The 144179-nt window shown below is 34.6% G+C and overlaps 4 protein-coding genes, 1 long non-coding RNA gene, 2 other non-coding genes and 1 pseudogene across 10 annotated transcripts; 4 read left to right on the top strand and 4 right to left on the bottom strand.

Moving 5' to 3' along the window:
- Positions 1-5849: 5849 nt before the first annotated feature.
- Positions 5850-5956, bottom strand: LOC120089532 (small nucleolar RNA R71). The gene has a single exon (XR_005485207.1). It is a non-coding gene; the product is annotated as a small nucleolar RNA R71 (small nucleolar RNA).
- An 8590-nt stretch (positions 5957-14546) lies between these two features.
- LOC150033526 (small nucleolar RNA R71) lies at positions 14547-14653 on the top strand. The gene has a single exon (XR_016524180.1). It is a non-coding gene; the product is annotated as a small nucleolar RNA R71 (small nucleolar RNA).
- A 16942-nt stretch (positions 14654-31595) lies between these two features.
- Positions 31596-33733, bottom strand: LOC150033527 (uncharacterized). Its single transcript, XR_016523777.1, has 2 exons — positions 33290-33733; positions 31596-31992 (listed from the first exon to the last, which is right to left on the bottom strand). It is a non-coding gene; the product is annotated as an uncharacterized LOC150033527 (long non-coding RNA).
- A 6669-nt stretch (positions 33734-40402) lies between these two features.
- Positions 40403-56739, top strand: LOC120088815 (GTP-binding protein-like protein). Its single transcript, XM_039046257.2, has 10 exons — positions 40403-40562; positions 45552-45605; positions 46101-46274; positions 47205-47276; positions 47474-47533; positions 51756-51865; positions 53099-53398; positions 55680-55871; positions 56169-56220; positions 56346-56739. The coding sequence occupies exons 1-10, from the start codon at positions 40521-40523 to the stop codon at positions 56394-56396; spliced, it is 1107 nt and encodes a 368-aa protein (XP_038902185.1). The 5' UTR covers positions 40403-40520; the 3' UTR covers positions 56397-56739.
- A 10134-nt stretch (positions 56740-66873) lies between these two features.
- LOC150033528 (uncharacterized) lies at positions 66874-79438 on the top strand (annotated as a pseudogene).
- A 14266-nt stretch (positions 79439-93704) lies between these two features.
- On the bottom strand, positions 93705-99621 carry LOC120087959 (uncharacterized). Its single transcript, XM_090305602.1, has 3 exons — positions 99462-99621; positions 97731-97979; positions 93705-93891 (listed from the first exon to the last, which is right to left on the bottom strand). Exons 1-3 carry the CDS (start codon positions 99477-99479, stop codon positions 93844-93846), a joined length of 315 nt encoding a protein of 104 aa, XP_090161728.1. The 5' UTR covers positions 99480-99621; the 3' UTR covers positions 93705-93843.
- Positions 99622-117612: 17991 nt separating this feature from the next.
- Positions 117613-119659, top strand: LOC120087672 (glycosyl hydrolase 5 family protein-like). Its single transcript, XM_039044525.2, has 4 exons — positions 117613-117619; positions 117856-118370; positions 118488-119088; positions 119226-119659. The coding sequence occupies exons 1-4, from the start codon at positions 117613-117615 to the stop codon at positions 119657-119659; spliced, it is 1557 nt and encodes a 518-aa protein (XP_038900453.2).
- A 6456-nt stretch (positions 119660-126115) lies between these two features.
- On the bottom strand, positions 126116-133795 carry LOC120088065 (UBP1-associated protein 2A-like). Of its 4 annotated transcripts, XR_005484817.2 has the most exons (4): positions 132156-133774; positions 129827-129878; positions 129417-129449; positions 126116-127032 (listed from the first exon to the last, which is right to left on the bottom strand). XR_005484817.2 is itself a non-coding variant. In XM_039045103.2 (2 exons), exon 1 carries the CDS (start codon positions 133641-133643, stop codon positions 132168-132170), a length of 1476 nt encoding a protein of 491 aa, XP_038901031.1. In that variant the 5' UTR covers positions 133644-133774; the 3' UTR covers positions 129502-129878; positions 132156-132167. The 4 variants fall into 4 exon arrangements, 2 of the variants coding, with proteins under 2 accessions (XP_038901031.1, XP_038901030.1); XR_005484818.2 differs by lacking the exon at positions 129417-129449; XM_039045103.2 differs by lacking the exons at positions 126116-127032; positions 129417-129449 and having other exon boundaries at positions 129502-129878.
- Between the last annotated feature and the right edge of the window lie 10384 nt (positions 133796-144179).

A 144179-nucleotide genomic window follows, 5' to 3' on the forward strand; every position in this document is an offset into this window, starting at 1 on the left:
GAACTACAAAAACATTATCCAGTGATAGATAACGTTTCTTGTCAATAAATAACTTCAGCCTGCCTACAGCAACAACTGAAACAATCTCACCAGTACCGACTCGAAGAGTCATCTCTTCTTGTGGCAACGTTTTCCAGGAACTGTATCCTTGGTAAGAGGAATTGACATGATTGGTAGCACTTGAATCGAGAATCTAGGCAGAATCATCATTCTCTACCAGACATGTCTCCAAGACTAATAAATCGTATTTACTGTCTTGTCTCCTTTTTTGGAGAGTAGTGGGATTGAGGTCGTTTGCCATGAAATTCATTTCACATGATTCTTTCCACTGTAAATAATTGATCATTTTAAAAGCTTTAAACGGAAATACTAATGAGTTGCTGAAAAGAAAAACACATTGACCTACGTTAGGTTTTAAGCAAATACCTATTGTAAAACAAAACAACATCCAATAAGATTTTAGCAAAACTAACATGAACCCCGTATGACATCTAGTTTCGCAATGACGCTTCAAAGGTTTAGGATAAAAACCACCGAAGGGAGGACAATTATCCCTCCTCTGAATTGAGAAGTTCTCAACCAGTCATTAATACCAGAACAACTTTTGCTCCTATAACGACTAGCAATCATTGATTTGGCCAAGAGATCATTAACTTACTTAACAATTTCCCATAAGTGTGATCCACCATTTTAAGCCCTAAAGGTCCGTTTCGAAAGGCCAATCCGAAGGGAAAAAACCGAATTGGGGCAAAACCTAAAGCGACCTTATCCATTTTTGGAGTTCACCTTGATATTGACCAATTGCATAAAACCCATCCGAAAGGGGACACTCCGAAGGCAACACAATGGCGTACAGAATGATCTCACGGTGTGAACTAATGACAAAGACCATAGGACGTGTTGACACACACCCTTCACCCATTTACTATAAACACTCTCTCCGCTCACCTTGATATTGACTCATGTAAACACCAGCCGAAGGGGGATGCATCCTGGGCACCACGAGGCCAAGCATGAGTCTCACGGTGTGAACATACAGGGAGAAATGCGAGGGGAATCATAGACATATCTGATACGCCTCTTCCTCCCACTGAATATTATTTTATAACCTAGGGTTTAGCTTACTTAGAAAAAACACGGCTAAGGATTTTAACTAAATGACTTTTAGGTTTTTCCAAGAGTAACATTTACCTTGGATAGTTGAAACAACTTTTGATCATCATCCATTAAATTCTTTAACGGAATCTTTGACCAAAACGTCGCATGCTTGTTGAAAATCTATCTAATTCACCTTTCCAGGTAGGTTCCCAGGTAAGGGTGTTACGTTTCCGTCAATTTAAGAACTCCAGCCTAGCCAGAACCTTCCTTAGACAAAAGGTCCCTTATAGATAGGTATACAATAAATTTAATCTTTTATTTCAACCAATTTAATCCTATTAAACCAATTTTGAAAGATTAATCTAGGTTACTAAACTTGTTAGAACCATTTGCACTTAGGTCTATCTCAATTCAATTTTAAAACCCTTTTAAAAACTTGAGTTCACCCTACGTCCACATGTAACTCTGAATTGTTGATTTTAGGTCTAATTTCCTTTATAACACTTATAAATGGAAACAACCACCACAATGCGAAGCTAACACATGCAAGGCATTCACAACGCTTATAAACAGCCTAAGTGTCATGCTCAATGCATTGTCCATTCATTGATACTTCTTTTATATAACACTTATAAAAAACATCAATGAAACAAGCAATACATGCTTCCATTCACCCTTAAACTATAACATTTATAATAAAAGAATGATGCATGATAATGCTCACTACATGCAAAATATAACTCTTATATTTCATGATGCATGCACATGCTTTCAAGTAATTTCTTCATGTAATATTATAACATTTATAATACATGATGTATGAATAATTGCACAACCTAAGGTGGATTTTAACTATATGAAAAACACTTTGACATATAAGCACCATACATCACATGTATAAGCAATAAAAGTTGATGAACCGGGTAAAATTGCCTTAAAAATACAAAAGGAAAGCTAACTATTATAAAGACAAGGAGTCTCTGATTCTAACAGGCGAACCGGGTCTTGAACCGCTCGGGCAAAGCATCGCTTCTCCAACCATCCATCGTGTACTAAGCATCCCGCGATCATCTACACGATAAAATAAACTCTTTGCTCTACCGCTTACTAGCGCTCCCAGAGCTAAATGATCGTTTAGCATTTACTATACGATCGTTTAGAAAAATCCAAACGATAGTTTAGAAAAATCCAAACGATCGTTTAGCTGTTACTACACGATCGTGTACCTTTACTAACTTATGAAGCCTGAAGTATACGATCGCTTAGCGCGCTCCGCAAAATGTCTGCCTTCTGCGATCATCTAAGTGACTACGATGCCGCGAAGCACCATCGCCCAAGCGATCGCTTAGCTAGCGCCTCCGTATTGCATACGCGTGATCGCATAGGTGGTAACTAAGCGATGAAGCTTGCTAACTACACATCGTCTAGTGTGCGCCTTCTACTAAACGACGAGCATCGCATGCTTCCATTACGATCGTCTACCTCTAACGTCTACGCGATCGCGCAACCAATGCCACGCGATATGGTAAACGATTTACCCCATCGCTTAACATTAGCTAAACGATCATTTAGGAAATACTACACGATTGTCTAGAAAAAAACTACTAAACGATCGCTTAGTTAAATCCCAACGATCGTTTACCTGAGGCTACACGATCCGACCAACGCTTGATCTTCTTCTTCGTTGAGAACTGCATCGCCATGCGCCGAAGCTTCATCACGAACGACTTGACGAACTCAAACTTTTTGAATTACAGACTCGATTGTGATGTTAATTTCGCCCAAAAAAAGAGGGGCCCTAACAATTAACACTTTGTAATACCGAAAACTTTAACAAAAAAGGCAATTTAAACCCGAAACATTCATCAATTTATCCACAAACGCAGAAAACGGTTAACCACAAATGTAGAAACCCACCGCGACTGAAAAATGCATTCAAATCAGATCTGTAATTTGGAATATCAGAGAACCTGGCTCTGATACCAATTGAAGGAAATCAGAAGCGAGATTTCCATGAGCAGTAGAAGAACGATAATTCCAAATCACAATCATGAATGAACAATACACTTATAGTCGACTTGAAACAAGCAGTTAAACAAATAAAATACAGAAATTATAGCATGAACAACAAATGCACAAAGGGCAAATTGTATGAACAATCGAAGAAGTGTCTCCACGCTCCATTGCGTATGACTGCTCAAACAACAGCAACCTCGAACACTCGATCTACACGAACGCAACACAGAACGAACACAGCACGAACACCACGCTCGTTCTTAACGATCGCCTCCGCCATGAACTCCTCAGCAACACGAACGGCCTCCACAACACCACGAACAGTCTCTAGAAAACCTCGACGGTGTCGAGTTGAGTCTGACACCACCAACAAGGCGGCCTTGGTATTCTCAGTATGAGAATCCAGAGGGTGGGCTCTGTTCGAACTTGGTATGAGGTAGACAAAGGAGGAAACATCGATATTGTACACGATGATAACGGGCAGAAATGCACGTTATCATAGTGTTAAGTTCTTAAACAATGCTGGCTTGCATTGATAAAATATGATAGATTACGTCCAAAAAGTATTAAATTCATAACATTGCGGTCACATGCGGTCATCGCATAGAAAAAGTTAATTTTTGTATTTTTATGCAGAATATGCATTGACGCAAGGCAAAAAAAGCGATAATAAGAAATCAGCGGACGAGCACAGAATTATCGCAAGGCCTTACGGTGATTTATGTTTGCAAATATTTGCTCAAGAAGGATTTCCGTATAGAGCCGGCGCAACTTGGTGGGCGCATCTGGATCAAAGGCATAATTAATCACAGTAGGACAGAAAGCTGATGACGGTCGAATCCGAATTAAGTTGATAGCTGCTAACGATAACAAGTACATTCAGCTTTTCGGTGACAAATATTCGGTGCATCAGTTAGGAAATTAAAGCCATCTCATCTGTGCAATCATAAAAGAGAAGCCGCCTTTCACTCTGGAAGCTTTATAAATATCGAAAGCATCCTTCAGGAAAGGGGTTCACCAGTTCGAAAGTTTCGAATTCACAAGTTCTGTTCATATTCTTAGATTTCCTTTTATTTTAAGACGGACATGAGAGAAGGAGGTTATGCCGAAAGATCGTTTCGGTAAGCTTGGGAGAGCACCAGAAGCTTTAAGATCAGAGAAAGGGTTGATTCATGCGGAAGCAGGAATATCTTTTGAACCGAATAGAGATTGCTAGTGTAAAAGCTTCGGTCAGCAAGGGATTGCTACTAGGCTCTCTACCTTTAACTTTCATTTTTATTTTGTATTCAAACTCATTTATAAAAATGGAATTTACTTCTCTATATATGTTCGCTCTCTGTTATTTACACATGAGTAGCTAAATCTGTTGAATGGGTTAAGAAGCACTTAGCTAGCTTAACTGGGGATCTTCATTCTATGCTATTATCTTGTATTATGTATGCTTCATTCGTCCATTAGAGATACTCGAGAGGGTAGTCTTAGTATAGGATCTAGGCTTGGGAAGGTCATATTAGAATCTAGGCTCGAGAGAGTCAGATTACAACGTATAATCAAGAGATGAAAGCTTAGGAATAAGCACTATTTGCTATTAACGCATCGCATGCATCCTAGAGATAGGATATGATTGTGTGCGGTCAACTTGCCTTTATGCATCTTGCATCATCGCATAGAAAAAAGTAGAGACTTAGGAATAAGCTCTATGGACACTTTTACATTCAACACATGCGTCCTAGACTTAGGAGCATCGCATTTGCATTGAAAAATGACTTGCTGTGCATGGTTGTAGCATGATCGCATAGTCTGACGCATTCCCAAGTAACGCTAGCTAAAGACCTTCTCAACCCATTCATTCGCATACTCAGTGCATCTATCACTGTCGCATTTGTTATTTTCCATTACCGCAATAACCAAACAAACCAACAATTAATTGAGTTACCGGTTACCGTAAAGTTTTCTAAAATTTACCACCGAAACCTGTTTTCCCAAGTCCCTGCATTCGACCCTGGACTTACAGGAACTTGGTAGGGTTTACACTTGGATTCCACTGAGAAAACTTGAGGGCTCAACGTATTTTCATCATCGCAATTCATTCATAATTTCACATCATAAAATAACGCATCAAGTTTTTGGCACCGTTGCCAGGGACTTCGGCAAAATAGTGTGCTAATGGTAATTTTTTTGATTTCTTTGCAGACTCTCAATCTCTGGTGAATTACGACCCGAAGATTGAGAGGACATTTAGAAGAAGATTAAGAGACCGCTAACAACAACGGTAAAATAAAGAAGAGATGGCAGAGCAGCCTGAAAACGGAGCACCAAACGAAAACAACATCATGGCGAATCCAATCCTTTTGGCTAATGATCGTAATAGACCCATTAAGGAATATGCATCGCCAAACCTCTATGATTTCTCTCCAGGAATCATGAGGCCTACCCTCGATGGAAGCTGATTTGAAATGAAGCTGGTAATGTTGCAGATGATACAGGCTGTTGGGCAGTTTGGAGGAAGGCATGGCGAAGACCCACATGCCCACCTTCGGAGCTTCATAGAAATCTGCAACACTTTTGTGTTCCCAAATATCTCCACCGACGAAGTTCGACTCACACTGTTCCCATTTTTTTTATGCGATCAAGCAAGAAAATGGGCATATTCTCTCGAACCGAGGGAGATAACTTCGTGGGAACAAGTGGTGGAAAAGTATATGAAGAAGTATTTCCCAACAATCGAGAATGCTAGGAGAAGGAAATTAATAACAAAATTTGAACAAGAAGATGATGAATCGCTCAGCGATGCCTGGGCGAGATTCAAGCGGCTGATAAGAAACTGTCCACATAATGGCTTACCAGATGGCCTGTACATGGAGGTTTTTTACCAAGGACTGAATCCCTCTTTGTAGACCGCTGCCAATGCGGTAGCCGCTGGTGGTCTGCTAGACAAAACATATGAGGAGGCAAAGAGTATACTTGATCGCATTTCCAAAAACAACGAGGATTGGTAGGAAAGCGATCAAAGATTAAGAATTAAAGATAATGATGCAAACAACGGGGCCATCGCATCCTTGAAAAATCAAATGACTGTGATGATGAGTTTGATACAAGGCATTGGAATTAATAACACGGGAGAGAAAAAAGGGCAGGTCAATGCAATTGCTCAAACAACCGCAAGTTGTGTCATTTGCGGAGATGCTCATTCGATGGAAGAATGCCTAGCAAACCCGTAGTCAGTATGCTTCATAAAGAATAATCCCTATTCCGATACATATAACCCCGGGTGGAGAAACCACCTAAATTTTTCATGGAAAAATCAACAACAAAGCTTTCAACCAGTCGCGCAAAAAGGAGGGCCACCCGGATTTTTTCCGCAAAACAACGGTCCAATGTATAGTCAAGCTAGCAGCTTGCAAACTCCCCAATCTTCGTCCTTAGAGAGCTTGTTGAAGCAGTACATTGAAAAAAACGAATCAGTGCTTCAGAATCAAGCAACATCCATTCGAAATCTAGAAATTCAACTAGGACAAATTGCAGGCAAGCTGAAAAATAGACAGCAAGGAGCGTTGCCGAGCTCAACTGAGCTCCCTCCCAACGCTGGGGGTACCGGGAAGGAACAATGCTTAGTAGTCTCCTTGCTAAGCGACAACATGACTGCGGAAGTAGGGGAGGAGCCCATTGCGACCAACTTGAATGTGGTGACAATCGAAGACCCATTGACCTATAGTTCAAAAAAGCCCGAGAAAATGAACCCCGAAGTTGTGTCCACCCTCAAGCCTTCAAAACATGAGACAGAAGAAGTTCTGCCACCACCAGCTCCGCAAAGATTGAAGAAAAAATAAAATGATGAAGAAAAGATCGCAATAGTGGCCGCAACGCAAAATGCTATGATCCCACCTAAAATGGGCGACCCAGGAATCTTCATGATACCATGCTCCATTGGCGGGGTCTACAATGGTGAAGCGGTATGCGATCTTGGGGCAAGCATAAACATAATGCCATTATCAATCTTCAAACGATTGAGTATTGACACACTCACACCCACGACAGAAACTCTCCTGCTTGCAGACAGATCTCGAATACATCCTGAAGAAGAGTTGAAAAATGTCGCAATCTCAGTCGATAAATTCATCGTGCGGGTAGACTTCCTCATTTTGGATTATAAAGAGGACGAAGATGCATCCATCATACCTTTCGATCGGTCGCGCTCAAATTGATGTGCGCAAAGGGGAGATCGTAATGAACATTCATGGGGAAAAGCTCTGGATCAAGGCAGTCAAGATCCCAGAAGACAAAGAAAAGACAGAAAAGGCACCATAGACGTGAACAGACCAACCTAGAATAAGTAGTCCCTGAGTTACGATATAACTCAACCTCATCAGGGATGCAATCCTTTTGAATATCCTTTTCCTGCATTAATACTTCATGAACTTTTTATCATCTCGTTATTTATTATTGCGATTACCTTTTTGTTATCAGCACCTTTCTTATTCTAAAAAAAAAAATAGGGGAGATCGCGGTAAAAGAATTTTGTTTTGTTTAAAATTATTTAACCCTCTCACTGTTTTTCTTGCAAATGATCGAGGCGCTGGATTGCAGAGATGTTACACGAAAGAGCAACTTATCTCATTCTGTCACCGCAATGGGGAAACCCATGTTGATAATTTTGAGAATAACAACTCTACTGTCAACGCAATGGGGAAACCCATGTTGATAAGAGTTAAGTTGTGAAGGGCACTTACCCGTAGTTAGATGTCCGCATGACACACGTGGGGGCAAGCCAAAACGAAGGTAAGTCACCAGGATCAACACATAAATAAATGACCCCAACTCCGCTACTAAGTAGGTATGAGTTTAGTCTGAGAAAGAGCGCATTGCTCGTGGTTGGATGTCCGCATGATACACGTGAGGGCAAGCCAAAACGAAGGCAAGGCACTTGGATCAGTGTAAGGTCAGAAAAAAAATAATAATGTCAAGAAATATGCAAGGATAAAAATCAATTCACACCCCGGTGGAAAAGTTTTCTTTTCGAAATAAATCATGCGATGTTCCCAACTTTAGTAAAGTCCTTTTGAAGGTTAAACTTGCGGTCCCTAGGTCTTAGAAATATTTTTAGAGGAGACTTGAATAAGACTTAAGGAAATTTTGGTGTATAGGAATTGAATGAAGTATCCTTGAGAAATCTAGGAAAAGAGACTTGCGGTCGACTTGCTAAAGGAGATTTTTAGCTTATGCTTGAGGACAAGCATTGTTTAAATTTGGGGTGTGATAACGGGCAGAAATGCATGTTATCATAGAGCTAAGTTCTTAAACAATATTGGCTTATGTTGATAAAATATGATAGATTGCGTCCAAAAAGTATTAAATTCATAACATTGCGGTCTCATGCGGTCATCGCATAGAAATAGTTGATTTTTGTATTTTTATGCAGAATATACGTTGACACAAGGCGAAAAGAGCGATCATAAGAAATCAACGAACGAACGCAGCATTACCGCAAGGTCTTGCGGTGATTTGTGTTCGCAAACATCTGCTCAAGTAGGATTGCCGCATAGAGCCTGCACAACTTGGTGGGCACATTTGGGTGAAAGGCATAGTTAATCACGATGGGATAGAAAGCTGATGATGGTCGAATCCAAATTAAGTTGATAGCCGTTAACGATAACAAGTACATTCAACTTTTCGGTGACAAATATTCAGCGCATTAGTCAGCAAATTAAAGCTATCTCATCTGTACAATCATAAGAGAGAAGCCGCCTTTCACCTTGGAAGCTCTATAAATAATGAAGGCATCCTTCAGGAAAGGGGTTCACAAGTTCGAAATTTCCGAATTCACAAGTTCTGTTCATAGAGATTGCTGCGGAAGTGAGAGAAGGAGAGAATGAGGTTGTGCCGACTGGGGAGAGCGTCGAAAGCTTCAAGATCAGAGAGAGGGCCGACTTCTGCAGAAGCAGGAATATCTTTTGAATCGAATAGAAATTGCTAGTGTAAAAGCCTCGGTCAGCAAGGGATTGCTACCAGGTTCTCTACCTTTAACTTCCATTGTTATTTTGTATTCAACCTCATTTATAAAAATGGAATTTACTTCTTTATATCTGTTCACTCTTTGTTATTTATACATGAGTAGCTAAATCTGTTGAATGGGTTAAGAAGCACTTAGCTAGCTTAACTGGGGATCTTCATTCTATACTATTATCTTGTATTATGTATGCTTCATTCGTCCATTAGAGATACTCGAGAGGGTAGTCTTAGTACAGGATCTAGGCTTGGGAAGGTCATATTAGAATCTAGGCTCGAGAGAGTCAGATTACAACGCATAATCAAGAGAAAGAAGCTTAGGAATAAACACTGTTTGCTATTAATGCATCGCATGCATCCTAGAGATAGGATATGATTGTGTGCGGTCACCTTGCCTTTATGCATCTTGCATCATCGCATATGAAAAGAATAGAGACTTAGGAATAAGCTCTATGGACCCTTTTGCATTCAACACATGCGTCCTAGACTTAGGAGCATCGCATTTGCATTGGAAAATTACTTGTTGTGCATGGTTGTAGCATGATCGCATAGTCTGACGCAAACCCATGTAACTCTAGCTAAAGACCTTTTCAACCCGTTCATCCGCATACTCAGTGCATCTATCACACAATCAGACTTTTCTCAAATTAGTCGCATTTGTTATTTTTCATTACCGCAATCAACAAACAAACAAACAATTAATTGAGTTATCGGTTACCGCAAAGTTTTCTAAAAATTACCACCATAAACTACTTTCCCAAGTCCCTGAGTTTGACCTTGGACTTACCAGGAACTCAGTGGGGTTTACACTTGGATTCCACTGAAAAAACTTGGGTGCTCAATGCATTTTCATCATCACAATTCATTTATAATTCCACATCATAAAATAACGCATCACACGACTGGACAAGTAGGAGATGGCGAAGACTGATACATTATTTTATGCGATGAAATAATGATGTAGAATGTGATGGTGGAATATGCATTGTGCATGCAAGTTTTCTCAGCAAGACCCAAGTATAAATCCTACTGAATTGCCTGGTAAGCCCAGGGTCGAACACAGGGACTAAGGAAAACAGTATGCAATGGTAATTTTAGATCACTTTGTGGTAACAAATAAATCAAGTGTTTGTTGGTTTGTTGTTGAAGGTATAAAAATATATGTGGCGGATTTGAGAATAGAGTAATTATGCGACAGATACAATGAGTATGTGGAGAAATGGGTTGAGAAGGTCTTTAGCTAGTGTTTCCTGAGAATGCGTCCAAGCTATACGATCATGCTACACTCATGCGACAGCAGTTCATTTTTCAATGCAAATGCGATAGCTCCTAATTTTAGAACGCATGCAACGAATGCGATAATGTCTATAGAGCTTATTCCTAAGTCTCTACTTCTTGCCTATGAGATGATGAAAGATGCACACAAGGACAAGGCGACCGCATACTATCATATCCTATCTCTAGGGTGCATGCGATGCATTAATAGCAAACAGAGCTTATTCCTAAGCTTATATCTCTTGATTATGCAGTTCTAATCTAACTCTTCCGAGCCTAGATTCTAATATGACTTCTCTAAGCCTAGATTCTATCCTTAGACTACCCTCCCAAGTATCTCTAATGGACGAATGACGCATACATAATACAAGATGATCACATAGAATGAAGATCTCAGGTTATGCTAGCTAAGTGCTTCTCAACCCATTCGACAGATTTAGCTACTCATGCATAATGTAAAGAGAGTGGACAGATATAAAGATGCAATTTCCATTTTATAAATAGATTCAGAGTACAAAATGACAATGAAAAATAAAGGTAAAGAGCTCGGTAGAAATATCATGCTTCCCAATGCTTTTACACTGCGTTATCTTTATTCTGCACAAAAGATGTTCTTACTTCCGCAAGACTTGGCCCTCTCTCTATTTTCTACACTTCCCAACACTCTACCAAGCTCACCGGGACGATCTCTCGGTGTAATCGCCCTTCACTCGCTTTCGCCTCCTAAGTAAAAGAAAACTATGAACAAGGCTAACTTCTATCTATATGGTGAATTCTGTAAACTGAGTGAACTCTTTCAATGAAGGTGGCCTTCGGTATTTATAGAGCTTCAGAGTGAAAAGCTTCTTCTCTCTTATGATTTCACTGATGGGATGGCATTAATTCTCTGTCTGATGCACTGAATAATTATCACCGAAAAGTTGAGTGTAGTTGCTACAGTATGTCGTTAACGGCTTGTCAACTTAATTTGGAATCGACCGTCATCAGCTTTCTGTTCCATCGTGATTTATTAAGCTTTCACCCAGATGCGTCGGCTCTATGCAGCCACCTTCTTGAGTAGATTTTCGCGAGCGCAAATGATCGCATAGCCTTGCGGCTGTAATCTCTTAATGCGCTCAGACGTTAATTTCTTTGGATCGCATTTCCGTCTTGCGTCAACGCATTTTCCTGCATAAAATACATAAGTTAGTTGTTTTAATGCGATGGACGCATGCGATCGTAATGTTGTGAACTTAATGCTTTTGGAAGCAATATTATATATTTTTACCATCATAATCCTGCATTGTTTTATGACTTTGCGCTATAATAACGTGCATTTTTGCCCGTTATCACACCCCCAAATTTAAACAATGCTTGTCCTCAAGCATAAACTAAATATTTTCTTTAGAAAGTCGACCGTCTTCTCATTCCTAGATTTCTCAAGGATGCCTTATTCAAATCCTATGTACCAAAATCTCCTTAATTTTTATCCAGACCCCTTAAAATATTTCTAAAATTTAGGGACTACAAGTTTAACCTTCAAAAAGACCTTACTAGTTTCTAGGGCATTGCATGATTTATTTCATAAAAAAACTTTTCCAACTGGGGTATTTTCAAATGATTTTTGTCCTTGCGTATTTTAGACATATATATTTTTTTATGACCTTACGCTGATCCAAGTGCCTCGTCTTCGTTTTGGCTTGCCCCCATGTATGTCATGTGGACATCCAACTATGAGCAAGTCGCTTTTTCTCAGTCTAAACTCATGCCCGTTTGGTAGTGGAGTTGTGATCATTTTATTTATGCGTTGGTCATGATTCCTACCTTCGTTTTGGCTTGCCCCCACGAGTGTCATGCGGACATCCAACTACGAGTAGGATCCGATCGCAATGTTTTTTTCTTTTTTTTTTGATATAAAGATGCAAGGTTGAAAAATGAATACCGCACCCCCAAAGTTAAACGCAGCAATATCCCCATTGCTGAAAGATTGAAAGAAGTCATGCTATGCTCTTAGGAAGTTTCGTAAAAGGTCAGTTTGAAAGAAAGCTAGCAGACCACTGACTTCTAGAAATATTTCATGAGTTGACTGTCCTGAAATTAAGGTAACTCTAGTATATACGTAAAATTAGAGGCATGTGTTTCTTCATTGAAATCATAAATGGCAAAGAGAAATAATGTGGTGACTTACTAAACTAATCAATGTTAAATGATTGCACCGACTAAAAAGGATGTGATTCTAAAATGATCAAAGTTAAAATGCGATGTGATAGTGCAAAATTTGGAATAAATAAAGTCAAGGAAAGATACAACCCCCAAATTTGCTCTGTCACCCACATTATTTGTGGACGCGTCCTGCTTTGCGACAAACTGCTCTCTTTGATTGCGGTGATGGAATAAAGTAGTTGCGTCTTTCGTGTAGCGCCTCCGCAATCGTTCGATTGTTGCAAAGAAAATATTGAGAGGGTCAAATAAAAACAGAGTTAGCAAAATCGTTTACCATGATCGTTCACCACGATCGCATATATATTTTTTTTGGATATAAAGACAAATATACGATAACAGATAAAAGCAAGGTAACGAAAGTTCATGAAGCAGTGATAGGAAGAAGAATATTCCAAAAGGATTGCGTCCCTGATGAGTTTGAGTTGCATAGTAATGCAGGGACTGCTTATTTCAATTTGGACTTTTTACATCCACGGTGGCTTTCTCTTCTTTTCTCGGTCTTCTGGGATCTTAATTGCCTTAATCCGGAGCTTTTCCCTATTGACGTTCATTATGATTTCCCCCTTGTGCACATCAATTTGAGCGTGACCGATCGAGAGGAATGGTCACCCCAATATGATGGGTGCATCTTCGTCTGCTTTATAGTCCAGAATGATGAAGTCTGCCAGCAAGATGAATTTGTCAATTGAGATTGCGGCATCTTTCAACTCTCCCTCGGGATGTATTCGAGATCTGTCCGCAAGTAGGAGAGTCTCTGTCATGGGTGAGAATTTGCCCATATTCAATCATTTGAAGATTGGTAGCGACATTATGTTTATACTTATCCCAAGATTGCATAGTGTTTGACCAATGTAGACCCCTCCAATTGAGCATGGTATTGTGAAAATTCCTAGGTTGCACATTTTTGGTGGGATCATAGTATTTTACGTTACTGCCTCTGTAGCTATCTTATCTTCATCATTCTGTTTCTTTTTCAATCTTTGTGGGAATGGTGGTAGCTGGACTTCTTCTATCTCGTGTTCTAGAGGCCTGAAGATGGACACAACTTCTGGGTTCATCTTCTTGGGCTTTTCTGAATCATATGTCAACGGGTCCTCGATTGTCACCGCATTCAAGTTGGTCGTGATGGGTTCCTTCCCTACTTTTACTGTCATTTTTTCGCTTAGTAAGGAGATTGCTAGGCATTGTGTCTTTCCTGTACCCTCATAGTTGTGAGGAAGTTCAGTTGAGCTTGGCAACGCTACTTGCGGTCTATTTTTAAGTTCGCCCGCAATTTGTCCTAGCTGAATTTTGAGATTTCGGATGGACGTTGCTTGATTCTGAAGCACTGATTCATTCTTCTCAATATACTGCTTCAGTAAGCTCTCTAAGGATGAAGATTGTGGTGCCTGCGAACTGTTGGCTTTGTTATGCGTCTGACCATTTGTTCGCGGGAAAAATCTTTGTGGCCCTTCCTTTTACGCCACTAGTTGAAAGCTTTGTTGTTGATTTTTCACGCGAAATTGGGGTGGTTTCTCCACCTGCGGTTATACGTATCGGAATAGGGTTATTCTTTATTAAGCATACTGACTGCAGGTTTCTTGGGCATTCTTTTATCGGATGTGCTTCTCCACAGATGACAAAACTTGTGATCGTTTGAGCAATTGCGTTGACCTGCCCTTTTTGCGTTCCCGTGCTATTAATTGCGATGCCTTGTATCAAACTCATCATCGCGTTCATTTGGGTTTGTAGGGATGCGATGGCCCCATTGTTCGCGTCACCATCTTTAATTCTTAATCTTTGATCGCTTTCTCTCTAGTCCTCGTGATTTTTTGAAATGCGATCAAGTATATTTTTTGCCACATCGTAAGTTTTATCAAATAGACACCCAGCTGCTGCTGCATTGGTAGTCGTTTGTGATGCAGGGTTTAATCTGTGGTAAAAAAATCTCCATCTATAAGCAATCTGATAAACCGTTATACGGGCAATCTCTGACCAGCCTCTTAAACCTCGCCCAGGCATCACTGAGCAATTCTTCAATTTCCTGTTCAAAATTCGTAATTAACTTCCTCCTTCTTGCGTTCTCCGTTGGAGGGAAGTATTTCTTCATGAACTTTTCAACTACATGTTCCCACGATGTTATCTCCCCTGGTTCTAAAGAATAAGCCCATTTCCTTGCTTTGTCACATAAGGAAAATGGGAACAATGTTAGTCAAACCTCCTTGTAGAGATATTTGGGAAGACAAAAGTGTTGCAGATTTCAATAAAACTCCAGAGATGGGCATGCAGATCCTCGCCACACCTTCCACCAAATTGTTCGGACGTTTGAATCATCTACAACATAATCGGTTTCATTTCAAACCTCAATCCGTCCAGCGTTGGCCTCATGATTCCTGGGGAGAAATCATATAGGTTGGGCGACGCATAGTCCCGAATGGGTCTATTGCGGTCATTCGCCAGGAGAATGGGGTTGGCCATTATATTATTTGCGTTTATGGCCCTCTCTTTCGGTTGTTCCACCATTCTTGGAGTTCTGTCTTATTGTTGTTGGCGGTTGGTTCTCAATCTTCGTCAGAACGTTCTTTCAATCTTTGGGTTGTAATTCGCTAGAGATTGAAAACTGCAAAAAAAAAAATTTAAAAATTACCATTAGCACAATGTATTGTCGAAGTCCCCGGCAACGGCACCAAAAACTTGATGCATAATTTTATGCGATGAAATAATGGTGTAGAATGCGATGGTGGAATATGCGTTGCGCATGCAAGTTTTCTCAGCAAGACCCTAGTATAAATCCTACTAAGTTGCCTAGTAAGCACGTGGTCGAACACAAGGACTAAGGAAAACAATATGCGATGGTAATTTAGATCACTTTGCGGTAACAAATAAATCAAGTGTTGGTTGGTTTGTTGTTAAAGGTATAAAATTGTATGCGGCAGATTTGAGAAAATAGTAATTATGCAACAGATACAATAAGTATGTGGAGGAATGGGTTGAGAAGGTCTTTAGCTAGCGTTTCCTAAGAATGCATCCAAACTATGCGATCATGCTACACTCATGTGACAGCAGTTCATTTTCCAATGCAAATGCGATAGCTCTAATTTTAGGATGTATGCGATGAATGCGATAATGTCTATAGAGCTTATTCCTAAGTCTCTACTTCTTGCCTATGCGATGATAAAAGATGCACACAAGGACAAGGTGACCACATACAATCATATTCTATCTCTAGGGTGCATGCGATGCATTAATAGCAAACAGAGCTTATTCCTAAGCTTCTATCTCTTGATTATGCGGTTCTAATCTAACTCTCCCGAGCATAGATTCTAATCTAACTTTTCTAAGCCTAGATTCTATCCTTAGACTACCCTCCCGAATATCTCTAATAGACGAATGACGCATACATAATACAAGATGATCGCATAGAATAAAGATCTCAGGTTATGCTAGCTAAGTGCTTCTCAACCCTTCGACAGATTTAGCTACTCATGCGTAATGTAAATAGAGTGGACAGATATAAAGATGAAATTTCCATTTTATAAATAGATTCATAGTACAAAATGACAATGGAAAATAAGGATAGAGAGCATGGTAGCAATATCTTGCTTTCCAAGGCTTTTACACTGCGTTATCTCTATTCTGCCCAAAAAATGTTCTTGCTTACGTAAGAGTTGGCCCTCTTTCTGTTTTCTACACTTCCCAGCAATCTTCCGAGCTCACCAAGACGATCTCTCGGTGTAATCTCCCTTCACTCGCTTCCGCCTCCTAAGTAAAAGAAAACTATGAACAAGGCTAACTTCTATCTATATGATGAATTCTGTAAACTAAGTGAACTCCTTCAATGAAGGTGACCTTCGGTATTTATAGAGCTTCAGGGTGAAAAGTTTCTTCAATTTTATGATTGCACTGATGGGATGACATTAATTCTCTGTCTGATGCGCCGAATAATTATCACCGAAAAGTTAAGTGTACTTGCTATAGTATGTCGTTAACGGCTTGTCAATTTAATTCAGAATCGATCATCATCAGCTTTCTTTCCCATCGTGATTTATTAAGCTTTCACCCAGATGCGCCCACCTTGATGCGCCGGCTCTATGCGGCCACCTTCTTGAGTAGATTTTCGCGAGCGCAAACAATTGCAAAGCCTTGCGGCCGTAATCTCTTAATGCATTCGGACGTTAATTTCTTTGGATCACATTTCCGCCTTGCGTCAACACATTTTCCTGCATAAAATACATAAGTTAGTTGTTTTAATACGATGGACACATGCGATCACAATGTTGTGAACTTAATGCTTTTGGACGCAATATTGTATATTTTTACCATCGCAATCTTGCATTGTTTTATGACTTTGCGTTGTAGTAACGTGCATTTCTGCCCGTTATCAAAGACCTATCATGTAGGTTGATGCCCAATCGTTTAGATAAAGCTAAGCGATCGTTTAGCAAAAGCTATGCGATCGTTTAGCTCATTGTTTAGCTCGATATGTCGCCTACAGATATTACACGATCGTTTACTTAGGGCAAGCGATCGTTTACCAAAACTATGCGATCGTTTAGTTCGCCCAACTGTCGTTTAGTAAATCTATATTAGGATTGAGGTCGTGTCACCTATGGTCGTTTAGGTGAGATGTAAGTCTCTAGTATCAACGGCATTATATATAGAGTCTAGTCATCTCATGGTCCAGGTCTTATACAAACTTTTTGTATAAGACACCTTCACTAGCACGTCTCCACATGAATGGTCAGGATCAACCATCTGTAGTAGTTTACAACACTTGCAAACCTCTACAAAGCGGGTCGTATCCATAGTGTCACCATGATCAGGTATCCCACCTTAATCCTTATACTATAGACTTATTTAGGTTATCACTTAAGGCATGATCCACTTGTATATCACATATACATGCTTAAGTTCATATAAGATAACCAAGGAGCTTTGTTTATTGGATATGAGTAAATGCCAGAATTAAATAACACTTATTTTATTCATTGAACAATGTGTATCTTTACAAAATAACGAGACTTCGGGAGAATTAGGACACCAATCCCAACCCAACACTTATAGCAACACAATTCATCTCAGTTCCCTATTGAGAAAGCTTTATCCTATGAAAAACGATGTACTTCCTTTCTAAATTTTGTACTTAATGTCTCGTCTACATATGAACCTTAGTATTATTATCAAGCTATTCCCTATAGTCACTGGTATGATGCAATGAAAACGGAGTTGTTAGCAATGGAAACTAACAAGACTTGATATATAGTTCATTTTCCTTCCAACAAACATTCTATTGGATGCATTGCTAGGTTTTATGTCCTAAAACTCGTGGTATGTAAACAATGGAACTTATTCTGAAAATTCAATAAGGTGTTATTGAATAGATGTTTTGCTTATTAGAAATCCAATAAACCTAAAAGTCCCTTGACTATTGGATGATACTTGAACTTTATGTGGAGACATAAAAGTGAATTAGGTTCGAGTGAATAGTCAAAATGATCTATAGTATATGAATAAGGTTGGGTACCATATTCTGGTAAAACTATTCGATGCGCTCTACTCTGTCATTGTTACAAAAAGTTATAAAGTGCTACAAATGAAGTAATCCTAATTCGTTCATGTTGGGACATGAGGAGTGAGGGTGTCCTAGTGCAAAAGGATTTGTACAAGATCGGACCACGAAATTCGTCACTCTTATTTTATAACATTGTTTACTGTTTAAGACTGACAATTTCAAAGCGATGACCTAGGTAACTTGACCTTAATCCTGAGCTAACTATGAGCTCCTATTTATTTGGAATTATCCTTAGATTTGTATAGCTGAAGATTCACTTAACAGTGCCGGCTCAATAACCTCCCATTTCAGGGATAAGACCGGATAGATAGTTGGGGACATAGGGTGCAAGACGGAATTCACTTCTACCCGCTTTTAGGTATAATAGAGAGGTTGTTCCCTTAATTACTGATTCTGGGTCTTAAACAAGGGGCCCCGCCCTCTCACTGGCCCGAGAGAGACTCGGTTTTGTTGATTGGATCACAAAACAATTGTTTATTAGGGGACTAGTGGGACTTAAGGAATAAGAAGTAATTTCGGGGGTAAAATAGAGATTCGACCCAGCCGTTATTACGAACATCCTGTGAAGGGTTGACTTACTAATCATGGTTATATCGAGTGGACATAATATATCTAAAGTGAGGGGAATTCAACTATGGGCTTTAGTGGAGTGGCCCATTAGTTAACGAATGGGGGTTAGATCGGTCAAATGAGTTTAGCCGATTAATCTCGGATCGTTGGAGCCCATGATCTGTAGGTCCACGGGGTCCCCCTACTAGCTCCGAAATGGATTAGCTCTAGAGTAGTTTGATAAGTTAATTTGAAACGTTCAAATTAGAATTAAACGAAATTGGAGAATTTATAATTAAATATGATTTAAGTATATTAAGATGGATTTGTGTAAAATAAATTTAATATTGGATATTAAATTAATTAGAATTGTTTAAATTGTTTAAATAATTATTTATTAATTTTATTAGAAAATTAATTTATGAAATTAATTTGTAAAATTAATAAATCTTGATTTTAGAATCAAATATGATTTTAAAATCAAATTTTGGATTTTGGAAATAGAAGATTATACAAATGGAAAATTGGATTTTTCATCTTCATCTTCAAGTAGCTCACACTAAACCCATTATCTTAAGCTTCAATTACTTCAAGCATGAGCTACAGCTCATGCAACCACTCTCTTTGTATGATAGTCTGCAATATATTAAAGAGATTGAAGTGAATTTGAGGTAATGCAATTGATAGAATTTTAGCTGATAATTCGGTTGAAGAAGGAGTTTTTCATTTGGGTTGTTGCTATGAGCATTCTCCAACACCCCTTGATTTCAGCTTATCTTGAGTCCCACAACTTAATCTAGAGCACCAAGAGAATAGTAGGGAAGATTTTGTGGTGGTCTGCACAAAGATTTGGAGAGATTTGCAGCTGGAAATTGAGATTTCAAAGGTATGACGTGAAACCCATTAATTTCTGTGTAAGCATGCTTTTGTTTCTACCAAAATTAATCAATTATAGTGTTTATTGATCCTCGTCGCTTTTGCTACATGCTGGTACAGTCCAACAATTGGTATCAGAGCATCATTTAAGTATTCAATTCGGTTTAATTTTGGTTTGGTGGGTGTTTTATATGAGTTATATGAAACTGCTATACTGATATGGTTTTCTCAGTTTTGGTTTTTAATTTCTCTTTGATTTCTCAATTAAATTTGTAACTGGCTCTTGCTTGATGAGCTTATATGTGTTCCCTAAAGTCTATAATTTATTTGGAGTCATTAGAGTTGAAATTAAGTTGTAAATCGAATAAATAGCGAAGTGGCCGAGTTGCAAATTTCAGTTTATTAGCCTCTGTTCATATCATTGTTGAGGTTCAGTGCTAGATGATCATTTAGCTTCAGGCGTTAGACGATGTGAAGAAAAGCTAGACGATCGTATAGCTTCGAGCATTGAGCAGCAGCTCCTAAGCGATGCGTTGAGATGTTGTGCGATAGCACTACGCGATCGTTTACCTATATGTGGCAGCTGAGCAATGTGTTGAGATGCTATGCAATAGCACTACGTGATCATTTACCTATGTGCGGCAACTAAGCGATGCGTCGCGAGCTATGCGATAGCACTACACGATCGCTTACCTTTGTGCACGCACTAAAGGATCAAGATGAGGCGCTAAATGATGGTGCTAAGTGAACATGTAGTAGTTTTCTGGTGTTAGACGATGGAGCTGCATGATAGTGTGAGACACTAAGCAATCGTGTAGCGTTCTCTAGCACTAGACGATGGCATTATGCGATAGAAGGTAGACACTATATGATTGTGTAGCTTGGTCAGGCGCTATGCGTTGGCTACTACACAATCATGCAAACACTAAACGATCAAACAAACATTAAACAATCAGCCTTAGCGATATTTTGAGCATGAAGCGAGAGCAGTCAGTTCGACCGATTCTCTTGAGGTCCGGTCCAGTTCAACCTCAAATGGTTTTTGGTTGGTTCGGTTCAGACTCTGCTGGTCCAGTTCAGACGGTTCAGATCCAGTTCAAGCGATTTAGAGCGATTCGAGGCAGTTTTGAAGCTGTTTTTTGTAATCATTAGCCTTTTGCTTGCTTTTTTTTGCCAAAACTAAAACCATATCAGTCTGTGTTTAATTATTTATGCATTGGATGTATGTTATAATTAAATAAATCTTGTATGTGCATATAGTATGCTATGTAGATTTAAAATCCCACCGCAAGAAGCATGTTACACGCATTGAAAGTATGTTATAAGTTGTTATAATATATAGTATGCATGTTAGGGTTTCCTGTATTTAATATAATGGTTATATTAAATATTGAATGCCTTTATGTATGTTGTGGATGTTTAGCACGTCTAAAGTTTTATAATTGTATAAATTTGGGTTAGACATTTAAAATCCATAACAAATAATAGCTGCATGCTCATGTAGGTTAACCACTTATTTTAATAGTTAAAATAGGTTGTTAAACTTGTAAAACTAGGGTTACAAACTCAACCAATATATAATCTTGTCGAAGGTTGGGGGTATTTAAGTTGACGATGTACGGAACACCTCTTACCTGGGGATTATGGTCGAATAATTGAACGTTGGTAACCGATTTTATGAGTATACATGAGCGATGTGAAGTAATAAAACGGTTTATCACCTAGATATCGTAGGTTTAAATCCATTTATAAGTATTATACTTGGATAAATCACATAGACTTAGGGTTGTTTTTATTCGCCAGAAAAGAACCTAAGTATAAATTTACCAAAAAATAGAACACTTCAGTGGTAGTCCAATAACTTCTATATGATAGAGTAATTAGAAAACTTTAGTGGGATATTAATAGCATATTTGATACGTTATTTTTAGCTCTTACGTCCCTAAAAGTTCACAGTCTAGATTTAACTGGTACTTCGTGCCACCTTAGAAGTGACCTCCATTCGGAAAGTATTTTTTAGCTTAAATTTAGATTTTGGTGAATAAGGAAAAGTTGTTCGAATAGAAATCAAGTGTACGATTTCAACTGCCATGTCTCCACATAGTTCACACCATGAGATTCATATGACGCTTCGTATCACCCTGGAAGTGACCTCCATTCGGAAAGCGGATGTCTGAGTCAATATCAAGGTGAACGGGAGAAGTATTTCATAGTAAATGGGTGAAAGAAATGTGTCAACATATCCTGCGGTCTCTTCTGTTAGTTTGGGCCATGAGATTCCTATGTGGCGCCTGTTGGTTAGCTTTAGGCGACCCTTTGCTAGTCGTTTAACGATGATTATCCCCTTGGAAGGTTGTAACATAGGATTCGAAACAACTCAAGCTCCAGAGATGGATAGGATTTCTTAGGTCCATTCCCAATCTTGACTCTCTACTATGGTAGCATAGTTGGGGCCGACCTCTAACGTCTGAAAATGGAAGGTTACACTTACAGAATTATTAAGTGTTAATAATTTCTGACCAAAAGTGGTACCTAAATGACTATCAAAATATGAGTTATTTTGGAGATAATATTTAGTCAAGAATGTCTTGATGTAGTATCGTTGCAAAAGAATAATCCTGGGTACATTATTGAAATTGCTAAAACTTGATTAGATTTAAAAGCAATTCACTTATAGAATTTGTTTATAATTTCAGAATGACGAGTTCAATAATACAATTGTTGGCATCGAATAAACTCATCAGGGATAATTACGTGACCTGGAAATCAAATTTGAACACGATACTTGTGATAAACGATTTGAGATTTGTCTTAACTGAGGATTGTCCTCCCATTTCTAGCTCCAATACAACTCGAAATATTCGGGATGTGTATCAAATGGGTCAGGGCAAATGATAAAGCCCGTGCTTATATCCTCGCCAGCCTATCTGATGTCTTAGCGAAAAAACATGAGTATATGAGTACTGCCAAAAAGATTATGGAATCTCTACGAGGGACGTTTGGACAACCGTCCTTCACCCTGAGGCATGATGCCATCAAGTACATTTACAACAGCCGCATGAAAGAGGGGACCAATATTCGTAAACATGTCCTAGACATGATGGTCCACTTTAATGTGGCAGAAGTAAACGGTGTTGTCATGGATGAGAGAGAAGTCAAGTTGGTTTTATTCTGGAATCTCTTCCAAAAAGATTTCTGCAATTTTGTACGAATTCATTGATGAATAAAATTGAATACAGCTTGACTACTCTACTGAACGAGCTATAGGGTTACCAGACAATGTTGAGAAAAGGGTCTGGAATCAGAAGTAAATGTTACTACTGCTGAAAAGAGAGAAACTCTTTCAAGCCTGATGTTGCCTCCTCTTCGAAGAGTAAGAGTATTCCTGTGAAGAAGGGCAAAAAGAAAGGGAAGAAGAAACCTGCTAGAAAGAAAGGCAAGGAAAACGCTAAGTATTGCTGATAAGAGAGCAGAGAAAGGTAAACAGGCTAACTAGTTCCTGGGGACCATTTTCTCAGCTCGACCAGTGAGAGAAGTTGTTGCTTGATCTTACTGCATTTATGATCTTGTAAAGAACAAATTGTATATATTTTTGTTGAAAATGAAATGTTCATTTTCAGAAATTATGTTTGTTCTAGCAACTTTTGTTAAGAATCAAACTGTTAAAAGCCATTTGTAAATATTCAGATATTTAAAACGGCTAGATCAAAGTATAGAAAGTTTAAAGATTTCTAGATCTGACTGTTAACAAGAGTTGTTGAGACAGGTCAGACGCGTCTTACTCAAAGAGTTGAGAGTACCTAAATGTAGTGGGAGGAAAGTGTGCTTCTTGGCCATTATTGAGAATAAGATGCAATCCCATGTAGTTTAATTAAAAGCCTATTATACACTAACATGTTTATAATGATTTTCTCGGCTAAAGTGTTTAAGAATCACTTAGTAAGACTAGGAATACCAGATTAACTAGGGCAAGTGGGAGAAATATCAGGTATGAGATACCCTAGTTTATTAAATTTCTCTATAAAACTTAAAAACTCAGTCCTATATATTGGATATATAAGTTACCATTGGAGTTTTAGTCCAAATGAGAGTTTGTTGGGTTTTATGTCCTAAAACTCGTGGTATGTAAACAATGGAACTTATTCTGAAAATTCAATGAGGTGTTATTGAATAGATGTTTTGCTTATTAGAAATTCAATAAACCTAGAAGTCCCTTGACTATTGGATGAGTACTTAACTTTATGTGGAGACATAAAAATGGATCAGGTTCAAGTAAATAGTCAAAATGATCTATAGTATATGAATAAGGTTGGGTACCTTATTCTGTTAACACTATTGGATGTGGTATGCTCTGTCGTTGTTACAAAGAGTTGTAAAGTGCTACAAACAAAGTGATCCTAATTCGTTCATGTTGGGACATGAGGAGTAGGGGTGTCCTTGTGCAAAAGGGTTTGTACAAGATCGGACCACGAAATTAGTCACTCTTACTTTATAACGTTGTTTATTGTTTAAGACTGACTATTTCAAAGTGATGACCTAGGTAACTTGACCTTAATCCTGATCTAACTATGAACTCCTGTTTATCTAGAATTATCCTTAGATTTACATAGGTGAAGGTTGGCTCAACAATATCGGCTCAATTACCTCCCATTTCAGGGGTAAGACCAAATAGATAGTTGGGGACATAGGGTGCAAGACTGAATTCACCCCTACCCGCTTTTAGGGATAGTAGAGAGGTTGTTCCCTTAAGTGCTAATTCTGGGTCTTGAACAAGGGGCCCCGCCCTCTCACTGGTCCGAGAAAGACTCGGTTTTGTTGATTGGATCACAAAACAATTGTTCATTAGAGGACCAGTGGGATTTAAGGAACAAGAGGTAATTTTGGGAGTAAAATAGAGATTCGACCCATCCGTTATTACGAACAACCTATGAAGGGTTGAATTACAAATCATGGTTATATCGAGTGGACGTAATATATTTAAAGTGAGGGGAGTTCAACTATGGACTTTAGTGGAGTGACCCATTAGTTAACGAATGGGGGTTAGATCGGTCTAATGAGTTTAGCCGATTTATCTCGGATCGTTGGAGCCCATGATCTGTAGGTCCACGAGGTCTCCCTACTAGTTCAAAAATGGATTAGCTCTAGAGTAACATGATAAGTTAATTTGAAATGTTCAAATTAGAATTAAATATGATTTTAAATATGATTGGAGAATTTAAATATGATTCGAGTATATGAAGGTTCGAATTTAAATATGATTGGAGAATTTAGAGTTGGAGAATTTATACTTAAATATATTTAAGTATATAAAGATGGATTGTGTAAAATTAATTTAATATTGGATATTAAATTAATTAGAATTATTTAAATACTTTAATACTTATTTATTAATTTCATTAGAAAACTAATTTATGAAATTAATTTGTAAAATTAATAAATCTTGATTTTAGAATCAAATATGATTTTAAAATCAAATTTTGGATTTTGGAAATAGAAAATTACACAAATGGAAAATTGGATTTTTCATCTTCATCTTCAAGTAGCTCACACTAAACCCATTATCTTAAGCTTCAATTACTCCAAGCATGAGCTACATCTCATGCATCCATTCTCTTTGCATGATAGTCTGCAATATATTGAAGAGATTGGAGTGAATTTGAGGTAATGCAATCGATAGAATTTTAGCTGAAAATTCGGTTGAAGAAGGAGTTCTTCATTTAGGTTGCTGTTGTGAGCATTCTCCAATTTCCCTTGATTTCAGCTTATCTTGAGACCCACAACTCAATCTAGAGCGTCAAGAGAATAGTAAGGAAGATCTTGTGGTGGTTTGTACCAAGATTTGGAGGGATTTGCAGTTGGAAATTGAGATTTCAAAGGTTCTTCAAAGGTATGACTTGAAACCCATTAATTTCTGTGTAAGCATGCTTTCGTTTCTGACAAAATTAATCAATTAGAGTGCTTATTGATCCTCGTCACTTCCGCTGCGTGCTAGTACAGTCCAACATGCAAATGGGTCTACAAGATCAGGCACAAAGCTTATGGTTTTATAGAACGGTATAAAGCCCGTCTTGTGGCAAAAGGCTTTACACAACAGGAAGGGCTTGATTATATCGAAAATTTTTCTCTAGTGGCTAAGTTATTTATTGTGAAGGTTCTTCTTAATCTAGTTGTTTCTATGAATTGGCCTTTAGTCCAGTTAGATGTGAATAATGCTTTTTTGCATGGTGATCTTGTTAAAGATGTTTATATGATCTGCCACTGGGCTATAAGCATAGTGTTGTTGCTAGTACGAGGGAACTGTAAACTTCATAAGTCAATATATGGATTCAAACAAGCTTCTCGACAATGGTTTGATAAGTTCTCACATGCTTTGTTACTTCTTGGATTTTCTCAATCCAAGTCCGATTATTCACTGTTTACTCGAGGCACTAGTAAGGGTTTTGTTGCTCTTCTCGTTTATGTTGATGATATTATTATCACAGGTGCATCTAATGTGGATATTGATCAGTTGAAAGTTCATTTAGACTATGTTTTTAAGCTAGAGGATCTTGATTCCTTGCATTACTTCCTTGGCCTCAACTTAGCTCGTTAATCCAAAGGTATTGTGATTTCACAATGAAATTATGTGTTGCAGCTCTTAGAAGACATTAGTTTTCTGGCTTCCAAGCCCGTTTCATTGTCCATGGATCCATGTACTAAGTTGCAAGCTACAAGTGGAGATTTGTTAGATGATTCTTCCTCTTACAAACGTCGTATTGGCAGATTACTATATCTTACTGTCAGCCGTCTTGATATAATGTTTGCAGTGCATAAACTTAGCCAATATGTGGCAAAACCTCGTCAATCTCACTTGTTTACTGCACACACCTTGCTGTGATATTTGAAAAGTTCTCCTGGTTAAGGTATATTGATTAAACCTTCACCCTCTTTTCAAATAGAAGCTTTTACTGATGTAGATTGGACTTCATGTCTCGACTCTCGAAAATCTACTACGTGTTGTTGTACCTTTCTTGGAGAGTCTCTTGTGTCGTGGAAATCCAAGAAGCAAACAATAGTGTCATGGTCCTCTGCTGAAGCGGAATATCGGGCCTTAGCTGCAACTACTAGTGAAATCACTTGGTTAACTCAACTCTTGAAGGATTTGTAGGTTCCTGTTGTATCTCCTTTATTATTATTTTGTGATAGTACAACCACCATTCATATAGCTTTCAATCCAACGTTTCATGAGGACACTAAGCATGTAGAGTTGGACTATCATTTTGTTCTGGATCAGATTGTTAAAAGTGTTGTAAAACTGTTGTCTGTTCACATTCAACATCAATTGGCTGATATTTTCACAAAAGCACTTACTTATCATCTTTTACTCATTTATTGTCCAAGTTGGGCGTGCTTAACATTGTAATGCCATCTTGAGGGAGAGTATTAAGATATAGTTCTCATGTATTCTATTTGTATTTGTTAAACAGTTTGTTACAAGTGGTTTAAGTCCATGTGTACTCTTGGTGTTGGCTATTTATTTACCCAACTTTGATAATGAAGATTGAGCACGTTATTTACCTTTTGAGTGTCTTAATATTGTGCATTTTTTCCGCTGACTTATTATTGAAAGAGAATGAACAATAAAAACCAACTCTGAAATAAGGTGATAGTTATGTAAGTTTGAAGGTTCGATTTTTATAATTAAAAGTTTATAATTGCAACTATCATCATATTTTAAGGATGGCTTTTGCAGTTTGCCCTTTAAAGAAAAAGGGATTGTCTATTATTCATAATCCGAATTAAATTTTAGCAATCTTTCTATTGATCCAAATTTAAACCACGTGCTTTATTACTCGATTTTTTTAATGATTTATTACTCGGTACTTAATATATACTTAAGTATATTATCTGTTAAAAAAAATTCTTAATATATTGTTTGTTTAAAAAAAAAAAGCACGTTTCTTTGCTGCCACAGAATTTCAAAATAACAACCCATGAACTTCATAAAGTTTTATTATGATATTGAGTAAAATATTTGCCTTGATTCTTGAATGTTATAATATTAAGTAAAATATTTGCCTTGGTTCTTGAATGTTAACTTTTCTATTTTTATTTCAAAAAAAGAACTTTTATATTTTTAAATGTTGAATATAAAAAAGGTACTCAATCAACATCTTTTTCAGAAGTCCAAATAATATTTAAAAAAAATTAATCAGTAAGCAACTGTATAGTATAGTCTAGAATATTTCCACATTGGCAACTTTACCAACTATGTATAGGCACATGGTCTGAATTAAAAATTATTATTATTATTAAAGGTTCAATCAGCCGCCTAGTTTATGTTTTGTATTGATTCATTTCCTAAAATAAAGAATTCAAATATATATATATATAACAATAAAATAAAAGTACAATGGGTTGGAGTATTTATTTGCATTTTGTATATCATTGGCCATTGATACATGCAACACACATGCATAGAGTTATAATATAGTAAAATTGTCCAAGACCAAGTTTCATCCTCTAGAGATTGAGTATTAACTCTTTTAACCAATGTAAAAATCTAGTCAATTTTATTTAAGAATTCGACTGCGATGATTTTTTAAACTAAAATCTAAACAACAAATTTAAAACAGGTAAATCAATCAAAAAGGATTTCCAAAGTGTTGATTTAGCCGACCAAACAATGTTAACATGTAAACTAACTTGTAACAGGAAATGATTAACATTTACATAGATATGGAAGCCAAAATTTTAGGTTTCCTCTATTGAGCTCAACCCTTTCTCACGTCAAGACGTTAATTTACATCTTGCAATTGATCACCTAAGCATGAAATTATGACCTTTCAATAACAATTTCTAATATTTTCTCATCACTCTCATGCATGATCAAAAATCATTCTAACGTTCTAAATCTACCTAATCTCTCCTCTCTCTAACAAGAAACAACGCACAAACAAATAACCAATAGCCAATTGATTACAAGCATTAACCATCAAAACACTAGAAGGTAATTGTAAATGACATTAACCCAATAAAACTTATCAATGTTATAACATCTAATCAACATTTATCAATACCCTAGAAATCTAAACTCAGCCGGTCATGATCATTAAATACATATTCCTAACGAAATACTAGGAGCCACAGAACATTAAAAGACAAGGAGAAGAAGAAAAGTTATCCATCCATCCACTTCATCTCTAGTAGAGAATTGATCTTTGAGTTTTGACTTTCGTGCTTGAGCTTCTAATCGCCCTTCAATCTCCCGAGCTTTAAAATTCCCCTAAAACTTCCTCTACATGGACTTCAACCAACCTCTCAAACTCCCTCATCGACCAAAACACTAATACTATACTTAAAACCTATGAAATATCATATTGTAGATGGATAGAGGGCAAGAATGAAAATTGTGGTCATTAGTTCAAAATAGACATCTACTTCAAAAGTTATGATCTAAATATAGATAAGTAGTTTTATCATAGTGCAATAGTGTCTCGACGTTACATGAATTTTCTTGCAAAAACCACTCCTGAAGTATGGTGGTAGTTACAAATTACATCATTAAACTTTCAATCATAAAAATTAAGCCCTCGAACTTATGCAAGTATTAAAATCGATCCCTTGTAATAGTCATAGAAATTAGACCCCTAAATGATGCAAGTTTGAGAGTTCAATTTTAACACTTGTATAAGTTTTAGGACTAAATTCTACCGTTTTTGTAAACCCAAAGTGGATAATATCATACTATTGTGGAGATTGTTGTTTCTAACAAGTGGTATCAGAGTCATGCCCTTGACTTAGCCATGTTGATAGATTCTCACGAGTTGACAAAGATGTAGTGGAGCCTCAAAAGTTGTCATGTTTTGATATATGGTTAAACTCTATTAGATAGGTAGCATGCTACAATGAAAAGGAGTTAGCCTAGATTAGAGCTAAACTAATAGATGAATATTTGGGGGAAGGCTCAATGGTGCGAGGATTGTTATCCTTAACATGTGGTATAAGAGTCATGTCCCTAGCTTAGCCATGTTAGTTGAATTTTTAGGCATCGAACAAAGAGTTAGTGAGCCTAAAAAATAGTCATGGCGTGATTCGTGGTTAAAGTCTATCAAATAGGCAATATGCTCTGATAAAGATGAGTTAACCTATATAGGAGTTAGACTAAGGTTGACAAAAATCCCTACATATACCCGCCCTAATCGGGATGAGGAACCTCTAGTTTGATCAGAGATGAGGTTAGACCAGGACACAAAATGGGTCCTAGACCCGACTCGCCTCGAATATTTTTTTAATATATATTTATTAATATGTATATGCACGTTTATATATATACATATATATGTTTTTTTTAATTTTATTTCATAATTTAATTAACTTTAACTTTTTATTAAATTTAAAATAAAGAAATGCTAAAATATTTATTTATTATTAATTTAAATAAATAAAACAATAATAAGTTACCTTAAATATTTATAATTTCAATATAAATAAAAAATTAATTGATTTTAAATAAAAAGATTTTAAAAGGGGATTTTTTTCCTACGGGGACGGGGATGGGGAGTGCATCCCGCCCCTGCTCCGTTGCCAACCATAAATTAGGCAGGTAGATATTCGGGGCGGGGGAGATAAAGGGATGACCATGGGTATAAAAATGAAGACAGTTATTTCTATCAGTATGAAGTCTTTTGGGTGAAACCAAAAGTAAAACCCTTATGGGTCGTTTGTTTTTTTGGAAATGTAGATATATAACCAAAATCTTTAGATACTCGAATTTCTACTCAAGAATGTTTTAAATTTACATGTACTTTTAAAAATGTCCTTATGATTATTTATTAATTTTTAATTAATTTAATATAATTTGAACTTATGTAACATATTTTTTTTATCAATTTAAATTTCTTTTTAACAGAATAATATATATAGTTGATAGTATTTATTTTAATTATATAATACAAATGAAAAGTGATATATATATATATATATATATACATAAGAAAATGAATGACAAAAAAGAAAAATGGAGATGCCCTCAACTCGGGAATTTGAAAAATTCATGTTACGAGAGGGCATCCAAACTCTCTGAGACGCCTTCCCTAAGATATTTTAGGATGCTCGAGAATCTTGAAATGCCAAGAGATCTTATAATACCACAAAACAAACACGATAATCCTAATGTCCACTTCATGTGAATCTAGGATATCCACGAAACAAATGGCTCATGAGACTTATGCTCAAGGTGGATAATATCATCGAGTATCCCAATTTCAATTATGAGTCTTCTAAAGTTTAGGATATAAATTATTTTTTTTCTGGGTTATTTGAAAATGTCATTACTAAACATGTCCTGAATTTATTAGGAATATTAACACGATATGGCCTCCATAGCTATCTGTTTAAACTTTAGTGGGCTTTGGGTTGTAGTTGTGGCCCAATTCGACCTTTTTTTTTTTTTTTTTTTGTTAATAAAAAGGGAATTGTGAGAAATAGCTAAAGGAAAAAAGAACAAAAAGTGGCTAAAATATTTTATTATTACCACATTTTTTGAAAATGAGAGTGTATATCTTTATTCTCAGTTTTACCCCTAATATATGTGTATATTCTTTATCAATATATTTAACTGAATATTAGTCTTAAAAAGATCAAACAAATATCCTAATTCCCATCATCATATATCCTCTTAGATTCATGTACCTAAAATATAGTTTATATTTGTGAAAGTAAATTTAGTTCAACCGTAATTGACATGACCTTTCATCCTAAAAGTAGGAAGTTCGTTCGATCTTCATTCCCACAATTATTACAATAAAAAAAAATCCTTGAAATTAGGAGAATTTTTTGAGGTTATTTTGAGTGGTTGCCAAACGCTCAAAATGTACAATATATAGGACCTGCGAATTGGTCAATCCGAGGGTTTTATTTATAAAACCGAGGGATATATTTTTCTTTAATATATCTAAACATTTTAATATTTAGTGCGAAATTATAGTGGATCTAACACATAATACAAATGTCAAGCACAAAATAACTTAATATCAAACAATAACAGTAGAGAAAGAGAGGCATAAAGATTAGTAACACGGTTCAGTGCATTATTATCTACATTTAGAGGGTTGTGTGCTTAGTGGAAAGAAATTTCACTATATAAAGAATTTAACAATTACAATGGAGTACTTATTTGATAGATTCCCTCCTAAGTAACTCACATAGAACTTACTCTTTAGTTTCAACTTAGACTCCCCCTAAGTTTAAGCTCTCTTCACTTCCACAATAACGTTTCTCCAAACTCTGTATGAGATCCCCTCAATACAATGTACTTAGGCTTCCCTAAGTATGGGATTTCTCACCTCCATTAGCAAGTTTTTCTCAAGTTTTGATTGAGATTCCCTTGATCGGCTGAAAACACTTTGACTAAATTGAAAACCTTTTGGAAGAAAAGCCTTCAATCCAGTGTAAGTGTACACAATCAATAAGTAATACAAAGATTGGAAGAATTCCAATTCATCTCCAAAGGGAACATTTTTTTCAACAAAGTCCTTAAAAACAACAAACATTTTCCTCAAAATTGCAACTCTAACAACGAGAGAAAATTTATTTGGATATTTGAAAAGAATTTAATTTAACAAACAATGATGAGAAAATAAGGATTCAAACATGTCCATGCTTCTTTTTAAAGATAAATATAACCTAATATGAAAACTTGTAACTTAGCTCAATTTCAAAACTGGATTTGACACTTATTCGATATTCTAAGAAGTATCTTTAGGAGAATAAGTTATTCATTAAGCCTATATTTTTATGACTAATGTGAACTTAGCTAATTAAAAATAAAATCTCATGGTTCTAGTTTTGCCCTATGTCTAGAATAAACAAAGTCCTACTTAAAAACTCTTTTCTTAGATCACTTTTATGAGAATCAAAATTTATCTAACTCTTTCGGTGTTAGATTCAATTTTAGTATACTAATGTAGGCTATCAATGTAGACTAATAATGATGAAATAAAATCAATAAAAGCAAATCAAGCTATGAGTTGAGCCAAATCACTTTGTTTTACATATTAGACTTTTGTTATTTTCTTTAGAGCATTCACATATTTGAATCACAAACAAAAGCTTAGCTCATGAATAAAGAAAAAAAATGATAAAAACTGAGATGAATGATGAATGGTAGTTCACAGTGAACTGCATAAAAGAGAAATATAATCTGCTTGAGAAAAATTCAAACTTGAAGAACTTGCACAAACTAAAGAAACTAAAAATTCAACTACTAAAGTATGCTGAAAATAAAAGACAAATAAATCTACTAAAAAAAAATACTGAATTGAAAATTACACACAAATAAAAAATAAAAAAAAATGCACGACCAAAACAAGCAACTTCTCCCCTTCTTTTAATCTAACTTGTTTCTCCTCTTTTAAGGGGATTCAAGCTATTAGGTTTGGATAGGATTGGATCCATTAGCAAGGAAGAAATCAAGTATAATTGACAAAATTTAAATTCAGACTACAAACCAAAAAGAATAAGAATGGAAAGGACAAAAGGGTAAGTAAATAAACTCAAATTGAGAATATTTTATTAGATGAAATTGCTGTAAAAATGAAAGGAACAGACAAAAACTAAGTTGCTGGAAAATTAACATGAAGAAATGAAATACAAAGCTCAAAATGAAACTAAACTTGAGAAAATGAAATACAAGACAAAAGAAATTAAAACTTGAAGAAAATGATGCACACTTGCCTTGGATCTGGTTCAATTCAAGCTTTGTCGAGACGAATCGAGATATGACGGTCCCAAATTTTTTAAGGAGACCGGATCTATACAAGTGTTGCAGCTCAAATCTTCAAGAAAACGCTAGGAAAAATAGTAAGTAAAGGTGCAGAATTTTTCTGTGTTGGAGGAAGAATCGATTCTTGGATGGGTGTTTTGGAGATCTTTGAATGCCTTTTTATAAACTTCAAAGGGCTTATGGTTGCTGTTGAAGGTGAGAGGCTCATGGGTTGCCCTAATTCGTCAAGATTGATAGGAAAAAGTCATTGAAATTTTGCCCAAAAACTGAATTTGAAAGTTTTCTTTTTTGCTGCTTACGATTGCTTTTGCAATCTGTTTTTCTGGAATACTACAACAATTGGGCTTGAGTGAATTTTTTGCACAAAAACACAAAAAATTAAGGAGTCTCTTGCCAATTTTTAACCCTTTTTCATAATTAAAATTATAAATGCCATCTATATTTGTTGTATTAACTTTGATTTTACTATGTAAAAGAGTATATACGTGCAATTTTATATCAAAATACTTAGGTTTAGTAGCTAATTCTTAAACCCCTGGATACCGCATTCAAAAACTCACCCCAAATTCTTACTTATTCCCCAAGTAATTTACTACACTTGTAATAATCTAGCCAAGCTTAATCGACTGTTGGAACAAATTCTCAACGAGGAAAAACAAAGTTTTCAATCACAATACATGAAGGTTGAAACTTAGAAAATTCCTAAGCTCAAAACTAAAAAATTCATAATCTCAAAACTCTCCGTGTACACACTTTTCTAATAAGGAGACTAACTCTAAAATTAAACAAGACCACAATATATATATGGCTAGCCTTGAGAAGATGTTCGGGAAGGAAGAAATAATCTATAAGGAAGGCAAACTACAAAATCTTCAAAGCAAACTTACAGGTAAGGAAAAAAAATATTACGTAGAATCTACCAAAATATGCTTGCCACATGATACAATACATGTCGAAAAATATGTTGCTTAAGTTTTGCCTTTAATAAAATTAGTCAATCATACAATAGTAACATAGTGTATCGAATACACAATATATTTTCTCTTTTATATTTAATGTATAAAAAATATTGAATTTTAGTTCGAACACTTCAATTTAAATTATTTAGCTCTTTATTTTAATATATAAAAAATATATTAAATATTAATTTGAACATTTCAAAATTTTATGTCAACTGATTTGAGCCAGTATTACTATGAAGTGGCAAGCGATTTTATAGACCTACAAATTATATATAAACTCATAAAAATTAATTAATCAAATTCCTAAATCAATTAATTTTCCTTCATTAATAGTAGGCCACTCTACTATAGATCTATAATTGCATTCATCTGCATTGTAGGATAAGTAATTGTGTCAATAGATCTAATCATTATTACATACAAGTCAATTCCTCGTGTGTTGTTTGTAATTACAATTGGATCAAAAGTTCATTTTACTCTAGTAATTACATCTTACAACTTAAGTACCACTAATCCTTTAATAAACATTTCGTTTATGATTCAACCATAAACTTAGTCCCTCTTGGACCAGCGAGAGAATGGGGTTTCACTGCTCAAGTTTTCAAAATGATAGGCTTATTGAATTGACTACATATGTTATTCTCACCCATGCAAATCAAAGAACGAGCCTCACAGACAATACTTCATAACTCACTTAGAATCAATATCAAGTAATATATGTCCTCACATGAACGATTTATATTAAATTATTTGTAACAATTACAAGGTGAGTTGTATAGTGTTACCAAAATAAAACTTCAACCTTATCCATATATTATAGTGTCCTTTAAGTTGTAAGTCTTGAACATGATCTACCTATATGTAAACTACATACATTTCAAGATTACACTATCAATATTAGATTTTTACCTATAATAGATAATATTACAAATAAAATATTTATTATGAGGCTTTAGAGTACAAATCTCAATGACCTCAAATTAAAATCTTCAAGTATTTGGAAAATGCTAATAATACCATTTTTAAAACATGTTTGTCTAATTATTATTTTGGTAAATTGTAAAAACCACCCCTAAAGTAGGATGGTTCAATTGTAAAAATTAAATTCTCAAACGTCTCAAACTTACATAATTGGAGAAATTATAGCAATCGTATAAGTTTGAAATGGTCAAATTTTATCATTTAGGAGTCTAATTTCTACAACTATTGTTTATTTTAGGGTAAATTTTAATACTTGTAGAAGTTTGAGGACTCAATTTTTACAACTAAAAGTTTGAGGGTAATTGCAATTATCACCATACTTCAATGGTGGTTTTTGCAATTTGTCCTAATTTTTTTTTTTTGTTATTAAGAAATGAAAATATTATAAATTTAACCCTTTTTGAAACTTATTTTCATAAATGTGCAAACTTTTTGATGTTTTCGTATATAAGATTTAATGGATTTTTCGAACTAGAATACCATTAAATTTGGTGGATGGCTAGAAAGAGAATATGCCATTGTTGGGAGAGAAAATACATTTATTTGTTGAAATTTTATTAATTTGATTAATTGGAGAGAGAAATGCTTTTATTTGTTGAGATTTTATTTCTTTAGTAAATTAGAGAGAGAAATGCATTTAATAATTTTATTTTCTATTTACATTAGTTTAATTCGACTTATTGGTTTTTCCGACAGATCCATGGTTATTTTAACATTTTATTTGAAAATATTCATCCCAATATATGAAATATACTATAGTTTATAATTAAGAGATTGATTCAATGCTTGATATAAATCACAGTATAAACCAATATATGAAATATATGAGTATATAAATCTCATATTGACTTATTGTTCGAAATAAATCACAATATATATCATAAATTTCATTTATATCACATTATACATATAATATATATCATTTAAGTAGTTAGAAATTCAGCAATCAAAATTTATTGTGAAGGTGGAGAGAACGAGATATAGAGAGAAGAGGGATGGGGAGAGAATGAGTGGGAATTTTGAAAAAAAAAATGGTTGAACTAAGTCTTGCACGTGAATCAAGGAACTTCCGAGTTTCATTTTTTAAAATATATATAATGAATTATATGTTGAGGATAAAAAGATATTTGGACCCTCATTTTTATGTAATTAAGAAGTCATTTGGACATTTTTTTAAAATAATAGTAAAGCTAGACAAAAATAAAATTTAGGGCAAGCCTTGTTTGTTGTTATCCCTTAATAAATGGGGTTGACCAAATAAATAACAAATTTAGAGGTTTCATTTGGAAAAATAATAAAAATGGAAAAATTGTGAAAATAGAAAAATTAAATTAAATAAAAAAAAATAATAATGATAAATTGTCAAAGTTGTACCTAGTTCATGAGTTGAAGCAAAAAAAAAACTTCCAATACACTATAACTAAACAATTATCATGATAACTAATGTAGCCTACCCCAAAAGTCCAATCAACACTTACATGATATGATTACTACACTTCTCTAAGTAATTGAAAATAAAATATAATTAAAACCAAAACCACCAACAACTAAACAATTATTTTTTAAAAAAAAACTTCTCCCATTCCTTTGGTTTTCCTCTAAAAAAGAAATTAGGAATTTGAGAATTTCTTTACGCAACCACAACATTTCTTCCTTTGGTTTTCCTTTTCGTCAAGCGATCACAATACACACTGTCACATATAACAAGAAACAATAGAAGGAAATAACAATTATATATTAGAATTGTATGGCTGCCGATTACAGGTTCATGAACGAACAAAAAAAAAGTGAAAAAATGAAGAAAAAAACACACATTAACTGGTATGGTATGCGACTATGATAATGATAGAACAATACAATGAGAAAAGAGAAATAAGTGGTAGCCGAGTTATATTCTTTATTTTTTTCCTTTCTTTTATTCATTTTTTTTCTTTTTATTGATTTGAATTATATTAAAATTGAATTCTAAAACAAAATCTAGATATTTCAAACTATATTGAAATATATTGGGTTCTTCAAAAATGAAATATATATACATACTCTTATAATTTTCCCTCTTAAATTTAAAATTTACAAATTTCAAATCTTTTATCAACTTAAATGCAAAATTTTCAAATCTCGTATCAAATAAATTTAAATAGATTATCTTCTCAATTATATTAGTTTTGACGCTAAAATACAAAATTAAAAGGAAACAAAATCCAATAATTTGATATAGTTGATATAAATTCACAAGATCTCAGAATATTACAGATTATATACCCATGGATCTATTATTATATTACATTTAGAAAAATTATATAAGTAATAATAATATAAAAGAAAAAAATTTAAATATATATGAAATAAAAAAAATAGCTAAACCATGATAAGAATACAAATCCCTAAATATATTAAAAAATGAAAAATAAATAGATAAAACTTAATCAATTTGAAAAAAAAAAAAGAAGTAACAAAAAATTGAAATAACAAAATATATAAATAAATTAAAAAGGAATAAGATAGGAATTAAATATATACGTATCAATATTCATGGATCATACCGTATATCTCACTTCCAATTCCTATCTTAATAGAAGTGAGACTTTTACTTTTTCTGATGGCAACCAAAAACCTTCGATGTATGTGGTCTTTTCCGAGTATTTTATTGTTAAGTATAGTTATGATTTTCTCAGTTTATACCAACATTCTTAAGACCAAAGAGACGAGCGAAAAAGGGGGGAAAGTTCTCCATTCCTAGTTCTCCTATAGCTGGATTCTTCGGAACCACAAGAATCCTTAGTTAGAATGAGATTCCAACTCAGTGCCTTTTGAGATTTTGAGAAGAGTTTCTCTTTGGAGAGTACAGTACGATGAAAGTTGTAAGCTGTGTTCGGGGAGGGGGGAGTTATTGTCTATCGTTGGCCTCTATGGTCATCGAATTAAACCACATGCTCCACCGCTTATGCGGACCCCTGTCAGGCCGAAAGGCGTAGTCGATGGACAACAGGTGAATATTCCTGTACTACCCCTTATTGGTCCCGAGGGATGGAGGAGGCTAGGTTAGCCGAAAGATGGTTATCGGTTCAAGGACGCAAGGTGCCTTTGTTTTTTCAAGGTAAGAAAGGGTAGAGAAAATACCTCGAGCCAATGTTCGAGTACCATGCGCTACGACGCTGAAGTAACCCATGCCATACTCCCATGAAAAGCTTGAATGACCTTCAACAAAAGGGTACCTGTACCCGAAACCGACACATGTGGGTAGGTAGAGAATACCTAGGGGCGTGAGACAACTCTCTCTAAGGAACTCGGCAAAATAGCCCTGTAACTTCGAGAGAAGGAGTGCCTCCTCACAAAGGGGGTCACAGTGACCAGGCCCGGGCGACTGTTTACCAAAAACACAGGTCTCCGCAAAGTCGTAAGACCATGTATTGGGGCTGACGCCTGCCCAGTGCCGGAAGGTCAAGGAAGTTAGTGACTTGATAACAGGGGAGTCGGCGACCGAAGCCCCAGTGAACGGCAACGCTCTTAGTTCAGTTGTTAGCTAGAACGTCGGTCTACCCAATGTCTACGGTTGTCCCCCTCATAAAGAGGGTTCATGCTGCCTCGGGAACTGGCGTTCTTAGCCATTGTAGGGTAAATCTCCTAAGTACCTCGTATGGTAAGCTAGGATTGAAAAAAGTAGGGGCTTTTTCTTGCCTGCTTCTGGCGGTTTATCTCTTGTGGAATAAATATTCAACCGCACACTTTTCGTCTAAATAAGTTATCTTTTGCCTTAGGCGAGGGGTTACCTACGTCATTGGCTCGCGTGCTTTCGAATTTCTACCTCGGCGGCAAAGAAAGCAGGTCACCTTAAGAAAGAAAACTATTGCACATGCCCCTCTCCTGCTTGTCTCGGATGAGATCTCCGTCTTCCCGGGGGAGAAGTATAACGTTGCTTTGTTAGTTACATTCCTGATGGACATAAAATTCGGGTCTCCCAATCTAATTAAAGAAAGACCTCACATTACGTCTTCGTCCTATACTCATGAAGGACCCTATAACCTCCACCCTTCCAAGGAGTAAGTTGAATGCACTGCAATAAGAAGAGGTAATACAAAAGTGTATAAATTAAAACCAAATTTGATAAGAAGATGTATAAATAAATTGGCAATGAATAAGATAAAAGTTTACATTAAAATTACACTGTATATGTAAATGTAAAATAATTAAATCTCATATCTTCATATTACTATTAGACTGTACTATATGTTGTTAATTGGTGAAATCATATAAACATAACTATAATAATATGATAAGTGTTAAAATTGATTAAAAAATTGAAGAACATTTTAACTATTTGGAAAAAATAAATTTCACTTCATAAAAAATGGTCATTCAAGGATATGAGAAATATATAGCTAATTTATTAATAAAATATGTATAAAATTATGAAGATTGTTAAAATAATAACAAAAATAGTCTATAAAAATAATTTAATCCTTCAAGGATATGAGAAATATACAGTTAATTTAGTAAGAATATACATATAAAATTATGAAAAACAATTCAAAGATTTGAATAAAATTGAATATGTAAAAAGTAATGAAAAACCATTCAAAGATTTGAATAAATTTGAAATTTGATTAGATAAAATAAAATTTAATATTATATGGATATTTAAAATATTAATTTGATAGAAAAATCTGAATATTTAATTTAGGTGATATTAATTCAAAAAATGGTTAAATAAAATATAAATTAATAATAAAATATGGAGATTATGTTAACTACATGAGCAAAATCAAGAGGGAAGTTGTTCAAAATTAGCAATTATATGGTATACATAACTTGATCTTGTGTTTTATTCTACAATTACTTTGTATTTATAGTTTCATCAATAACAACAATTATAAAATAGACAAGGACATATCAGGGATTTAGAATTTATGGTCATGTACATGTCACATGAGTTCTATAAATCTTATTCCCGAACGATTTTGCCATTTTTCAAAACGAAACCTTAAATTTTGCCATACACTCCAATTCCCTTAACAAAGGTCCAGATGTTTTAGGGTTAATATGGATGCAAAGGCCCATAAATTAAGAAAGGCCCAAACGTGGCCCATCAATAGGCATGAAAATGAAGTATAGACACCTCTGTTTATATACTTCTGATTTTCATCGCGCAGTTGCTGTGGGGGCACCTACAAAATCCTCTGACCGCGGGAGAACTCTTGTTCGACGTTACTCTACACAAATTTCTCTCTAAACTGCAACAATGGCGACTGTTATGCAGAAAATCAAGGATATCGAAGATGAGGTATTTGCACGTATTTAATCATTCTATGATCTTAGTTTCTTTTACCCTCAGGTGCCGAGCCTAGGAGCTTCATTTCGATTTATTAGTTACTGGGTTATCTTTCGAAATAGATTTAGTTACCATTTATTGCTCCTGATTGATCAACCACAATGGATATGTTGAAATCATTTTGAAGTTGCGTATATAATTCGAAGTTACCAGTGTCGTAGTGTTTTCCGGGCTATTTTATGTGGGTTTGTTGATGTAGAGGACGACTTAAAGATCATTCGTCCATATAATTCATTAGATTTTTCCCCTTGGTAAAAAAGAAAAGGTCTTGGACCGGCAGTGGAATGTTTGGGACCTTTGGGTTCAGTGTTCTTTCTCAGCGCTGGCCTTTTGGAACTCTTTCCTGGTTCTCCTCTCAGTTACATTCTGAACTCAGAAAGATAAATCATAGATATATGTAGTCTACCATCCATCAACTTTTATATGCTGAAAATAAAAAATTATAAAATGTTTGTCTGGGACCTTGTTCCTCTGTGTTAGGCTTAGAATGTCACTATCAAATGGTAGATGGGTTAGGTTAGTTTTTTTCTCTATGAACCCGAAAACCCTCCGGCACCCATTGTAACATTTTACTGAAAATTTGCTCTAAACATTAGGGGAATCCTTCCCATAGACCACTTGGCACCACGTTTTTAACCGCTTGGTTTTCCATTAGGAAAGCGGTCAGAGTTGCGTAAAGAATGCAGCTCATAATCTAGTCTATGAAAGGCATTTTGTCCTAAGAAAGTCAAGGTTCTCTTATGGATCTTCTCTTATGGATTTTTGTAAAGAGTTTGACGATTTAGCTGGTTTGGGAGGTGAAAATTGGGTTATTGGTGGTGATTTAATGTCACTAGATGGTCTTGGGAAAAATCACATGACAGAATAATTTCCTCTAGTATGTGTGCTTTCAATCAATGGATATCTGACTATCAATTACGGGACATTCCTTTGTCGAATGGTTGCTTTACATGGTCGAGCTCCGGTCCTATACAATATCTGTCTCTTCTTGATCGGTTTTTACTTACAGAGAATTGTCTCCGTAAATTTGGATTAGTTACTCTCAAACGCTTGGGTCGCATCATATTTGACCATTTCCCATTGGTCTTATCTTCAGGAAATATTGATTGGGTTCTTGCCCCCTTAGATTTGAGAATTCTTGGCTTCAAGTACCTTCTTTCTGTTCCTTGGTGGAGGATTGGTGGAATCGCCACCCTATTATTGATTGGTCTGGCCACGGTTTTATGTTGAAGCTTTAGGGTTTGAAAACTATTATTCGTGAATAGAATAACGCTCGGTGCAACAAGGTTACTAATCTTCCTTCTCTTGTGTCACAATTAACCAAATTAGATGACCCGGAAGATAAAGGTGTCCTTAATGAGGAACAACTTAATAGGTGTCGCTTACTTCGAGAACAAATTGAAGATCTGACCGTTCAAGTTCACATTCATTGGCAGCAACGTCGTAAGCTGAAATAGCTTCTTGAAGGTGATGAAAACACACAGTTTTTCCACATAATTGTTGCTGCCCGCTGCCGTAAATCCTCCATTATTGAAATTCTCTCCAGGGATGACACTAGTCTTTTGACTTCTCATGAAATTGAGGCTGAATTCTTGTCACTTTATTCATTTCTCTTCACAAAAGACAGTGATCAACATTTTCTTCCAACTAATCTTGAGTGGAATCCTATTTCTTCATCTCAAGCCATGGACCTAGAGTGTCCCTTTATTGAAGATGAGGTATTTGCTGCTGTCTCCTCCCTTGGTACTAGTACATCCCCTGGTCCGGATGGTTTTACAGTTGAGTTTTTCAAGTTTTTCAAGTTTTTCTTGACTACTCTTAAATCTGATATGATGTTAGTTATTAATGATTTTTACACTTCTGGGGTTATTAATGTGAAGCTGAATGAGACTTATATCTACCTGATTCCTAAGAAAGTTGACTCTAGATCTGTTTTTGATTATAGACCAATTAGTCTCATTCCATGTGCTTATAAGATTATTGCCCATGTTTTATCAAATCGTCTAAAGAAGGTTCTTCCTTTCACCATTGCTGCCAATCAGCTTGCTTTTATGGCTAATAGACAAATTCTTGATGCTTCCTTGATGACTAATGAGCTCATTGATGATTGGACTTTTAGGAATAAACCAGGTATTGTCTTGAAACTTGACCTTGAGAAAGCCTTTGATACGGTTGATTGGGATTTTCTTGACTCCATTCTCCAGATAAAAGGTTTTGGTTGTCGTTGGCGCACCTAGATCAGAGGTTGCATCACTAGTGCGAATTGTTCCATCATTATTAATGGTCGCCCCCGTGGCAAGATTATTCCCTCACGTGGAATAAGATAGAGGGACCCTCTCTCTCCTTTCTTATTTATTGTAGTTGCTGATTGTCTGAGTCTCATTCTTAATCCAGCTCCACATTGGGTCTTACTGTTACTCATCCTATCGGTCAATCGACTTTTTCATTGACCCACTTACAGTTTGCTAATGACACTTTGTTGTTCTCTACTGCTGAGAGATTTGCTATACAGATTTTGTTTGACATTGTCTATATTTTTTAATGTGCTTTGGGACTTAAAATCAATCTTGCTAAGAGTGAGCTCCTTGGGATTCATGTTTCTGACACTGATTTTGATTGGTTGTTGCGTTCTTTTGGTTGCAAAAGAGGTTTTTGGCCTGCATCATATTTAGGGCTTCCTTTGGGTGGCTACTCTAAGTCTGCTTTGTTTTGGTAGCCTGTGATGGAGAGATTTAGCATAAACTTCATAATTGGAAGTATGCATATATATCGAAAGGGGGTTGATACACGCTCATTCAAGCCACTCATTCTAGTCTCCCAACTTATTATTTGTCTTTGTTTTAGGCTCCTTCTTATGTTATTAGTTGCCTTGATAAGTTGGTTCGAGATTTCTTTTGGGAAGGTTCTTGTGGTGATGGTGGCTTGCATAATGTGAATTGGGTGATTGCTCAGCGCCCTCAATTATTGGGTGGCCTTGGCATTGAAAATTTTAACATTGAAATTATGCTCTTCTTGCAAAATGGACTTGGCGATTCTTATCTGAGCATGACGCTTTATGGAGGAAGCTCATTGTCGCTAAATATTATTTCTCTGATTGTGTTTGGCCCTCTCCTATCTCTGGTGGTTCTTCCAGAGCTCCTTGGAGGTCCATTTGTCAATTTATCGTTGATTGTCAATCGGATTAGTCATCGTATTGTTGATGGTACTTCTACGTCTTTTTGGCATGACTCTTGACTTAGTTGTGGTGTCCTTGCCAACGGTTATCCAAGGCTCTTTCGTCTTGTGCAACAACCTGAGGTTACTGTTGCTAATGCTTGAATCTCTTCTATGTCTGCTTGGAATTTGAATTTAAGTCGTAATCTTACTAAGTTGGAGATTGCTGAATGGGCTTCATTATCCATTCATCTGGCCTTTGTTCGATTGCGTTCCACTCTTGATACTTGGTTGTGGTTGCTTGATCCTTCTATGGGTTTTACTATTAAATCTCTTATGGTTGATTTGGTGGGTGATATGGATTCTGTTTTCACTTACTTTTATTCGGTGATTTGGAAAGATAGATATCTTAAGAAGATTAAAATCTTTCTTTGGGAGCTCAGCTGGGGAACCCTCAATACTGTTGACCGTTTCCACTGTTCTTTTCCTACCAGCTTTTGGGGTCATCTTTTGCCTGTATTTGGTTGGTCATTTGCTTGTCCTAATAACATTTCCGATGCTTTGGCCTCATTGTTCGTGGGTCATTCTTTTGGTGGTACTAAGAAGATGATCTGGTTGGCCTTTATTCGCGCGTTCCTTTGGTGCCTATAGGGTGAAAGGAATATAAGACTTTTTAATGATACTTTTTCTTCAAATGCGTGGTTTTTTTAGCTCGTTTTGTCTACTGATTTTTCTTGGTGTAAATTAAAGCACCCTTTCGTTTATTTTAGTTTATCAATGAATTGTTTCTTTTACCAAAAAAAGAAAGGCTAAACAGCTGATGTACGATTTAGAGAATCCTTCAAAATTATCCTCTGTTTCCTAAATGGTATGTTCCTTCTTGAAATAGTGAGGAGTCTTTGATGCACATTTTTCTTCTTTTGTTCCTTTCCTGCTGATTGTTGGAGAAGATTGTTTACTTTGTTCAAAATGCAGTAGTGTTGGCTCGAGACAACTTCAGATGCCCTTCGGCATTTAGTTGAAGGTTCTCAGTTAAATATCCTGGCAGAAATCTTTTGGTCCAATGGGTTCTTTGTCTTCCTTTGGAGGCTATGTTTTGAAAGAAGCTCTAGAATCTTTCATGATCAAGAAACTAACAATGTCTTCTTTGGAGTTTGGTTACTCTTTTCGCTTCTATTTGGTCCTCTACTTCTAAATTCTTTTGTAATTAGAGCCTAGTTGGGCTCTTTTCTTTGTAAGTTGTTCTGTGGGGATACCCCATCTCCCCCTCCTTTTGTATCTCTCTTTGATAATGAAAGTTATGTTTCTTATAAATAAAAAAAACAACCTAATCCACCCGGACAAGCCTTTTCTAATTGTATTGTTTATGTCCAACCTTATTCAATTTGTTCCTCCTTTCATCCACAAATAATTGGCGGTTAGGACTGTGTCTAGAGTTTGTAGCTTATCTTCAAGAAATTGTCTAGCAGCACTGTTTTAATTTGTTCTGCTTAAACATTTGCTATAATTGATGATTCAAGTTATTAAACCAATGCCCATAGTTGTCTTTACCATGGCTTTCTTGGGAACTAAGCAGTTGTATCATGTACGTCTCATTTATGTGTTCATTTTTTATTGAAGAAGAATACAAGGTAGTTGTTGGATAAATATTTGATCATTATATAATTTTACAATGGGCATTGGAAGTTTTGGCGATGTGAAATTTCCTTGTACATGTACTTACAAGTTATTACAGGAGATGAATGGTTGATTAAAATGGAAAATTTACATACTTCGTTGGCTGTGCAGATGGCAAGGACTCAGAAGAACAAAGCTACTGCTCATCACTTGGGCTTGCTCAAGGTATATATATCCTTGTGGTTTGATGGATTTTATTTTAAAAAATATATAAAAGGAAAACATTTTCATTGATGAAATTAAAAATTACATTGAACTTCAATGCATTTTTATCTTGTGAAAAAAAAAAAAAATTACGTTGAAGTTTAGTAGAAGTATCATCAAATAACTAAATACATGAAACAACCACCACCAGCAAACCAACTGTAAGCTCAACAATTAACTAAAGAAACCATAAAACCGCACCACTATATCTTGAGACCAGCATATAAAACCGCACCACCGCCAATCACTTACTCCTTCATATAACTGTAAAATAAAATCAAACAATGATCTGATATTGAATAAGTATCTTATTTCTCTCTATTTTCCTTACATTTGCACACTACTCAAAGGCCGTATTATTTTATTCTTTTTGATTTCTGATTAGCTTAACAGTTAGTCCTGACTATATGTAATGTTATTCACTTACAAACTCTCAAAACACTTGTGGTCTAATAGGCTAAACTTGCAAAGTTACGGAGGGAACTCATTGCACCTGCATCAAAAGGAGGTGGTGGTGCTGGTGAAGGTTTCGATGTCACCAAAAGTGGCGATGCAAGAGTTGGTTTGGTTGGTTTCCCTTCCGTCGGAAAATCTACATTACTCAATAAATTGACTGGTACCTTTTCAGAGGTATAAAAAACTCGTTTGATTTTCTTTCTTTCTTTCTTTCTTTCTTTTTTTTTTTTTTTTTTTTTTAATATCTATTCTTATCACTTCACAGTGATGGTATTTATTGCGATTTCTTTATATTCAATGACATTTACTTACATAAAGATATCAACAGAAAATATAACACTGTGATGTTATAAATCCTCGTTGAAACTGATGTTACTTAACAATGTCAAGTTAATCTATATATCTGCAATGATTTGGTCTGTAGTCTTGTTAAACATTAAAATAGCCGTTGGTTAGGTGTTAGCCTAACAGCCATATGCATTTATAACGCTAGGGATTAAACTAGCCATTAACAAGGTTCTTTCAAAGGGCAATATAAACCCCTTTGCTTCTTGTGCACAATCAATTGATTTAACTTAATAAAATTAAAACCCCTTTCCTTCTTGTGCAAAATCAATTGATTTAACTTAATAAAATCCCCTCTTCTTGGTGTACACAGTGCATGTCCCGTCTTTATTCACAAAACAATTTGTGTAGAGGAATTTAGGATGTTTCTGGTGTGTTCTTACATGCATATGGTTATAGTTTTTGATAGGTTGGTTGTCTTGAGATCTGATGCATAGACTTGAGTATTGTAGGTGATATCCCCTCACCCCCTTGTCAAACCTCGAGAAAAAAAGAAGCTCAGGATATGTATGCATATACAATATATTAAGGGCTTGTATGGTAGGCAATCTAAAAACAACCATTTGAAAACAAAGGATTCAAAGAAAATATAGTTATATTTCATGTTTTCAGATGTGTGTTTGATAACAGATTAAGAAATTGGATTCTAGTTTAAACAATTGTTTTAAATATGTTTGATGCTATATTTATAAACCATAAAACTAGTTGTATTGTAGTGTATGGTATTTTGTGAAGTCTCACAAATTGTTGTCTTTACAGGTTGCTTCATATGAATTCACTACTCTAACTTGCATACCGGGTGTAATTGGGTATAGAGGAGCTAAAATTCAGGTGCTGTTATTATTTCAGATTTCTGCCATTTTCTTATGCTTTATTACTCTGTTTCCATTGAGTAATGAGGGTTAATATTTGAGCACACTTTCTTTGTCAGTAGTTTTTCTAAAAGAAATAATTTTTTTATCGTTACCGTTTTGCCACCTTTTAAAAATAAAATTTGAATTGAACTTGTACTTTATTGTGAATGGCAGTTACTTGATCTCCCTGGTATTATTGAGGGTGCTAAGGATGGAAAGGGAAGAGGAAGGCAGGTAAAACATGATAAATCTATTAACACTTCTCGTATTGATATCATTCAGTCTGATTCGGTTCTTCAGTGGATATTGGTTATCTCCATTATTTTAAAGTCTTTTCATATGTATGTATATATATGTGTGTGTATGTGTGAAAGATGGCAGGTAAAATATGATAAATCTGTTAACACTTCTTGTTTTGATATCATTATTTAGTCTGATTCAGTTCAGCTGTCATTGGATATTGTGTGCGCTTGCACGTGCGCATGTGTGTCCCCAGAGAAATAGAGAATCTAATAAGGAACCAAACATCACTGGAGGATCTCTCCCGTAAAGATTGTTGTTTTTCTCGTCCCACAAAATAGCACACTCCAACCTGCCACAAGACAATGAGAGGAGACATTTTAATCAATGGTTTCTTAAATTGGGAAACAAATTCAATTAATTAGACAGACCAATTTTAGCATACAACACAAAAATTATAAAGACTTCCTCGAGCTCGTGCTCAACTAATTCTCTTGTCCTATTAACAATCCAATGTATTCGTCCAGATTCTTAATTAGAATAATACATTATTAAAACTTTTTTTAATGGCTTCTATTAGAAATCCAAATCCTGGTTCCCATTCAAGATGTCACTAAGTCATGCATCCTAAAAATAGAAATTGGACTTTTTACCTTTGAAAGAGCTCCCAAAATTAAGATGAAAAAGAGGTCTTAATAGAAACCCTAATGGGCCTAACCACATTGTTGAGACGCTGGGGGCAGCATCTTGATGCCGTCCCAAAATTTACAAAATACCCTTAATTTTTGCACACATGACTTTTTCATCAATTTCCACAAAACTTTGTAGTGTCAAGATGCTGAATGGCTGAGGCTGATTGCAACATGAGATTTTGACCCACTTTTCTTCTTTTCTCTCTAATTCTTCTTCTATTCACTTGGGGTCTCCAATTCTTGACAATTTCTTTTTTTCATAAGAAACAATTTTATTGATTGAATGAAATATCCAAAGAGATAGAAAGTGGCCCATATGACGGAGTACAAAATATTTTTTCAATTAAAGAGAAGGAAATTCAAACTAGGACTTTTTAGAGGTGGTAAACTTTTACAAAAGAAAAAGGGCATCGAATGCAGCCAACTCAAGGACCTCTCCAGCAGCTTTTTCTTGATTATGGAATATTCTGTTGTTTCTTTCGGTCCAAATCTTCCACAAAACAGCCCTGATTAAGCTAGACCAAAGATCCCTATTGTAATTTCTTTGCTTGGGGTTTTACCCTTATATATATAACTGAATTGTTTCTTTTACCAAAAAAAGATTAAGCTAGACCAAAGATGAGCTTTTGTAGCCTTGAATGGTGATCAATAAATAGCATCCTGATCCAATTAAGGGAGTCAAGTGGGGGGACAACAGAACTGTTCAGCCCATATCTTAGTAGCAAAATGGAAATGAAAAAAAGTATATGAGTGATTCATTAGTCTTTTTTTTTTTTTTTTTTTTTTTTTTTTTGCAAAGACAGCACCATAATGGAGAGAGTAGAACAAGGGGCAACTTTTTTGGAGCTATCCATCGTATTAAGACATGAGTGAATAATTTCCCGCAGAAGGAACTTAATTCGGTTCGGGAAAGTAGACTTCCAAATTTACTTGTAAAGAAGACGACGACGACGACGATGATGATGGGGGCTCGATGAGAGATGTGATATCAAAGATTTTAGTGTGTAAATGCCAGTGTTGCCAAACTTCTACAGCCATTGGTTGGTTTGGTTATATGCTCAGATGTCCCATTGTTTCTCAATAAGTCCTCTTAAAACTCTGTTTTAACTTAGAATGCTTATAACTTACAAAATAACCCAATACAATGTGAAAGCTCTGAAATACATCACAAAACTAAAAATAGCTTAGGCCTAAGTATCACTCACTATGTTCGTCATCAGATTGCTGAGAGACGTCCATTACCTTGGCATTAAATTTGATCGAGTGTTGGAGAGTTAGAGAACTCGGGCTCATTGGAAAATTATACTAGGTTCACCTTCAAGTGGGAGAAGATTGTGTTAATTGGATGGAGGAACCAAATGGGACCTTTACATCCAAGTCTGCCTCCCTATCTGCTACGGGAAGAACCCCAGAAGAATGATGAGTTTTCATTGGGTTAAGTCTATCTAGAATTGGAAATATCCCTAAAAAGCTGAAATTCTTTGTGGTCTCTTATTGCCAAGCTAGAAAAATTCCTCTCTGAGGTTGATTGAATCTCTCCTTATCTAATTGTCGGTCTGCTTCACATGGATCCACTACCTCGTTTGAGTGCTGCTTTTTTCTAATCTTCATCCGGGTTCCTAAATTTCTCTTTGGAATTTCTTTCATTATCTTGAACTTGATAGTGAAGGTTTCAGAATGGGCTTTTTCTTCTTTTCTTTTTCGATATGCCGCTCTGCGATCAAGGAGCGAAAGAACCAAGTGCGCTGTGGTGATGTCAGAATTTGCACCTATTTGTATCTATTTAGTGATCAGTCCGCTAGTTTCTTTGATCCCACTCGGTGTTCCTTTTCCATTTGCTTCCAATAGTTCAACCTATCCAGAAAAATTGTCGGCCTATGAATGTGGTTTCGATCCTTCTGATGATGCCAGAAGTCGTTTCGATACAATTTTATCTTGTTTCCATTTTATTTATTATCCTTGATCCGGAGGTAACCTTTTCCTTTCCTTGGGCAGTACCCCTCTCAACAAGATTGATCTATTTGGATCTTGGTCTATGATGGCCTTTTTATTGATTTTGACAATTGGATTTCTCTATGAATGGAAAAGGGGTGCTTCGGATCGGGAGTAATCACTAGTGAGAGAGCAAAAAGAGGGGGGAGAGAGTACAGAAAGAAAACCGTTTTCAAGAGACAAACTGCACCAGTGAATCACTTTCCTCCTTTCTTCTTTTCTTCATTCCATGCATTCCTCTTTCTTTGAAAGAAGTCAAAAAAAGAATCTAGCTTTCGCTTGGACTCCTTAATGAATATAATTAAAATTGCATGTGTTAAGCGTTTGAATAGCTGTCTTGGTATTCTTTTTTTGAGAAGTAGAAATGGTTAGCCAAAGACTTCCATCAATGAACATGAGAAAGAAGCATCTCTTTTCTAAGATTAATATGAGGCCGACAGAGAAGTCTGACTTCTATTACCTCATTTATATAATAGTGCTCATTGTCCTCCCTCGCATGGCTCTGATTCACTTTTTCTTCAAAATCTTTAGGAAAGGAATTTAGAAAGCTTCAGGTCCAGATGGTAAACTCTTTTATCAGAGGAGAGAGTCGGCAAAAACCTATGAAAAGATGCTAGAATTAGCATGTTGAGCTGTCTCAACTGGATCAGTTCTTGGCTGTTGAGTTTAGGCAGCTAGTGCTATGGAACTCATGTGCAATCGGGGATTCCCCGGGGTTGTCTCGGTCCTGCTTTTAGGAGCAAGCTACCTTACTTATGGTGTTTGAGTAAGGTTTGGAACCCCGAGTAGCTATGCTTGTCTCCTATGAGACTAGATATCTTGAGTAGGTGTGGGCTCTTCCTTAAATCATTTATTTATTCAAGGCCCTTTTTTTCCCCACAGGGTCAGGCCTTTATTTTCAGAGAATTGGGCTCTAGTTTTGTTTAGCTAATAGAATAGACAGTTGGTCAATGGAAACTTTGATGGGTATGAGATTCAAGAGCAAGGCAAAGACCCTTTGATTGTGCCGTTAGAGCCATTCTCTGGTTAATTTGGAAGGAGAGAAACCTTTTTAGTATAAGATGACAGTAGAGGTTTCTTTTCTTTATAGTGTACAGTTCTTGGCTTCTTGGAGTTCAGATCATAAAGATTCTTTCGTAATTGAAGTCTTTCCATGATTACCACAAATAGAAAAGCCTTTATATGATAGTTTGTGGGAGGGGTTTCCTCTACCCCTGCCCTCAGGCAGTCCTCTTCTGCGTTTTAATAATATATCTCACTATGTTTCTTAAAATAATTATCAAATAGGGGCCTAAATGATTGTAAGGAAAATTATTTTAATCTCTGTGACCTTTCAGGATGAGTGAGGTCAAGATTAGATGCCTTTCAAGTGAAACTGAATAATTAATTCTAGTATCAAGATTAGAGGTCAAGATTAAACTGAATATTTTAATCTCTGTATAATTCAATTTATGTGTGGGCGGAGAGATGAATTCTGTTGTATTTTTGTTATCCCTCATCTTATTCTTCTTTAATGGTTTACATTCATGTAGGTTATCAGTACAGCCAGGACATGCAATTGCATTATAATTGTTCTTGATGCAATAAAGCCTATCACACACAAACGTCTAATAGAGAAAGAGCTTGAGGGATTTGGCATCAGGTAAATTTGTGATGGTTCCAAGTTAGCATGTGATATTACTCGTGTGGTGTCAAAAAGTTTTATATGTATATTTTATTGAGACCAAAATCAAGAAGGTACAATCAGGAAAAGTAATTTGGTTTTAATGACCTTAAGTCTGTCTCTTAAAACCAGCTTGCTGAGCTGAGCATGACCTTTTGGTGTTGACTGGAATACTGGACAAACACTTCCTTGTCAACCAAGATATTACCTTAATGCTCAATACGCTTACAAGGTAAAATAGGTGGACAAATATGTGGGATATTTTTTGCCTTTGGAAACTACAAGAACGCTATGTTAAATCTCGCACTTCCCCATGAATCCATTTGTTACCATTCTAGCTTCTGTTTGTTATTATATCCTCTAAAACCACCTTTTTGTCGTATTGTGACCTTGTGGCCTGGCTTCTGATTGATTCTCAGCTTTCTTGGAAACTATTTACAGTTATGGGTGTTTTCATTAGTGAAAAAATTGAATGTTTCCACGTTCATTTTCCATTTGTTATGGATAACTTTCATTTTTATTAAAAGAACATGTTAGGGAAAAAGGAATCTAGATATCCATCCCACTCAAATTAACAACTTGGAGATTTCAAAGAAATATCTCCGATTTGATAATATCATAGTTACAAGATGATCACAAATTATATGTGATAAAAAAGTTTTGAAGGATGAAGTCTACAATATCAAAATTACATAAAAGGTTTTGAAGATAAGTTTGCTTCTTTTGATTCTTTTTGGGCTTTTGGTCAGCATACAGCCTTTTGGTGGTGCACGAATTGCACCAAATTCTTTTATAATTATAGCCTTCTAGTGATTATTAACAATTGGAGGGCTCTTCTTTGTTAGTTCTGTGGAAGGGAGTTTCCTCAACCCTCTACCCTTTAGGCTGTCCATTTTGGTTCTTTTGATGAACATACATCTTTGTTTCTTATTAAAAATAAAAGTTACATGGATCACACCCTCATGAAACGTACAATAACTCCCAAATCTTTGCAAGGAAATATAATTTACAATGAATATTTATAAGCTCAACAGTAAAGTTATTTTTTGCTAATTTCTGCTGGTGGTTGGGGGGACAATCTTTTTCTCATGTTTGTGAATATTATCAAGTGTTTGTTGTTTAGGATGAGCCCTGTTGATCTTCAATATTCCTTAATTTTTCCTTTTCGTTGTATGCTTTATTTAATTTTTGGTGCATTTTCTTTGAAATCAGGTTGAACAAGGAGCCGCCTAATCTGTCGTTCAGGAAGAAAGACAAGGGTGGGATAAATTTGACTTCAACTGTAACTACTACCCATCTGGACCTTGACACTGTGAAGGCTATCTGTAGTGAGTACAGAATCCATAATGCTGATATCACTCTTAAATACGATGCAACTGCTGATGATCTCATTGATGTGATTGAGGGTAGTAGAATATACATGCCTTGTATATATGCTGTTAACAAAATCGATCAGATCACCCTAGAGGAGCTGGAAATTCTGGACAGGCTTCCTCACTACTGCCCAGTCAGGTAACGTTTGTATCCCCGCAACTTTCTAAATTTTCTTTTTCTTATTTTGCAAGTCTGTTTTCACTTGTACACAGTACTAGTTGACCTATGAATGTTATTTACTTTCCCTCTTAACCACATGGGGGCCCTGAGATATAACTTATAACTGGGAGGTGTTGGGTTCAAATTGTCAAAGGATCGAGGAGAACAATCATCTTAAACCAATCCAATGGAGTTTACAAAGTTCTCTAAAAGGTAGACAAACAGAGCAAGTAACTAAAGAGTAATAAAAGCATTTCAGCTGCGGTAAATGTCCTGAATGGAGAATCTATCTAACTTCTTTGATAGAGAGACCCTGAAGAAGATTTTAAAGGAGCTGCATCAAAACACATTCAAATGCGTTGATTTCTTTCCCACCCCAATTTTGATGGAATGACTTTTAACTGCATTAATCCAAAGGAAACGAGCCTTTGAATTCATTGAGGGACCAAGTAGGAGTTGAGTGAGACATTATCACCTTCGACTTGTTGGAAAAAACCCTTCGAAGATTAATTTAGGAAAATAAATAGACCCGACCCATCTGTGAGTAGGGGCATTAAAAAAGAATATGATTAAGAGTTTCCCCTGCTTGTAGACAGAATACAAAATGAAGGCAAAAGATAGTGGTGAGGGAGATTATTCTGCAGTACGTTAGAGGAATCCTACTGCCATCTTTGCTTTCTCATAAAGAGCACGCAAGATTCATTCAAGCTCTAAACTAACTGAGGAAGGCTTAAGAAAAATGGTCATATAGTATAATGGAATAGAAGAAAGAACCAAAGTACACAACATTAAACGCCTACCCCTTGACAATGCAAATCTTCTCCGACGGTCTATTTGCTTTTGAATTTTTCAATTACTGGCTGCCAAAAAGAAAGCTTTTGGGATACCACCAAGTAACAGCCCAAGATAAAGAAAGGGTAATTCAGCCTTGTAATTTTTTCTCGAAGAAAAATGCAGCCACTTAGATTCATCATTAATAACACATAAATCAGATTTTACCCAATTAATCTTTTTCCTTGTCGTAAATCACCAATTGATCCAAAAACTTAAGCTTGTAGGTAAAGGCAAATTTAATTATATCATTTAATACTTCCTTTCACTTGTGGGCTTGAAATATGAAGAAGAGTCAAACAAGTGGAAATAGTATTAATTGGAGATGAAATGTTGTAGGGGCTCACATAGGACCTCCCTAGACCACCTGCTTTGATACCATCTTAAATCACCGATTGATCCAAAAGCTTAAACTTGTAAGTAAAGACAAATTTAATTATATCATCGTCTTGAACACCGTTTGAAGAGCTGAATAGTTTTTATAGGAACTTCAAACCTAAAAAAAAAACAAGATATCATCAGCAAATTGCAGAATTGGCACGTGACTCCCTTGGAGAAAGCATTTTCAACCAATGCACTAAAGACTTCCCTAATGAATAGGAATAAGAAAGGATAGAGAGGATCTCTTTGTCTTGGATTGACATATTCATTTGTCAAATTGTGTTTGAGAAATTCCTGGCTTGTTAGGTTGCATCCTATTCGCAAGACCAAATTGCAAACTGCTTGTCGAATGCTTCTATGCATTCCAAATTTTTGTCTTTGGCACAAGTTTGGGCTCGTTAAGGCAGCACTTGTGGTCACTTAGACATGCATCCAGATTATTTTCTTAGACACATCTAGATTATTTGCTTAAGTTGTTCTGCGTGCCTAGTTGGTCTGCATACTTTAGGCTTGTATTGTTAACTGTTTAGTTGACCTGAGAGTTATTTGTATGGTTGGCCCCTTCATGTCTGTAGTGGTATAAACTATTGGTCAGACTCCATACCATTTTTACTTTCAGCCTGGTGGTTGTACGTGTTAATCTTCCCTTACGATTTCTTTTTTCTATTCATACAAGTGTAATGAATCTCTAATGCATGCAATTGAGCATTTATTATTTTCTCACGTCTCTTTTTCGTGCATGTGGGAAAAGTTTCTACTTGCACCACAAGAACAATTTTCTCTTTTTCTACCTCATCTCATTCGTATACTATATGTTGTATTCTTATACTTCCTAGATATTGTTGTTAAATCATGTCCTATTTCAAGCTGAGTTTTATTATACAAGGGGTTTGATTTCTCTATTCCCCACTAGGCCACTATTGTATCTATGTCATGTGAATACAGTATATTAACTTTTTTTTCCCATGAAAGATTTAATGAACCAATGGAGGTTTTTACTTCGCTTGATAATGTGATGTATTATTTATTGTTTCTGATTGTTTGACAGTGCTCATCTTGAATGGAACCTTGATGGTTTACTGGACAAGGTATGGGAGTATCTTGATTTAACTCGCATCTACACAAAGCCCAAAGGAATGAATCCAGATTATGAAGATCCCGTAATTCTATCATCTAAGAGAAGGACCATCGAGGATTTTTGCAGCCGTATCCACAAAGATATGCTGAAGCAATTTAAGTAGTGAGTAACTTTTATTGAAGTCCCAACTTTTGATGTCGTTTGGATGTGTTCACTTTGTTTTTTAACCAAACTTTTTAGTACTGTTTTCTATTATGTTTTGAGTTGAATTTACAAATTTAGTCAACTTCCACAATGTGATGTCTTTTAAGTCTGAAATTTTTAAAGGTTAGTACATATCTAAAATTTGAATATAATTCTATGTATTCGTTGCTAACACCCATGATAATTTGACGTGCCTATTAGCAAAATGTTGGTTTTTGTCCTGCACATGCTAAACCCTAAATTTTGGTTTTTCAGTGCTTTGGTTTGGGGATCAAGCGTCAAGCACAAGCCCCAACGAGTGGGAAAGGTCAGTCCATTTCCTTTATTTTCTGCCGCTGTTTATAGTCCCTCCCCTTGAACAAATTTAAAAGTGCACTCTTGTATAGAATCATTTATATGTGGAAATTGAAATATTGGTCCTTTTGCACGCAGGAACATGAGCTTGAAGATGAAGATGTTGTTCAGATCATTAAAAAGGTGTGATCCTTGGAATGTTTGCAGGTTTTCCAACTGATCAGAAATTCTTAGATCCAAATACCTTCATGATCTCGAGCTTAGCTTTCGGTGACAGGCATGTCGCGTCCAAAGCTTTTTCTTAGGCTACATAGTGCTTTATTGGTAATACTACCTTCAGTCGGAGCATTGGACCATACCTAGGAACTGAGCTTGATATGTAATTGTGCCATTTTGTAGTCAAGCTAAGATCTGTTATTTTTCTGTTTTCTTCAACAAATTACAACTGTTTTGAGTGTTCAATTGAATGCTGTTAGATTGAACATCTCTGTGCAAGTAAAAGTAAATTATGTAAGGCAGAGTCTTTGTACAAGTGTTTGCTTTTTATTCCATACATGGGACCTGGAGCAGTCAGTATTTTGCTACTTACACGCATGATAGCTTCATAATTTGTTTTAGAGAATCATGACGTTTTCTACTTTGATTAATCAACACTCCGTCTAGGTTTCTTCACATTAAAGTGTCTAATTGGTCTGAATGTTGTTGTCTACGTGTCTAGTTCTTGAAATTTGAAAGTGAGGTTTTTAAGCTTTCAATGGTGTCCAATAGGTCATTTGGAAAATTGAAAATTACTTCACCTATTGTTGGGGGAAAATAGATTGTATATAGAGAAGTGTCGCACACTAGTGAATGAAGTATACATATAACTGACTAAAAACAATTAACAAAGTAAATAATAGAAAAGACAATATGCATAAAGCAATAATAAGCCAAATTAGAAGATAAAAAACCCTCCGTGGTCGTTTGACTCATCAAGTCCAATGACACTTTTCAGGCTTCCACAATCAATTCTAACGATCAATTTTGAGCTCTGACAATTATCTCCGATGATTAATTTTGATGATCAACTTAGATGACCAACCCTAACTACAAACTCTGACGAAAATTATCTTCAATGATCAACTTCGATGACCACCTTTGCACGACCAATGCGATGACTAACTTTGAGCTCCGACAACCACCTCTGATGGCAAACTCCAACGACCAACTTCAATATCATCTTCATGCGACCAACTTGGGGCTCTGACAACCACCTTCGACTACAAACTTGGCAAAAATCGCTTAGATAATCAACTTCAATAACCACTTCTGACTCATACGTTCGTGTGACCAACTTAGGGCTCTGACAACGACCTTCAACTACAAATTGGCTCGTCATTGGCTATTAATGAAAAACCTATTTTTTGTGCACGTTCAACTCATATGTTCCATGACTGTTAAAAGTATGTTGCAAGGTTGTTGATTATATAAATAATAGTATTTTGTCTACTTTAAATGTAAAATTTATATGTAGAAATTGTAAAATATATTTTTATTTAATTGAATTCAAATATCAAATGAGTATTTAAGAATTTGGAAAAGTATGTATGTAATTGAATGTTGGAACAAAAAGTTAAGTAAAAGCAACAAAAACAAAAATGAAACAAAAATAAGAAATAAAAAAAACCATAAAATGGATATTTGTTTTATGGAACATTTTCTAACAAAAATTATTGAAAAATGAGGATTTGTTCTTTGACAATCCTCTAAATTTTGAGAAATTAAAAGTGGGGTTGTTTAAGAAACATGGTGACATTACATTGGTTGCTAAAATGATGAGAGAGATTAAACTAAAAAAAAAAAATCATGATGAGGAAAAATACAGAGCAAAAATAGGAAGAAGACAAAAAGAAATAAGAAGATGATGAAGATGAAATTCATGGAGAAAAATTAGAAAGTTTTGATTTCTCTTTGGTTTCTTATTTTATTTAACCATATTCCTGTAAGACATGCAGTTGCTTAATTGTTGTTCATTACAAAAAAAAAAAAAAAAAAAAAAAAAGAAAAAAAGAAAAAAAGAAAGAAAGAAAGAAAGAAAGACAAACTTTAAAAAATAAAATAAAATAATTGCAATTCATATTTAATTAAAAATGGTAGAATTATTGAAGAAAAAAGTTTAAGAAAAAAAAAATAGTAATCATAAAAGTAGATTATGAAGAGTTTAAAAAACTGCATCAAATACTCTTGACATATGAACTCAACTCTGTATCTCGAACACATATATGTGAACTCAGACAACAACTCTGCACCACAAACACAAACATATGAACTCCATAGATATATTAACCCAAGACATCATATTTCAACTTAACGCCCTGAACAACTAATGATCGTGGATATGATCAGATTGACAACAAGCACGACAACAGAGGATATGATCAGATTGACAACAAGCACGACAACAGATGAATTAAACTCAAAGAAAAAAGAATGTGATGATTGGTATTTGAGGTACAAAGTTGCTAGTAGCCTAAAATAATTGTCTCAGTATGATATAATGATTATCTTTGATAAAACTATAATTTTGAACTATACGATTTTAGTAAAATTCTTGGACACATACTCTCAATTTAATTTACGAAGGAATGAGATGATAATTTTTTAAATGGATGCATCAAAATGAAGAAATAGAGTTGTTGTTTATAGACGGGCAACATAATAAACTTTCCAACAAATAAAATAAAAATAACTGTTGAAAGTGAAACATATGTTAAAACATAACTCAATTAAATAGTTACTTACAAAATTGAAACACAACTTATCAAATTAGAAGTAACTATAAATTTAAATTTCATAGGTTAAAATTGTAAGCCAAACGTCAATCCATCTTTTTAATAATTTTTTTACATAAAAACAACGAATTAGTTGTAACAACAAATTTAATTTACATATACAACATTTAAAAAATAAACATCCATTTTTTTCTTTCTTTCACACATTTGTAATAACATCCAACATTAGACACAAGATTTATGTATCTACCTTGAACTTTAAATTTTGTGTTCACTAGACTCATAAATATAGAAAAAGGTTGAATATATCAAAGATCTATGATATAATATTGAAAATTGAAGACTTTATTAGACATAAAAGTGAGAGTTAAAAGATCTATTAGATATATATTATTTAAATAACAGAAATATAGACACTTTTTAAAAGTTCATGGTTCACATAAACACAAATTTGAATATTGAAGAACTAAATTTGTTATTTAATTTATTATTATTCAGTAGAATACCATGTTGAGTACTTATATGATTATTTAGAAGATATAAATATTTGTTTATGAAATTCAAATTTACTTGCTCAAGTAAATTGTAGGCAAAATTTAAATTTGGTAAAACTACAATTTTGATTCCTAACGTTTGAGATTTGGGTCAAATTTGTTTTTGGATTCCAAAATTGAACGTACAAAATCTTGATATGTAAGTGGTAAAAACTAACGAAACCTAGATTTGTCAATGTCGTTGCCTCCCTCCTATAGACGAGGAGGATGAGATGTATACACTCCATCTCTTGAGTGAAGGACACTTCTAAGAAAGAGAATAAAAAGATTAATTGTTAGAGATCATATCAAATATGTATAAATCAACATTAACTTAAGTATCTATTCCACAAATTGAATTTCTTCGAAAATATCGTGCGAACAAATTGATATGTATAGTGAGAGATCTCTACCTCTCATTTCTCTCTCCCATTGAAATTAAGTGATAATGTTAAAGAAGATTATATGAAAAGTCAGTTGCGGTGATTCTTATGTTGGAATTGTCACCTGCAATCGCTCAAAAGAAATCCAAGTGGAGGAACAAGTTCCTATCATCGCGAAGAGAATATGGATGCAGATCACATAACCTCTTTGATGTAGGATTGTCGTTAAGAAAAACTTCTAATTTGATAACTCTACTCTTGTGTTTGACCAATCATAGAAAGAGTCATATCCCAATGTAATGCAGGCATATGCGATGAAGCTATAGTAGAGATGGATAGAAAGATTAAGCTTATGATAAAAGTAATTGCAGAGAGAGATCATGATGTTTGTCGAAAGGAGGGTTTCAAATTTTCTCTGGCTTATCAAATATAATTTATAAATATTGATCAATACACCTATACTACTTGATAGCTCTCCAAAAGTGCTATTTATCTTTACCTACATCATGTTAGTTCTTAGGAATTTAATGTTTTATTGAGTGTGTTGATAGAAAAATGAGAAAAGGAAACTATCGGGACGTTCCGAGTGTAATTTGGATCAAAACAGAGCACTCAATAGCAATTGAGAAGCAAAATAACAATTTTGCCCCTGAGGATTGTGCAGCGACGCCATGCCCGATGTTGCGTCGAAGGTAGTATGCATCAAACTCGTGTACTGCCATGACGCTCCAAGGATTGATGGAAGAATAAGTGCTGCTCACGTGTGCATGTTGAAGGGTAGGGTGTAGTGGCACCTTGTGATGCACTGTGGCGAAAAGGCCTTAACGTCGTGACACTTAGAGATTTCTATATATATTTTGCTTTGTTTTTAGGCCACATTTACATCAATTGAAAGGTAATCCATCAATATGTAAAAAGTGGACCTTAGTTAATTACTTTTGTTATTGTTTACCTGCTTGTTGTAATTGCAATGAGATGTGAGGTCCACCTTAAAAATTGTAATCAATTCGTGTGATCTAATTGGGGAATGAAGGGTGCTCAATCTGATTGTGGTTGAAAATTACGTGGGATCCACTACCTTTACCGTTACCATTACAGATATTGTTACTTACCATTACCGTTATAGATATTGTTACTGTAACCATATGAAAATTATGAATTTGCCATATTTATTGTTACCTTTATTGTTACCGTTAGGGTTAAACAGTATGGGTAACGATAACAATAACAGTAAAATTTGAAAAATTCATAATTCTAAAAAAATGCAATAAAAACAATCCAATTATGTTTGTGATTCAGACCTATTACAATTCATCCATTAATGAAATCTCATTCCGATTACACCATTTTTCATTACGATTTGGTGAACGTCACTTTAAGGTTAAAAGGATGGAGAAGATGAGAGAAAACCAACCTCCAACTCGTATTTTCCTTCTTTTTCATATTTTAGTTTAAGTTTTCTTATATTTTGGGTTGTAATCATGAATTGAAAACTCTTCCCTACATTCTTTGTCTATGAAGATATTTAGGTAAGTGTTCTATCTAGTTCTTGGGAGGAAACCTTATGTAAATGTATGAAGATTTATCTTGAATGACAATATATTATGATTTTGCCTCTTTGTATCTGTTTTAATTTCTCGATTTATATTTCTTGAATGGATTGATGTCCCTACTCTTGAATGTGTGTTATTGCTATTTGATTTATGGCTTGCATGATTTCTTCTCCTTCATCTAGCTATAATCATCTATGTAGCAAATAATTGAATCATGTATGCTATGGTTTTAAGCTTATCTTAGATCTTAGGATGCATTGTTCAATTAGGTTCAAAGACAATCGATTAATTAATTAGGCTTACTGATAGCACTGAAAATGTACTATCTTCCTCTATTTAATTTGGGATCGTTAAACTATTTAATGTGTTTAAATTGATGGGTTGTAGGAATCGAGTGTACAAGAGGTTGAATGAAGTGTTCGGGACAAAAAGACATTGAGATGGCCAAGATAGGAGCTAAATTACACAAATGGAGAACAAAGGCCAAGAAATTGAAGAATTCTACCAGTCGAAGCATTGCAATGCCCGATTTGAGCGTTGCATAACACTATAAGACAATAGCTACCCATTCGTGAACAAACAGGGCAGTGTTGCAACACTATATATACAACCTAGCTCGTGGTTCACACCGTACCAAATTTTGGCGTTGTTGCTAGGGAGTCAACATATTTTTTGATTTTAGAGGCTTGTAGTGAAGGAACCCATGTGAGGGGATCCTTGAGTGAAGCGGATCTACCCAAATCCCAATTTTATAGAATTGATAATTTTACAGATAAAAAAGAAAATTATGCATTCATAAATACAAATACAACAGCTAAACAGAAATTGTAGAGAAATAAATTTGGGTTTCAGAAAACCCTTACCTTTGAAGACTTTTTTCACGTATCCTTCTCCTCTGTGCAAACCACGAACGAAATCTAAATGGGTCAAATGGACATTACCCCTTGGGAACCTCAGTATTCTTGGGTGGGAATCCAGGAGGGGTGAGCTCTGGTGATTTTTGAAAGGGAAGGAAATTTTTATTTAGAGAAAGAAGGAAAGAATTTTTGTTTTTCCACAGAATTGTTCTGTGTAAAACTATCTTCTCTGTATCTTTTTAGGAAGAAAAAGAAGAATGTCAGGATAAACCAAAAAGAAAACTTTCACGTACGATTTGTGGAGAGAATAAGGAGAGGGAAGTTATTTCCCTCCCTTTAATTTAATTTAAAATTAAAATTAAATAAAAAATATAATATAATTTTAATAAATAAAGATCTTATATATATATAATAACAAATTTATTATACATATATAGACATAAGTATATGTTATATCAACATATAACATATAGTTTTTATATTGCATCAAATACAATATAATCTATAGTTTCAATTCTCTTCCACAAATGACTTTTAATATAAATCACATTTACATTAAATTCAACAACATGACCCCAATTCATATAATTAACATTTGAATTATATTCAAATATTAATTTCCTCTCAAAACACTTAATATAATGTATCAAATACATTATAGTAATTATTACACATATAATTAAAATTTAATTAATTATATCATATATAATTAATTCCCTCAGTTAATTTGAACAATTCAAATTAATCCAAAAACTGATTCTCATCAAATCCCGTTGAGCTATCGATGGAACCTCATGGACCTGTAGTTTGAAACTTTAACGGTACGCGAATAATTAATTGATCTCTTTAATTAAATTATTCACCATCCGTTAACTGTCGGACACTCCACTAAAGATCGACAGTTGCACACTTCGCATTACAGATATATTTCTGTGTCTATTAGATATAATCAATCAACAGTACGATGATCCTTCACAAATTACTCGTAAGCACAGCTAAGCCAAAATTATCGTTTTGCCCCTATAGTTACATTTAACTTCTTAAGTACCATTGATCCCTCTAATGAACAATAAATCATAGTCTAACTATGACTGAACCCCTCTCGGGCTGGGAGAAGGTGTGGCGCCACATTGTTCAAACCCCAGAATCAACCCTTAAGGGAGTAATTTATCTACTTGCCCCGACATTGGGGATGAAGTGAATTCCTTCTTGTGTAGCTGTGTTCCGAACTCCCCAATATAACGAATCCCCAAAATGGTAGGCTTGTTAAATTGGCGATCTAGCCACTCTCACCCATACAAATCAAAGGCAGGAGTTCATAACTCACTCAGAATTCAAGTCATGTTACCTATAGTCATCCTAGTGAAATGTAAGTCTCTATTATGAACGACGTTGTATAATGAAACTAAACATTTCGTGGTTCGGTCTTATACAAACTCCTTTGTATAGAATATCCTGGCTCACATATCTCCACATGAATGATTGAGATAAGATCATTTATAACACTTTACAACAATTGTAACACCTACAAAGTGAGCCATACTCGTAGTGTCATAAGGATAACGTATCCAGCCTTATCCATCTACTACAGACTATTTAGGTTATCACTTAAACATGATCCACCTGTATGTCTCTACATACATGTTTAAACTACAAGATAATTCTGGATATTAGTTTATTGGTTTGTGGTTAATGTAACTAATTTTGAAATAAAATATCAAATATTTTATTAAATAAATAAAATATTTATACACTACAATTACAAACTATGGGATCTTACGAGATTTAGGGCATCAACCCCAACATGTAGTGTATTCCTTGCTAATCAATTTTCTCTTTTGGTGCATGACCTATACTCCCAAGTGCTCTAGACCATTATATTTTGTAGAAATTTCCAAGGAAGAGTGAAGAATCAGAAGAGAAAGGAGACAAAAAGCTTCCCTTGAAAGAAATATCCGTGTTGAAGACGTCTGGAGAAGAAAGTGTTCCTGAAAATTCACCAATAATGGTTGAACGTGAGAAGACGCTTAGAGAGCTCACAACACCTGATTTCACTTAGCAGCCCCTATGCATTGCCTATCCAGAAACGATAGGTAATTTCGAACTTAAGTCTGGTTTAATTCATTTACTCCCTTCTTTTTCTGGTTTGCAGGGTGAAGATCCGCCTAAGCACTTGAATGAATTTTATGTTGTATGCGATGACATGAGACCAAATGGGGTAACTCAGGAGCAAATTAATATGAGGCCATTCCTCTTCTCGTTAAAGGACGATGCCGAGGAGTGGCTCTGAAGGAACTCTAATTGGAGAGAATTGTGAGTGGAAACAAGATCATCCCAATTTCCATTTTTCATTGAATATAAGCTTTACAGTAATACAAGAGCAAGATATGCATTTACATAAATTATAGCATGCTTAAAATAAAGGAAAAATTAAAGTTTCAGAAACCCTTACCTTTGAATAACACTTTCTTCAAGAATCCCTCAAACAAAACACGAACGAATCTCCTTCTTCACGCGGATCTCTTTCTTCAAAAGGGATACCACCACTTGAGAACCCTCTATATTCTCTTGGGACAAAGGATTCAAGCAAGAGTTGTGGGCTTTGCTTGAATCCTTGGAAGAGGGAAGAAAGATGGAGAGGAAGAGAGGGAGGAGAAGAACTTTTCTTCTCTGTATTAGTTTTTCCAGTGAGAACTCCACTCTCAGAGAGAATTGATGAAGAAGATGAATCTCCTACCACATCAATCTTTTTATAACCCACGTAAATTAACTGAGAGAAAAATAGGGGGAAGATGTTGTAACTCCTTCCCTTTAATTAATTTCAATTAAATTAATAATATATATATATATATATAAAATAACTACTTTATTATATATATATACTATATGTTATATCAAATATAACATATAGCTTATAGTTTTATATTGCATCAAATACAACATAACCTATAGATTTTATCTCTAAAAAATACATGACATTTAATATAAATCAAAGTTATATTAATTCACTTATATGAATCTCATCCATATAATTGATATTTGGATCATATCTAAATATTTAATACCACTCAACATAAATCATATTTATATTAAATTTAATTACATGATTCTCATTCATATAATTAATATTTGAATCATATTCAAATTCCTCTCATATTACCTTAAATTATAATGTATCAAATATATTATATTAATTATATCACATATATAATCAATTTAATTAATTGTATCATATATAATTAATTCCTTCAATTAATTTGAATACTTCTAATTAATCCAAAATTAATTTTCAATTAAATTCCTGTTGAGCTACAGAGGGGACCTTATGGACCTGTAGATTGAAGCTCCAACAATACTCGGATAATTAATTAAACTATATAATTAAATTACCCAACATCCATTAACTGTCGGTCACTCCACTAAAGACCGACAACTGCACTTTTCGCACTACAGATAAATTTATGTGTCCATTGGATATAACTAATCAATAGTGTGATGACTCTTCACAAATTACTCGTAAGTACAGTTGAGCCAAAATTACCGTTTTATCCATGTAGTTACATCTAATTCCTTAAGTACCAATGATCCCTCTAATGAACAATAAGTCATAGTCCAACTATGATCACGTCCCTCTCAGGCCAAGAGAGGGTGTGGCCACTATGTTCAAGACTTGGAATCAGCCCTTAAGGGAGCAATTTATTTACCTGCCCATGCATCGAGGAAGGAGTGAATTTCGTCTTGTGTAGCTGTGTTCCCAGCTCCCCAATCAGACGAATCCCCAAAATGCTAAGCTTGTTGAGTTGGCAATCTAGCCACTCTCACCCATACAAATCAAAGGACCGCTTTCATGAGCAGGAGTTCACAACTCACTCAGGATTCAGGTCATGTCACCTATGGTCATCCTAGTGAAACGTAAGTCTCTACTATTAACAGTGTTATATAAAGAGACTAATAATTTCGTGGTCCGGTCTTATACAAACTCTTTGTATAGGATACCCCAACTCACATGTCTTCACATGAATGATTAGGATCAAATCATTTGTAGTACTTTACAACACTTAAAACACCTACAAAGTGGGCCGTATCCGTAGTGTCATCAGAATAAAGTATCCGACCTTATCCATCTACTACAGACCATTTAGGTTATTATTTAAACAAGATCCACTTATATATCTCTATATACTTGTTTAAATTACATGAAATAACCTTGAATCTTAGTTTATTGGATTGAGTATATGCTTATAAAATAATACGTATTTTATTAACAACAATATGTTTATACAAAGTTTACAAACTACGAGATTACAAGAGATTTAGGACACCAATCCCAACAAGCTCTACATCCTATCACCTGGGAGCATTACATCCTGGAAGGAGTTGTAGGAGCATTAGAAGAGATTTTCTTCCTAGCATTTCGAGCTGCCAGTATCAGAAAAGAGATCTAGTATTATGAAGTTCGATGGGGAGACGCTTCACGAGTATTGGGAACGATTCAAGAAGACCTGTGCAAAGTTTCCCCACCATCAGATCTCAGACCAACTGTTGATCTAGTACTTTTATAAGGGGCTGATGCAGACTGACAAGAGCAACATAGATGCAGCTGCAGGAAGAGCCTTAATAAACAAAACCCCTACTGAGGTGATGAAATCGATAGTAACCATGGCGACCAACTATCAATAGTTTGGCACAAGGGCCTCAGTCAGTGTCAAGTCGGCCAATGAGGTAAGTGAACTTCGGAAAGATCTATTTGACCTGGTTTCTGTTGTGAAACAGTTGGCAAAGACAACAAATGGACAGCCTGCTGTTGTTTGCCAAATGTGTCATGGAGCGGGACACATAGCTAATGTTTGCCCAAGCACTCCGCAAAGGGCAATACCTAAGGTAAATTCTATTGGAGGCTACAATTTCAATGGGCAAAACAGATGACGAGACCCATTCAGTATAACATACAATCCTGGGTGGAGAGATCACCCAAACTTCAAATGGGGTGGACAGAACGAGCAAGCTCAGCCTAACCATGGAGCTTCGTCTAGCTCAGGTATGTCCTTGGAAGATATTGTGAAAAGTCTAGCTAACCACTCTTTTAAATTTCAGCAGGACACAAAGAATGCCATTGATGCTTCGGGGACCCAAGTCTCTCAGCTAACCACTTCGATGAGCAAGTTGGAGAGATAGTCTAGGAAACTCCTATCTCATCCATAACTGAATCCTAAGGAGAATGTGAGTGCAATAACGCTTAGGAGTGGTAGGGAGTTGGAGCCACCTATAGAAACTATGGAAAAGCCAGAATTATATGAACAAGGGACCACTTCTCTACAATCACACCACAAGAAAAGAAAAAGGGAGTATTCGGTATCCTCTAACTCTTTTCCCCCATTAAATGGTTATGTGCCTAAAATTCCTTTTCCTTCTAGCTTGAAAGGCCAAAGAAGCTCACATGAGACAAGGATAAGGAGTTATTGGTGATGTTCAGAAGGGTGAAAGTCAACATTCCTCTCCTCGATGTCATTAAGCAAATCCCAAAGTATGCCAAGTTCTTTAAAGAACTATGCACGAGGAAGAGGCAAGCGAAAGAAAAAGAGAATCTGTGTCTGCAATCATTCAAAAGAATTTGCCTGAAAAAGAAAAGGATCCATGTATGTTTTCTCTCCTTTGTGTGATTGGTAAAAGGAAAATTGAGAAAGCTATGTTAGATCTTGGTACATCCATAAACATTGTGCCATACTCAATATACCAAGAATTAAAATTGAAAGACTTGACTAAAACTGGTGTTGTTTAGCTGATAGGTATTTTATTCACTCGTTAGGAATCATAGAGGATATCCTAATTTAGGATAATGATCTTCTTTTCCCTGTTGACTTTTACATTCTTAGGATGGAAGAACCTACGTCTATTTCATCTGCATCAATCTTTCTTGGTCGTCCTTTCATGAAAACAGGCAAGACCAAGATTGATGTAGATGAAGGTACTTTGTTTGTTGAGTTTGATAGTGAAGTAGTTAAACTTAATATTTTTTATGCTATGAGATCTCCGACCGTTGAGCATGTGCAGTCTTTGTGCCAGATTGATGTGTTTGATTGTCTTGAGCAGGAGGTAATTTAAGACATTGACAATGACGAGGATGATTCAGGCAATTTGATCTCACGTGAGGAGTTTTCCACTTTATCATCCATGACAGAGCCGTAAGTATGCCTTCTTTATCATCTGAAAAGGTGATTCCTTCTGTTGTACAGGCACCTAAAGTGGAGTTGAAGGAGCTTCCTGATCATCTAAATATGCCTATTTGGGAGAAACTGAAACACTTCCTGTAATTATTTCCAAGAACTTGACTGTTGAGCAAGAGGAATAGTTAGTAAAAGTCCTGCAAAAATACAAGCTAGCCATTGGGTGGACGTTGGCCGATATTAAAGGTGTTTAGGTTGATGCCCTAAATCTCGTAGGGTTTTATGGTTTGTAAACATTGTATGAACAAACTCTTATGTGATTAATAATATATGATATTTTATTCACTTTGTCTATAAAATATGTGATATTTTAGTTGCATTAACTACGAACCAATAAACTAACATCCAAGGATATCGTTGTAACTCGAACATGTATATGGAGACATACAGGTGGATCATGTTTAAGTGATAATCTAAATGGTCTGTAGTAGATGGATAAGGCTGGGTACCTTATCCTGGTGACACTACGAGTATGACCCGCTTTGTAGGTGTTATAATTGTTGTAAAGTGCTACAATTGATCTAATCTTGATCATTCATGTATTAGACATGCGAGCGGGAATATTCTATACAAAAGAGTTTGTATAAGATTGGACTACGAAATGTTTAGTCTCATTATATAACGCCGTTCATAATAGAGACTTTTATTTCACCAGGATGACGATAGGTAACATGACCTGAATCTTGAGTGAGTTGTGAACTCCTGCCTATGAGGGCGGTCCTTTAATTTATATGGGTGAGAGTGGACAAATCGTCGACTCAACAAGCCTACTATTTTAAGGATTCATCTGATTGGAAAGCTGGGAACACAGTTAACAAGATGGAATTCACTCCTTCCCCGAAGCAGGGGTAAGTAGATAAATTACTCCCTTAAGAGCTGATTCCGGGTCTTGAACAATGTGGCGCCACACCCTCTCCTAGCCCGAGAGGGGTTTAGTCATAGTGGGACTATGATCTATTGTTCACTACAAGAATTAGTGGTACTTAAGAAGTTAGATGTAACTACAGGGGCAAAACGATAATGTGGCCCAGTTGTACTTACGAGCAATTTGTGAAGAGTCATCATATTGTTGATTGGTTATATATAATGGACACAGAAACGTATCTGTAGTACGAAAAGTGCAGATGTCGTTCTTTATATAGTGTCCGACAATTTACGGATTGTGGATAATGTAATTAAAGAGTTTAATTAATTATTCATGTACCGTTGGAGCTTCAAACTACAGGTCCATAAAGTCCCCTTGGTAGCTCAAAAGGATTTAGTTGAGAATCATTTTTTGGGTTAATTTGAATTGTTCAAATTAATAAGAGGAATTTGATTATATATGATATAATTAATTTGATTCAATTATATATGATATAATTGTTATAATGTATTTGATATATTATAGTTTAATTGGAAGAAATAAATATTTGAATGAGATTCAAATGTATATTCTATGAATGTGATTCATAATTGTTAAATTTAATATAAATATGATTTATATTAAATGCCATAAAAATAGAGAAAAGAAACTATAGTTTATATTTATATATGATACAATATTAAAACGATAGGTTATATGTTATATTTGACATAACATATAGTTTAATATAAATATAATATGATAAGTTAGTTATTATATTTATTTATATTATTTTATTATTTTGAATAATAACTTCCTCTTTTCTCTCCAACCATCTTAGTGGTGTTTTATGACAAAAAAGAATAAAAGAAAAATTAGTTTTCTTCTTCTTCCACGACTTACTTTGTGATTTGCTAAACAATTGAGAGTTGCACAAACGTTCTGTGTGTTTCCTCAATCTTCTTTCCTCAAACTCAAACAATATCTCCTAACCAAAATAGTCAGAGCCCATCATTCCTTGGTTCTCACCCCAGGAATACCAAAGGTTCATTATGGTAATGTCTGTTGGAGTTGATGCCCTAAAGTCTTGTGTCCTGTAGTTTGTAAACAGTTTGTACGAATGCTTGTGTTGTTAATATATGATATTTACATCACATCTTGTATTTTTGCTTAGTTACTTGTTTTATTTGCTTTACCACAAACCAATAAACATAAAATCCCTAGTTATTTGTATGTGACTTAAGCATGTATATGATAACATACAAGTGGATCATGTCTTGAGTGATAACCAAAATGGTCTGTAGTATATGGATATAGGAGGGAAACCTTATCCTAGTAACACTACGGATGCGACCCGCTTTGTGGAATGGTCACAACTGTTGTGACTTGTCACAGATGGTCGAGATCATTCGTGTTGGGAACATGCGAGCGGGGGCGTCCTATACAAACAGTTTGTATAAGACCTGACTACGAAGTGTTAACGTCTCGTTATATAACATCGTTCATGACAGAGCTTCACTTCACTAGGATGACCGTAGGTAACATGACCTCAATTCTGAGTGAGTTGGGAACTCTTGCCATTGAGGGCGGTCCTTTGATTTGTATGGGTGCGAGTGGCCAGGTCGCCGATTCAAACCTACCATTTTGGGGATTCGTTTGATTTGGGAGTTAGGAACTCAGCTACACAAGATGGAATTCACTCCTTCCCCGAGGCAGGGGTAAGTAGATAGATAACTCCTTAAAGGACTGATTCCGGGGCTTGAACGATGTGGCACCACACACCTTCTTTTGGCCCGAGAGGTTTTCACACATAGTTGGACTATGTTGTATTGTTCATTAGAGGAATCAATGGTACTTAAGGAGTGAGATGTAATTACAGGGGCATAACGGTAATTTAGTCCAACTGTACTTACGAGCATCTATGAAGGGTCATCGTACTCATGATTGGTTATATCCGATGGACACAGAAATATATTTGTGGTAAGAAGAGTTCAGCTGTTGGTCTTTATTAGAATACCTAATAGTTAACGGATGGTGGATCTTGTGGCTAAAGAGTTTAGTCAGTTATTCATGTACCGTTGGAGCTTCGAGCCACAGGTCTATTAGGTCCCCTGGGTAGCTTGGATAAAGTCGAGAACCAATATTTGGGTTAATTTGAAATGTTCAAATTGACAAGAGGAAGTTCGATTATATATGATATAATTGGACTAGTTAATTATATATGATATAATTGGCAAATGTATGAGATACATTTTTATGGAGGAAATTAGATATAAATATGATTTATTTCAAGTAGAGGAGAAAATACTATAGTAGATATGTGATATCAAACTATAAGATATAAATATAATATGATTATATTAATTAATTAATTGATTGATTAATTATATGATAATTAATCCTAATATCATGTTTGGATGTGGGTTAGTGGACAAAATCAGTTATGGTAACCGATGAATTAAAAATGAAAAAAGTTTTCGTTTTGAATCGTGCAATCGATGTTCCGTGATTCCACCTAAAAAGATTTCGTGAAAGTGCGCTGTTTTGTAAAACGATCGCTCGAGAGCCTATACGATAGTCACTTCTCTGCCTAAACGATCGTCCACCTCGCGATTTAACTAAACGATCGTTCAGCATATCCTACACGATCGTGTAGCTCCTCTATGCGATAAGCACTCCTGCTATACGATAGCGTTGTTTTCTCTCCCACTTGCTTATCGCCTACATGACTCATTTTTCCTTCGTCCTCTACCAAATTCACCAAAGCCCACCCTTTGGGTTTTCACTTCGAGAATACCTGGGGCTCATTAGTGGTGGTGTCGTCCCCATTGCAGCGTTCGTGTTCGCATTGATCGTGCTGCTACAGTCGACATTCCCGTCGGGCATTGGTAGATCTGTTGGAGGGTTCCACTGCGTTGGGATTCTGAAGTTTGAAGATAGTATTCAACTGGTATGGAACTCTGTCTCATTGTTATTTATCTTGTTTTGAGCATGCTGATAATTAGATTTATTTGCATATGTGTATGTGTTGAATGTATAATATTGTATTTCGGTCACGGTGAGATCGGAGCGATCCGAATGCGCTCATGGAACTCATCGATATGAGATCCTTCAGTGTCCTCTCTGTTTGGTTCATGAATTTTTTGAAGAAGGGCTTCAAGAAGTTGCTGAGTTCGAGACTCGTGATTGATCGAGGGATACGTGAAGAGAAAGGTTCTTCAAGGAGAATGTATCTTGAATCCCTTTTCTTGTTTCAAGCATGCTGTAATTTATTTTGAATGCATATCTTGTATGTTTACTGTAAATTTAATTTTCAATAATTAATGGAATTTGGATGATCTGCTTCTGCTCAAGGATCTCCTTCAATACGAGTTCCTTCAATTAGTATCAGAGCCAAGTTGTAGTTCTGATTTAAAATTTCATTTTTGTATTGAATTCGTTTACAGTAATGGTGGGTTTTACATTCTGCATTACGTTTATATAATAAATGTTTATGGATATTTGTTGATGGATGTTTACGGGATAGAAATCTTTGTTTATGGCTTTCTGTTGATTTTTTACAAAGTTAATTTGTAAGGGCCCTTGCGTTTTTGGGCAATAAATAGCAATCGAGTTTGTATTTGTTTAAGTTTTGAGTCACTCGTGAGGCTTCAGAAGAAGGGTTGCAGTGCATTTCGATGGAGAAGAACGAAGGTTGCCGCATTGTGTAGCTAGAGCTAAACAATCGTTTAGATTTTGTTACGTGATCGTGTAGAGTTTACTACACGATCATGTAGCATTTGCTAAACGATCACATAGCTAATGCTGTGCAATCGTGTAGAGTTTGCTACAAGATTGTGTCGCGTTGGCTGTAGAGTTTACCTTGATTCAGTACTTAAGAGAACAACCTTTCTCTTGTTCCTAAATCGGGTAGGCGTGAATTCCGTCTTGCACCCTTTGTCCCTAGCTATCTACCCGGTCTTACCCCTAAAATGGGAGGTTTATTGAGTCGGCGCTGTTAAGCCAACCCTCACCCATGCAAATCTAAGGATAATCTCAAATAGACAGAAGTTCATCATTAGCTCAGGATTAAAATCGAGTTACCTAGGTCATTTAAGCAAAATAGTCAGTCATAAACAATAAACAACATTATATATAAATAGTGACTTATTTCTTGGTCTGATCTTATGCAAACTCATTGTATAGGACGCTCCCACTCCTCATGTTAATACATAAACGAATTAGGATCAATTTGTTTGTAGTACTTTTACAACAACTTGTAATAGATAGAAAGTAGGCTACATCGAATAGTGTTACCAGAATAAGGTACCCATCCTTAATCATATACTATAGACTGTTTTGGCTATTTACTCGAACTTTGATCCATCTTTATGTCTTTACATAAAGTTCAAGTATTCATATAATAGCCATGAATAGGTTTATTGGATTCAGACTTCATGAATGCAATTAATAGATTCAATAACTTTATTGAAGAAATGTTGAATAACATCTTTATTGATTATAGAATATATTTAATTTTACAAACTGCGAGTTTAGGACATAAAACCCAACAATAATAAATAAAATTAGAATTAAAATCAATAATAAAGACTTGTATGTAAACCTTAGGCTATAATCATTTTTTAAAATTGTTTTAAAATTTGATTGAGATAGTCCTAAGATCACATTTCTAATGAGATTAGAAATCTAAGTTTAATCTTTTAAATCAGTTTAATAGGATTAAATTGATTTCTAATAAAAGATTAAATATGTAACAAATATATCTATAAGGGACCTTTTGTCTAAGGCTGGTTCTGGCTAGGCTGGGGTACTATGAACACTCTCTCCATCCACCTTGATATTGACCTATCTAAACACCATCTGTTGGGGGGACACACCAAAGGTGCTGTGGGGCTGAGGATAGATCTCACAGTGTGGACTATTTAGAAGAAACGTGAAAGGTTTAACTGAAGCATCTTATGTCCCAAGTACCTCCCATTGAATGTTCTACCTAGGGATTCATTAACCTAGACAATCCGGCTACTGATTTTAGTCTAAGTCGTCTTTTTAAACTCTACTCGTAAACAACGTTTGTCTATGAAATATGAACAAGTTCAAGTAGTCACATTTAAACACTTTAATGGACTGTCCTTAACTTGCATGCATGCATCAAATCTATCTAATTCACCTTTCTAGGTAAGTTCCCAGGTAGGGGTGTTATGTTTCCGTCAACTTAAATACCCTAGCCTAGACAGAACCTGCCTTAGACAAAAGGTCCCTTATAGATAGATTTGCTACACTTTAACCTTTTATTAGCCAATATAATCTTATTAAACTGATTAAAAGATTAAAGCCTTAGGGTTGCTAATCGTATTAGAACCGTGATCTTAGGTCTAGGTGATCCAAGTTTTAAACACTTAAAAACCATGAATTAAACCTAAGAGAGCATGCATGTCTTCCTTATTTCTTTTAGTTCTAATTTCTCTTTAACTTTTAAAAAGAAACAACTAAAACCATTGCGTACAACAAGGCGTTTATAACATTTATAAAATAACCTATGTGTCATGCTTTATGCAATGTCCGGTCATTACTATATATAACTTTTATATAATGCATAACAACCAAACAAACATGCTATCATTCACCCTTATACTATAATAATTATAATATAAAGATGATGCATGTCAATGCTTTTTATGCATGCATAAATATAACTCTTATATTATATGGTGCATGAGCATGCTCTTACATAATTAAATCATGCTTCTCTAAATTATAACAATTACAATAAAGAGATGATGCATGATCATTGCATAACCTAAGGTGGGATTTACTATATGTGCATACCATATGACATATAAAAAACATACATCGCATGTAATAAATAAAGGATTAATGGATCGGGATGAGCCTTTACAAGAAACCGAAATGAAAAAACCCTATCTATTACATTTTTCATCGAGCAAACTGGTTCATAGGAGAACCGGATCTTGAACTACCAGGAGGTCTTCATCGTGTAGCAAACTCTAGTAGGTAGAAGATCGTTCAACGCATACTAAATGATAGAAGCATAAGTAAATGATCGCGTAGAAGACGACGAGGCTACGAAGCCTAATCGTCTATGCGATCGTGTAGCGCGACGACAGGTAAACGATTCACCTTGCGTTACTAAGCGATCGTTTAGTCAATTACTAAGCGATGAAGCTTGATGACCTAAATAATTGTCTAGAGCGTGCGCTTTAAACGATACGCAAGCGTCTCATCGTATAAACGATGCGTGCAACCAGGTAAACGATTTACCTTGCGATACTAAGCGAACGTTTAGTCAGTTACTAAGCGATAAAGCTTGTTGACCTAAACGATCGTCTAGCATGCCCGCGCATTAAGCGATCCGCGAGCATCTCATCGCCTACACGACGCGGTACGTAGCGACCGCGTACTCGATCGTCAACCCGATGCAACCAACTCTTGATTGCATTCCTCATCGTTTATCCGATGCGTTCATTAGCGATCGTGTACTCCTTCATCTTTACGATGCGATCAACAACGATTGCGTAGAACATCTTCTGCACGATATGATCAACCCTAGATCGTCTCTTTCTGCAAAGAACTGCAATACTTACCCAGATCGCATACCACTCTTATGCAACGCTTGCATAGATCTGCTTTTTCGACGAACGACTCAAAACTTCAAATAAACTTTGAATAAAAACTTGATAACGATTATTACTACCCAAAAACGCAGGGGCCTTTACAAATAATCGCAAATGTAAAAGGATCTAAATCAAACCGAGGCTAAACATCCCGAAAACATCCATTAATCCTGAATATCCACAACAGATTTAATAATTAAACAACGTAGAGATGCACCCACCATGAATGTAAATGCTATTTCATTGCAGCAGATGAAATCAGAGTATCAGAACCTGGCTCTAATATCAATTGAAGGATCTCATATTGATGAGTTCCATGGCTGTGTTCGGATCGCTTCGATCTCACTGTGATCGAAACACATATTATGCATTCAATACATATAGTTATACAAACAAAACTCTAATTAACGGCATGCTATGAACAAAAAGAACACAAGGGAAAGAGTTCCATACCAATTGAAGACGTTCTTCATACTTCGAAACTCCAACGAAGCGGAAACCCTACACGCGATCTACCAGCGCCCAACAACAGTGTCGACAACAGCAGCACAAACAACGCACGAACACGAAAGTCGCGGGGACAACACCACCACTAAAGAGCCTCGGGTATTCTCGAAGTGAAAACCCAAAGGGTGGGCTTTGGTGAATTTGGTAGAGGAAGAAGAAAACAGAATCATGTAGGCGATAAGCAATTGGGAGAGAAAAATCCGCTATTGCATAGTAGACTGCTTATCGTTTAGGAGGAGCTACACGATCATGTAGGATTTACTGAATGATCGTTTAGAAAAAGGTATACAATCGTTTAGTAAAACTGGCACACCGCACGATCATTTAGAGAAGCTATCCAATCGTGTAGGCGACAGTGTGTGATCGTTCAGCGTGAGATGGATGATCGTTTAGGCGAAGAAGAGCTATCATATAGTCTCTCGATTCTTTAAGCGATTGTTCAACAATTCTCCAATGCGTGTTTCACTTTTCTCTTTTGGGCGATTGAACGACGGGGAAATTCAAAATGAAAACATTTTTCATTTTAACTCATCGGTTACAATAACCAATGCTGCCCATTAACCCACGTCCGAACGTAAAAATTGGATTAATTATCATATAATTAACCAACGAATTAATTAATAAATATAATCATATTATATTTTTATCCTATAGTTTGATATCACATATCTACTATAGTATTTTCTCCTCTACTTGATATAAATCATATTTATATCTAATTTCCTCCAAAATAATGTATCTCATACATTTAGCCAATTATATCATATATAAATAACCAGTCCAATTATATCATATATGATCGAACTTTCTCTTGTCAATTTGAACATTTCAAATTAACCAAAATACTAGTTCTCGACTTTATCCAAGCTACCCAGGGGACTTAATGGACCTGTGGCTCAAAGCTCCAACGGTACGTGAATAGCTGACTAAATTCTTTAGCCATGAGATCCACCTCTGTTAACTGTCAGGCATTCCACTAAAGACCAACAGCTGAACTCTTCTTACCACAGATATATTTCTGTGTCCATCGAATATAACCAATCATGAGTACGATGACCTTTCACAGATGCTCGTAAGTACAGCTGGGCCAAATTATCGTTATGCCCCTGTAGTTACATCTCACTCCTTAAGTACCATTGATTCCTCTAATGAACAATTCAACATAGTCCAACTATGTGTGAACACCTCTCGGGCCAAGAGAAGGTGTGTGGCGTCACATTGTTCAAGCCGCGGAATCAACCCTTAAGGGAGCTATCTATCTACTTATCTCTGCTTTAGGGAAGGAGTGAATTCCATCTTGTGTAGCTGAGTTCCCAGCTCCTAAATCAGACGAATCCCCAAAATGGTAGGTTTGAATCGGCGACCTGGTCATTCGTACCCATACAAATCAAAGAACCGCCCTCAATGGCAGAAGTTCCCAACTCACTCAGGATTGAGGTCATGTTATCTATGGTCATCCTAATGAAGTGAAGTCTCTGTCATGAACGGTGTTATATAACGAGACGTTAGTACTTTGTGGTCAGGTCTTATACAAACTCTTTGTATAGGACGCCCCTGCTTGCATGTCCCCAACACGAATGATTAGGATCAGACCATCTGTGACAAGTCACAACAGTTGTGACCGTTCCACAAAGGGGCCGCATCCGTAGCGTTATCAGGATAAGGTTTCCCTCCTATATCCATATACTACAGACTATTTTGGTTATCACTCAAGACATGATCTACTTGTATGTCACCACATACATGCTTGAATCACATACAGATAACGAAGAATTTTATGTTTATTGGTTTGTGGTAAAACAAATAAAACAAGCAACTAAGCAAAAATACAAGATGTGATGTAAATATAATATATTAACAACACAAGCGTTCGTACAAACTGTTTACAAACTACAAGACACGAGATTTTAGGGCATCAACCCCAACATGTATATGATACAAAATTAAAACTATGGATTATATGTTATATTTGATATAACATATAGTTTAATATAAATATATTAGTTATCATATTTATTTATATTATTTTATTATTTGAAATAATAACTTCCTCTTTTCTCTCCAACTATCTTAGTGGATGGTTATTGGTTTTGTGGAAAAAAGGAATAAAAGAAAAATTATTTTTCTTTTTCTTCTAAGCGCATATACAACTTACTTGTGACTTGTCAAGCGATTGAGAGTTGCAGAAATGTTCCGTGTGTTTCCTCAATCTTCTTCCTCTAAACTCAAACAATCCCTCCTAACCAAAATAGTTAGAGGCCATCACTCCTGAGGGCCTCACCCCGAGAATACCAAAGGTTCATTGTGGTAGTGTTCTCTCATTCATAAAGTTCTTGAAGAAGGTCTTTAAGAAGTTGCTGAGTTCGAGGCTTGTGATTGATCAAGGGATGCGTGAAGAGAAAGGTTATTCAAGGGTAATGTATCTTGAACTCTTTTTCTTGTATCAAGCATGCTGTAATTTATTTTGAATGCATATCTTGTATGTTTACTATAAATTTAATTTTCAATAATTAATGAAATTTGGACGATCCGCTTCTGCTCGAGGATCTCTTTCAATACAAGTTCCTTCAAAAGGTATTAGCCCTGTTGTGTGCATGCATAGGATTTCTCTTGAAGATGGAGCTAAGCCTTGTTGACAAGCCCAACGACGTCTGAACCCTGTTATGAAAGAGGTAGTGATGAAAGAGGTCTTTAAACTCTTTGATGCAGGTATTATCTACCCTATTTCTGATAGTGAATGAGTCAGTCCCATACATGTAGTGCCTAAGAAAATAAGTTTTACTATGGTTAAGAATGAGGAGGGTAGTTTAATTCCTATTAGGATTCAAAATGGGTGGAGAATGTGTATTTATTTTAGGAGATTAAATGTTGTAACTAGAAAGGACCACTTCCCCATCCCATTTATAGATCAAATGCTTGAAAGGTAAGCTGCAAAGCCTTTCTTCTGTTTTCTTGATGGTTTCTTGGGTTTTAATCAGATCCTGATTAACCAGGAAAACCAACAGAAAACAACCTTTACATGTCCCTATGACACCTTTGCTTTCAAATGGATGTTGTTTGGACTATGTAATGCTCCTGGCATTTTCTAACACTGCATGATGAGTGTTTTTTTTTTAGTTCATAGAAAATTGCATGAAGGTATTTATGGATGATTTCACTGTATATGGAGATTCATTTCATGATTGTTTGTCAGACTTGTCTAGGGTGCTAAAAAGATGCATTGAGTCTAACTGTGTGCTTAATTTCGAAAAATGTCATTTTATGGCCTTGCATGGAATTGTCTTAGGACACATTGTTTCTGAGCATGGTATTTAGGTAGATCCTGCTAAGACTAATGTTATTTCTAAGCTCCCTTACCCCACAAACGTGAGGGAGGTTCAATCTTTTCTTGGGCATGCAGGTTTCTATCGCATGTTTATCAAAGATTTTAGCAAAATTGCTCCGCTGATGACCTCTCTTCTTCACAAGGATGTGGCTTTTGATTTTAATGATAAATGCAAGGCAAACTTTGATGTGCTGAAGGACGCTTTGTCGTGTGCTCTAGTTATTCAGGATCTTCGTTGGGATTTTTCCTTCGAGATCATGATGCGAGCAATCATACTGTAGGAGCAGTTTTGGGATAGAAGGTTAATAAGAAACATCACGTGATCTATTATGCTTCAAAGACCCTCAATCTGGCTCAGTACAACTACACCATGACAGAAAAGGAGCTTCTAGATGTTGTCTTTGCTCTTGAAAAATTTTGTTCTTATATTGTTGGATCTGAAGTAGTTGTTTTTTCTGATCATGCAGCTTTATACTATCTCATGTCTAAAAAGGAGTCCAAGCCCAGATTGTTGAGGTGGGTTCTTCTCCTTTAGGAGTTTAACTTGAAACTTCAAGATAAAAAAGGATGTGAGAATGCTATCGTCGATCACTTGAGCAAGCTTGTAGCCGACGGTGGTTGTTTCAGTTCTGATGGAGACTTCCCTGACCATACACTGATGTAGACAGATGGTATTTCTACGATTCCCTGGTGAGCTGACCTAGTTAATTATTTGACCACTGATGAGTTCCCTTATGGAATAAACAAGCATAAACGAGATAAATTAAAAAGTGAGTCAAAATATTATGTTCGGAGGAGCCTTACTTATAGAAATTCTTTTCTGATCAGGTTGTTAGGAGGTGTGTCCCTAATGACGAGTTCTTTTTTGTTTTAGAATTTTTTTCATATACATGCATGTGGTGGATACTTTAGTTCCAAAAGAACCGCTAAAAAAGTCTTAGATTTTGGTTTATATCGGGACACTTTGTTTAGGAATGCATATTTTCTTTGTAAAACTTGTGAATGTTGTCAAAAGTCAAGAGGGTTGTCCCGTAGGAATGAAATGCCACAAATCCCTATTATTTTCTGTGAGATATTTGATATGTGGGGGATAGATTTTATGGGACCGTTTCCTTCATCTTGTGGGTTTAAGTATATTCTGTTGGCAATGGACTATGTTTCCAAATGAGTGGAAGCAAAGGTCACTATTACTGATGATGCTAAAGTGGTTGCAAAGTTCTTAAAGTTTAACATTTTATGCAGATTTGACTTCCCTAAGGCAATCATCAGCGACCAAGGATCACATTTTTGCAATCGAGTCATCTCTTCCTTGTTGAAAAAGTATAGTGTACAACATCATATTGCCACTCCATACCACCCTCAGACGAATGGGCCGATAAAGATGTCCAACAAGGAGGTGAAGACTATTTTGGAGAAAGTGGTAAACCTAGGAAGGATAGATTGGAGCCTTCAACTTGACAATGCTTTATGGGCTTATAGAACGACCTTCAATACCCCTATTGGAATGTCTCCCTACAATATGATCTATGGAAAAGCTTGTCATCTTCCAGCTGAGATTCAACATAAGGCATATTGGACAGTAAAGAACTGCAACTAGGATTCTGAGGCAGTTGGGGAGGCCAGACTTTCACTGCTTCAGGAATTGGAAGAGCTCAGTTAGAATCATTGGAAAATTCTCTGATCTACAAAAAAAGAGCAAAATATTTTCATAACAGGATGACCGCACGAAAGGAGTTTGAGGTAAGGCAGAAAGTTCTTTTATATAACTTCCGTTTGAAATTTATGCATGGAAAACTCCAATCTATGTGGCCTGGGCTATTTGGCATTTCTCAGGTTTACCCTTATGGTGCAGTAGATATTATTAATCTTAAGACAGGGAAAATTTTGAAAGTGAACAGGCTCAGGTTGAAGGTCTTTCATTATGGCGAGTTTTTAGATTGTTTTGACATCACCTACCGATTGGACTCACTGGTTTACATCTGATAATGAGCCGCCATGGTCAAGCAATCAACCCTAAAAATTTACGCTTCCTGGAGGCAATCAGACGTTAAATTTCTTTGCTTTCATAGATTAGATTTCGATTCTGTAATTTTTCTTTTATCATTGAGCCTAATTCTTTCTATCTTTCTTGAATTACTAGGAATGTTGGTAGAGAAGAGTTAATTTGAGTCTCCTAAATCCTTCCTTCACTCCATTGTTCAGGAAATTTTTTTGATTCCTCGTGCTTTATTTTTAATCACATTGGAAACAATGTGTGTGCTTTAAAAGTTGGGGGTGGGGTGTTCAAATTTTTTTGGACTATGCTTGCTTGATTGTGCTTTGTTTTGCTGTTTTATTCCTTACTATGACTAGTCTATGACGCACTCTTATGAATTGTTCTTGCATTAGAATAGATCAAATGAAAGGATTCATAGTTTTTATGGCATTTTTTTTTTTTAAATTTTGCTTATTTTTTTCATACATCTACAAGCCCTTTACATATCTATCTTGACCTTGTTTGCTTGCTTAGAATTGAATTATGGGACCCTAAATTTGTTATCACTCTGAGAGGCCTTGGTGATAGATATTAGTCTTTTCACAGTTCAATTTAGTAATGCATGCCTTGAGATGTAGTCAACTGATATCACAATTTGATCTTTAAAAAAAAAAAAGGACTTACTAGTTAGTTAAACACACACAATAGAACTCTTAATCGTAATGCACATGTTTTTAATCCTATATGATCACTTATCAAACCCAATAGGAACTAAGGCATGTGGTTCAATTAGAGCTTAGGCTTTAATTGATAGTTAAGGCACTTACTCGGTTTAGCTCAAACGATTCGGCTGCCTGTAACATTGATGAATTTGGATAGACTGGGTAAGTCATTGTGCACGCATAATCAAATGCATGTTTAATCAAGATTTTTCAATGATAGAAGTTACATAAGACTCAATTTGCTCCCAAGACTAAATTATCCCATCCTAGGTTATGTTTAGCCTCTATCTTTACTTTCTTGCAATCTTATTATTATTATTATTATTATTATTATTTTGCATATTATCACTATTCATACCAAACCCCCTTCCCCCAATTTACCACTCTAATTAATTAATTGACTTAATGAAAACTCATACTAGTGCTTCCTTGCAGATCAAGCCAGACTTGTCACTATTATTACGTCATTGTAGTAATATTTGTATAGTTCGGTAGTTTATAGATTTTGTTTGGTTGTCGGAGAAAGGTTTATGATGCTTATTCTTCGATCGATCACTACTAAGTAGTAATATAGCAAGATCGGGCCAATCCATAGGGAAGCACAAAGTTAGTTTCATTGAGTCAATTCTGTAATTAAAACGGTAAGTGGGAAAGGTGTGGTTTGAGATGTAAGCACAGAAAAATGAAATGTAGAATGTAAACTACAAGAAAAGTAAAAGTGGCCTATCCTAGGTTTTAGAGATATATGCCTAATTGCTTGCTTGATCATTGAACTCGTACAATTTAATTCCTATCTTTGTCTATGCTTAGCCAACACATTTAATAGTGTCGAATAGAAGTCCACAATCTTAACTAACCAGTATATCTAGGTCTAGTGCATACCAAATACATTAATTAACTGCATTAAGATTTAGGAAAAACACTAAGACAAATGACAAACGGGTAACACCTAACTAGCCACTTGGTATGATCTTCATCTAGTTAAACAAACAATGTTAATTGATAGGATTTCATACAATCCACAAGTTTGACTTAACTTTATTACTAAGTGAATGATAGAATTAATGATGACGAATTAAGGCCTTAATCTATAACGATCAATAATGCAAATTTGACTAGATTGTCAGACAATCTTAAAGAAACACAAGCACGAATATAATTCCACGATTTAAATCTTAAACAAAATAGAAATATTTAGAATTAAGCGTAAGTCTCACAATATTACAATTGGAAAAAGCCTTTAAAGGTAAGAATAAGCGATCCTTACCTTCCCATCAAGGTGAGGAAGCTAAAGTCTTCCATCATTCAACTCAGTTACAAATAAATATTCAAAGAAAACTAATGTAGTAGATGGATAGAGAATGAAAAAACAAATAAAATGAGTGGTCATTCGCCCAAAACAGCTACCCTATTCAATAGTTATGACCTAATTACCGAAGTGCTGTTTGTATAGCGGTGCTAGCTCTAGGGTTAAAATTGTCATTTTTTCTCCTATTTGATTCGGTTACTTGAAAAGTACCTACCAAGTGCTTTTATTTTCCTTTCATTTATTGTTATTTATATATGATTTTATTAAATTTGATGTTGTTTGCTAGTGAATTTCAAGATTTGAGCAAGAGAATGAGATTTGGAGTTAAAAAGAGTCAAAATGATTCATGTTTGCTTAACCAAGGCAGGATGAGTTTAATTCTATAAAGTAATAAAGAAAATAAAGAAAAACAGCTCAACAAAGGGGTACCGCGACGCTACGTGCGTCGCCTTAACAAGGACCAGATGGGGCAGCACTGCAGGTGTGGATAGCATTGCAGCACTATAGTGCTAGAAAGGGTACTGCAGCAACACAATGGTAGAAGAATGGCCATGCAGAAAATTGACATGGTGTTGCAGCACCAGGCGCTTTTTGGAAATTTTCTATACAAATTTGGAAACTTTTCCTATTTATTCTAGACATTTTGATCAGATACCATTATAAAATTTTAGAATTTTGGGGGCCTAGAGAGAGAGTTTTGAGTGGAATACAAAGGGTCCTTGGTGTTGGACTTGATTGGAGAGCGTTGAAGGGTCAATTCTACCATGAAGATTGAACTGGAATGCCGAAATACGCCTTCATTCCCTTTTTTATCTTGGATTATTTTATGTATTTTTCCATTCTAATGCTTGTTCTGTCTATGGAAGACATGTTAGGCTGAATTCTCATTGTTCTAGAGTTAGATGGATTTTATGGAGTATTGCTAAACACTTTTGTGGATCTTGAATTCAATTTACATCAATACTTTCTAAAATGATCATTCTTAATGCTTTTGAATGTTTGATCAAAATTTGAATGATTTCATGATTTAAAGTTTTACCTTAATGAGAGGGTTTTATACTAGGTCATGCATGTTAGACTATAGTTTGAACATATTAGAGTAATTGGATAATGGTAGGATTGTTGATGAAGAGTCTTAATTGATTTGCTTTATTATCTAGTTTCAATTAATTAGTAAATAGTAATTAAGTGAAAGAAAAGATTATCCTTGAAAGGGACAATCTAGATAAAAGACTTATAAATCTAAGTGTTTAAACAATAGATTTAGTAATTTTATAGATGAATTTTATTCTCTAAAACATCTCATTGTTAATAATCTCCATACTTGGTCATTTTTATCGCTTTCTTAGTTTAGTTTAATTATTTTGCGTCACAAGTTGGTCTCCTAAATAAAATTAGAGCGATCTTTAAAATAGATAAAAGATTATCAAACTGCATTCTCTGAGGACGATACTTGGCCAAGACTGTTTCAATTATATTAGAATTTGATGCATGTTCTTGTGTTACATCATTATTCTGCTAGGTCTCCAGATTGTTTGTTTTAGCTACATTCCCACCATAATACTCAACTTTACCTCTTAATTGCTTGAAACCTACAAAATCATTAAATAATAAACATATTAAACCTAAGAATAAACCCAAGTTAAGTTGAACGAGATAATATATTTCAAGTGCCATCAAATCAAAAAATTTCTTGTTTCAAATTAAAAGCCAAATGAAAATTTGAGACATTGTTAAATCAAATAAAACACCTGGTGAATTAATGAAAAGGAAAAATCTAGCTTGATAGAGAACCAGTGAATGTAACGTTTCACCTTATTCACCTCACTATTGTTAGTCCAACAATTACAAGATATGATTATGAGCTCTATAAAAGCTCAATATAAGGGATCTTTTCATAAAAAAGATATTCTACTTCAAAACCGAACATTAACATAATCGATAAGTTGGGAATTCTTGTTGTGTACCAATCGCTAAAATTGTTCAAACAATTTGATGAAAAGTAAAATCCTAAATAATATATTGTCCACTTTGTTGAAACTTGCAAGAATGATGGACTAGAGAAGACTTGTTAGTCAAATCGTTTGTCTAAACCTTGAAATGAATTACTTTTGATTAATACTCGATCTAGAGCTTGAAATGATAAACAACTAGAAAGAGAGTTCCCTAATCGCTTCTATAGCATAAGGCGTGCTATCAATATGATGAACTGATGAGTGCCAAACAATAGAAGGAAGGGCATGCCATTGACTACATTATTTGATGGAAAACTTTGACCCTTGATTGTAAAAATCAACTAAGGTATGCATAGGAGAAAAATTAAATAAATAAAGAAATTTGAGAAAATTATTATATTTGCAATTATTTAAAAATGTAATTGTTGGGATGTATTCCCTAAAGCCTCATAGTTATATGTTATTTGAAATAATGTTTGATTATTTTATATATGTAATAATCCATTAAAGAATGATCCAAGGTTATTTTATGTTTTAAACGTGTATGTGGTTGGCATATAAGAGGATCATCTTTAAGTGATAACCTAAATGGTCTGTAGTATATGAATAAGATTGGGTACCTTATCCTAGTGGCACTACGGATATGACCCACTTTGTAATTGTTACGATAGTTGTAAAGTGTTACAAATGATGTGATCCTGATCAATCATGTGGAGACATGTGAGTGTAGGTATCCTATACAAAGAGTTTGTATAAGACCGAACCACGAAATGGTTAGTGTCCCTTTATAACACCGTTACTTAAAGAGACATACATTTTACTAGGATGACCATAGGCGACTCGACCTTAATCCGTAGTGAGTTATGAACTCTTGTCGATTAGGGTGATCTATTAATTTTTATGGTGAGAGTAGCCAGATTCGTTGACTTAATATGCCTACCATTTTGGGAATTTAGAGAGATCAGTGATACTTAAGGAGTTAGATGTAACAACCGGGGTAAAACAATAATTTGACCAAGCAGTAGTTACGATCAATTCGTGAAGGGTCGATTTACTATTGATTGGTTATATCCATGGACAAGAAATTTATCTAAAATGTGAAGCAGTTGTGGGTCTTTAGTGAAGTGACCTACAATTAATGAATGTTGATTAATTTAATTAAAGAGTTTAATTAATTAATCTCGTATCATTGGAGTTTATAATATGTAGGTCCACAAGATCTTCTTGCTAGCTCACAAGGTTAAAATAAGGAACAAATGTTTCTAGAATAATTTGAATTATTCAAATTATTTAAGGAAAATAAAGGTATAATTTATATTATTGTGATTAATATAAAGTATAATGTATATTGATATATTATAATATATAGTATTAATGATAATAAGTATAATGCATATTGATATATTATAATATATAGTTAATTATAAATATGATTTATAACTATACTATATATATAAGAGAGATAAATATTTGAATATGATTCAAATTAATATAATATATGTAGATACATTATAATTTTGAATGAGATTCAAATTATACTTTATTATATGAGAGTAATGTATTTGAATGAGATTCTATTATTAATTGTATGAACAAGATTCATATAATTAATATAGGTTAAAATTAATATGAATGAGATTCATATTAAAACCATAGGTTATCTAAGTTGTTATTTGAATATGATTCAAATTAAATTAAAGATATGATATTTAATTATCAATTAATTAACATTATTTAACCATATATTTGTTGGGGTTGATGCCCTAAATCTCATGGGTCTTGTGGCTTGTAATTGTAATTTATAAAAAATTTGTTTATTTAGTAAAATAAGTAGTATTTTATTTGTTTAATAGCATTAACCCACAAAACCAATAAACTAAGATCCAAGATTATCTTCTGTATCTTAAATATGTATGTGGAGACATACAGGTAAATCATGTTTAAGAGATAACCACATTTGTAGTGGTGACACTACGAATATGGTCCATTTTGTAGTTATTATAATTGTTTTAAAGTACTATAAATGACTTGATCCTGATCGTTCATGTAGAGACATATGAGTGGGGGTGTTCTATATAAAAAATTTATAAAAAACCGGACCACGAAATGAATAGTCTCACTATATAACACCGTTGATAGAAGAGACTTACATTTCACTAGGATGACTATAGGTGACTTAACCTGAATCGTGAGTGAGTTGTACTATGAAGGCGGTCCTTTGATTTGCATGGGTGAGAATGGCCAATTCGTCGACTTAATATGCTTGCCATCTGATTGGGAGCTAGGAATGCAGCTACACAAGAAGAAATTCACTCATTTTCTGTAGTTAGAGTAACTAGAAAAATTGCTCTCTTAAAGACTGATTTTGGGTATTGAACAATGTGACCCACACTCTCTCTTGGCCTGTGAGGGGTTTGGTCATAGTTAGACTATGACTTATTATTCATTTAGAGGGATCAATAGTACTTAAGGAGTTAGATGTAACTACAGGTGCAAAATGGTAATTTTGGTCCAATTATACTTACGAGCAATTTGTGAAGAGTCAACATGCCGTTATTTGTTATATCCAATGGACAAATAAATATATTTGTAGTATGAAGAGTGTAACTGTCGGTCTTTAGTGGAGACAAAAAATTAATAAAAATTGATTAATTTTGTGAAACCCAGATTTCCATTTTCCCTACTTAAGCAGGTGATTAAGAGATTAACTAGGTGAAAGTTAAATCCTATGTTGAAGTGAAGGAAATTTCTAAGTGTTGAATAGATTTTCGTTGAGTAGCTTTGAGTTAAGCTTAAATTGATGAAAATTGACTAAGTGTTGGACTAGGCATTCCTATGCATTGGCCATAAGATCTTGAAAAGATTACTTGCACAAAGGGAGAATTTTGAAGTAAGAGTAACGCATGCCTTGGAGGTTAGACCAATGTATTGGACTCATTGGATGCGTTGGTGAAGGAATGAGGTTGAAGAGATGTGTTGGAAGGGTTGTTGGTGATGGCATACGGTTGAAGAAAGGCAGCCAAAGGTGCACGGGGTAGGCGAGGACAAGGGCAAGGCATGCGGCATGCGTCGATGCACCCAGCCCATGCGTCGAGCACTGCCAAGCTTGCCGAGCGGCTATGCCATTACGTTGAGCGCCCTACCGAGTGGCCATGCATCGAACACCCCTGCCATACAGCCAAGCGCACAGCCCATGCGGCCGAGCGAGTGAGCGATGGCCAGCCTATACAACACACCCATGCGTCGAACGGCTAGCCTATGAACATGCCCATGCGTCGGTGGCCAGCAACATGCGTCCATGCCAAGCAAGTCGTGCGATGCTACCTAGTGAGCCATGCGTCGAGGATGGACGGTCACCCTATGCGTTGGTGATGTCTAGCTCTTGGGATGGCTAAGTTGGATTGTGATGATAGCGAATTGGCTTGCTATGCTTTGATTATAGGCTATGCATTGAGTATGGACTATGCGTTGAACACCCAAGAGTTGGACGCATATAAAGGATGAGATCACATAGAAAATGTCATCAAACATGTGTCTTCTTGGGAGGAAACCTTAGGACTTAAGGATTTGAGGTGGAGGCTTGAGAAGACATGTAAATTTGGTCTCATGCGTTGGCATTGTAGAAGAAAGACATCCATCACTTACATGGATCCAACCTTGCGTTGGTAGACACCTCAAGTAAGAGGTGGAAGGGGCTGTAGGTTGGCATATCTTTAAGAGTAACACATGAAGGAGGAGGTGTTGACCTTGGAGAAGGTTTGAACGCCTATAAATAGGGTCAAATGACTTCATTTTCAGAACACAACTCAAAATACATTTAAAAAGAATGGGAAAGTTGAGTAAACATTGCGTTGAGAGCAAAATCCATGCATTGATCATAGAGCTTCAAAGAGGACACATTGGACAGTGAAGTCTGAAAAACAGTATCAACTTGAGACGAGAAGTTATCCCAGAATACTTGTGAGTTTGATGTGATTCCAAAGCCATATGAAAGCTAAAAGAGTCTAGTTTTCATGGTGGGACTTCCAGAGAAGAAGCTTTAAGGAATCGGGCTGAAGAATAAGGAAAAGATAGAGGGGTCGAGCTGTCAAATAAACGGGGCCAGACTTGATGTTTTGATGATTCTAGCCAAACCACAAGGAATTCTGAGCTAAGATTTTATGGTAAGCTTCCTGAGATATTTTAGAGAATATTTGTAGAAATAAGTAACTCAAGATAAAGCCTAGAACTACGAGTAGTTTGAGCTTTAAGTTAAATCTGAAATTTAGGGTTCAAAGGAGGAGCCCGAGAAGACCAAGGAACTTCTAGAGAGAAAAGTTCCTAAACGACCAAGGTGAGTGGTACTTTCTTTTAAGTATTAAAACATATCTTTTAGAGTAAATTGTATATGCTTAGGTTGTGAATGAGTATCTAGCTTAAGAATGAGATTATGTGATTAAGATGGTCAGGGGATCAATAGACCTAGTGCTTGAGCCCGTAAGCAAAACCTCACGGGATGGTCAGGGAGTCAATAGACCTAGTGCCTGAGTCCGTAAGAAAAACCTCACGGGATGGTCAGGGGGTCAATAGACCTAGTGCCTGAGCCCATAAGCAAAACCTCACGGGATGGTCAGGGGACCGAGGGGTCTAGTTCCTGAGCTTGTGAGAGGATCCTCGTATGGGATGGTCAGAGGGCCGACGGGCCTACCTTCTAAGCCCATGAGCGGGAAGCTATGTGCACATGGGAGACAGAGGGAACACGCAGAGTAAGCGTTGTAGCTAGTAACAGTTATCTATCTATCGTGTGTGTAGGTAGACAACATATTCATTCTAAGTGATTATCGGTTTTGCTATCTACCGTGCGCGTAGATAGAAGTTTGAGAACAGACTCACTCGAGGTGGAGGTTTGAATGTAACCTCGTATTCGTGATATGCTTGTTATTTATGAGTTGAAATAGACTCTATAAGTTGCCTACCACTCACTGAGCTTTGTAAAAGCTCATTCCGTTATTTCATGTTTTTCTTCCCAGGTAGCGAAAAGTGAGGAGTTCCAGAGTGCTGCTGAGGTCAAGGTCTGCCACAAGCCACAGTTACACTTCCGGGGTTTTACAGTTATTGTTGTAAACTTTATAGTTAAGTCTTGAAGTTGTATAAACGTTACATTGTTGTAAAATAAAGATGGGCCTACTTAATCCGCTGTAGTTTGCCTCCTTGACTTAATCAGTTGGTTGTTGAATTTGTTCATTAGTATCAGAATTATTTCCGCAAGAGTTATTAGGTAGTAAGTGTCAACCAAAGGGTTGATAACTGCTGCAGTCATGCCCTTTCTAAGGCTAAAAAGGTGGTCTGGGGTGGGGTGCGACAAATTTAATTAAAGAGTTTAATTAATTAATCAAGTACCATTAAAGCTTCCATCTATAGGTCTGTAAGTTTCCATCGGTAGCTCAACTGAGATTATTGAGAATCAAATTAATTTTGAATTAATTTGAATTGTTCAAATTAATGGAGGGAATTAATTATATATGATATAATTAGTATAATGTATTTGATACATTATAATATAAAGTTTTATTTGGGAGGAAATAAATATTTGAATGTGATTTAAATATTAATTATATAAAGGTCATTTATATAAACTATAGATTAAATTTAATATGAAATTTATATATACTAAATACTATAGGTTAAGTGAGAAAATATTAAACTATAGGTTATATTATACGTGAAACAATATAAACTATAGGTTATATGTTATATTAGATATAACATATGGTTTAATATATAGTATATATATAAAATAAGATAGTTATTATATATATGTTTATATATTAATTTTTTTAATTGAAAATTAGTTTTTATTTTTAAAAACGTTATTGGAGGGAGTTATCACAACTCCCTCCCCTTATTTCTTTCCGGTACATGAAAGTGGAAAGTTGGTGAATTGATGTTTTCATCTTCTCCCTTCCATTCAACGAAAAAGATAATACACAATTCTCTCTCCCAAGGGTTTCGATCTGCAGAAATCTCCTCTAAAGATCTTCCTTCTCTCTACCAAAATTATCATAAAGCTAAAAAATCTTGTGGATTCTCACCCCAAAAGAGAATATAGAGGTTTTCGCTTGGTGGTGTCCATTTTGGATGTTTGTTGTATTCGCGTAATTTGTAGTAGAGGATATGTGAAGATTTTTGTGACTTCAAGAGTAAGTTTTTTTTTTTTTTTTTTAACCTTAATTTCCTCTCTTTTTTATTAAAGCATGCTGTGTTTTTTTAATACATAATTGGTTTTTGTCCTCTGAGTTTTTATGTTTCTGTAAAATAATGAAAATGAGATCTGATCCACTTCCCTGTAGATGATCGTTCATTCCTTCAATATTAAATTAGATTTAATATATAGTTTGAATAACTCATGTGAGAGTTATTCTATGTATAATGGAGGGAGTTATAACTCCCTCTCCATCCTCTACCTCACATAACTTTCCACTCAACGTGTGAATTGATTCTCTGTAAAAAAAAAAAAAAAAAAAAAAAAAAAAAAAAAAAAAAAATTACAGAAGAAAAATCTACTCTCTCAATCTCTCCTCTCCTCCCTTTGAATCTCTAAAAACTAGAAGGATTCCATCATCTCATTCCTTGTCCTGAGAAAGCAAGGACAGCTCGGTGGTTGAGTATCGGTATTGATCGAATTTTGGAGCTTAAAGTTCAAGGGAATTTTTCACTATATGAAGAGTTCGTGACCCGGGAGTTCGTTCGAGAAGAAAATATCGAAGATTGTCTTCAAGGGTTATTCTTCAAAGTTCTAATTTTCCCCTACCCTTTTAAGAGCATGCTTAGATGTATTTATGTTTATCCTGCATATTGTAGGTTTTTCTATGTTCTTCATGAATTTCCAAAACGAATTTCGAATGCACAAGTGTTCATGCGCTTCCGTTGAGGAATTCGATTCCTTCAGTAACCATATACTACTTATCAGCCTTAAAGTGCTACACAGTACAATTACCCTAGATTAAGTATTAAGGCCACATTTACTCCAATGGAAATGTAATAAATCAATAGTAATTTGAAAAGTGTGCCCTGTTTGATTATGTTTGTTGTTGTTTACCTATGTTCCATAATCATAATGAAATGTGGGGTCCAATTCCAAGTTTGTAATCCAAGAACTAATCCAACTGAGGTGCAGATGATGATCAATTAGATTGTGTTTCAAAATTATGTGAGACCCACTCGGCGATATGATTATGATTATCATTGTTGGTACTAATGTTACTATTACTATTTGACCCTAAATGGTTATGATAAATATGATAGATTTATAATTTTAAATAAACATAATACCAATTTTCATTATAGATTGGTAAACGTGACCTAAATTGTATTTGATTTGAATTCATTCTTGATTCTTTTTCAAATCTTTACAAGTGGGGTATTGCATCTATCACTTTGTTATAAATTTTCATGTTTTTATGTTTAATAAATTTTAAAAAGGGGAGATCATTTAAGCCATGTTTGGTAATAATTTGGTTTGAGTTTTTATTTTTTGAAAATTAAGTCTATAGATACTATTTCCACCTCCAAATTTATTTCTTTGTTATCTACTTTCTACAAATAATTTTAAAAACTAAGCAAATTTTGAAAACTAAAAATAGTAGCTTTTAAAAATTTGTTTTTATTTTTAAAATTTGGCTATGAATTTAACCATTGTATTTAAGAAAGATGTAAACCATGATAAGATATGGAGAGGAAATAAGCTTAAGTTTTTTTAAAAAAAAAAAAACAAAAACAAAATTGTCACCAAGAGGAGCCTTAGTTATTTATTTATTTTTTTTAAAACCAATCTCTAAATTTAGTTATATGCCTTCAAAAGTTTTAGGAAAACATTCCATTTTTATTCTTCAAAAGAAAAGAAAAACAACTAGGTTAGGAGAAAGATATAAAGAAGAATACATATTTATCTAACTTCAATTAAAGGAGTTTCTTATGTTCTTATAACAACTTACAAACCAAATGTGAGAAAAACCTTGAGAGAAACCATCACTTCATTAATCAAGATTGGTGAATTTGAGTTTGTAATCATGCTTTCACACAACAATTGAAGTAGCTCAATATGCTCTTCCTTGTCTGATAAGAAAAATCATAAAAGAAAAGTTGTAAGGTACAACTTCAAGAATCCAATATGTCTAAAAGAAAAATCAATAAATATACTCAAATAATAACATAAAGAAATATTTGAATTCTTATCTCTTCAATCCAACCATTATTATGGTTAAGCATCATCTTATTATTTTATTTGTTTATTTATTTTTCTAATCTAGAGTTTAATCAATATATATATTGAGAGAGAGAGAGAGTTGAAACTTGAGAGATAGTTAAGTTCAAGGAGACTTCTTAAGAAATATGGATAAGAATACCATATATTTGTTTAACCACAGTTATTGTTATTATCTATCTTTCTCTTTCATGAAGATTAATTTGTGACACTGACACCTTGACCTTCATCATAAAAGAGAGGAGCATTAAGCAAGTAATTACACAGGACTTGTACTATTTTAACATTTTGTATGAATGATAACATAATCACAAATGCCAAAATGAGCCTAAATCAATGTATATATCAATGTATATAGATATATAAATGATCAAGATTTTGAAATTTTCTAATTTGATTGTTCTAAAAAAGCCAAATAATAACATAATCACAATTTTATTATAAGAATTTATTTAACGGTCATGATTATATAATGGTGGTAGCTTATCCATCAACATCAAATTACCATTGAATTTCAAATTACCCTTGGGTAATATTCAAGTATTTTAATGTTAAAAAAAACTTTTTTTTAATTGACTAGGCAAATTTCATTAATACAAAAGCCATATCAACTTGATATTAATTACCTATTTAGTAGAAAGATTAGTTAAATATCAGTGATAGATCCAAAAATTTTGTTGACAAGATTTATAATCGAATGGTTCTTAAGGAAAATCTAAAAAAATAAACGTAAGAAGTGATGCTTAAACCAATGTCTAGTAGAGGCTAAAAACCATATTTATCACTGGGCTAACCACTAGTATTGGTATTATGTCGGTTATATATTGTATAAAGAGCATAAAGTTGGGGGAGATGGGCTCAAGCCTCTCCTGAGCCTATACTAAATCTATCTGTGGTAGATACACAAACAATCATAGACATGATAATTAGGATGCTTTAATTAGAATCCTAGGGTGATTGAAATCTACTATAAACAATGGATTGCATTTAGTGATACTAATTAGATTTATGGTTACATGAAGAATAAATCTACCTGTGGATTTATCTTTTACCTTAAGTGGAGTAGTTGTATCATTGACATGATCTTTAAAACAAATTTGTACAACACATTCAATTATAGAGTTTGAGTTTATAGCTCTTGATAAAATTGGAAAAAAAGCTAAGTGAGTTCGATTTTTTTCTTCTTCTTTTTGAAGATATTCCATTATGGTCCATGCATGTAATTATCATATGTATTTATCATAACAATTTAGGGAATGTTTAAGGCATGTTTCAGCATGCAACCTAGAATCTTTACTTTGGTCCATGCATGTAATTATCATATGTATTTATCATAACAATTTAGGGAATGTTTAAGGCATGTTTCAGCATGCAACCTAGAATCTTTACTCTTTTTTTTTATTCATTGACTTGAATGAATATGCGGTTTACAAATTTATTTTTGAAAATTATTTCTCAATACTTCGATCCAAATAGTGTGTGAAAACTGAAAAAGAACATTTTTTTATGTTCTCAATGAATGTAGATTTGGATTTGAAATTTTAAAATGCACGATTATTATTAAAAAGGATACAATTTTGATAAATACAACACTTCATGTAATAAATTTAATTTATATTTTGTCAAAATAAATATGAATAATATAATATATTTCAAGTTTTTTCTACAATAGTTCATAACATTTCAAATTGTCAATTTAAAATTTCGAACTTTTAATATTGTTCCACAATCGTTATTCAACAGGTCGTCTAAAATTTACAAAATAACAATTTTGATCTTTGCTATAATATTTTTATATGATATCCACTTACTAGATACTTGTCTATAACCTATATGACTTGGAATGATGGTTTTATTTACATACTAATAGACATTCATAATTATGTCATTAATTTTTAAAACAAAATAAAGTTAAAAGGATCAAGATACTTATTACTTTTTTTTTTAAGTTGAAAGATTAAACTAAATTTTTTAAGTCTAGAAACCAAAATATAATAAATTTGAAAATAAGTCCTATTTGAGAATCATTTGATTTTTGTTTTTTGAAAATTAGGCTCATGAAAACTTCTCCTACACATAAATTTATATGTTTTATTATTCACTTTCTATTAATATTTTTAAAAACCAAATTAAGTTTCAAAAAATAGAAAAAGTCAGTTTTCAAAAATTTATATTTATTAATAGAATTGAATAAAAAAATTCTAGTGATTCTTTGGAAAAATGAAAATTACAATAACAAGATTTTGAAAAAAAAAAACGCTTAAATTAAAAAAAAATATATATTCAGAATAACATATTTTGACATCTCTATATATTAAAAGTAGAACAGATTTGACCAAAATATTATTTAAACTTATATTGTAGAAGGACCACTACTCCAATCGATTCTGAACATGGTAATTTGCTTTCCCTAGACAAAACTCAAAATCCCCATCATGGCACTTGCCAGCCAGTAGAGATTTTTTTTATTTTTTATTTTGAAAAGGAGAATGTGAGTTAATAATGATTGTTCTGTAATAATTATCCAATATTCTTCATATCCTGAATAGTCAATTCCTCTCGAGCCATTAAAATAAAATCGATAGAGGTGTTTGAGAAATTTAGGAAGTCGAGAATATGTATCATTTAAGTCCGGGCAGGGGCATGTCAAATGAAACAAAAGTTAAGAAAGATATATATCGTTAACCGGTTAGATTGGGGGGGTTAAAAAAGAGCTGATGATTCGAAAAATTAGATCAATCCAATTCATAGTTTGAGTTGAGTTATGAACTCATTGGAATTGGATCGAGTTTAAATAAATTAGAATTTTGTAGATTGAGTTGGTTTATGAATTCACCTAAAATAACTATAACCAACTTGAATTAAACCGAACTTATTATTCATTTTAAAAGGTGTCATAGGTTTCAATTCTCCAGTATCATGTAATATGTTATGGATAGATTTATAGAGAAAAAATAAGACCAAGAATTGTGGAGATAGGAGACCCAAGAATAGAGATAGAGATCCAAACTGGTTGACCCAAGGTCGATAGGACCTATGTCCTACCCATAGCCAGTAATGGCCTTAAGAGGCCAATAAAAGAGAATTGGTCAAAACCAATGGAAGATGCTACAATTCCATTGAGAACCTTGGAGAATCCATGGAGGTCCTCTCCAAGACCTGAAGGACCCCGCAATCCATGGAGGACTTCTATAGGACCCATGATAATGCAACCATTCGAGTAATGGACAACTCAAAAAAGTATGAAGAGGACAGTAAAAGTCTGGCCATTAATTACGTAAGACTAAAGATCTATATATAAATGACAAAGATCATGCATTAAAGGTATGTCAAAATTACTATACTATTATAATCTATTGTCATGTTACTCAGAAACTCAATATTAACTTGAACATTGGAGGTGTTCTTTTTTTCATTCTTTAGTTTGTTTTTTCTTTTATTTTCTCTTTCCTAGTCAAAACTCAAAAGTACGAAGTAGGAGAAGGGATTTGAACTTGAAAAAAACTTTTAGATCAAGTGGCAGGATTGATCTTTATGTTAACTTTTCCCACAATAGCATATTGAATAAATTATTGAGGGGCTGGGTCAGTGTTTTCACATGCATGCCCACACACGAGGAAAAAAGGAGAGATGCTTAAAGTAAAGCTGAAGAAAAAAAAAAGTAAGGTAATATGAGAGAAAGGAATCTGACCGTTGGGGAGTTGCTGTTGGTGGGATTGAGTTGATGATTTTCATCAGCATGAGAATGAGGTGTGTTTGTGGTGGGAGTTGCTGATGAAACCATTAGCTCCTCTTCATTCCCAATGCTTGCCCTTGATAAATCCCTTTTGTGTTGTTTCCTATTTTCCCTTATTTTTGAGAAATCAACTGAATAATCAGGCACTTCTCCCTTCTGCTCCCAATCCCCAAATTGTGGAACACTCATCCATGGAGCCACTTTCTGCATCAAAAGTTCATTCTCTATGTTAACGTAAATTATGGTTTATGCTTATGAACTGTAATTCTCTTAATTAGTATTTTTCTTTTCAGTACTTTCTTTTTATGGTTTCTTGGTATCTATTTAGTCTTCCATTCATCTTCCATTCACACAAACAACACTCTATTTCATTATTTAAACCAGTACTCTAAATCATTTCTAATACACTATCAAGACCAAATAATAAAGAAAAATACTTGAGTTCATCGTAAGTTGCACTCATCTTTTTGCAGTCCACCACCTGTTCAATCATGGTTTGCAATATAACAAACTCTTTTTTCTTCTTTTTTTAACAAAATCTTTTAAGTTTCTTCTGCAGTGTGGTGAGTGTGAACTGCAAAAAAATGCTCAAGATGCACCAATCATATAAAACTATCACAATTTGCTACAAACATAAAGTCAAATCCAAGTCTAAACTACTCAACATAACTGGAAAAACAGACCTCCTCATCCAATAATACACAGAACATATTTATATTATTAATTTACTCGATTTCACAGTTTAAGTTACTAAAACTAAGATTTGAAGAATAGATTATGACTCAATAGCTAAGTAAGGAGGTAAGTAATTTCTAATATGTTTACGCGTTTAGTTACAGGTCCACTATCAATAATGATCCTACTTGTTAGTTAGGAATTTGATTTGATAATTGAGATGAACTAGCTAGAGAAAGTGAGAAAATGAAATAACCTAATTATCTGAAAGAACAGAAGCATTGCTTAAAAATTACCCCAATTTTCCATCTTATCTGCTGCAAAGATTGGACCGGCCTTAGGCTAAAAAAATTCCTTAACATCCATTAAACATACTGAAATTTCATCCCATATAAAACTATTCAAGTCTTAGATTGGACTTCAGAATTCGTCAATTTCGATGTAGGAGAGCGGAGTAATATCAGAAACGAATCTAAATTTATAGACGAAGGACTTGAAACATGAAAGGAACTGAAATTTCGCAGAAGAAGAAACTAATTGAAACTTGAGAGAAGAGAAATTGGAAGCAACAGAAGGAAGGAACCGCAGAACTTCAACAAAAGGAAAAGATAACATTGAAGGTCGAATTTCAGAATTTCGATTCTAAAACAGAGAACGTAAATAAACTTTGAAAGTATTCAAATCTTCAATGCCAATCAATGTTTTCACACAGTACAAAATCAAAGAACACTCTGTAACTTCTGTTTGGTTGCCGAGAAAGTGTATCAAAATGATTAAAATATTTGCAGAATTTTCAATTTGAATAAAACAAGAGGAGTGAAGTGTGGAATCTAAGTTTCAGCGGTTCATAAACTCAATTCTGAAAATCCTCTAAGCTTCAGTTAATGTTCATACTCAAGAAAAGGCAACAAGAACAAGAGATCGGAATCATTATCGTTAACTTCCACCATTTTTTGGCGGAACAGAGAAACCAAAAATTAGTGAAGTAACAGGCATAAGTAGAAGAATTACCTCCTTGCGATCCTCCATGAGATTGATCTAAAAAACTTTGGAAGTTAGTTTCAATGGTTGGAAAAAAACGAGAGAGAGAGAACACTTGTTTTCGGCCAAAATTCAGAGACTAATGAACTGAAAAACGGACCCACTTCCCGTTCATTTAAGAACGATGACGAATATTTATTTTAAACAAAATGTTAGCCAGAAAAGAAAAAAGAAAAAAAAAAAAAAAAGGAAAAAGTAACCTTTTTCTTTGGTACAAACTTAGCATAATGGTTCTAAACGGTAAAAATATTAAAAAAAAATTTTAATATATAAATTGTCACTATTTATCCGTAATAGACAACGATAAATAATGATAGATATTATCAATGTAAGTGATAGATATTTATACATCTATCAACATCAATCGTTATCTATTACTGACATTTTACTGTATTTGTAAATAAGTTGATTTATTTTTATATATTTGATGTTATTACTATTATTAGTTTATTTTTCCACATGAAGGAGCAATCACATATATGAGAATCTATTACAAAATAATAGCAAAACTAACATAATTTAAAAATATTTATAAATACACTAAAGGGTCATTTGGTTGGAGGGTTTGAGAATAAGCTATTTACAAGCCTCCTCATTTCCTATTGAAAAGGATTTCTATTCCTTTCTAAAACCGCGAGTTTTCTCTTTTCCCCACTCCATTTGTTTTTTATTTTATCTACAATTTCACTTTGTATATAGTTAATTAATTAATTGATATTAATTTAACAAAAATAATATAATTGTTTATTTTAATAAATCATACAATGATCTATTAAAATATTTACTTAACTTATTTTTATAATAAAAAATTATTAGATGAATGGAATTATTTTTTTACAAAAATTATTAATTTATTAGCAAAAAATATCTTAAATATATTTAATTAGTAACTAGTTAAATTTAGTTAGTATAAAACTTCATTTTTTTTCAACAATAATAATTTATTACTTTGTTTTTTTTAATAATCAAGTAATTATTTATTAAGATTAATTTTAATTTGATCATTACAAATACATAACCATTATTAATTATTTATTTTGATTAATTTTTATTATTCAATTAATTATTAGCATATCATATTTATAAAAAAAAATTAGTATTCTTTATTAATATATCTTATTTTTATCTCAAAATTTTCATTTTTCTATAATATATTTTTTATGAAATTATATATTCTTATATTATTTAACTAAAATTAAAATTACTAATATTGAACTTAATTAATTATAAAAATGATTAAGTATTACATTATAATTAGTATGATGTTCATTAAATGCATTAATTAGTTAATTTTAATTATAAATTACTCAATTTCAAATATTTATAATTAAAATTATTATTAATTCATAATTAATTATTTTTTTAACGATATATTGAGTGTTGTTTATTCTTTAATTTATTAATCTATTACAATTATAATAAGATTTTCATGCTTGATTTATAAATTAAATGCAAACACAACTTTTGTTCATAGAATTCATAATATTTTAATGTATAATCAAACACAGTCATCTTTGATTCTCAGACATCCTATTCCTGACAACTTGTTTCCAAGCATCCTTTATTTCTAGGCATTTATAGAATCTTAAACCAAACGGTCCTAAAATCTTAACTCTATTGATACTTATCACCAACTAAGATTTATTATGGATAGACTTACTATTGATGTGTTTGGATTACATTTTCAAGTGTTTAATTTAAAAAATAAGTCATTTTTGAAGAAATTGGAGTGTTTGAAAATCATTTAAAATAAATTATAAGTGTGTTTTAATAAGTTTTTATCAAAAGTATTTAAATAAAAATGAGTTTTTTGAAAAAAAAAATCTCAAATCCATCCAAATATGCCCTATGTCTAAGATATCTCCGATAAGGTCTATTATTGATGGTTTACATACTTCTTTGTTATTATGTTCATTACGAATGTATCATAACATTAGAATATAATAGTGTGATATATAAAAGTATATCATTTTACTTCATTTATTAGTATTTAGTAGGTGTTTTCTTGCTTATTAATTTTCCTTTAGGTATATTATGGATAATTAGTGTCAATAAAAATAGAAATATTATATCGATGATATTTAACTTTGATTCTTTTTTCTGTATTGATTATTTGCATGCTCATTTGTTACTAAGTCAATCACTGATAAATCATATCAACGGAATTAAAATTGACATATCAATGATATATGAAGTTGCTTGCTATCTATGACTACTTGTTGACTTACATAGTTCATGTATTATGAGGTCTATCATTGATTTTTTTTTTTTTTTTTAATGGAGGTCTATCATTGATTTATCATATCAATAAATTGGAAAAGACTAGAAATAGTAAACTATTGATAATTTAATTATTATGAGTAATTGTTTTAAATGACAAAACTATTAGAAATATTTTTTAAATATAGAAAAATGCCACAGTCTATTACTGAAAGACAATGACATTTTGTTATACATATAAATAAATTGACTCATTTTACTCTATTTGAAAATAACCCTTACATTAATAACAAAGTAATTGATAACAAATTAAAATTAATTACTAATAACAATGTATGACTAATGCATACAACTTTTTAATATATATATAAGCAATACTATATAATGATAAATATTTGCCATTGGTAGAGATAGAAATGGTATATCAATTATAAACATTAAAATGTTATATCAATGAGAGACAAAATAATTGTCAATAAAAAATGTACAAACTGTTGTTAATAGATATAAAAACCGTCTATAACTAATAAAAAGGAAAATTATTTTAAATGACAAAACTGTAAAAAATATTTACGAATAACAGCAAAATAGCATAGCCTATCTGCGATAGACCATAATAGATCGTGATAGACTACTATTTGTATGTACAAATTATTTTTAAAAGATATAAAAATAGTCTATCAATAATAAAAAGGAAAATTATTTTAAATGACAAAATTGTTGAAAATATTTACAAATAATAACCAAATATCATAGTCTATCTGTGATAGACTAGGATAGACCGTGATAGACTATTATTTGTGTCTATATAACACAAATAGTCGTCTATCACGGTCTATCGTAGATAGACAATGATTTTTTTTTATATATATTTATAAATATTTTGGTTCATTTTTCTATATTTGAAAACAACCCTAATAAAAAAGTTATCACAAATGGATATAGTAATATTCTATAGATAATATACATAAAAATTTTCATCAGTAATAGAAATAAAAATGGTTGATAAATGTCATAAATGTAGGAATGGTTTATCAGTGATGGACAAAAACATTGTCTGTTGGTGATAAACTACTAAAATAATCTATCGGTGATAGATATTTATCACAAACAGACCATTAAATGGTACATCAGTAGTCTAAACAATTTATATAAAAGAAATAACATTTACAAACTAATTATTTGTGTCATATTTGTAAATGTGACAACCAATTTTGCCACTCATTGCAATTATCCCAAGAAATTAAAATGAGATTAAAGAAAATGTAAAAATTGTTATGAAATTGAGGAGCATAATAGGAATACGAATATGAAAAATATAATATAATAATAATAAATAAATAAAAACTAAAATTATAAAATAAAATAACTAAAATCATGAAATTGGATAATTTGAAAATTAGTGGAAGTGGAATTCTCACCAATGTATTTGTGATTTTAACATCCACCGAATGTCACTATATTCATAAGTAAAGTGGCAAATAGGATGTGGACTTACATGGACACCAATCATGAATAACTACAAGACACATGGACAACATGAATGGTGACACATGGCCTTTAGGACACTAAGCAATTGACATCTATTTTCTATTATAATATTCATAATACTCCCTCTTAGATGCCTATATATATATATATATATATGAAATGTCTCGTTAAAACCTTACTAGGAAAAACCCAATGGGAAAAACCCTAGTAAAGGAAAAATAGTACATATTTCATATAATACATACTCCTAAAAAATATAATATATTTACTCCCCCTCATGAAAATATCACTTAAGATCTCTGAGTCGCTGCATTTCAATGTTGTGCACTAATTTTTCAAAAGTTGTGATTGGTAATGTCTGTATAAATAAGTCTGCCAAGTTATCTTTAAGATCATGAGTTAGAAAAGTTTCAGTGAAATATGTTTTGTTCTATCTCCTTTAATATATCTTCATTTGATTTGGGCTATGCAAGCTATGTTGTCTTCGTATAATTGCTGGAAGATTTTTATTAGTCTGTTTCACCGATTGCCATGATATAGCAATTCCTCCACATGTGAATAGATAACCTGTTTGAGATCTAGCATTGTGTGGCTCAGATAAATATCCAGAATCTGCATAACCAACTAGATCAAAATTTGATTTATTTGAATAAAACAAACCATATCGATTGTTCCTCGGAGATAACGATGTATATGCTTAATTTCGTTCAAATTTCTTTTTGTAGGAGAAAAACTGTATCTAGCTAATAAATTTACTGAAAATACAATATCTGGTCTTGTATTATTAGCAAGATACATAAGTGCACCAATTGCTCTAAGATACGATACTTCAGGATAAGAAATTCTTCATTATTTTCTTGAGGTCGAAATATATCTTTTTTTATATCCAATGAATGAACTTCCATTGGAATATTTAATGGATGTGCTTTGTCCATATAAAATCTTTTCAAAATTTTTTATGTATAAATTGACTGATGAATAATATTTCATCTACTAAATGCTTAATTAATTTTGTCTTTCTGAGATCTTTCATCTAAAATTCTTAAGATATTCTATTGCCTTGAAAACTCTTTAGGAGTTCCAATTATATTCAAGTCATCAACATATACAGTTATAATAGCAAATTCTGATTGTGATTTTTTTTTATAAAAACACATGGATATATTGAATTATTTTGATATCCTTCTTTCAATATCCACTCAAGCGATGGTACCACATCCATCCTGATTGTTTCAGTCCATGTAGTGATCTCTGTAACTTTATTGAATACCATTCTCAGGAATTTGATGTATATATTTTAGGTACCTTAAATCCTTTTGGGATTTTCATATAAATGTCATTATCAAGAGATCCTTATAAATATGCTGTGACTACATCCATAAGATGCATATTCAGACTTTTATATCTTATGACCTCATTATGTTCATTTCTTTTCCTCACAAATACCCATTCGTATCCTACAGGTTTAACACCTTTTGGTGTTCGAACTACAGGTAAAAAAACCTAACATTTTGAAAGTGAGTTTAATTCTACCTCGATTGCTTCTTTCCACTGAAACCAATCTTTTCTATGTCAACATTCTTCAACAAACTTTGTTTCAGGATCCTCATTTTCAGATATAATATCAAGAGCAACATTATACGCAAAAATTTTGTCAATAATTACTTTAGTTCGATTCCATCATTTTCCCGTCGTGACATAGTTTACTGAAATCTCATTATTATCTTGAGATATTTCACCTTCCTCACTAGTCATGTCAAAATTTTTTTTATGGGTAGTTACATCCTCAACCAAGTCTTTTTCACTATTAATTAGTTTTTTTCAAGGATTTTTATCTTTAGAACCCATTGGTCTACCACGCTTCTGGCGTATCCCAAACTCATTAATGACAACATGTTGTGTTGGATATCAATTTTTTATGGAACATTTCAGCTGGTATATGTGACTTAGTTACTTTCTTTGCATCTATAAATGGATCTGGTAATTGATTTGCTATATTTTTCAAATGAATTATTTTATGAACTTCAGGTTCACATTGATCTGTACTGGGATCTAATTGAGACAACAATGATGCATTCCATGTAATTTATTTTTCTAATTTCTTAATTCCTCCCCTAATGTTGGAAAATTTGTCTCATAAAATGACAATCAGTAAGTCGTGCAATAAATACATCACCCGTCAGAGGCTCAAGATATTTAATAATTGATGGGGAATCATATCCAACATATATTTCTAGCCTCCTTTGAGGACCCATCTTAGTGCATCATAGTGGAGGAATTGGAATATATACTTCACATCTAAGATTTCTCAAATGGGAAATATTTGGCTCTTGACCATAAACTAATTGTATTAGCGAGTACTTGTAATATGCTACTAGCAAATGCATACAAGTGACGTTGCATGCAAAATAGCATGTCCCCATACAGATGAAGAAAACTTAGTTCTCATAAGTTATGGTCTTGCAATTAATTGCAAATATTTTATAAATGATTATGCTAAACCATTTTGTGTGTGAACATGAGCCACAAGATGTTTAATACTTATCCCAATTGATATACAATAATTATCAAAAGCTTGGGATGTAAATTCACCAGCATTATTGGTCTTAATTGTATAATCAGGAAATTGTGCTCTTAACTTAATTATTTGAGCAAGTAATCTTGCAAATGCAAAATTTCGACTTGATAATAAGCACACGTGTGACCATCTACTTGATGCATCTATTAATACCATAAAGTATCTAAATGGTCCACTTGGTGGGTTAATGGGTCCAATATATCACCATGAATTCGTTATAAAAATGCAGGTGATTCAGTTCCCACTTTAGCTGATGATGGTCTAATTATCAATTTTAATTAAAAGCAAGCATCACATGATAATTCATTAGATTGAAGAATCTTTTGGTTCTTCAATAGGTATCCATTTGAATTCTCAATAATTCTCCTCATCATTATAGATCCTAGATGACCCAATCGGTCATGCCAAATTGTAAATATGTTTGGATTCATGAACTTTAGGTTCATTGTTGCATATGTTTCAATTACTCGTATATGAGTATAATACAATTCAGAAGATAAAACAAACAACTCTTCTAATATACGTTTTCTATTTGAAATAGTAGATATATATATAGATATTCCACATTATTCTTACTATCAGTCTCAATATGATAACCATTGCAGCGTATATTTTTGAAACTTAGAAGATTTCTCTTTGATTGACTAGAAAACAATGCATTGTCAATTGTAAATTTTGTTCCTCTAGGCAAAATAATATTTACTTTTCCAAAACTTTCGATCAAGTTTGCATAACCTGATATTGTATTTACTTTTACTTTCAGCATTGTCAATTTGAAAAAATATTTTTTATTTGTAAGTAGTGTGTGTAGTTGCATTGACTGCCAGACATAGATCTTCTTTACTCTTTTCTGAAACACCCAACATATGAAAATGATCCATGTTTCTTCATTAAAAGAAAATAATTACAATAAGAAAAATAGCACTTAAAATATACAAAAGTTACTAAAAAAATGAAGATAGATAAAAGAAAACAATAACATTAAGTCTAGATATTCTCAAAATCAAAAGAAACACTTAATGTTCCATCAACTGTGCTAATATTCTCTTCAAGAGATTCAAAAAAGTCTGTCACATCTAAATTTGTCATATGGGATAGGTCAAATATGTCATTATCCTAGTATGCAAAATTTGCTTCCACATGTTTCTCTGTATTTTAAAAAACACAAAAGGTTTCTGTGAAATTTTTCTCTCCAAAACAAAATTCTCCTTCTCTTTTCCTAATCAATTGGTTCCCACAAACCAAAACCCTCAAAGATTCTCAGAGACTAGGATTGTAGCCTTGTGGTGGTATTGATTTCAATCAATTGGAGAATTGGCGAATTTAATTGAGGTTTCTATAAAGGTAAGATTTCTTTCCCTCTTCTTTGTAATTTTAAAGCATACTTAACCTAGGTTCGATTTTACAATAGGTTGTATTATTTGTTGGTCTCTGTAATTTTCTAGAATGTCCCAGTGTATGGGTATTTCAAAAATCCTAAATCAAATAACGAGTTTGTTCTGTGTTTTCCGCTGTGTTAGGGCTTTCTACAATTCAAATATTTATCTCTTTCATCAATCTTTATATTTTAACGTATCCATATACATTATCTTAATTGCATCTCATACAATTAATTCCCTTTAATTAATTTGAACAATTCAAATTTAGTCCAAAATTAATTAATTCTCATTTAGCCCTTATTGAGCTAACAAGGGGTCCTTATGGATTTACAAATTAGAAGCTCCAATGATATAAAATTAATTAATCAAACTTTTTAATTAAATTAATCAGCATTCACTAATTGTCGGTCACTCCATTAAAGACCGATAGTTACATTCTTTGCACTGTAGATATATTTCTGTGTCCATGGATGTAACCAATAATAGTAAGTTGACTCTTCACAAAATGCTCGTAACTATAGTTGAATCAAAATTATCATTTTATCCCTGTAGTTACATCTAACTCTTTAAGTATCATGGATCCCTTTAATGAACAATTAGCTATAGTCCAACTATAAACTAGACCTCTCTCTGGCCAGTGAGAGGTCAGACATCTCATTGTTCAAGACTCGGAATCAACCCTCAGTGGAGCAGTTCATCTACTTACCCTGTGATCAGGAAGAAGTGAATTTTGTCTAGTGTAGCTGCGTTCCCAGCTCCCCACTCTGACGAATCCCCAAAATGGTAGGCCTATTGAGTCGATGAATCTGACTATTCTCACCCAAACAAATGAAGTAACCGTCTTCATAGGCAGGACTTCACAACTCATTCAAGATTAAGGTCAAACCTATGATCATCCTAGTGAAATGTAAGTCTCTTCAAGTAATAGTGTTATAAAGAGAGACTAATTATTTCGTGATCCGGTCTTATACAAATTCTTTGTACATTATACCTCATTCACATGTGTCTACATGAATGATTAGGATAAGATTATTTGTAATGCTTTACAACAATTGTAACAATTACAAAGTGAGTCATATCCATAGTGTTACCAGGATAAGGTACCCAACCATATCCATCTACTACAGACCATTCAAATTATTACTTAAATATAATCCACTTGTATGTTAACACATACATGTTTGAGATACATTGAATAATCTAGGATCTCAGTTTATTGGATTTTGGTTACTAATGTCAAATAAAGTAACATTTTATTTTATTAAATAAATAATTCATGTATAAATAGTTTACAAATTACGAAACCCATGAGATTTAAGGCATCAATCCCAATACTCATATGCGGTGCCAAGGTAGAAATCATATTCCAACATAGTGGACAATCCAACAAGAAGTGAAGAAAATATTTTTAGAAAACAAAAAAGTAAAGAAAGTGAAAAAAAAATAATGTGGATTTAATACATAATATAAATCTCACACATGATGTTGTAACATTATTACTAACATTACATAATAACTTAACATCACACAATAATATCAGAGATAGTGAGACACAGATATTGATAACTCATTCGGTGCAATATCACCTATGTTTGGGAGGTGGTGTGTCCGTTGGAAAGAAACTTCATTATAAAAAGAGTTCAACAATTACAATAAAGTTTAGCAATTACAGTGAGCTTATGTATAACTTGCTCTTTAATTTAACTTATTAGACTCCTCCAAGTTTGAAGCTCCTATCACTTCTACAATAATGCTTTTTCGAGCTTTGTATGAGATAGGAGTGTTCGTGGGTTGGGTTGAGTTGGGTTTAGAGATATTTTAGACCCAACCCTATTGTTCGGTTTGTGTATTTTTCTAACCCAAACTAACCCTTGTTAAATTATGAACCCGAACCAAACCAACCCATAAAAAATGGGTTGGGTTGGTTTGGTTCCATCGGTTCCCTTAAGAAAAAAAAAGCTTGGAATCACAAATAAAAAACACATAAGATTTCACAATCCACAAGAACGATATCCAAAATCTATTATAACAAAACAAGTCTCTAAAATGTAAAGAAACTACTTTCAAGAATTGTCGAAGAATAAATTATTCAAAAATTATTGGAATTAAATAAAATTAAAATCAATATATTTATAAATAATTGTGTTATAAGTAAGAAAAAAAAATATTTTAAAGTTAATAATAAATTCAGGTTGGTTCGGGTTGATTTAGGTTATATTAGGTGAACCCATGAACCAACCCAACCTATAAAATTTTCATTTATTTGAACCCAACCCGATTCAAACCATACGGGTTGGGTTGGGTTGATCGGTTTTTTCGGGTCATCGGATTTTTTGAACACCCGTAGTATGAGATCCCTATAATACAACGTACTTAGGCTACCTCTAAGTGTGAGATCTCTTCAACTCCATAAGCAAGCTTTTCCCAGGTTTTGATTGAACTTCTCTCAATACAACATAAAAAACTCATCTCAAGTTCCTTACGTGATTTTCTAAACTCACACAAATTCAACCAAGTCTCATAACGGTTGGGAATAAAACCACAATTATATATATATATATATATATATATATAAAGATAAATTTTTTTAATCACAATATATGAAAGTTAAGGCTTAGACAATTCTAAGCTCAAAACTCTCAATACACATATTTTTTTTTTAATAAAGAGGCTAACCCTAAATTTAAACAAACCCACAAATATATATGGTTAGATTTCGTATGTTCAAGGAAAGAATAAATCATCTCTGCAAGAAAAAGATAGCAAACCACAAAATCTGTAGAAATTTGCTTGATAAGGAAATAATATTATGCAAGAATTTTCTGTCTATCACTTAACAATATCTTCGACATGGTGGTAAGGATAGGATGGCACTCTAGCAAATATGCACTACACATATCAACATATAAGGAAGCAATCTCCAGGTAAAATCTGCATGACATAAAACATGTTGCCGACATAATACAAGATATGTTGTGTAACATGTTGCTCAAATTCTGTCTATAATAAAATTAGTCAATCACACTGTGGTAACAAAAAGAATAACTTTTTAGAAAACCAAAAAGCTAGGCTTAACTTTTCAAACTATGAAAAATGTTTAAAATGATATAATCCTCTTACAAGCAACTTGATTCTTAGATTCACCCACTCCCTCATTTTTTTTAGACATAATCCATAAATTCCTTCAAACATTGAAGTCAATATATCCTTGACCTTATGTTCGATGTTTAAAATTGAAATATCTTTTTCAAATGCACTATGTTGCTCACAAATTCCAAAATCCATTTTTTTTGTTGATAATTAATTATTAAAGGCAAGTCGATAAAATTTTTAAATAAAATTCAAGAAAAGTGGAAAAGATGGAGGCATGGTTTCAAAGTTGGGGGAGGGTGACTGCTTGTAGAAATACAAGCTATTGCAGCCTTCTACTTAGAATTATGAGGGTTAATGAGTAGAACATGCATTAATATTACTAAGAATTCATGTGGAATAATGAACTTGCATTGATCAACACTAGAAATCCCCGCTAACCCTATATCATACATTATCTTGCATCAAAATGTCTATTTTGTAGTTTTCATAGGAGTCGATCGCATGCATTGATCCCAAACCATCGCAAAGTTGATCGCATGCATTGATCTCAATGAAGAAAAGTGGGTCACATGAAATGTCACAACTATAGAGTGATAGCCATGATAGAAGGTATGATCGCAAAGAGTAGGTGGGATGCGTTGATCCTGCAGAAGAAGCGAGTATGAACGCATAACTCGGGAGTATCAAAGAGATAAGATCATGATGACATTCTCACCTACTGCGTCAGTAATGAATATGATTCAGAGCGGGATTATCAAAGTTGTCGACGTTTGAGCTTTATAAATAGAGCCTTGAAGCCCAAATTCAAGCATCCAGGACTTCTACCTTAGGCAGATTCTTGTGATCACAAACGAGAGTATGAGCAAGAAAGTCTTTGAGAGTTCTTCACTTCCACAACTTCCTCCGATTGACGACCGAAGCTTCGCCGGAGATAGATCTTGAGAGGGACTACTCTACCACCCATCCATTGTACCACTAGCAGCCTTGACACACATCTGATGGAGGCAAGAGATTGCCTACATCTAGCCATCCATCTCTCTTTCACCTTTATATTGTATTACATTTTAGCTTAAGACATTAATGCATTGTAATCAATGCATCTCTTTAATTCCTTCAACATCATTTTCATCATCTTCTTCTACTTTATCATCTTTTTCTTTCACCGCAATGAGTTAAATGCAGATTGAAGAGTTATCACATACTCAATCATGTGGCATAGAGATATGATGCATGTAGCAAACCACCGAAAGGTATGTGTTGCGCGAGTATGGTGAGTCAATCCTGTTTGCTTAGTGCGAAGCTATCGCAATGCTTGTCTGTGAGCAGAGTAGTTATAACCAACTACCTCAGAGGGTAAGTAGTGCCCAGATGGTAAGTAATGAAACTCACTAAGCAAAGTAAGCAATGTTCCTAGAGAATAGGAATAACCTTATGCTCAATGCAACCATGCTTTATAGAGATATAAAACATGTGGCTGACCATCGAGAGGTGTGCGATGCATTAGTGTAGCAAGTTAGGATTATCCTTGCGACCAAACTTAAGGACTCAGTGATATCTCCTCCACAACTCTACTTCTCCATGCACCTTTTTACGCGTTAACAGTTGTCGCGTCTCTACCGATTCTCATAATCAAACTTCAATTGTTCAATTTGTTTAGCTAGGAGTAGGAGTAGTCATAGTTAATCAGCTTCTTTCTTTTTATTTTTATTCTCCGCCTCAAACGCATTACTTTACAATCATCTTTAGTTGCAAGTCCCCGTTTTTTTATCTCAAATCATCCCGAGAAACTAGTGATCTCGTTATACTTGGTGAGAGACAAGAAAACTTGTGACAGGAATGCATGATCATCGAATACACGACTAACGCATTCTGCATATTCGTCAATCCAACTCATGATCATCACATGACCATCAACGCATATCCATTAACGCAGAAGCAAATCAATTTCCCCAAATAGAGGGTCATTAGAAGGGAGAGAGAATGTGTATGTGAATATTACAAAATTTTCACCAAAAGTAATGAAAATTATAATTTTTTATCCTTCAATATTAACATTAATTTAATAAAATATCAACATAAATATAACTCAACCGATAACTATATTTTTTCTTTCAAGTGTAAGGTATAAATCGTCTTTTGTTGAACTAATATAAATCTCAACTATATTATTAAAAGAGCGTAAAATGGGAGAATGTTTCTCTTCCCATTTTATCCTCACTTTTTAAAAAATACGTATTTTACCCTTCTGCTTTCTATTTATGGATACTTCTACCATCAACACCCACCTTTGACAATGCGATCTCAAATCAAATCGGAGCCTTGCACTGGGGATTCCAGATTCATCTTCAAATGGGTTTAAAAAGATACCTTCATTTTGTCTCCTCCTACGCAAATCTACCGCCAATCAAGCGATCAACCATCACCAATTTCCTCCCGTTTAAATTCAGACTTATTTTATTTTATTTATTTATTTTTATTTTGCCTTTTGCACGACTCCATTTAGATCACCGTCTAGGACCCAACCAGAATCACTCGTGACGGCCGTCTCCAGTGGCGAAAGTGAAGAACCACAGCGTAGTACCCAATTGGAATCTACCCACAACGGCAGTCTCCGGTGGCGAAACTGAAGACCCACGGCGTAATATCCAACCAAAATCAACCGCGACAGTAGTCTCCGGCGGTGAAACTGAAGACCGACGGACTAGGTCCCACCCAGAATCACCGCTGCTGCAGTTTTTTTGTACGTATGTTTACTTGCGGCTTCACCATCCTTAAAATATGTACATGATGAAGCCTTAGAGTGCAACATCAGTTTATTTACAAATATGCCATTCTAAATGGAGCATTATTTTATTTTCAAATATGCCATTGGAAATGCAACCTAAATTTATTTTAAAGCGTGCCATGATGAAGCCTAGAATGCAACATTAGTTTATTTTCGGATGTGTCCTTGAAAGTGCAATTTATTTTAAAAAATATCATTGAAAGCATGTTTTATTCTCAGCAATTCCATCAAAACAGCAACATGATTTTGTGATTAATATTGGCCCTATAATTTAATTTAATTTACTTTTTTTATTATTTTCTTTTAGAAGATGGTGAAATATGTACTCTTGAAGAAGTTTTCTAAGCCACCATTGCAACTAAACGTAAGAATTATTTCTTTATAGTTCGCATAATTCAAATGTGAAGATGAGATGATATTGATGATTTTAGACTATGGTTTGGTCTGTAATTATTAGATTCTTTGTCTCACAAAAGTATATGTGTTTTCCATTTAAAAATGTAATGTGAGATTTTTTTTTCTTTTAAATTCTGCACCAGAAATACATATATATATATATATATATATATTTAAGATGACACCTTTAGGAATATAGGGTTTTTTCACCAAAGTTTTAACTTTTCGTTTTTTTCAACTCTTTCAACCTACACACTTTTTTACATATTATAAAAATCAGAACTGATTTTTTTTTTTTTTTAATCTCGTTCTATATTTCTATTTCATTTCATTTTGTTATTGAGAAGATAATTTCGTTCACTAAAGAAATCAAAGTTTTTTATTCACTAAAGAAATCAAAACTTTCCAAAAAGAATAGAGATTAAAGGTTTTTGTTCTTCCTAGAATTTTGTCAAAATGGAAATTTGAAGATTCAAAAATTTATTTTCTAATATAACAGGTAAAATTCAAAATTTAGATGATATTATTTTACATTCTTATTTGTTAAGATTTCTTTCTTCTATCAGTTATATGTTTGCATGAATTTAAGTAAATCTGATTTGAAGATTCAAAATTTTATTTTCTGTCTCTTCATATTGTTATTTGTTAAGATTTCTTGTTATTTGTTAAGATTTCTTTCTTATATATTTGCATGAATTTGACTAAATATTCCCTTTTTGTGTAAACCATTTTTTTATTATGTGTAAAAACTTCTTTCTTCCATCAATAATCTATTTTTTCTTTTTCTTTTTCCTTTTCTTGGGTTAAAAAATATAGGCAATAATAAATGTTTCCTCTTTGTAAATTGAAGTATAGCATTGTCCCATTTTCTGTATTGAATTATCTACAATAAAGGGCAAAATATTAGGTAACAATTTTATTTACCAATTTTTTTATTAGCTTAAGATATTATTTACAATTTTTTGGTTAATTTACTACTCTATTTTGCAGATTTTATTAGGGATGTGTTCTGTGTAAGATCAATGCTTGATATTAAAATGAAAAATGCAAACAACAAAACAATTATCACAAAGGTATAGAAGATTCAATATATGTCTTGGATTTTTTTAAACCTTTATACTAACCATTAATAAGTACAAGCCAATTGAATTGACATTATGGAATGATTTTGCAATTAATGAAGGTTCTAAATTAGAAGATCTAATATTCACAATCCAATTATCTTGGCATTCAATTTTAAAATAGATATGTATGAAACAAATTTTTGGAAACTCGAACCCAACACTATAACAATGGAGAAAAATGATTTTAAGTTTAACATTTTCTCTCTTAGTTAGGAGAATTGAGCATAGCTACAACAAAAATGAGCAACATATTGATTGAACAAGATTTTGTAGATTAAAAAGATCTAGAGGAAAGATGCCTCATTGAACGAATTTATTTGTTTGCACGTTTAAATAATTAATTATAATTATTCATTATTAATTATATCTATAATTTGGCATAATAGGTTCATAATTTTTTTCCACAAGGTTCCAATCAAGTTGGCATCCCTTAGGAAAGAGGAAATTTGGCTTGAGCCACATGAGAGAAGACAAAGCATTAGCCTTCGACTATGCTCAGTTTATCTGCTTGTCTTTTATGGTCTTTTTCACTATGTAGGTATCTTCCCTTGCTTGTCTTTAAATGCCCTTCTTTCCTTGAGGCTACTTCAGAGAGTTCCTCCAAACCAAATCCTTGCCCCCCGCGGGTGGGGAATCCACCCCCGGGTCATCGCTCTGTTGCATCTGATTCGTCCTCTAGACACCTTTGGAAGGCAAGGAGTGTGACAATGTACACACTTCCCTCTCAAAAAAATCTATAGAAAGAAAGAACTCATGTCGGATATAAAGCAAGGATCATTAATAGTGAATCACATCCTGTCTGGAAGGAACAAGATGTGTCTCATTCAATCTTAAGACACATACTGACTTTGCACTCGAGCAAATTCTTTGTGAGTTCTTCTTTGATTGCCTACCTTCTTCCTAAATATTTAAAAATAACTAAAAATTGTTGTTTTTAATATTTGTAACGTTCTCAAACCGCACTAGAAATCCTAGCAAGACACATAAAATTTCACGTACTTTTAATAGTTACATTCACAAACATAAGTTAAGTTTGTTACCATTCTGTTTTTTTCCAAGTCTGAAATGTGTGGTCTTTGACACCAAAAAGAAAAAGGAAAATCAATCATCTGTTGAAACTATGGTTGTTGGTTTTTTTTTTTTTTTGGTGTTTAATTTCTAACTTATTCTTTTTTTACTAATCAATTTTTATATATTTCTCCCTCATGATTAATTCTAATTTTTAAATAGCCAAATAGGATCGACTCTTTTTTTATTTTCTTTTCTTTTTTGAAGTCTTATTCTTACTTTTTACATGTATATTTTTTTAATCAAAACAGAAAGACCAACTGTTCCAAATGTTAGAATATACTTACTCCCTATTTTTACATGGACAATTTTATGTTGCATTATTGGGAGGAGTTTCAATGTCAAAGATAACTTTATGTTGTATTATCAAGGGGAGTTTCAATGTCAACAACAAAAGTCCTTATCAAATCATCAAAAGATTCAAATTTGTCTTCCATATATACAAGAAATATTGTTTACAAAGAGATTTTGCTTTTACAAGGTCCAATTTATTACATAGTTATTTTATTTTATCTTTTTAAATTTCAAAGTATACAATTCTGACGATATATATATATATATTAGAAAAATCACTATCTTCTATAGATATTTTATGTGAGGCAAATAATCAGTATCAGATACGTATCGGACACGGATACTTCTAGATACTTCCCAGATATGTATCTGACACGCGATTTGACGTATCTACTTTTCATATACATATCTGACACACGATTTGACGTATCTACTTTCTAGATACGTATTTGACACGCGATTTGACGTATCTATTTCTATGCGTACTTTTTTTTTTTTTAAAGAAAAAAGACAAATAATTCATCTAATTTTTCTCAATCTAAAATTAGGCAGATTATTTAAAAAGCTCACGAAAAGAAAATAATTGACCAAACCCTAGCCTAGAATCATCTAATCTTCATCTTCACATTTGAGTCCCCACAAAATCCACCAAAATATAAACCATCTGAATATCTTCAATAATTCAATGAAGAAGTTTTCGTTTATCTTCATACTTCTCCCTCTAATTTTCTTCTTCTTATTATTAACTATTGTCCTTCAACAACTTAAATGTTACTTTTTTTGTATTGTATTTCAGTGTTATATTCTATTTTGTGCTATTGTTATTAACTTGTATGCTAAATTTATCTATATCCTATATTTTTTAAAAGAAAAAAAAATGTATCTTCAACTATCAATATCCTCATTTTTTATAAATATATATATTAAAAAAATATATAAAAAATGACGTATCCTTAGACGTATCCGTATCTTAGTTTTTTAGAAATTAACGAATCGCCGTATCCGATCGTATCCATATCGTGTAGTCGTATTTGTGTCTGTGCTTCATAACCACTCAAAAATTATCCAATGAAATAGTAAGTTACATTTTTTTCAAAGATAATAAACATTATATTATCATGATAGTTTCGTATCATTTTATTTCACAAACTTTATTCAACTTATATCATATTTACTTTTAACTTGTATGTCAATTATTCCAAATTTATAATTAATTATAAGTTTATTTATTCAAAAAATTTGTTTATTTTTTTTTTAATTATGTTTCTAATTTTTTCAACCATAATAGGTAAATGTGGTTGAAAATATTTGAGACATAATTTTTATTTTACAAATTTTAACAATCGATGTAGTTAGCTTTAACAACAATATATAGTTTAAATACTATACTTCATTACATGTCAATCGATTACTAGTTATATTTAATAAATATTCTATCAAAACTAAAAATTTATTATAAAAATTGATGCATTTGTTTCTCGTCGCATCATTTTTCAGTCAAAATGGTTGAAGAAAACTTAAAACACCAAATATTACAATTAAGCAACTTTTGAAAACAATTTATCAGATCTAAAAGCCAATCCTCTCTCTCTTTATTATTTTTTTAAAAATTTTTTTATGGGATAAAACTTTTTTACTTGGCTATCTTGTTGACAAAACTTATCCTTTTGAACAACAGAATCCCATTATAGGAATGGAATGTATTAACTAAACTTCTCAATTTAGAAAAAAATAAATAAATAAAGTCAACTTTTACGAATTACAACAAACGTTGAACAAGTTTGAGCATCATAAAGACAGTATATAAGGAATGTTTTGGCTATCCTCTCTCAAGACACTAGAAAAAAGGATATCAATCCCTAAGCCTTTAAAATGGGAAGAAATTTACAAACCATTGTCTTTTTGGTACTAGTCTTTGAGTTCTTATTTTTTTCAGCATATTCCTTGCCTTTGTCAACAAAAGGAAGATGGATTGTTGATTCGAAGACCGGGCATCGTGTCAAATTTGTTTGTGCAAATTGGCCTTCTCACACTCAAAGTATGCTAGCAGAAGGCCTTAACCATCGACCACTTAAAGAACTTGCAGATGAGGCAATCAAATTGAGGTTCAATTGTGTGCGTCTCACATATGCAACTCACATGTTCACTCGTTACGCTAATAGGACAATTGAAGAAAACTTTGACCTTCTTGATTTAAAACAAGCCAAAGCTGGATTGGCCCAACATAACCCTTTTCTATTGAATAAAACCATTGTTGAAGCTTATGAAGCTGTTGTTGATGTGCTTGGAGCAAGTGGATTAATGGTTATTGCTGACAACCATATTAGCCAACCAAGATGGTGCTGCTCTCTTGACGATGGTAATGGCTTCTTTGGAAATAGAAATTTTGATCCCCAAGAATGGTTACAAGGTCTTCGCTTAGTCGCTAAACGTTTTGTAAACAAATCAACGGTATGTCATAACATTTAAAAGGTTTTTTTCCCGTATTCTAAATGAAACTAATCTCAAATATTTGAAAACTAGAAATTAAATCATTTCATTAACAAGCTTTTTTATTATGGTATGTAGGTGGTAGCAATGAGCCTACGAAATGAGATACGAGGAACGATGGAAAATGCAAATGATTGGAATAACTATGTAACTCAAGGAGTAACAACAATCCACAACATAAATCCAGAAGTTTTAGTGATTGTTTCAGGTCTCAATTATGACAATGATCTTCGATGCTTAAAAGAAAAGCCCTTGAACGTTAACACCTTAGACAATAAGCTAGTTTTTGAAGTCCACTTATATTCTTTTAGTGGAGATTCTGAGAGCAAATTTGTAACACAACCATTAAACGATATTTGTGCAACCATCATGAATGGGTTTGTAGATCATGCTGGGTTCGTAATTGAAGGATCGAATCCATTTCCTTTGTTCGTTAGTGAATATGGATACGATCAAAGGGAGGTCAATGAAGCTGAAAATCGATTCATGAGTTGTTTTACCGCACATCTTGCTCAAAAAGACTTGGATTGGGCATTATGGACTTGGCAAGGCAGCTACTATTACAGGGAAGGTCAAGCAGAGCCAACAGAAGTATTTGGCGTTCTCAACTCTAATTGGACTCAAATTAAGAACCCTAACTTTCCTAAGAAGTTCCAACTATTACAGACAATGTTGCAAGGTAAATAAATTTATGAATCTAAGTAGTTTTAAGCATTTAAGAGGATAAATTGTTATAAAAAGTTATAAGTTAGCCCCAAACAATTAAACTAGTTTATGCAATCAAAATATGATGTGTAACCTCTTATTGACATGCAGATCCAAATTCCAATGCTTCAACCTCATATGTTATGTATCATCCACAAAGTGGTCAATGTGTCCAAGCGTTAGATGACAACAAAGGAATGTTTTTGAACAATTGTTCTACCCCAAGTCGTTGGAGTCATAATGGTGATGGTTCCCCAATTAGGTTGAGATCCACCGGTTTGTGTTTGAAAGCCAATGGAGAAGGTCTTGGAGCATCCCTCTCAAGTGACTGTTTGAGCCAACAGAGTGCTTGGAGAGCCATTTCTAACTCTAAACTTCACCTGGCCACCTTCGCTCAAGATGGGAAGAGCCTTTGTTTACAACTTGAAAACTCCAACTCTTCAAAAATTGTGGTGAACTCCTGTATTTGCACCAATGGTGATCCTAAATGCCTCCAAGACACCCAAAGTCAATGGCTGACACTTGTTGCAACCAATACCTTGTAATTAATTTTTAAATATGTATGAATAACCATTGAAAATGATGGATCATTTATGATTCTTTTGCGGAAATTTGTTATTTTAAGAACATACCTTTCCCATTACCTGTTAAAATTTCCACATATACTCAATATTCCATGCACTCATTTACTTGCATAGCTATTTAAGATCAAACTTGTCACCCAGACTTCAATAAGAAGACTCCTATTTGAATCATGTTTAGAACATGTTTGGAGTAATTCTAAAATGATTAAAATTATTTTTGTTATTTTCGAATCACTATGAAATATACTTTTGATCATTCAAAACCAATTCTAATTTAATGAAAAATACATTTGAAAGTGTAAAATTAACTATTAGATTAGTTTTGAATAATTAAAACATGTTTTAGAGTGATTTTGAGTATGAAAAAAACGATTTTCATAATTTCAAAATCACTCGCAAACATGCACTAACTGACGGTGCCTTTGTTCAGACATGGTTGCACAAATTTTTACTAAAATCACCAACATGAAAATCTTGGTTGATAATATATAATTGTGATTTTTTTCTTGAAATAAATAGAAGTACAAGGTCGAGGCTTAAAAGGACATTTGATGACAAGGGATGTGTGTATATCACAAGAATGGGTTGTTTGAGGCGCTGAGTTGAGATAGGAAGTTCATATGTCTGTAGAGTTCATATGTCTATAGAGTTCATATATCTGCAGAATTCATATGTCTATGTTTGGAATGCAAACTATTTGATCTAAGTACATATATTTGTGTTTGGGGTGCAAAGTTGAGCTCATATATCTAAGATATCTGGTACATTTTTTTAGCTTTAAATGATCTGCTTTTACGATTACTATTTTTGTTTTGAAACTTTATTTAATAATTCTACCCATCTTTGTTTGAATAAATATGGATTACAATTTTTTTTCTTTTAATTTTTAAAGCTTTTATTTATTTATTTATTTATTTCTTGAGTAATGAAAAATAAATAACCTATTACATTGCCTTGTAGAAACATGATTAAATAAAATGAGAAACCAAAGAGAAATAAAAACTTTTTATTCTTAATTTTATTCCATAAATTTCATTATTATCTACTTCTTTTTCTTTTTCTTCCTGTTGTTGTTCTATATTTTTACTCTATCATGAATTTTTTAATTGAATCTCCCCCGTCATTTAGCAACGAATGGAATGTCATCATATTTCTTCAATAATTTCACTTTTAGTTTGGAGCTTTGGAGGATCATCAGAAAATAATTCTCCATTTTCACTAATTCTTGCTAGAAAATTTTCTAAGAAAAAAAATCTTCAATTTATGTATTTTTTTTCTTGTTATATGTTAAATACTTTTCATCTAAATATTTTTAACACTGATTTGATATGTAAATACAATTAAATAAAAATATAATTTACAAATTTGCATGTATAAATATTACACTTAATGTAGACAAAATATTATTATTTATATAATCAGTAACCCTACAACATACTTTAACGACCATCAGTTTTATAATAGTCCAAAGTGGCTGTCGAAGTTGATTATTGAAGATGATTTTCATTAGAGTTTATAGTCGGAAGTGGTTATCAGAGCCTGAAGTTGATTGCATAAAAGTGGTATTGGAGTTGGTCATCGAAGTTTGTCGTCGGAGGTAGTTTTCAGAGCCTAGAGTTGTTCACGTGAAGGTGGTCATCAATGATGATCTTCGTCGAAGGTGGTTGTCGAAGCCCAAAATTGGTCACATGAAGGTAGTATTAGAGTTGGTTGTTGAAATTTGTCGTTGGATATGGTTGTCGAAGCCCCGAGTTGGTCATCGGAATTGCTCGCTCGAAGGTGGTCATCGAAGGTGATTTTCGTCAGAGTCTGTAGTCGAAGGTGGTGGTCAAAATTGGTCATCGAAGTTTGTTGTCGGAAGTGGTTGACAGAGACTAAAATTGGTCATTAGAGTTGGATCACCAGATGTCACACCCCGTCTCAGACTATTCTCTGAGCCTATGAAAGGACATGACTGCAGCGGTTATCAACCCTTTTGTTGACACTTACTGCCTAATAACTCTTGCGGAAATAACTCTAATACCAATGAACAAATTCAACAACCAACTGATTAAGTCAAAGAGGCAAACAACAGCTGATTAAGTAGGCCCATTTTATTACAACAATATAATGTTTATACAACTCCAAGACTTAATAACAAAGTTTATAACAACAACTCTGTTAAAAACCTTTGGAAGTGTAACTGTGACTTGTGACAGACATTGACCTTAGCAACACCCTAGAACTCCTCACCTTCCGCTACCTGTTGGGGAAAAGACATAAAACATGAAAAACGTGAGCTATATAGCCTAGTGAGTGGTGCCTTTAGATAAACAAATAACTTTGATTTCAAAAATATACTTTTTGGAAATCAATACATAATCAACAAGAACATTACTACAAGTTCAATATTATTTTTCCAGCCGGACCGCTAGATTATCCCCAGCTAAATCGTTGGTTAAGACAATCAACCCCAGCTTAACCGCTGGTTATCACATAATGTAAACATCCCCAGCTTTACCACTGGTTATCCCTGACAAAATCCTACATTTTTCCCAGCACTTTCACACGTATACTAAGGCAACAACAATTCATGTGGAAACTTTTCTTGTACCCTATTATCCCGCCAATGTGCACATTGACTATTTTCCCACTAGCTATGTTTAGGTAACTCGACTATATTTCCCGCCGGTCATCACCGACTATAATTTTCCGCTGACCGAAGCCGACTATCTTTTCTTGCCAAGTACCTTTTCAAGCATGCTAACTATATATTCCGGGTACAATTCCAGTTTTCAACACAAACATACAAGCATAGTAACAAGATAAACATATATCCCTGATCATGCCAATTTACATTATCTCCTATATACTTTTACCTACATATATATAAATCACATCAACAATACAATAACACAATAACCATTCACCTTGGTTGGTTAGGAACTTTCCTTTTCGAAGTTCCTTAGGTTTTCTTGGTTCCCTTTTGAATCCTAAATTCCAGATTCAATTATCAGCTTAGATTACTCATAGTTTTAGAACTTATTTTAAGATACTTCCTTCTGCAAACATGCTTTAAAATGTCTCAGGAAGCTTATCTCAAAATCTTAGATTAGACCTCTTTGTGGTTTGGCCGGAAACATCAAAACATCAAGACTGGCCCAAGCTTACCCAACAGCTTGACCCTTCTGTCTTTTTCTCAGTTTCCAGCCCGATCCCTTAGAGCTTCTTCTCGGCAGCCCTAGCCTGAAAACTAGACTCTCCTAGCTTTCAAGTGGCTTTGGAATCACTCTAAACGCACGAGTATTCTGGGTGAACTTCTCATCCCAAGTTGATGCTACTTTCTGTTCTTTCTGTCTGACAGCATCTCCCCTCTTGGAACCTCTTGACCAACGCATGGTCTTGCTATCAACGCATAGTCTCCTCCCAATACACTATTCTTTATGTCCTTTGAAGAGATTTTGAGTTCTCATATGAAGTCCTTGGCCATATTTATAGGCATCCAAGATTTCTCTAAGGCTGACACCTCCTACTTGGCCGCATGTCCAAGTGTCTTTTCCTTACACTATTACCGTAATCTATCGTCAGCGCAAGCCAAGGTGTCTTGCTCCCCTTTTACCAACGCATAGCCCTCAATTTTGCATGTCTTCTTGTGCATCCACCTCATTTGTTTAAGGTTTAAGATTTTCTCCTAACAAGCCACATGTCCGGATGACGACCTTGAATGCGTCCATCCTCCCTCATATGCGTTCATCCAACTTCATATGCGGTCATCTAGCCACACATGCGCCCATCCAATTACCGCAACCTTCCTATGTCCGGACACCATCAATCGGCGCATGTGTCCATTCAATCTTTCCTTGTGCATCTAATTGACGCAACTTGTTCACATATGCTAGATGCTCGCAAGGTTCATTTTTGGCCGCATATCCTTCTCTTTCGCATGACTTACCTTTGCTCTATGTCCTCAACTAGGATAATGACCAACACTCTTTCAACACATACTACTAGCTTGCCCTATGCGCCCACATGCCTTCGGATGTCCAACGCATAGCACATCACCAATGCATAACAACCCTTGGGTCGACTTGGTTCTCAACTCAACACCTCAAGGCATCGCCTAGGTTCTTGCTAACGCATCCCTTATGACCAATGCAACTAACCCCATGAACCTTGTTACCGCAAGCCTTAGCAACGCAAGGACAAATCACCATGCGTCCACCTTAACTCATTCCATTGCCTAGTTCATACTTTAGCAAGGCCGTTGCATCCATCATATCCCTCGCATCCATCGTCACATGCCATCGCATACTACCAACGCATTCCTTCGGCTGCACACACGCATACCATCGTCCGCATCACCGCATGCCTTCGGCCGTATACTCTAGCGTAGCAAGGCCGCTGCATGCCACCAACGCATAGCACGGCCACATGACATCAACGCATAGTATCGCCGCATGACATCAACGCATAGCATCACTGTGTGACACCAACGCATAGTGTTGCCGTATACCATCGACGCATACCTTCGGCCGCACACCTTAGCATTATCGCATGCGTAGCATTGCCACATGCCCTCGCACTGATCACCGCATGTCCTCGGCCGCATCACCGCATGCCCTCACATAGTACTGCCGCAACCATCACATCCATCGCATCCATCACACCACATGCGTTGTTCTAACCTCTCAAGATAGTGGTTGCCGCATGCGTTGTTCTTGGCCATACTTCAACCTTTCTCCATGCCCAAGTAACCTCTCAATACTTCATGGTCAACGCATGACACCACACCAACGCATTTTCTAACACTTAGTCATTCCTTGGCTTCCAACGCATGGTTATACTTAGCCAAATTTCATCAATTAAAGCTTAACTCAAAACTACTCAAGGAAAATCTATTCAACACTTAGAAATTTCCTTCACTTCAACATAGAATTTAACTTTCACTTAGTTAATTTCTTTTAACACCTGCTTAAGTAGGAAAAATGGAAATTCGGGTTTCACACCAGAGTTGTCATCGGAGGTGGTTGTTAGAGCTCAGAGTTGGTCGTCAGAGTTGTCATCGAAAGTGATTGTCAAAGCCTAAAGTTGTTCGTCAAAATTGTCATCGGAGATAGTTGTCAGAGCTCGGAGTTGGTCACCAAAGTTGTCATCAAAGGTGGTTGTCAAAGCCTGGAATTGGTCGCTGAAGTTATCATTGGAGGTTGTTGTTAGAGACCAGAATTGGTCGCCAAAATTGTCCTCGGAGATGGTTGTCGAAGCCCAAAGTTGATCCCCAAGTGTGACCGCAATAGTTGTCGACAATGGCAACGAATGGAGCCATTGAAAATATTGGAAAAATGGAAAGTTGAGGTAAGTTAAAGTGATTTGGTAAAATAAATCAATTCAACTTCACCAATATTCAATGTTGGTAGACCAAACATTGAGTTGATTATACAAACTCAACTCAACTCAACTCATGTTGGTGAGCCAAACAATCCGAAAAGAATTATCTTTCTGATGTCCCACCTCACCATCACTATCTCTTTTCAAGTTTACCTTATTTCCCATCTTCCATGGTAAACTTTTCTTTCTTTTACTAGGACTAATTTGGATTAACTAGGGGAAACAAATTGAAGAATAATTTTCATTTAAAAACTTAAAAATAAAAAATAAAAAATCTGAAACTTTCTCAAAAGTGTTTTTATATACAAGTTTGTTTAGTTAACTATATATTAGAAAACATTTCTTTGTTGTTAACTTACTATAAAGGATGTCTATTAAAAACTATGAACTAATAATTTATAACATTTTCATTGGGAGTTATTTTGTTTTTTTTTTTTAAGCATATGATCAATCTAATTGCTCATCAGAATTAATCATTAGGAGTTGGTCGTTGGAAGATGATCAATGCAGTTGATCAATGGAGTTGGTCACGACATTAATCATTGAAGTCAGTCATAAAGTTGGTTGACAAAGGTGACATCAAAGCTAGTTACCAAAGTTGATCATCGAAGCTAGTCGTTGGAGTTTGTCATTGATAGTACTCGCCACCAGAGTTGGTAGTGATATTGTCAAAGATGGTCATCAGAATTGGTTGTCAGACGTGGTTGTTAAAATTTACAGTCAAAGATGGATGTCAAAAGTTGTAATAATAAGTTGCTAATTGTTGTCGCCAGAGGTGGCCATGGCATTGGTTGAGGATTAATTAAGATAATTTGGTGGTCTTATATATTATACAAATTAGAAATAGTTCAACCAATAGACACTCAAAGATCACTTTTTTAAAAGTTGAGTTTGAATTCTTCGCTCAAATCAACTTATTTCATAAATTCAATTTTTCAAAAGTTATTTCTAGTAATTGCCAAACATTCAAACTTTTTTTCAAAATTAAACACTTAAAAAATTAAAATAAAATGTCAAAGATCCTACATTGAAAAAATTAAATGACCTCACTCCTTATAAGATAAAAAACTATTCTTCTCATTGTCAATTGATTGTCTTGAAAGGGCGTAGGATAAAACCCCAACCAACCCACTCACAGTGGCAACAGCATTGTGAAAATCAATCCCACTTCTAACAACAAAAAACCCAGTGGCAAATAGCCATCACAAAAAGAATTACAATTTTAAAATTTAAATCGAACCTAATGGTGTATGCCACGAACAACATGAAATTCCCAGCTCTACATAAATGGCATTAATCCCCCTCGATTAAGACGTTAAGACGCTTCCTTGATGGATTACAACTTAACTCCATGGTATGACCACTCCATCCCTTCTCAAAAGGTACTTAATTCACAAGTTGGACATGGCTATCTCCCCAAGGAAGACTAGCCCTCACAATTGTTCAGTGACAACTCTCACCAAGACCTTACCAATTCTCACAAGACTCTCTATATCCCATGACCAAGGTACTCCCAAATACCTTACATTAGCTTGCGTAGGAAAAACCCACTCTCCACTACTTTTGATGACTAATCTTGAGTAACTATTCATGTTCTCATGTAAAGACCCACTATCTAGATAACTTCTCACACTCTCCCATCTCCACTATTTAGATAACTATATACATTTCGAGTAACTACCAACCCACCCACTGACCATTAGGAAATTTTCTGCAGTCTCGAATTACCACCCATTTTGCACTCGGTTCAAATCTTTTGCTTATACGATTCAAATGTTCGAACAACCACCACGTTCTTCTAAGCGACTTGTGCATGTACGTCTGCAAGCAATCAACCTTCAATTCCCAAACGCCCCGCCTTTGAGTAAGTATTCCTTTGAATTGTCAAGAGCCCTCACAGACCAAACGACACGATAATGTACCATGGATGGAGTGAGGCAATATGATTCAAATTTGGGAAATTATGAGATCTGCAATAAAAGAAAGAATCTAAAGAAGAAAGATAACATAGTGAAACAAGTGGACGAAAGAGAGGGAGGATAAGAGAGGGAAGTCGAAGATAAAAAATGTCAAATCATACAAAAATAATACAAGGAAAATAAATATGATCAATTCATTTAAAATTTATCAACTCAAGAATTTCATGTAAAAACATCTTTTACGGATAATTTTCTATGTCCAACCATGTGACAAACTTCGTTACCTATTCTTAGGTTCAACAATGAAGTGAAAATCAAACCACCACCGATTAATATTTTCATCACTTCAATGAAGTCTTTTTTCTAGCAATCTTTTTACTTCTATTGTTTTAGAAGACGTTGGAAAGTGAATTTGAAACAATATTACAAAACATGCACTTCATGATTCAAAATCATTTTGCATACCTTCAAATTGCTTTTAAATTATCGACCTCAGGTCTTACATTGCAAATATATTCTTAGGTTATAATATTAATCTAGTAGATTACTTATAACGATAAAACCACTTGTACAAATTCCAGGAAAAAGTAAGAAGAATTTTCATCTTAATTACAATTTCTTCGGAGAAGAATTTTCTGGACATCTAAGTGACTTTTGCATTTCGAATTAAGAACTTTTTTTATAAAAAAAAACGTATCGATTAAGATTTTTTCGCTGCTATCGAGACTGATTATTTTAATGACAAACAATAGCAAACCAAAATATTAATTTGGAAAAATACCAAAGACGATAATAATAATAATTGAAAAATGAAATAATATCAACTTACTTTACAAATTACTTTCAAGATGCCTATTTCAAAATATCTTTAATTTTGAATTGCTAAAGCGAAAAAGTTTACAGATACGTCACCTTAAAACCACTGGAAAGTACAAAGTGAAAAATACACATACTACCAATTTTGGGCTGAAGAAATTCATTTTAGTTAATTTCAAAATTTTCTTTTTCCGACATCATTAATATATACTTTAAGATAGTCAGATTTGAAGAAACTATCCATCCAAATCAACATTTCTTTCTTTTTTTTTTTTTGGAAGAAATAATCAATTTACTCTAGCATTTCAGATTATTGAAGTTCAAGAAAAAAACAGATGTTAATACTTGAATAGTCCAAGCCACACCCATATGCATCTCTTTCACAAAGGAAAAATATTAAAAATAATCTTTTAGAAAATAAAAAGTTTGCCACATAATTTGTGATTGCACAAAGATGGATGCATTACATTTTCTTTATTACGTATCTTTCAAACGGGAGATCATACAAAAGACCAATGCTTCTTTTAAGAAAACTTGAATGCAAAGCTTAATTTATTCTTTGTAGAACCATCTAAGGCATCATAAAGTTAAGTTGAAAAAATTGGGGGTTAAGGATCAATTTAAAAACCTACTTGCATCAGAAGGTTCATTCATGCAGACTCTACCGGGTTCTATAACAACACAGCTCACTTCATCAAATGAAAATGATTATAAGCCTATTATTAAGGTGAATGCCATTTCTGACTTGTTCTATTCCTAGATCCTGTTACATGTTGACTTTTTTTAATATTCATGAATGTCTAGTCCAGCTTACACGCATCTCGACTAATCTTGACTATACAACATGCAAGTATCAAGGAAACGATATCAAATCCTAGATAGATAGCCACCATAGAGTGAATCTATAACCTCTTAGTTCATTATCCCCTATTTATATGATGTGAACTTCGGGGGTGAGGTTCTCAAGGAATATCTATGCATCAGCAAATGCTGAAACAGCTAAGAGGCAAGATATCAGAAAATATTAGTACAAGAAATACATTCAAACTTCAAAAGTGACTCGAATGAGGTATAGCTAATATGCAAGACAATCATGCTCTTCTGACATTTCTACAATTGGAGCAATCCACGGATCCAAAACAGTGACACTAAATCAGAAACTAAATGGTGCAAGAAACTAGTTAATGTAACATATGAATTGTGAGTTTTAAAGTGGTTAAGAACAGATCAATTCAAGGAAATGAAGACAAGGCACTATCAAGAACCCCATTTTTTTCTTGGTACCTATGAACTTTTCTGACTAATTTTATAGAAAATTGCAAGCCCCCAAGACATTGAACTGCCTACAAGCACAGTCAATTCCAAGATAATCAAACAAATATTAACAATTGCTCAGACCAAACTGCACCAGTCCTGCCCCACCATCAATTTATAAAACATAGCGTGATAGAAAAAAGGCAAAAGGCTATTTATATCTAATACAGCACATATACCTTCAAATTGAAGTTCATTCAGAAAATCAAAGAACACAAATTAAAATTTAACAAAAAGAAGTACCCTATTAAAATATTGGGCAACTATCTATGTCTACACAGGATTGAAGGTATAAAGATGCTTACATATAGAACAAGCATTTGAATGGTGCAGGCCAGCTTCATGAGAAGAAGAAACAAGAAAAGAAAAGAAGAAAAGATAAGCAAGGTCTTAGTGGAATCATTTTTACATGATTAATGACATACTATTATAAGTTATAAAGAAAATATTATTGACCTTAAGAAACCAATTGGATTAACTAACAATCTAAGTCGTCTAACAGACCTAAAGGTAACCTTGTAACTTATTAAATTGAAAACATTAAAGTACTATTGTTTATAGTTCCTTAAATGTAGTTACATTTAAACCCTAATAGCATCCCAGTATAAATATAAAAATGCCAATAAGAAATGTTTTTTAATCTAAAATTGATCCAATTTCTCAGGGCCTTGGCACTGCAAAAGAAACTCCAAGCAAAATGCAAGAATGAAAATACCTTACGAAGGAGACAACCTGCAAAATAGTAGCTCCTTGTCCAACCGGGCAACCTGATTAGATTAATATTAACTACCAAATGCAGACAAATACTCATTGCATAAACAATATGTTCTCCAGACCTCAACTGGCCCGCTTGTAAAACCAACATAAAAAGCTCAATGAAAATTTACATTTGCTGATCAAAGGACAGTGGCTAATATTTTAAAATCAGAAACTCTTTAAGTATAACAATAGCTTCTAGATTTAACCCTTCAATTCGGAAGAAAAAGATGCAAGGGGAATGATACATGAAAATGATTTGGATTTGCAGATTCACAGACCTGGTATCAAATGCCAATTGATAAAATATAAACTGAAACGACCCATGTTTTACAGTTCCCCAAACCCATAAAAAATATCATAATATGTTCTCCAGACCTCAACTGGCCCGCTTGTAAAACCAACATAAAAAGCTCAATGAAAATTTACATTTGCTGATCAAAGGACAGTGGCTAATATTTTAAAATCAGAAACTCTTTAAGTATAACAATAGCTTCTAGATTTAACCCTTCAATTCGGAAGAAAAAGATGCAAGGGGAATGATACATGAAAATGATTTGGATTTGCAGATTCACAGACCTGGTATCAAATGCCAATTGATAAAATATAAACTGAAACGACCCATGTTTTACAGTTCCCCAAAGCATAAAAAATATCAATACGAACCTAGATAAAGTTAAATTTCAAAGTTTTCAAGAGCAATGAAGATAAGAGATCTAAATAGTAATTAGGTATAAAGCCTTGCAAAGCATAGAATTTTAGTTGGAATAATGGTAAAACAAATCAATGAAAGAGAATAAAAGATAACTTAACTGTCAAGTGCAAGATCTATTAAAACCATAGGGGCAAAAGAGTTTGAAATATTTTTTTGTCAACCATTGAGCTAGAGTTTACATAGTTTTACTAGAAAGTACTAAAACTGATCCAAATCTTTGAAACAAATCTTCAATAGATAAAAAACTACAGATTTAAAACGGAGCTTAAATGAAGAGGGTCGAAAACGTCATTTGCATCAGCTCCTTAAACTTCAGAGAATCACCTGATCAGTACAAAAATACTGACGCACATATGAGTGAGATCTGCACAATGAATAAGAAAGCATGAAAAAATAATTTCAGAAAACAAATTTTTCAGAACCATTTTTTTCAAATTGTTCAATAAAGCTATTTAAATTCAGGATATCACGTGGAGAAAAAAAGGTGTCTTGGCTTTTGATAAAGATGGGGAAAACCATCATTCTACATGAAAAGAATTTAAGTTGACATTTGTGAAGCAAAATTAATTGTGGGAACAAGAAATAATAGAAAAAATGGGTCAAAAACTATAAAAAAAAATGAAGATCACTTCCCACATCCTTACCCCAAGAAAACAGGTAATGTACTAAACATGAGAACTTAATTGGTTTATAGGATGCTAAATTGGAGAAATATTAGCTTCTCAAGAAAATGAGGAAGGAAAAAATAAATAAGAAAAGGAAGAAGAAGAGAGGAAAAGAAAGGAAAAGGGAAAAACGACAAAAGGAGGGAGAAGGCAAATAACTTTTACATAGAAGCATCGAATTGAAAGAACCAAGAGCTTCTCTCCACAATTTTACAACCAATTCGAAAACATTACGTCGCAGTCCTACATAGACCGCTTGAAAAAGGATGCTAAATGGAAAAATAATGGGTCGTAATTAAAATAGTACAGCACTAGAATAAAAAGCTGATAACTTTAAAAACCTTTCAATATCAAAAAGTAACAGATCAATTACATCATCCTAGGATACTAAAATCAAACAGTCGGACAAATCATGAGTCAGCCTTAGATGTTGTACCAATTCCAAGAACTAAATACACCAAACAAAACTACAAAACTAAAATGCAACACACAGAAACCTGAAAATAAGCACACGCACAAAAATACATAACTAAAATCTGAAAACACACAAAAAAACCAATATAGAACTTAGCTACATATGTTCAATTGTTTTATCGTGAAAATCCAACACCACTACCTTACTAACATGACTGCAGACAGAAGTATTAGTTAACGAAATCAGCCTACAACATAAGAAAAGAGCTGTCATATTGTTACCATCAAATAGTCCTGCCTGTCATCAACAGAAGTATTGAGACTAACCAATCTAATCTTCTTCTCTATCAAAACTACTTTCTTGATTAAGGTCATAGCATTCTATAACAATATCTAATAACCTCCATAGCTATATTGTTCAAACATATGTTAGTATGCATATCTTAAGATTAATATATATATATATATGGATTAAAAGGAGAGTGAATCTGTACCGCATAGAGGCACTAGTGCCCCATATAACCGCCAGGACCACCGTACTGCCCAACACCATGCTGCCCTCCTCTTCCAGTTCCACCCTGTCCCATTTGTTGGTTTGGATATCCACCCTGCACACCGCTTTGACTACCATATCCCATCACCCCAGGGCTTATATTTGCTTGACTCCCATACCCACTTTGTACTCCAGGTCCCGCGCCTTGCACTGCTGGATTCAGCCCTGCAGCAGATCCGAGTGTCCCTAACAAATTAGTGAGCCCCAACCCAGCACCCTGACCCGCCAGCAAAGCAGTCAGAGCCTGACCAAGAGCTGGGTTCAATGCTTGAGGAGGTCCTTGGTTATAACCAACACCAGGCCCTGCAGGTGCCATCAAGTGCCCCGATCCAGAGGCCCCCCCACCTGCATAATTAGGATTTTTATTCCTTTGAAAGGGCGCATTTGGTGTATGATGCTGGTGCTGAGCCTTCCCTGGCTTGGGACCGTCGATGGCCTTCTGACAATGCAAGACATGGCCTTCAAAGTTCTTGTGAGGCTCCTCTAAAGCCTTCCTAGCACTTTCTAGCGACTTGTACACAAATAAACAGAAACCTTTAGGCTTACCCGTCATCTTGTCAAGCCCCAAAGGTCCTTCCTCAACTTCACCAAACTGGGAAAAGAAAGTTAGCAACTTCTGGGGGTCTACATCAGCTCCAACATTGCTTACATAAATCTTTCTCTGCGTATATTCCGAAGCAGGTGGTGCTTGAGGAGCTGCTACCGCACTAGTCGGTGGAACAGGCCCAACCGAAGCTAACTGACAGGCAGTCATCCTATTGCCAATCTTCTTCTGGGGTTCCTTCAATGCTTTTCTCGCCCCACTACGCTTCTTAAAGAGGATGAAACCGTAACCCTTGGACTTACCAGAAACCTTATCACACACAGCTTTACAGTCCTCAATCTCACCGAATTGCTTAAACACATTAATCAAAGTTTCAGCATTAGTATCCCACCCTAGCCCATGAACAAAAATCTTCCGGTGAGATGGGTCCGCATCAGCAACCATTCGAATCCTCCCAGCGACATCCGCGTGCTTATCCGCCGCTTCCCGGAGCAAATTGATAAGCTGGTCCTTGCTAAAAGGCTCCAAGAGCTTCTGAATGGGCTCGTCGTCGTCATCAGCGGCAGTTGCAGCAGCGGCCGAGGAAGATAAAATCTTGGGGGTGGTCGGATGGTGGTTATTGACATTCGCATCACCTTCATCTTCCTCCTCATCATCGTCGTCGTCATCATCCTCTTCCTCCTCATCGTTTTCATCATCGTTGTCGTCATCGTCTTCTTCCTCGACCACATCGTAATTCGCTAGATCCTCAGGAACGACTTCCTTGAGGGGTTCATTCTGGGGTTTGCCCTCGTCCAGGGCAGCTTGAGGTTGCTGCTGAAGCTTCTTGGGAGGCTCGGCGGGCTCGGTAGATTTGGAAGAGTCGAGCTTTCGCTTTCTTGCCATGGGAGGAGTAGAGGAAGGTGTGAGGAGGTCTAGGGTTTTGGAAAGGGAGTGGGTACGATGCGGCACCGAAGAGAAGTAGTGATGAAGAGGATTATTAGGTCTTGAGATCAGAGAATTAAGATTTGAGCGTTCTTTTGGATCTCTGAGATGCCAGCCCACTTTTGACCCAGGCCCTATTCTTCTTTTTTGGAAAATTGTCCAAAACAGACTTGCAAAACAGACTTGTGAAGTTTTTACATTTTAAAACTAGCACTTTTTTCTTTTAATTTGTTGAAAGAGTTTTTTCGGGTAATCTCATCCTAGGTTGGGTCCAAGATTCTATTGGAAACGTTACAAACTTAAATTATTGATTCATGTGAATAGATGAAAATACACCTGATGCTGAAACATTGCCTTTTTCTTCAGCGAGACTTAGATTTTTCACATCTTCCAAACCATCAAGAATTTTTCATTTTTATTTGAAATATTCTCCATGTCACATCCCCTCTCGAGCTTACCTCTTTCTCCAAAAGGAGGTGTGAAGATGGCAGGTACCACTATTTTGCGGTACTTACTACCCACGTCAACTTGTTTTGCTTATTAAACTCATAGCCAAGTAAATCTAACATCAACTCCTTGGCTTAACTTATTTTATAACAAACCAGTATAATGTTTATACAACTCCATATCTAATTTAGATAACTCTAACTCCTAGGTTACAAAACTTATAATATAGCAAACTAAGTCTGAAAGTGTGACTGTAGTGTGGCAGACCTTGACCTCAATAGCAACCTGGAACTCCTCTCTTTCGCTACTTGAGAAGAAAAACATAAAAGAAAAGAATGAGTTAAAATACTAGTGAGGGGTAAACAAACTACAGGGTCTCTTTCAACCCTTAAGAGCAAATGGCTCAATGATAGCATATCAACACAACGAGGTTATTATTCCAAACATCAAGCTTGAACGCATCTATCTCCTACTGTTCCTATGCACACGGTAGACAGTTGGCCATATTTCCCTATGTGTACATAGCTCTACCTCGTGTGGGCTCAGAAACTAGACCCATCGGCCCTCTGACCATCTCACGTGAGGTTCTTCCCACGGCTCAGAAGCCAGGCCTTTCGACCCCCTAACCATCTCATGAGTTTCTGCCATAGGCTTAGGAACTAGGTCTTTATGACCCCCTGACCTAAAGGATCTCTTAACGAAGAGCATCCATGAGCATGTTCGGATCTTTCTGATTTCATTGTGACCAAAATACTATACACACATTCTAACATACAGTTATACAAATTCACACTAATTAAATGCATACTTTGAACACTAAAATACAAAGGGAAAACGTTCTCATACCAGTTGAAGACCCTCTTCAAGTGATGAACTCTGATGCAGGGGAAGACCTCTACGCTAACTCTATCGCCCAGCAATCAAGTCGGCTACAACAACATGAACGATCACGAACAAGTGAATAGTAGCGGGGATGATACCACCAAAAAGGAGCTCTTGGTATTCTCAGAGTGAGAATCCAAAGTGTGGTCTTTGGTGAGTTTGGTAGAGGTTAGAGAAAGAACTAATCGTGTAGACGATAAGCAAGTGGGAGAGAAAAGAAGCTATCATATAGCTAAATGCTTATCATTTAGAAGAAGCTACACGATCGTGTAGGTTTTACTAAGCGATCATTTAGTAATAGGTAGATGATCATTTAGAAAATGCAGCACACTATGCAATCGTTTAGGAAAGCTAAACGGTCGTTTAAGCGCGAGGTGTGCGATCGTTTAAGCGCTGAACGACTATCGTATAGGCTCTCAAACTATGCGATCGTTACGTTTTCACACGAAGCCAAATTTTTCCGAACTTTTCAAAATGAAACAAATTTTCATTTTATTCTTCGGTTACCATAACCAAATGCGGTTGCTCCCACTAACACACGTTCGAGAGAAATTATAGGTCAATTATCATATAATTAACCAATTTAATAATTAATAAATATAATCATATTATATTCTTACCCTATAGTTTGATATCACATATCTACTATAGTAATTTCTCCTATGCTTGATATAAATCATATTTATATCTAATTTCCTCCAAAATAATGTATCTCATACATTTAGTCAATTATATTATATATATTAACCAGTCCAATTATATCATATATAATCGAACTTCCTCTTGTAAATTTGAACATATAAAATTAACCCAAACACTGATTCTCGACTTTATCCATGCTACCTAGGGAACCTAATGGACCTGTGGCTCAAAGCTCCAACGGTCCATGAATAGCTAACTATACTCTTTAGCCACGAGATCCACTATCCGTTAACTGTCAGGCATTCCACTAAAGACCAACAACTGAACTCTTCTTACCACAGATATATTTATGTGTCCATCGGATATAACCAATCATGAGTATGATGACCCTTCATAGATGCTTGTAAGTACAACTGGACCAAATTACCGTTTTGCCCCTGTAGTTACATCTCACTCCTTAAGTACCACTGATTCCTCTAATAAACAGTGCAACATAGTCCAACTATGTGTGAACACCTCTCGGGCTAAGAGAAGGTATGTAGTGCCACATCGTTCAAGCCCTGGAATCAACCTTTAAGGGACTATCTATCTACTTACCCCTGCTTCGGGGAACGAGTGAATTCCATCTTGTGTAGTTGAGTTCCTAGCTTCCAAATCAGACGAGTCCCCAAAATGGTAGGTTTGAATCGACGACCTAACCACTCGCACCCATACAAATCAAAGGATCGCCCTCAATGGTAGGAGTTCCCAACTCACTCAGAATTGAGGTCATGTTACTTATGGTCATCCTAGTGAAGTGAAGTCTCTGTCATGAATAGTGTTATATAACGAGACATTAACACTTCATGGTCAGGTCTTATACAAACTCTTTGTATAGGATGCCCTTGCCGCATGTCCCCTACATGAATGATCAGGATCAGACCATCTGTGACAAGTCACAACACTTGTGACCATTCCACAAAGCGGGCTGCATCCGTAGCGTTACCAGGATAAGGTTTCCCTCCTATATCCATATACTAGATATCATTTTGATTATCACTCAAAAGATGATCCACTTGTATGTCACCACATACATGCTTAAGTTACATATAGATAACTAGGGGTTTTATATTTATTGGTTTGGGGTAAAGCAAATAAAACAAGATGTGAAGTAAATATCATATATTATACAACACAAGCATTCGTACAAACTGTTTACAAACTACAGGACAGGAGACTTTAGGGCATCAACCCCAACATGGTCATCCCATGCGATTCTGTCAAAGGCTCAGGAACTAGACCCTATGACCCCCTGACCATCCCCGTGCAATGTATACTTTACCACTATACAAGTTACGCATATACATGTATGGAAATTTACAACCACATCAAAAGAAATACTACCCACTATTTACTAGTAGGGTTTTCTCCTTCTTCTAAGCCTTATGGTTTCCTAGTTTCTCCTAGGATCCCAGGCCTACATTAGCCCAATTTTGACTTGGAATCTAATGTTTAGGGTTAGAATAACCTTAGAATACCTTTTTGGCCCTAAACTTAGCTTACTAACTCCAACATGTAGGGATCGAATCTCGAGTAGAAGCGTTAAAATCGCCTTGCATTCGATTTTTCCATTTTAAATGAAACAAAACAACAAGCAAAAATAGAATGGAATAGGATAAACATCATACTTAGCATGCATTGTAAAGGATAAACAAAAGGTAAGAATGATTCTTACCTTCGTAGACTTCTAAGCTTCTCGAAATTCCTCTTGTTCTTCACACGAACGTCTTCTCAATGATCACCGACACTACCACAAGAATAACCTTGTTATTCTCTAGGATTCTATGAGTTGGATGAGTTGTCTCCAACCCTTGGAAGAGTAAGAGGTAGAGAGAGTGTAGAGGGGAATTCTTTTGGTGGCTGGCTAGGGTATGATTTTCACAAAATCAAAAGCTTGCCCTAAATGGGCTAATGAGATAACCCTTCTCCAAGTATTTCTCCTTTTACCCTTGATGTCAATTAATTAAAAAACCCCTTATTTAATTAATTGGCACATTAATTAAATAACCATATATTAAATCTAATTTAATATTTATAGTTAATTAATGAATATATATAAACATCACATGTTTATATTATTCTACCTCTATATCATTTCTTAATTAATTAATTAATCATTAATCAATCAATTAAGTGACTATATTAAATCATATTTAATATAGAGTTAATCAACTTATAAATATCACATATTTATATATATACATCTCTTTAGGAATCCAATTCATATAAATCTAATATTTGAATCTCATTCAAATATATATCTCTTACATAATTTGAATTATAGATCACATCTATAATTAATTATATATTAATCACATCAATATACAAGTCCTTCAATTGATTTGAACAAGTCAAATCATTCCTCGTTAATATCCTTTGGTGAGCTAACAAAGGAACCTGGTAGACCTACAAATTAGAAGCTCCAACAATATGTGATTAATTAGCCAAACTTCTTAACCAAACTAATCAATATTCATTAACTATGGGTACACTCTACTAAAGACCCACAACTACACTCTTCTCACTGTAGATATATTTTTGTGTCCACAGATATAGACAATAATAGCAACTTGGTTCTTCACGAGTGTTCGTAACACTAACAATTACTATTTTACCCTTGAGTTACCTCTATATCCTTAAGTACCAGTGCTCCTCTAATGAGCAACCTGTTTATGGTCCAACCATTAAACCAAAACCCCTATTGGGCCAATGAGAGGGTAAGACCCTTTGTTAAGTTAATTAAAGAAAATCATACACAAGGATTTCCATGAGCAACAGAAGGATCTTTCCAAATTTAAATCATATATGAAGATTACAATTACAATCACAAACGGAAACATATGGTTATGCATAAATCAGAAATTACAGGATGCTTTACTACATGATCAAGGGAAGGAACTAACAAACCTTTGAAGACTCATCTTCAAGATCTTTTAATCACGAACGCTCGATCACAACAACACAGCAACACACAAACGTTTGTCCAACACAACCGCTACACTACACAATTATAGCAAACACGAACTAATCGATCACCACGATCACGAACACTCTGAACACCACGAATGGCCTCCACAGAACCTCGATTGTGTCGAGTTGAGTATGACACCACCAAGAAGGTTACCTTGATATTCTCGATGAGAGAATCCAGAGGGTAGGCTCTGTATGAACTTGGTTAAAGGCAGAAAACTGGAGGAAGAACAATCGTGTAAACGATTGAACAAGTGGGAGATAAAACAACCTATCATATAGGTCGATGCCCAATCGTTTAGTAAAAGCTATGCAATCATCTAGCAAAAGCTATACACTTGTTTAGCTCATTGTCTAGCTGAGTGTCTATCGTGTAAGAACACTCCATGATCGTTTAGCTAACTCCAATCTGTCGTTTAATAAATCTGATTTGCTTGATAACGCTCCATGACTAATTTTCGAGATTGGAAATCTCAAATTCACAACTTAAAAAAAATTAAAATTAGGAAAATATTTTTCCTTTTATCTCATGGTTACCATGAAACTACCAATACCCTCCCACTCAATTGGTTATTAGAGAAAAAGAGATAATTATTCAATAATTAATTTTATTATAAATATAAATGATAACTAACTTGCCATAATATATTTATAACCTATAGTTTTAATATTTCATCTCATGAAACATATAAATCATAGCTCTTTCTCTATTCTATGGTACTTAATGTAAATTTCATTTACATTAATCCTCCACTTGATGTATCTCATACATCATATCGATCATATCATATATAATCGAAATACCTCTTGTTAATTTGAACAATTCAAATCAATACCAAGAGCTGATCCTCAACTTGAATCCATTGAGTTACCAAGCGGACCTTATGGACCTGTAGCTTGAAGCTCCAACGATACATGAATAACTGACTAAACTCTTTAGTCACGGGATCCACCATCCATTAATTGCCAGGCACTCCACTAAAGACCGACAGCTGAACTCTTCTTATTACAGATATATTATGTGTCCATCTTATTCTTAACCAATCAACAGTGCGACAATCCTTCAAAGAATGCTCGTAAGTACAGCTCGGCCAATAACCATTATGCCCGTGTAGGTACATCTGACTCCTGATCACTCTAATGAACATAAGTTATAGTCTTACTATGACTGAGTCCTCTCTTCCAAAGAGAACCTGTGGTGTTCAAGACTTGGAATCAGCCCTTAAGAGAGCAATCTATCTACTTACCCCTACTTCATGGAATGAGTGAATTCTATCTTGTGTATTGAGTTCCCAGCTCCCAAATTAAACAAGTCCCCAAAAATGTAGGCATGTTAAATTGGCAATCTGGCCAAAGGCAGGAGTTCCCAAAATACTCAGGATTGAGGTCATGTCACCTATAGTCGTTTAGGTGAGATGTAAGTCTTCAGTATTAACGACGTTAAATACAGAGACGGATCATCTTGTGGTCCGGTCTTATATAAACTCTGTGTATAGGACACCCTCACTCGCATGTCTCCACATGAATGGTTAGGATCTACCATCTGTAGTAGTTTACAACACTTACAAACCTCTACAAAGTGGGTCTTATCCGTAGTGTCACCAGGATCATGTATCCCACCTTAATCTTTATACTACAAACCTATTTAGGTTATCACTTAAGGCATGATCCACTTGTATATCATATATATATGCTTAAGTTTACATAAGATAACCATAGAGCTTTGTTTATTGGATATGAGTAAATGCCAAAATGAAATAACAACTATTTTATTCATAAAACAATGTGTATAATTACAAACAACGAGATTCCGGGAGAATTAGGACACCAATCCCAACAATCTCCCACTTGTCCTAATACCTCGGAAAACTAATGTACAATACAAGAAAAAATATGTATAATATACAATAAACTAGGACATACCCCAGTATCATCTCCCACTTGCCCTAGACAAGATGCCCCATGTCCCGCAAACCCAGACTCTCCAGGGGACCCTCAAACACTTTAACCGTGAGAGTCTTTGTAAAGGGATAAGTAACGTTGTGCTCCGATGCAATCTTCGTGACTATCACATCCCGTGATGCATAATCTCCTTAATAGACTTGAGCATGACAACAGGTGAGAAAGTTTCCTCATAGTCAACTCCCTCGACTTGGGTATAACCCTTTGCCACGAGTTGAGCTTTAAAGGTTTGCACCTTTCCATCTATACCTCTCTTTCGCTTATAAATCCACTTACGCCCAATATATCTTACCCCATCAAGCGGATCAACAAGCTCCCAAACGTTATTGAAGTACATAGACTCCATTTCCTAGTTCATGGTTTTAACCCATTCATCCTTGTCAACATCCTACATTGCTTTTTGAAAAGACAATGGATCCTCGACCCCATCATTAGAAATGACGTTTTGGGCTTCAGTCAAACCCATGTAGCAATCCGGTGGGTTCATAACCCTCCCACTACGTTAAGGTAGTTTAAACTCTTGAGTTGGTTAACTAGATGTACCGACCTCAACAATTCTTGTTGATCTTTCTGTTTGTTCAACAACTCTTGTTGAACCCTCAACAGTCTCAGTCTCACAAGAAATCCCACGCAAAACGAGCTTACTTCGTGGCTTATGATCCCTCATGTGGTATTCTTCCAAGAAGATATCATTTGTAGAAACAAACACTTTATTCTCACTCGGATCATAGAAGTATCCACCTCTTGTTTCCTTGGGGTAGCCTACAAAGAGGCAAACCTTCGAACGCAGTTCCAACTTCTTCGGGTTAGTCACAAGCACATGTGCCGGACAACCCCAAATCCTAAAGTGGCGTAAACTACCTTTACGGCTCTCCACAACTCAAAAGGTGTTTTAGAAACACTTTTCGAGGGAACGTTATTTAGGATATAGCATGCAATCTCCACTGTAAAACCCCAAAACGAGTTTGGAAGATGAGTATAACTCATCATAGACCGAACCATGTCCAACAAGGTTTTGTTTCTCTTTTTTGATACACCATTCTGCTGAGGTATACCTGAGGCCAAGAGTTGGGACGCAATCTCATGTTCTATCATATAGTTTTCGAATTGGAGATCTATATACTCTCTACCACGATCAGATCGTAGTGTTTTTATCTTCTTGCCTAACAAGTTTTCAACTTCAGCCTTATACTCCTTGAACTTATCAAGGGCTTCAGACTTACGTTGTATTAGGTAGAGATACCCGTACCTTGAATAATCATCTAAGAAAGAGATGAAATATTCATACCCACCTCGAGCCTTAACATTCGTCGAACCACAGAGGTTTGAATGTACAAGCTCCAAGGATTCCTTGGCTCTGTAATCTTTTCCAATAAAAGGTCGTTTGTTCATCTTTCATTCAAGGCATGATTCACATACCGACAAGGAGTTTTCTTCTAAACTCTTTAGAAGTCCACTTTTCACCAACTGCTCAATCTTATTGAGGTTGATGTGACCTAAGCTTAGATGCCAAAGATGGGCGTTTTCCTTAGGAGAAACCTTTGGTTTTTTAGCTGTTGTTGCCATACTGAACATTTTAGTGTTAAACAAGGCTTTTATGACTAACGACCTTAGTACATATAAGTTACTTTCCATTGAACCATAACCAATTTCCATTCCATTCTTGAAAATAAATACTTTATTCTCAGAAAATGAGACAGTATACCCTTGGTCAATGAGACAAGAAACCGAGATTAAATTCCTCTTAATATAAGGAACTATGAAAACATTATCCAATAATAAATAACGTTTCTTGTCAACAAATAACTTCAGCCTGCCTACAACAACACTTGAAACACCTCACTAGTGTTGTCTCTAAGAGTCATCTCTCCCTGTGGCAACATTTGCCAGGAACTAAATCCTTGGTAAGAGGAACTGACATGGTTGGTAGCACCCAAATCTAGGATCCAGGCAGAATCATCATTCTCTCCAAACAAGTCTTCAAGACCAATAAATCAAATTTACTGTCTTTCCTCATGTTTTGGAGAGTAGTGGGATTAGAGTCAGAAAAAATGACACTACTGGTTTCGTCATCTATCCCTTTGTGCCTGAAAAGTAAGAATTGACGTTCAAATAATTCTTGCAACGAGTCCATGATCCGCGTGCAATGACCATGTTCTCAACCCTTTTGGCCAAAACAACAGGTATGTTAGCCAAAATGTGAAGTTTGGCCAATGAATTAGCCTTCATCTACACCTCATATGCATTACGAACACTTCGTGGTGCATCAAGGGTCGGGACTTGAAGACACTCCTCAACCATTACAAATTCGAGGTCGTTTGCCACGAAAAACGTTTCACACGATTCTTTCCACTGTATGCAATCAGTCATATTAAAGGCACTAAACGAAAATCTAACGAGTTGCTGAAAAGAAAAAAACACATTGACCTATGTTAGGTTTTAAGTAAATACCCGTTGTAAAACAAACAACATCCAATAAGGTTTTAGCAAAACTAATATGAATCCCGTGTGACATCTAGTTTTGCAATGATGCTTCAAAGGTTTAGGACAAAAGCTACTGAAGGGAGGTCAATTATCCCTCATCTGAATTGAGAAGTTCTCAACCAGTCATTAATTCCAGAACAACTCTTGTTCCTATAACGACTAGCCATCATTGATTTGGTCAAGAGATCATTAACTTACTTAACAACCTCCCGAAAGTGTGACCCGCCATTTTAGGCCCTAGAGATCCGCCCTAAGTAGCCAATCAGAAGGGAAAAAATCCGATTGGGGCAAAAGCTAAAGCGACCCTATCCATTTCTGGAGTTCACCTTGATCTTGACCAACTGCACAAAATCCATCCGAAGGGGGACGCTCCCAGGGTGCCACGAGGGAGTACAAAATGATCTCATGGTGTGAACCAATGACAGAGACCATATGACGTGTTGACACACACCCTTCACCCATTTACTATAAACACTCTCTTCGTCCACCTTGATATTGATTCATGCAAACACTATCTGAAAGGGGATGCTCCCAGGGCACCATGAGGCCAAGCATGAATCTCATGGTGTGAACATACAGGGAGAAATGTGAGTGGAATCATATACATATCAGATACATCTCTTCCTCTCACTAAGTATTTTATAACCTAGGGTTTAGTTTACTTAGAAAAAACACGACTAAGGATTTTAACTAAGTGACTTTTAGGTTTACCCAAGAGTAACTTTTACCTTGGATTGTTAAAACAACTTTTGATCATCATCCATTAAACTCTTTAACAGAGTCTTTGACCAATTGTCGCATGCTTGTAGAAAATCTATCTAATTCACCTTTCCAGGTAGGTTCCCCGGTAGGGGTGTTCCGTTTCCGTCAGCTTAAGAACCCCAACCTAGACAGAACCCGCTTTAGACAAAAGGTCCCTTATAGATAGATTTAAAATAAATTTAATCTTTTATGCCAATCAATTTAATCCTATTAAACCAATTTTAAAAGATTAATCTAGGTTACTAATCTCATTAAAACCATTTGAACTTAGATCTATCTCAATCCAATTTTAAAATCCTTTTAAAAACC

Source organism: Benincasa hispida, chromosome 10 (assembly GCF_027475165.1).
Source record: "Benincasa hispida cultivar pf3 chromosome 10, pf3_genome.v1.1, whole genome shotgun sequence".
NCBI classification, from domain to species: Eukaryota; Viridiplantae; Streptophyta; class Magnoliopsida; order Cucurbitales; family Cucurbitaceae; genus Benincasa; species Benincasa hispida.

Coding starts and splice junctions, on each gene's coding strand:
- LOC120087672 (XM_039044525.2), top strand. Junction 118,371..118,487: donor GTTTTGTAAACAAATCAACG/GTATGTCATAAC, acceptor TATGGTATGTAG/GTGGTAGCAATGAGCCTACG. Junction 119,089..119,225: donor ATTACAGACAATGTTGCAAG/GTAAATAAATTT, acceptor ATTGACATGCAG/ATCCAAATTCCAATGCTTCA.
- LOC120087959 (XM_090305602.1), bottom strand. Junction 93,892..97,730: donor CCAACAGCAACTCCCCAACG/GTCAGATTCCTT, acceptor TTTTCTTATCAG/ACAAGGAAGAGCATATTGAG.
- LOC120088065 (XM_039045103.2), bottom strand. CDS start 133,643: ATGGCAAGAAAGCGAAAGCTCGACTCTTCCAAATCTACCGAGCCCGCC.
- LOC120088815 (XM_039046257.2), top strand. CDS start 40,521: ATGGCGACTGTTATGCAGAAAATCAAGGATATCGAAGATGAG. Junction 53,399..55,679: donor CCTCACTACTGCCCAGTCAG/GTAACGTTTGTA, acceptor ATTGTTTGACAG/TGCTCATCTTGAATGGAACC. Junction 55,872..56,168: donor ATGCTGAAGCAATTTAAGTA/GTGAGTAACTTT, acceptor TTGGTTTTTCAG/TGCTTTGGTTTGGGGATCAA.